The sequence below is a fragment of the Solanum lycopersicum genome, chromosome 7, assembly GCF_036512215.1.
Source record: "Solanum lycopersicum chromosome 7, SLM_r2.1".
Lineage (NCBI taxonomy): Eukaryota > Viridiplantae > Streptophyta > Magnoliopsida > Solanales > Solanaceae > Solanum > Solanum lycopersicum.
Genome location: NC_090806.1, coordinates 58,982,777 through 59,126,955, shown reverse-complemented (window position 1 = coordinate 59,126,955; position 144,179 = coordinate 58,982,777). Strand labels below are relative to the sequence as shown.

The 144,179-nt window shown below is 33.0% G+C and overlaps 7 protein-coding genes across 11 annotated transcripts in view; 5 read left to right on the top strand and 2 right to left on the bottom strand.

Annotated features, from left to right (window-relative positions):
• Positions 1-4,905: 4,905 nt before the first annotated feature.
• Positions 4,906-14,451, bottom strand: LOC101256605 (COP1-interactive protein 1). Its single transcript, XM_004243596.5, has 6 exons — positions 14,067-14,451; positions 11,147-11,267; positions 6,446-10,267; positions 6,089-6,331; positions 5,731-5,868; positions 4,906-5,395 (listed from the first exon to the last, which is right to left on the bottom strand). Exons 2-6 carry the CDS (start codon positions 11,228-11,230, stop codon positions 5,147-5,149), a joined length of 4,536 nt encoding a protein of 1,511 aa, XP_004243644.1. The 5' UTR covers positions 11,231-11,267; positions 14,067-14,451; the 3' UTR covers positions 4,906-5,146.
• A 14,593-nt stretch (positions 14,452-29,044) lies between these two features.
• Positions 29,045-35,859, bottom strand: GABA-TP1 (gamma-aminobutyrate transaminase subunit precursor isozyme 1). Its single transcript, NM_001247407.2, has 18 exons — positions 35,617-35,859; positions 33,458-33,588; positions 33,167-33,251; positions 33,012-33,084; positions 32,263-32,360; positions 32,057-32,149; positions 31,692-31,765; positions 31,566-31,604; positions 31,388-31,476; positions 31,227-31,303; positions 31,067-31,141; positions 30,473-30,604; positions 30,303-30,390; positions 30,139-30,217; positions 29,868-29,958; positions 29,703-29,781; positions 29,505-29,620; positions 29,045-29,364 (listed from the first exon to the last, which is right to left on the bottom strand). Exons 1-18 carry the CDS (start codon positions 35,671-35,673, stop codon positions 29,293-29,295), a joined length of 1,548 nt encoding a protein of 515 aa, NP_001234336.2. The 5' UTR covers positions 35,674-35,859; the 3' UTR covers positions 29,045-29,292.
• Positions 35,860-61,375: 25,516 nt separating this feature from the next.
• Positions 61,376-96,326, top strand: LOC101256896 (protein FAR-RED ELONGATED HYPOCOTYL 3). 4 transcript variants are annotated; one of them, XM_004243598.5, is made up of 10 exons: positions 85,544-85,777; positions 87,749-87,933; positions 88,394-90,619; positions 90,695-90,751; positions 90,972-91,040; positions 91,118-91,186; positions 91,279-91,347; positions 91,428-91,475; positions 95,888-95,967; positions 96,050-96,326. In XM_004243598.5, the coding sequence occupies exons 3-9, from the start codon at positions 88,439-88,441 to the stop codon at positions 95,942-95,944; spliced, it is 2,550 nt and encodes an 849-aa protein (XP_004243646.1). In that variant the 5' UTR covers positions 85,544-85,777; positions 87,749-87,933; positions 88,394-88,438; the 3' UTR covers positions 95,945-95,967; positions 96,050-96,326. The 4 variants fall into 4 exon arrangements, with proteins under 4 accessions (XP_069143081.1, XP_019070366.1, XP_004243646.1 ...); XM_019214820.3 differs by lacking the exon at positions 85,544-85,777 and adding an exon at positions 85,789-85,994; XM_069286980.1 differs by lacking the exons at positions 85,544-85,777; positions 87,749-87,933 and adding an exon at positions 61,376-61,441 and having other exon boundaries at positions 88,366-90,619.
• On the top strand, positions 62,557-62,964 carry LOC138337532 (uncharacterized). The gene has a single exon (XM_069287448.1). It carries the CDS (start codon positions 62,557-62,559, stop codon positions 62,962-62,964), a length of 408 nt encoding a protein of 135 aa, XP_069143549.1.
• Positions 96,327-102,056: 5,730 nt separating the features above from the next.
• Positions 102,057-105,793, top strand: LOC101257387 (protein FAR1-RELATED SEQUENCE 2). 2 transcript variants are annotated; one of them, XM_004243599.5, is made up of 9 exons: positions 102,057-102,228; positions 102,380-104,514; positions 104,592-104,648; positions 104,730-104,798; positions 104,873-104,941; positions 105,040-105,111; positions 105,235-105,297; positions 105,366-105,434; positions 105,512-105,793. In XM_004243599.5, the coding sequence occupies exons 2-9, from the start codon at positions 102,490-102,492 to the stop codon at positions 105,551-105,553; spliced, it is 2,466 nt and encodes an 821-aa protein (XP_004243647.1). In that variant the 5' UTR covers positions 102,057-102,228; positions 102,380-102,489; the 3' UTR covers positions 105,554-105,793. The 2 variants fall into 2 exon arrangements, with proteins under 2 accessions (XP_004243647.1, XP_010323949.1); XM_010325647.4 differs by having other exon boundaries at positions 105,360-105,434.
• An 11,333-nt stretch (positions 105,794-117,126) lies between these two features.
• On the top strand, positions 117,127-117,672 carry LOC104648424 (VQ motif-containing protein 22). The gene has a single exon (XM_010325649.4). The coding sequence runs from the start codon at positions 117,127-117,129 to the stop codon at positions 117,670-117,672; it is 546 nt and encodes a 181-aa protein (XP_010323951.2).
• A 25,982-nt stretch (positions 117,673-143,654) lies between these two features.
• LOC101257682 (probable pectinesterase 8) overlaps positions 143,655-144,179 on the top strand; it is a 2,986-nt gene continuing 2,461 nt past the window's right edge. Inside the window, exon 1 of the mRNA XM_004243600.5 lies at positions 143,655-144,113. Within this exon, the coding sequence (XP_004243648.1) occupies positions 143,740-144,113 (374 nt within the window). The 5' untranslated portion in view covers positions 143,655-143,739. The remainder of the gene's footprint in view (positions 144,114-144,179) is intronic.

Below are 144,179 nucleotides of genomic sequence, written 5' to 3'. Positions count from 1 at the left end.
CATCTAGAAATTTTCCTTCATGAGATCTTAGCTTGATGTTTGGATCCAGTGGAGAGGATAAAGGAGACGTGTAATCACAATTGAACTCTTTGAGAAGGTCCAACACAAACTTTCTTTGAGAAATCAAAATTCCATCATTCTTGTACTAGACTTCCAGGCCTAGAAAGTAATGTAATCTACCAAGATCTTTGATCTTAAACTGGTTGTCAAGAAACCTTTTGAGCTCATTAATCTCATCATTGTCTGTTCCTGTAAGTAAAATGTCATCCACATAAACACCTAGAAACACATTAGATTTACCTTTTTTTCTGTAAAACAGTGAATGGTCATGAAGAGAATGTTTATATCCTCTTGTGTGCAGTGCTTCAGTCAACTTTTCATACCACTGCCTACTAGCCTGCTTTAGACTATACAGTGACTTGTTGAGTTTGTAAACCAAATTCTTGTGAGGAGTGACTAAACCTGGTGGTATGTCCATGTACACTTCTTCATGTAAGTCTCCATGCAGGAAAGCATTGTTAAAATCAAGCTGATGTATGTTCCACTGTTTCTTTGCAGCAATAGCAATGAGTATTCTCACAGTAGTCATCTTTACCACAGGTGAAAAAGTTTCTGTGTAGTCTATGCCATGAGGTTGAGTATATCCCTTTACTACAAGCCTTGCCTTATACCTCTCTACACTTCCATCAGCCTTGTGTTTGACCTTATAAACCCACCTACAACCAACAGGCTTCTTATCCTTTGGTAGGTGTGTGAGGGTCCAAGTGTTGTTGTCATGCAGGGCAAGAAACTCTTGTGTCATAGCCTTTTGCCATGCAGGATCCATAGATGCTTCCTCATATGTATTAGGTTCACAGTCATGAGAGACATTCATTACAAAAGATTGACTGTCAGAATTTAAAACATCAGGAGACACATGATTTTTAAGAGTAAAAAGGGCATTCAAGGATGATAAAGGTGGTTGTGGTGGTTGTGAGAGTGAACCAGTTGAGGGTGGTACATTGTGAATATAATCAGACAAGTATGCAGGGGTCTTATGTGGTCTTTGGGATCTTCTAAGTAGTGGTGTGGATAGTAAACTTTCAGGTGTGATATGAGTAGGTGATGTGGAGATAGTGGGTGATGTTGTGGGAACTTCAGAGACAGCTTCATTACTGGAATGATCTTGATCATCATATGATATTGGATAATCATGAAGAGACATATAATGAAAGGGAAATTTTGGAAAGTGAGTAAGGGTCTTTAGACATGACAAAAGGAAAAATAGTTTCATGGAAAATTACATCCCTTGAAACATGAATTTTCTGAGTGGACAAGTTCAAGACTTTGTAACCCTTTGTAGCATAGGGGTATCCAACAAACACATGTGGTATGGTTTTGGGATCAAATTTAGTTCTGTGGACTTTTGGAGTAGTAGGGTAACATAAACATCCAAAACTCCTTAAGTGTGAGTAGGTAGGTTTGTGTTTATATAAGATCTCATAGGGAGTTTTGTCATGGAGAGGAGAAGAGGGTAGTCTATTTATAATGTATGTGGAAGCAAGTATACATTCACCCTAATATTTCACTGGGAGTTTGGACTGGAAAAGGAGAGCCCTTGCTGTTTCAAGGATATATTTGTGCTTTCTTTCAACCACACCATTTTGTTGAGGAGTGTAAGGACAAGATTTCTGATGAATGATCCCTTTTGATTGGAAAAACAAAGTGGTTTCACTGCTAGTGAATTCTAAACCATTATCTGATCTGATGGTTTTAACAGTGGTGTTGAACTGGTTCTCAACCATGAGTATAAAGGCTTTGAGTATATGAAAAGCATTGCTTTTGCTACTTAGAAGATGTGTCCAGGTAGATTTACTGAAATCATCTACTAAGGTAATGAAGTATTTGAAATTGTCATGAGTTGGTGTTTGATATGGACCCCAAATATCAATATGTAATAGTTCAAAAATGCCAGTAGTGATGTGAGTTTTAAGTGGAAAGGGCAATCTGGATTGTCTTGCCATGGGACATATAGGACAGCAGAAAGGTTGTTTAGAGGAGAAGTTTACTGGTATAGAAGATATATTTTTCATTTTCACAAAGGGTACATGTCCAAGTCTATAATGCCACAACAAATCCACACTATCATTTGGAAAGAAATTAGAAATGAAAGAGCTGCCAGCAACATTGTCTTTACTACCAACAAAAGAAGTGTTTATTGCATTTGAATGAGATTTACATGAGAGGAGTGTACATTGTACTGTATCACTGGATAGAGGAAAGGGATGAGATTTTTGTAAGCAGTTTGAGCAAAGGAAGTAAAGGCCATCATGCATCTTACCAATTTCCAGAGGCCTCTTCATTGAAGGGGCCTGCAAGAAACAAGAAGTGTTAGAAAAATAGACAGTACATTGAAGATGTTTTGCAAGAGAATTGATGGAGATTAAATTGTACTTGAAGGAAGGAGCATATAATACCCCTGACAGGATGATTTTAGGTGTAAGGTGTACATTGCCAACCATAGTGATTTTGACTCTATATCCATTTGGCAATCTGACTAACATAGGATAAGGTAAATTAACTGTATTCACAAGGTTATTTTTATTAAAAGTCATGTGATGGGAAGCTCCTGAGTCTAGAATCCATAGGTCAGTCCTTGTTTTGAAACACTCACATGAAAGTTTAATATAATCAGGAGAAAAAGAACAAGCAAAACCACCTGCAAAGTTCACAGATCCACACACTCCATCATTTTGAAACTGATTCAACAGATGAGAAACCTGATCATATTGTTCCTTGGTGATACTGACATTCTCATTTCCTTGAGGATCATTACAAGAGGATGAGCTTGACTCCTTTGTCTGCCCACTAGCATCTCCATCACAGGGTAGTCTTACAGAGTTTGCTGATGCACCCCTTCCTCTATTGTTATGCCTTGGATTTGGATATGTGTTTTGGACTGTGTTCCTTGGATTGTGCTGATCACGAATAGAACCATTTGTGTCATTAGATGGATAATCATGCAACTTGTAACATTTAGCTCTAACATGTCCTGGCCTTCTACAGAAATCACAAAAAGGCCTTCCTCTTGGTGCTGTGTTGGAGGTGGAAAAGTTCGTTTGGAAACTTCTCCCTCCTGAATTTGATGAAACTGCAGCTAAAGTGCTACTCTCAGTAAACAACTAATTACTTGGCTTAAACTCTCGTTGTTTTTCCTCCTGCACTAGTAAAGCAAAAGCTTGTGCCAAAGATGGTAAGGGATTCATCATCAAAATACTTCCCCTAATCGTAGTATATACCACATTCAAACCCATCAGAAATTGAATCAAACGTCTGTCTTGCTCTGCTTTCTGGTTATTGGCTTTAGCTCCCCACACACACACACAACTACACTGACTTGAAATACATAGACTGTTTAATTCCTCCCAAAGTTTCTTCATACGAGTGTAATAGGCTGTGATGTCAAGAATACCTTGATTAAGATCATTTCTTTCTTTCTGAGTTTGATACAATTTTGCTCCATTGGCTTGATCATATCGATCCTCCAGTTCTGTCCACAGCTCCAGAGCATCATTGACATATTCAACACTACCAGCAATATCTCGATCTAGAGAATTAAGAATCCATGAAGTAACCATATCATCGCACCTCACCCATTGACGATAGCTGGAATGGTTTACCTCTGGTCTCTTACACTCACCATTGATGAACACTAGCTTGTTCTTCACTGACAAGGAACGAAGCACACTATGACGCTATGAATGAAAACCAGTACCATTGAAGGGAACTGGTACAAGCACTGCTCCAGGATTATCTGAGGGATGAATGTAGAAGTAACTCCCTGCATCAATCACAGATGTAGGAGGAACACTGTCCAATCCAGTGCTCGTAGAAGCAAAATTTACCATTTATGTCGCAAAAAAAAATAGCAAGATCTGCAGAAGATGAAATATGACGAACTGATACTCAAATTGAAGACGAAAGAAGCAAGAAAAATCAGAAATGTTCCTGCTCTGATACCATGTTAAAGTTGAAGAAAGATGAAACCTCCATTGATGAGAGCTTGGTTAGAGAAGAGGGGTTTAGAGAAGAAGCATTGAAAATGTGAATCGATTTTCATTGAATTAAGAAAAACTGAAAGCAGTACAGTGTTTATATAACAAACACAACAAACTTTGTAACTAACTTTCTGAATCTAACTAACTAATTAATTGAACCACTAATTAACTACACTAACAGCTAACTAACTACATTAACAGCGTAGTGTAATTACTAATTTAACCTCAATAAATAGTGTTTTTGAACGATAACTTATATGTAAACTTTATATAACACCTTTGTATTGTTAAATTATCCACAAAATCTACATAATTCACATATAATGTGCGGCTATGCGCTATCTGATGCAGAGTTTTTTAACACTATAAAATCGACAACTGCATTTACGCTTGCAACAATATTTTAGATTATTACTTTCAATAGTTGGTTCAGTAATAAATGATAAGCCGCTTCGTGAACATACTTTCTTTTGTTCTATATGTAAGAAAAAATTATTATCATACAAGTATTATATATAATTTAGATAAATATTATGAAGGATGAATACGGAATAAGGATATAAGGGATTGAATGGAAGGGATGAGGATACAATCAATGTGAAATGTTATTAGTAGAGCTTGCTAAAAGTGAATGCTTAGGAATATATTCTATTCTTGGAACAACATACACGCTTCCCTTCACTCCATAGGGCCTTTCCTTAGAAGAAATTTATTTTCTAAGAAAAAATATTTGATCAACCAAATATGAAAAATATTGGAAAGGAATTGTTTCCGTAGTACCAAACACACAAAATCACCAAAAGCTTCAACTTTCAAGCCTTCATTTATAAAATAAAAAATTTCTGGCAAGAACTGATACCCTGAAATCTTCAACAATCGACGCCTTCTTAAATAAATTCATGAGCAAAATTAAATACAACATTGATTACTACATTAATCAATAAACTTGAGGGAAATATGAAAAACCAGTTCCCCAACAAACTTCCAGCCCAAACTATCTTCTATTAATATGCCAACAATAATGACCAAGTGCTAATCAAAAATCACAAAGGGGTAAAAAGAAAGTAGCCAAAAAAGAACTCCAAGACCAAAACTGGAAAACCTTGAAACTAATATCTTTTACCAAGAATTATTCCCAGGATCACTGAAACTAGAGCAACCCCCAGAATAAATTTCAGGGGCAGGGCAGAAGATCCTTCAATGTGTTGAACTTGTGGTTCACTGGAGGATGGTTGAGTTGAAGAGACTTCGGACTTCTTCTTGCTCTTTCGCTTTGTTGGTGTAGAGAGCATTTGTCCAATATCCCTTGATTTCACCTCTACCTCATCCTTTTGATCATTACTACTGCCACCAATATCCTGGAATTTTAAATTAAAAGCAATTGAAAATCATTGGTCTTTCGAGCTGTTTCACGATCATTATGTTCACATTAATTATATAATTTGCATTGCTCTCATCCTTGATAATTTTACGCATGCATTCTTCTAAAAGACGAAAAATATAAGAGGATAAGATGTCCTCGTTCATTTAGTTACTTATTAGTTATTACAGTGTTCTTTCTTCTAATGGTTAAGCATGTGGAAGAATTCTGATGGTAAGAGTAGACTCAGCTGAAAAGATAAGGAAGTGATAGAATCAAAAAAATGCAGATTCCGTTCATAGCCAGCAAATATGGTTCATGAAAGAAACTAACCTTCTGCTTCAATTTCTCCTCAAGTTCCTTGACTTGGTTTTGTAGTACTACTACTTCCTTGCTTTTGGCTTGCAGCTCCTCTGATGAACTCTTCAAAGTAGCCTCATGCTCCAATCCCTTATTGGACATAGCTTCTTTCTGTGTTGTTGACATTTCAAATATGAATTAGTAACCTAGCTTGAAAAGTAAATTGTTTAATTTCCATACTGTAGTAGAAGAGTAAAAATCAGAAACATTTAAATTACTGGGATGGCAATATAATATTTGAAAAATGCTACTAACACGCATCTGGCTAATAATATATGTTCTAGAAAATGTTAACTTGGTTGTACATTTAACTGTATAGAAATTACATTACCTCTTCTTTTACTTGTGCTTCAGCACTGCCTAAGTGATCTTCAAGCTCCTTGATGCGGCTTTCCAACTGAGACTTCTGATGAATCTCAGCCTGGAAAACTTCTAATTGACTTTTCAGAGAAGCTTCACTTGACTTGATTGCTTTCAACTGTTCTTCAAGATGTGCTATGACATTTTGATGTTCCTTCTTAGAGGTTTGATGTGTTTCGTTAAGCAAGTTGTTTTCCTCCAAAATGGATGATAACTGTAAACAGTAAATATTTTTAGAATAGTGAGTTATCAGATGTAAATACATGCACCTGAAGTAATTGCCTAGTAGTATAAATGATACCATTTCAAAGAGTAGCCAGGCACTAACCTGAAGTTGTAGCTTCTGCCCCTCGGAAGTAAGCTGCTCTTTTAAGTTGTCTATAACCTTGTTTGAAGATTTAAGCTCTTCAACTGCTTCATTCTTCTCGGCAAATGCAGCTGAAACTTTGGCTTCTAAATCATTGAGTTTAGAGTCATTTGAGGACATTTCTCCCTTCAGCTTTATGTTCTCTTGAGTTAGTCCTTCTTTCTCCTTTTCAAGCTCGGTATACTTCCCTTTCAGCTCTTCAACAACACTTTCAAGATGACGCAAATTCTTATGGCTTTGCTCTAGTTCCATTTTTTGATTTTCAGCCAGAGTAGCTGTTTCATGAGTCTGCTCTTCATATGTTTTCACCAGAGCTTCAAAAGAGTGTAGCTTATCCATTAATTCTTTACCTTCAGACTCTTTCTGGGTTAGGTTTTGAATGGCTTCGTGCATCTTTGCCTCTGTTTCTGATATGCGGGCTTCAGTTGCCGATTGAAGTTCAGAGGCTCTGGAATGTTGTTCTGTCAGTTCTGTGATGGTGTTCATATGAGAAACTAGTTGTTGAACACTGTCCTCCTTTTCTTCATGGGCTGAGCTTAACAGTTCTTCAAGATCACTCACCCTGTTCTTAAGAAGCATATTTGTCTCCATTAATTGTTGGTTTTCAGATAAAATGTCCGCAGCTTTATCTTCTGCCTCCAATATTTTCTTTTTTAGGCCCTCATTGTCAGTTTCAGATGAAGCCAGTTTCACCAACACCTGGTCAAGTTCTTCCTTCACAGCTGAAAAGCTTTCGGCAGATTTACCAATCTGCTCCTCATAACTCTTTAGCTGATCTTCAAGAGCCTTCAGTTTCTCATTCAATGTTTGTGCCTCTGAATCTCTGGTAACAAACTTGCCAGATGCGTCTTCGAGTTTGAGCTCGTAATCCGTTTTCAGAGTATCATGCAATGACTCAAGCTCTATGCTTCGAGCTGTTGCTTGCTCCAAAACTCTTCCTTGTCGCTCTAACTGCTCTTCTGCTGACTTGAGCTTCTCCATCACCTCACTCTCTCTCAACCCAGTAGCATTTAGATCATTCTCAATACCTTCCAGTCTTTGTTGTGTGGAATTCAATTCATTACGCAGGATCTCAAGCAAGCCTTCCGTTTCAGCTAGTTTTTCAATTGAGTTCCTGTACACATCCTCTAAGTTTTTCTTATCCTCTGTCACACTGTTGAGACATTGACTCAATTCCTTCTCCTTCTCCTTGGTCTCTGCCAGAACAACCTCCAGGCTTGATGATTTTGTTTGGAATATCACTACTTCTGCTTCAAGCTCAGATGCCCTGTCAGAGTGCTTCTTAGATTCTTCTTCTGCAGTCGCACATTTCTTCTCCAATATGCTTATTTGTTCTTCAAGCTCCTGAATCCTATATTTCTCCGTTTCGAGCAATAGCTCCAAATCACTCGCCTTTTTGCTAGTTTCCTCTACTTTAGAGTGTGATACCAGCATCAAGTCCTCTAGTTCACGGCTACGTTGATCTGTGGTATTGGCCCGATCTTCATGCTCAGCGCACTTGTCAGCAACACTTCTAAGCTCTGCTTCAAGTTCTAAATTACGAGCACTTGATTTGACCAACTCAGAATCCAAATGAGCTATCTTCTCCTCGTACTCCTGCAACCTAGTATCCAGCTGTTTCCTTTCTTCCAGGGTCTTCTCAAGGTTGGCCTGTACTTCAGAAACTTTCCCGGAGAACTCGTCTTGTTCCCTCTTGTAGACATCCTCTAAGTTTCTCTTCTCTTCAGTCACATTGCTTAGGGATTGACTCAATTCACTCTCCTTCTCCTTGGTCTCTTTAAGGGCAGCCTCAAGGCTTGATAATTTTGCTTGGAATGTCTCTACTTCTGCTTCAAGCTCAGATGCCCTGTCAGAATGCTTCTTGGATTCTGCTTCTGCCGCCACACCTTTCTTCTCTAATGTGCTTATTTGTTCTTCAAGCTCCTGAATCCTATGCTTCTCTGTTTCAAGCAATTGCTCCAAATCACTCACCTTTTTGCCAGATTCCTCTACTTTCGAGTGAGATACCAGCATCAAATCCTCTAATTCACGGCTGCGTTGATCAGTGGTGTTGGCCCGACCTTCATGCTCAGCACACTTGTCAGCAACACTTTTAAGCTCAGCTTCAAGTTCTAAATTACGAGCAGTTGATTTGACCAACTCAGAATCCAAATGAGCTATCTTCTCCTCATACTCCTGCAATCTGGTATCCAGCTGTTTTCTTTCTTCCAGGGTCTTCTCAAGGGTGGCACTTAGTTCAGAAACTTTCTCTGAGAACTCTTCTAGTTCCCTCTTCGTATCATTGCTCTTCAGTTCCACCAGATTTATTTGCTGTTCTAGCTCCACATTCCTCTCTTCAGCTGCAGCACAGCGATTCTCCATTTCTTTAAGCTGCGATTTTGCTTCTTCTATAGCAGCATTGGATATTTGTAGCATGTCTTCGAGCTCAACTTTTTTCTGGTTGGCAGTAGTTATGGCATTTGACGATTCAAGGTGAACCTCTTCCAATGATTTCAGCTTCTGTTCCAGCTCCGCACTGTTTGCTAAAGCTTGAGAAAGAAGAGAATCAGCATTGCTGAATTTATCATCTGAAAGCTGCAATTTCACCTCTAGATCACTACATAATTCCTTCATCTGGACCACACTATTGTTTAGCTCGGCTACAGCAGCTTCAAGAGCTCCCTTTTCTGTAGATAATTTGGCCAGCTCCTCCTGTGACTCTGAGAGTTGTGTTTCCTGGCTTTTCAGTTTACCCTCAATCTGTTCCTTTAAACCTACTTCCTCCTGAAGTTTCAACTTTATGCCTTCCAACTCAGATACCTTAGCCTGAAGATCTTCTTTAGTGGATGATATTAAAAGCTCAAGAGACGAAATATTCTCCTTCACCTGAGATTCAGAAGCTTTTCTCGTGTTAAGCTCTTGGCTTAATTCATCTATAAGAGCTTCTTTTGATGCAAGTTTACTCTCAATATCTTGCACTTGTGATTTTGAGGTCTCTAACTCTCCTTGAACTTTAGAAAGCTCTGAAGCTGTATTCACGAGTGCTTCTTCAACCTTCTGGTTTTCAGCAATCTTCACATTTAGGCTCTTGAGTTCTTCTTGTAAAGAAGCCATCTGGTCTTCAACTTCTTTTGCATTCTGTTTCGACAACTCCAGCAATCTTTCAAAATCCAAGGCCTTCTTTGTCTCTGATTCTGCAAGTGAGCCACTTTGTTTGTGCAACTCCTCAAACTTTTGAGCCTCACCTGCGGAAGCCAGCAGCTCTTGTTCAAGCTCTTCCATCTTCTTCTTTGAGCTTTCAAACTCGAGACCAAGTCTGTCAAAGGCCTCCTTAACATTAACATGCTCCTTGTTATTCAATTCTTGAGCTTGCAACGCCTCTTGCAAAGCATTAAGCTCAGTGCTATATCTATTTTCTGCTTCTGCAATCTGCTCTTGCAATTTCTTGTGATCAAGTTCAAGGTCTTCAAATTTTCTTGCAGTTTCCTCCAGCTTCTCTTTTGTGAGCGACAATTCATCCTTTAACTTCACGTTTTGAGATTCAGTGTCTTTTAATGAACCAGCAACTCTTTCCAATTCAAGCTCAAGTTCTTTAGCCTTTTCTTCTGCTTCAAGATATTCTCTGCTAGAAGCTGAAATATTTGAACTGCGGTCCATTACAGACACTTTGCCCTCTGCATGAGAAGCTTCAGCTGCAGCATCTGAACCATCCTTTGATTCCAAAGCTTCCTTCTCTACTTTTATAAACTCTCCGTCAAAAGCAGACTCTTCGTGCTCCGTCTGACCTATCTCGCCATTGGACACCTGTAATAAGATGTAATCCAAACAGATGATGAGGAAGAAGAATAAGAATTTCTTAGCCAGTATATTCAAATATATTTTACCGAACTTTAAACCAGGTAAATTACAAAAATGATTTACTTGAAATTAAGCAAATTTTTCGCCATAGTTGATGTATTAAATGTGCAGTGAGTAGAAAAAACAAAGATTGTCATAGACTATTTATTTATCGCAACATATTTGACAAAAGTGCCGTAAATTCATGTTATCGTTTCCAGTGCCACCACTCCCTAGTTACATCTAAAACGTTGAATCCATAATCACTTTAAACCGAATTTCCTACCTTAGTTGGATTCTACACAATTGTGTTTTAAATCAAAAAGTTTTCTTGAAAAAAACTCCTATATATCTATCATTTTCTTAGGAAAGAAGTTTTGGACTTTTATAAAATAGAAGATCCTTTCTTCCCCTCCAATAGTATCGTAGTGTAGTTATTAAAAAGGTTTAGTAAGGAGAGGAGATTATTCTCTTGATAGTTTTTTTGTTTTTTATATTAATTTTCATATGTAGGTTAACTGGCCAAACTATATCAAAGATTTTATTTTTTTTATCAACTTTCGAGGTTTGCAATGATTAGCTTCTGTATAACTCCTACTATTCCAATCCCAACATATCAAAAAGGAATGCCAATAGATCAAGCAACTGACAGGATGTGTAGTTTGATTAATTGGAGGTTTCTGCTACTGAGATTCTAGACCTAACTCCTGATTCTCGCATTGACAAAAAGAAATAAACCAACATTTTGAAAATAAGATTGATCCATTTATTTTCTGGATATAAATATAAAATATCACCACAGTCATTGAAGAAAGTAAAGTAAAGAAGGCAAGTAACGAGCATAACCTTAATAAGATCTTCTTTGCCGCCCTCTATCTTTTCTGAAACCTGTACCACTGGTACATCTGTGGTTGCTGTCTCTGCTTCCATGTCAAAATAATTTCACCTTGTGAAGTTGTTCAAGTATCTGGATTGATGAAAACATCTAAGTTCGTAAGATAACGAACTAAAAAGTCTCCACTTAATTCACAATAACATTATTTTACTTCTCTAGTAACTTATTTAGCTGTATCAATATGTTACGTCAGTTACAAACTTTACAACTTAAAAGGGAAAGGAAGATAAGAAATAAACGTTAGCTGTATAGATTGGCGTATATAAAAAAATACTGGCACATAATTTCGTGTCCATGTTATACAAGTATTGCACGAATTGACTTTTTCAAGTATATTTTAAGAAGCAAAGGAAATTAAAGATAGGAACATAACATTGATTTGGACATAACTTATAGTTTATCCAAATCATAAAGTTCTTTTCAATAGCCGATAGCTCTCACATCACAACAATAATGCGACTTCTTCTCTTACTTATAAAATTTTTTGGAATTTTTCTTCTTTGCCTTCTATAATAAAATCAAAGAAAAGTGATTGAATTTTTTTTATTATTAGAAAAATAGAAAAGCAAAGAATAGCAAAGATAGATTTTCTGTTTCCGATTATCCTTTATCGGACAGGATAAAGAGAGAGTTAATGGTCATGAATCAAAAAGTGAAAGCAAAATAAAAGTGACACTGGCTCTACAGAAAAGAAAAAATTAACAGGTGACTAGTGAGGTTTGAGACTTGTCATCTTATCTTTTTGAAACTTTTATTATTATATAGTATAGTATTTATTTGAACTTTTCTTCAGGGACCCAACCACATGATAGCATTACTCTATCATAACGTGCACGAATTTTTAAGTGGGACAGATACTAAAACATCCTAAACATGGAAATTGGCATTTTCTTACTTCTTGTCATCATTTGTTGCTTATACCGTGGCTTCCCTGTAGGATGACAATTAATAATGGAGGTTATATTCCCAATAATTTCTCTCTTTTCACCTTAAATTGTCAAAACGGGATTACAATATGTTAAATACTAACAAAAGATTTATCCTTCTAACTACGGCCAATTTAGTAAAATGAAAAAGCACTAAAGTTAGGTAGGCCAGGTGAGGTTTCTTTTTTCCTTTAGTTAAAACTTACGAATATTCAAATCGTTTATATATTTATTATTGAAGCAATTTATCAACTTATATATAATTAAAAATAGTCTTAAGTGTACCACAAAGTAAATAACTATAGCAAAGACCACCGTCACAGACTCACCAACAATAATATTCTACCTATTTTCAGATGTGAAGTTATATTTTATTGTTTTGAAAAAAATAATATAATAGTAGCTTTAATATTATTTTCTTTTTGATAATATTTTCATTTTTATTTATAATTAATACTTGAATAGTTATACATTTTATTTAATGCTACATTTACAAGATAATAAAACATGATATGTTATAATATGGAGAAGTACTTATCTACATTCTAATAAACTTTATTGAGTATTATTCTTATTCTAATAAATCATATTTATTTATTACGATAAATTAAATCATTTGAAAGAAAAATAGTAATATTAATACAATTAATCTTAAAATACTAAAATATCACATTCAGCATTATACTCCTATTTACACACCCTACCAAACTTTACTTCGGATTCCACCTTTATTACTATTATTTTCTTCGAAATTAATAACCTTTTAGTGAATTTAATAAAACAAATTTTAAACTAATCGAGTCTTGAGCTTCACGGAGTCACAACTTTACAGTCAAAATAATGAGTTGAAAAGTAGAAACGGTTTCCGTAGTGTGACGAAGCAATTCAACGAAATTTGTTGAGCCAAGTGAAAACTACTACAGTATCTACTAAAATGAATACATGAGTGTTGTTAAGTTTGTTAGTCCTGCTTTTGTTTTTGTTAAAGAAAGAAATATATTTGATAACTTTTAATTTTTTAGTTAATGATAAGATTAGAAAATCTTTGTTTACTTTCTTAGTTTTGTTAAATTCAGACAAATAAATTAAAATTAATCGAATATTTAGGACGAAATCAAATGTAATTTGCGGATGGATATTCTTCATATTTCAAATCACACTGATTTTCAATTGAAAAAAAGATGGTTGTTGATGCGACAAAATGCAGGTTATATTCCGATCTCTCTGACGAAAACTACTGTTGAGCTAGCTAGCATTAGTAATCTAAAGGGAAAATGAAAGCAAAAAAACAAAATAAAAGGCGTGACTCGAGAGGCGAAAAAGCGCGTAAACAACGCAAGTAGAACAGCACAATGATTTTGTCACTGTCCTGTAGGTACGAATCGCAATTTTTACCATTTCTACATCACAGAAGGATCCACTACTGATCAACTACTATGAATATGATCAAATCCACCATCGATGTAACCTCTCAACCACAAATTGCCAAAAATTTAATGAGTTTTAATAATTTCTCCTTTGATTAACAAAAGTAAAACATAATTAGAAGATGTATCGCCAAGTAAGACGATCAAATTGGTTACGAAGAAGATGAAAATCAAATCATCACTTATGAACAAAGACGTGCTTCTAATAGTTTAACTTCTTCGAGATCATTGCAAAAGCACAGTCTAATCAACGATCCAAATCGAAATAAAATTTAAGACAGAGAAACACAAATCGAGATAACTAAATGATGAGAAGAATTCGAAGTTCAACCATCACAGAAAACTAAAAGGAGATGTTCGTATTAAATTCATCAATTTCGAAGCACAGAAATAAAACTATATAACTTCACAGATTCAAACATATAGACAATAATAACACACAAAAATATATAATAACAGAGAGATCGATCGATCGAGAAGAAAAGAAAAGAAAAACAGAGTAAATTATGAGTGCTTACCTGAGGGCGAGAGAGGATTTTGATTTGATTTTTAGGTGCTTTGCTTTTTTGGAGTTAAGCTTTTGTTTGTGTTTTGAAGTTGGAAAAAGTGTGAATCAAAGAGAGAGAGATGAGCAGAAATTGTTGGTATTTAGTAGCAGTAGAAAGGAAAGAGGGAGGAGAGAAGCTTTTCTTTCTTCTTCTTCTTTTTTTGGCTACTAGAAGAGGAGTGGGGGCCACTTAGAGTCGCTGTACTGTGGGGCAGGCCACTCGCAATTGGCGAATTGTTTTGTTCAAATGTTGCCCCTTCCCCGCTTTACCCCCATTTCCCACTCACCAACATTTGGTACATCAAAAATTGAGTGTTCGAGTCATAAGCACAAGAGAATCTTATTAAATTTGAGTTATTAGTACGAAGGCATAAGAGAATCTTATTTAATTTGAGTTATTAATATTTATTCAGAACATTTTTTTTAAATATAATTTAAATTTAATTGAAGTTTCAATATGGACGGACTCTATATATAGAATAAAAAAACATTTTCCACTCACTTCTCCTATTATTACAACTTCATCTATATTTGGACATTGTAGCTCTTCAACTTTAACAATTAACACCTTCCATCCTAATTTATACGACATTCTTTTTTTTATGCAACGATTATAAAAATTATAGAAATTTTCACTACTAGATTATTTTTATGTGTTTATGTAATAGTATTATATATGAGTCAATAAAGTATTTTAAATATTATTTCTAGTCAAACGCTATTGTATAAATTCACAATATGGGTAAATTATTCATTCAACGGACAATGAGAAAATTCAAAAGTGGTGGCTAAAATTCGTTTCTGATTTGTGATTTGTTTGTTTTACCATTTTATTTAGTAAATTAGATATTAGTATTATTGTCGTAAACCAATTAATTATATATGCAATTTGCACTCCTCATGCCTTTTCTTTTCGTCATTGAAAGAGTCATTCCTTCTTAGAAAAGTTGAAAAGAATGAGGTGAAGAGGTCGTTTTTTCATTATTAAAATGGGAATATTTTTGTAAAATAAAATGAAATAATAAGGTTAGTGTTGTCATTACATAAAGATTAAAACAAAGTTGTGTTTGTGGAGCTGATGTGGTGACGGTCCACTTGATGACCGACCAAACCGGCCTTACTAGCTAATCTTCTGTCCCAACGATGAAGACATTTCCCTTTTCCTTTTTGGTTTATCAATTCCTTTCGCCACCTACATTTCCTTTTATAAACTCGAAAATAATCAGTTTACTCTTTCTATCCTTCTCCACTTAAAATGTGATCAGATTTATTATGTAGGATTCAAAAATATGACATGGATCGCGAGTTTCCTCGACTTTTTCCACTTGAACAAAGTTTTGGGAGTGTTATGACTTTCGATTGAAAGAAAGAAATGTAATAGTCTTCTTTAATGTTATTATTATCTTTTTACGTAATCTAAAAATTAAGGAATTTATCACTTTTTTCACTTTAAACGAGTAAATTTAATTAAGGAAGGGTTTTTCTCTGCTTTAGACTCTTTTTTTCGCCTATTCAAGGCTCTACTTGTATATCCTTTTTCTCTATTTCAGGTATAAATTAAGTTAAATTTACAAAAAGAAATTATTGTTAACAATATTCAAATTCATAAATTCACTAAGAAATAGGTTGAAACCAATCTAAGACTTTTGAATACCTATTCATAATATTACATAAAATATGTCTATTGATTTCCATAATTTCTACCATTAAATAATTAAATTTGCCTCTCTATTTTTAGAATAACCTTTTCTACATTACGTTAGCAATAGAACACTTACGTAGTAAAATCTAAAGTCAAATATTACATAGTAATACCTTGAAATTTCGTAATATCCAACATATGAATTCATAGTACACATTCAAATTTGAGATCAAATTTACGTGGTGATATATCAATTACACTAGTTAGTAACATTCTAACAGAGAAGAGAGAAGAAAGTAGTTCGATGTCACGATCCAAAACAGGTCGTGAATGGCACCCACACTTACCTCCTTAGGTGGGCGAACTAACACATCTAAACCCCAACATATACCAATAGTTCAATTATAAATAATATAAATAATGCGGAAGCTCCAAAAGATACTAAGCAACCAATTTAATAAGTTTCTAAAGTTTAATACTTATCATCCCAAAATCTGATAGTCATCACATCAAGGACATCTAATCTCCAATACTAATTCTAAGAATATCGAATACACTAAAATAAAGAATAAAATGGTATGTGTCCAAAAGTATAGGACATCATGTCGTGACCGAGAGAATCCAACACGAGCTTGAATGGATAGCTCACCCTGTAACTTGATATGCGGGAGGCTGGCTAGAGCTGAGGGAAATCAGAAGTCATAGGTAAGTAGGGCTCAGTACGAGGCAACATGTACTGAGTAAGTATCATCGGTCAACCCAAAATAGTAACTAATATACAAAGAATAATAGTATGAACTCAACTATAGCACTTAACATGTGATAAGCAACAAACAACATGAACAAGTGTCAATAACAATGAAGTAAGCACGTATTAAGTCAATGGTATCAAGATCACACATGAGGACTCATGTCTCCAAACCAAACCATTTTGGGAGTTGAGTTCTTTGAGATTGAATATCTTCCATTAATTCAACATATTTTTCCTTTAATATTATCGTGTCGGAGCGTGACACTCCAATCCAAAAATATCGTGTCGGAACGTGACACTCCGATCCAAGAATACCGTGTCGGAATATGACACTCCGATCCAAGATTACCGTGTCGAAACGTGACACTCCGATCCAAGAATACCGTTAGTTTATTCTTTATTATCACCGCTTTCAATTCATTGTTATATTATTTTCATCAAGCCTTCTTTAATCAAGGCATCACTTCTATAGATAGGATTAGAGAATATAAATTCTACGGTCTCAGGATTTCAGACCAATCACAAACCACACAACCAAATCACACAATCACACAGTCAAGTACATAGAGAACTTCACAATATCATTCAAGGCATATCAATCACTATTAAGAGTTTACTATCAAATAGCATAAACCATAACCTACCTCCACCGAAGAATTGAAGTCAAGTAACTACTTCTCCAATGCCTTTCCTTTCCTTATTGCCTCCGAACCTTTCCAATCTATCAAGTATATATATAAACAATTTGTAAGTTAACGAGTCTATAAACACTCAGATTATTCTATATTTAGCCTAGACCCAAAAACTCACCTAATTATAAAATCAAATTCCTAAAGTTCAAACTAAGGGTAGGTCTTAGTTCCCCTAATTAACATAACTTTAATGAAATATAAATAATTTCATACACCTAATACTTAATTACCTATTTTAATATACTAAACTCAATTTATAAGAGGATGATACGCAGTTTAATTCAAGATTAAGCACTGGTTTCGAACCCTAGTGGCAAAACGTCTAACCCAATTTTACAACTTAGCAATTCTTCTCATCTAATACCTTCTTATCCAACCATAATTAATTTCATACTTCAATGTATAAAACTATAACATATAATAAGGTATAAAATATTTTAATGTCTAAAATTTTAAGTTACTGGTGCCAACCCAGTGGCAGTAAGCTTTTCCACCTGCACATACATACCTTAATCTTCCAATTTGTTTACACATTAATGATTAATGGCTGCCTAACTTTTTCAATCAACAATTTGTACTTAAACCTATATCGTAGCAATTTAGCATTCACCTGAACATTTATAGTTTTACAAGAACTAATATATTCTTTCCACCAATCTGCATGTTACGAATTTATAAAGAAACTTACCGCTAAACGAATCTACGCTTAATCTCTAATGTAGCTGCATAGGTAAGCCGTCTTTCTCAATGTTCTTCTTTTTTTCCCTTTTCTTTTCTTCTACAGATTATTTGTTACCCTAATTATTATACTCATATAATTATAATAGTGATAAAAGTGACCCACTATTAATTATAATATTATTTCTTAACCATTAACTAAATAAATTAGTAAAACTACCCCATATTTCATAATTATAATTATGAATAGTCCAAAACACCCACTTAAATCTATCAGAAAGTATTTTCAAACATAAATATTTCTAGTGCCCAAACCGACTACACGTGTTGTTACAATAGATACCAATTTACTCATCGTTCGTCCTCGAACGATCAAAGGAAGGCAAGGCAAGAAAGGATAGTTATCTCAATGATTATTCCAAAATATTAGTACTCATTGTCTCATCTAAATAGTATCAAAAACTAGAGATCTACACCTCCCCTCATAAAATGTCTCTAATATAATTGCACACATACTTGGTTTATCAAACTCCACATTCATTGAAGTCAACACTCTTAATAATAACAAAACGTATAACTACATCGATCATCTACCTCACTCTCAAACCATCATTAGTATCAAAGTATACTTATCAAATACATGTTCAAACTATGGCTATCTCTTTCTATTTAAGCATTTCCTGACAGATACGAGTCCCAAATAAGGCCTATAGCACTAATTTCAAATGTGATAGTACCTTTTCATTGAGACAAAACTATTAAATCACACCCAAAGTCAACTCTACACCACTTTCACATACCATGGTTAAGGTACCATTTTAAACCATTATATATATCATGCCAACACTTAGGAAAATTCTTTGTCACTCAAACTATTCTGTATACTATAAGCTCATAACCTCTATTAACCATCAAATATCCATGTAACACACCTTAACATTCTATGAAGTCCCATCAATAGAGTAGTATTAACCCAACTTTATTCTTAATAACTATGTAGAATTATATCTCACCTTTTACATCATTCTTAAGTCTTCTATCCTAATTTGAGCAATCTAACCTCATTGTAAAATACTTAAATTTTCATACCTCATTATTTGTCACCTAAACCAAAACTCATTTTTTTTGAAGTCGATAATAAACTCCTAGTAAGTCTGTACCGAACTAGTTCACATCTCACAATTATATCTAAACTCATAGGCAAAAATTAAAACAACCATCAACTACACCCCATGGATTTATACGAGAGGCTTATTCTTTCACTCTTCTCAAATTCTTTTCATGGTGCAAATTCTAAATATCTCGCTCGTTCAATATATCAAACTCTTGTTTATCTAGCTTGCTTACCGATCTCATGTTTTACTTAATAATCCATGACATTTTAATTCACATTCTAAATCAAAACTCAGAAGAAAACTCTTCTTAGATCAATTCAATAACAAAAATAACACACTTCCTAACTCTAACCAAGTAAGCATCGATGACTTTCTCTAATATATCCTCACTCGATGAAGTCATAGTAGTGTCTTTATTAACCGACACTCGACATGAGTTTACCACCACATTTTGCGATCGAGAAAATATATCTATTTCTAAGGACATTTATTTTTGTTGTTGCTATTTCAACTTCAAATACTCTAGTAGTACCCATATTTGAAATAGAGTGAAGAAGTTCAGATACCAATTTGTATCACCTAGATACCAATTGGATTCAAATAGTAGCACGAAAGAAAGAAAGAAATGAGCTTTCCTAAAGTCCTATAGCTTCTCGAAGAAAAGTAAAGGCGTCCCCTTACCATTCCGCAAGACTCTACAAGACTTGTCCTTGTGTGATGAGATCAACGAACCTAACGCTTTGATACCAAGTTTGTCACGACCCAAAACGGGTCGTGAATGGCACCCATACTTACCTCCTTAGGTGGGCGAACGAACAAATCTAAACCCCAACATATACCAATAGTTCAACTATAAATAATATAAATAATGCGGAAGCTCCAAAAGATACTAAGCAACCAATTTAAATAAGTTTCTAAAGTTTAATACTTATCATCCCAAAATCTGATAGTCATCACATCAAGGACATCTAATCTCCAATACTAAGTCTAAGAATATCGAATACACTAAAATAAAGAATAAAATGGTATGTGTCCAAAAGTATAGGACATCATGTCGTGACCGAGAGAATCCAACACGAGCTTGAATGGATAGCTCACCCTGTAACTTGATATGCGGGAGGCTGGCTAGAGCTGAGGGAAATCAGAAGTCATAGGTAAGTAGGGCTCAGTACGAGGCAACATGTACTGAGTAAGTATCATCGGTCAACCCAAAATAGTAACTAATATACAAAGAATAATAGTATGAACTCAACTATAGCACTTAACATGTGATAAACAACAAACAACATGAACAAGTGTCAATAACAATGAAGTAAGCACGTATTAAGTCAATGGTATCAAGATCACACATGAGGACTCATGTCTCCAAACCAAACCATTTTGGGAGTTGAGTTCTTTGAGATTGAATATCTTCCATTAATTCAACATATTTTTCCTTTAATATTATCGTGTCGGAGCGTGACACTCCAATCCAAAAATATCGTGTCGGAACGTGACACTCCGATCCAAGAATACCGTGTCGGAATATGACACTCCGATCCAAGATTACCGTGTCGAAACGTGACACTCCGATCCAAGAATACCGTTAATTTATTCTTTATTATCACCACTTTCAATTCATTGTTATATTATTTTCATCAAGCCTTCTTTAATCAAGGCATCACTTCTATAGATAGGATTAGAGAATATAAATTCTACGGTCTCAGGATTTCAGACCAATCACAAACCACACAACCAAATCACACAATCACACAGTCAAGTACATAGAGAACTTCACAATATCATTTAAGGCATATCAATCACTATTAAGAGTTTACTATCAAATAGCATAAACCATAACCTACCTCCACCGAAGAATTGAAGTCAAATAACTACTTCTCCAATGCCTTTCCTTTCCTTATTGCCTCCGAACCTTTCCAATCTATCAAGTATATATATAAACAATTTGTAGGTTAACGAGTCTATAAACACTCAGATTATTCTATATTTACCCTAGACCCAAAAACTCACCTAATTATAAAATCAAATTCCTAAAGTTTAAACTAAGGGTAGGTCTTAGTTCCCCTAATTAACATAACTTTAATGAAATATAAATAATTTCATACACCTAATACTTAATTACCTATTTTAATATACTAAACTCAATTTATAAGAGGATGATACGCAGTTTAATTCAAGATTAAGCACTGGTTTCGAACCCTAGTGGCAAAACGTCTAACCCAATTTTACAACTTAGCAATTCTTCTCATCTAATACCTTCTTATCCAACCATAATTTATTTCATACTTCAATGTATAAAACTATAACATATAATAAGGTATAAAATATTTTAATGTCTAAAATTTTAAGTTACTGGTGCCAACCCAGTGGCAGTAAGCTTTTCCACCTGCACATCCATACCTTAATCTTCCAATTTGTTTACATATTAATGATTAATGGCTGCCTAACTTTTTCAATCAACAATTTGTACTTAAACCTATATCGTAGCAATTTAGCATACACCTGAACATTTATGGTTTTACAAGAACTAATATATTTTTTCCACCAATCTGCATGTTACGAATTTATAAAGAAACTTACCGCTAAACGAATCCACGCTTAATCTTTAATGTAGCTGCACAAGTAAGCCGTCTTTCTCACTGTTCTTCTTTTTTCCTCTTTTCTTTTCTTCTACAGATTATTTGTTACCCTAATTATTATACTCATATAATTATAATAGTGATAAAAGTGACCCACTATTAATTATAATATTATTTCTTAACCATTAATTAAATAAATTAGTAAAACTATCCCACTAATTTCATAATTATAATTATGAATAGTCCAAAACACCCACTTAAATCTATCAGAAAGTATTTTCTAACATAAGAATTTTTAGTGCCCAAACCGACTACACGAGTTGTTACATTCGACTTTAAACCTAAAGAGTAAACATAAATGCATTAATCACTCATGGTGATAATATGCACGTTATGTATATATAATTATTGTTCACATTGTAACGCCTAGTCTCTATGCTAGCCAGTCTAAGTTTCTTTTAATTATTATACTGGTCATAGACTCTTTTTCCGATAGTAGGTAATTTATACCAGGAAAAGATAACGTCTCCTCAATAATAACACAATCGTACTCACTTGGTCCTTCATTTTTACTTGTTTAATATTAAAAAATAGATTGTCATTTTTAACATATTAAAAATTAATTAAAAGATATGATATTTCCCCTCCACATATTTAAAATATTTTCAAGACTCAAGAATTCAAGACTTACATCAATTAATATGAATAATAACTAATATTATTAAATATATGTGAGGTAAAATGTCTGGTGAAATTATACAGTAAATAGCGAATATGTTCATTTTAATTTGACATATTAGTTATGATTTCTTAAAAATATACAAAATTTAAAGTGTACAAGTAAAAGTAATTCGAATTATTCTCCTTTTTGTTTTTTCCTTTTTGATGTCATTAGTATGTTGTGGCCATGTTAGTTGGATTGTCATCTTTGACTCACCATGTTAGACATGTGAAATTAATCCCCTAGCTTTGTCTTCAACAAGCTATGAGGCAAACTCATATGTCACTTGGTAGTGGGTGTCAAAACAATTCTAAAAAAATATCGAATCTAGCCGAATGATTATTATATTTTTTTCATGTAAATATTATTATATGTTTTAATGTATAATTCATAATATCTTACCAGAAATTAGGATAGCATTTTTCTTCATTTTAATACCTAATACAAACTGAATAAATTTATATGTATTTTATATGTCAAGTTTAGAAATTAGAAAACATTATAAAATCTTCATGTTGAATTCCATTCATATGAAATAATAACTAAAAAATTTCCAAACATGTCATATCACTATTGAGCATATAGTATCACTTTTTTAAGGATAATATATGTAAAGAATTTATTTTTAAAATCGACTGAATCGTATTATTGACTCCCATACTATATGTAACTTCTTTAATTTTGATTTAGTTTCTGATGAAGTTTTCTGAAAATGATGTTGAAATTAATTTTTGAGAATATTTATACTAATTAACTCTTGTGGAAATTATCAATGGATGTTTAATAAGAATAAATAATTAGATGGTTGACTTGTATAAAATGGGTAAACAAATATGGTGTGACTAAATCATGGCCGGCTAAGCTGAACTTAGACCAGTATATAGTTCAACATTTGAGTTGAAAGTTTTATTCAAATAATAAATATAATTGGTCAATTCATCCCCCAATGACCGCCAACTTTAGGCTGCCAATTAAATTCAATTTTGGCATTATTATTTTATATACCTAAGACCAAGGTCAAAGAAAATTAGCTTAAGAACCACAAAAACAAACGAGCTAATTTTGAGAGGTTTATTTGTGGGGTTTTTAGAAAATTTGACTATGAATTATTTTGTAGCGTTTATTTTAACTCCTGTGATATAATTTATTTTGTAACGGTTTTATTGTAGAGGTTTGTGATAATCTTCGCAAATTACGTCAATTTGTGAGGTTTTGTGAACATTGCAATTTATTATAATTTGTAGCGATTTTATTGTGGAGGTTTGTGATAACCTCTGCAAATTACATCAAATTGTGGAACTTTAATTTGTAAATGCCACAATTCATTAGAATTTGTTACACTTGTACAAAATAGAAAATTAGAAAAAAAAAACTTAAAATATAGAAAGCACTTTAAAAAAGAAGATAATCATGGAAAGTAAAAATACAACTGATTATATGCATTACATGTTTAATTAGCATGAGAAGATCAAATAACGTTGTAAATTGAATTGTGGTATCAAAGTACAAACAATTTAGATGTTTAGGTTCATTCTTTCAAGAGAATAAATAATAGATGAAAATATTTTAAAGAAGTGGATGTTGGATGTGCAGTTATACAAGATTAGGTAAGATTAACAAATAACAACCTTCACCATAAGGTACCAGTAGCACGTTTTGACTTTAAAATGAGAAATCATTTGAGATCATGTAGGTATAATTTATTTTTAATAAGATTAAGATGTCAATATTTGAATATAATTAAGTTGTGCATTTAACTTTTAATATTTGACTTTAAATATAGGTTTTAAATATTAGGATGTTCTATTAAGACCCAATTACTATATAGTTAAGATTATTTTTATATATGAATGTATTAAATTTGTCTTTATCTAAAAATTAATGAATATGAATTTATTAAAATTTGAAATTCATCTAATACTATATCAACTAAATTTTATTATGTATAACAATATATAATGTTGTTGTGATGAAAGAAAATATGAAATAAAAATAATAAATCAAATTACTATATTACCTTTTTTCCCATTTGTTTGATGGGAAATCACTTGTTAAAGTTTTAAACTTTAAGTCATCAAACTGTAATGACCTGCTAGGCTATTCTGAAAACTAGTTATGTCTCTTTAATAAAGGTCCCTTTCCGTAAAATTTTAATGGGAATTTTGAATTACTAATTTTACTATGGTTATTTAAATAGTGAATACAATTTTAATAATTTATTAATATTCTATCCTATTAGGCCCATGTTTTAAAAGTAATTTAGTAGGGTTTAATAATTTTAGACTATAAAAAAATATAAGAAGAAAACAAAACTTGGGAAAAACGGAAGCAGCGACAATCATCGGCGAATTCCAAACTTACTAGCCATATTCCAAGGTAATCCAAACACAATTTGGTATTGTATATATGAATGAATAGTTTAGTATTATTATTATTAAAAAGGAAATGGCTTTGAAAGAAAAAGAAAAGAAACTGGATTTGATAACCTATGCTAACATTTTTTTTTTAGTGGAAAATTGTTAATGGCTATTAATGGCATGATGATTGAACAATGATTGACCTTTTTAGTATTAATAATTAGGAATTAGGAATGAAATATGCAGTAATAACATTGTTAATTGATTGAGTTATGCGGTCAATATGTGTACGAAAATTTTAAGGTTGAGTTGAAAATATTATTAATAATAATATTAAAATTAAATAAAACCTAAGAGCATCTAACTGATGCATAAAAAATAATATGATAATAATATCAATTGATTGACCACGATTAAACAATCACTACGAGGGATAACTTCAACTAAGTTTTATGTGATATTATGCCGATTTTAATGGGTTTAATATTATTTTTCGTGGTTTAAAAATTGTTGGATCTTCCTTATCGCTAAGATAGTATTAAGTAAGTTTTGTTGTATTCATATATCTAGTTAAATATCTAGTCAAATAGTATTGTATGAATATCATTAGATTTATGATATTCAGAGAAATTGAAACTTAGTCCTGGACTTGAGATTTGTAGAAAATTTAAAGGGTTGACATGTTAATTGACAATTGACATCAAGAATTACAAACTTGATTATAAATTTGGAGTGTATTTTTAGGTCAAGGTTAAACACATAAAAGTGTGAGTGTTGTTACTTTTGAAACCTTACTGTGAATGTATACTTGAATAGATTCCATTGGTTCAGAAGCTCAACGGAAAGGGAAGGCTCAAGCCCAAGGGTAATTATTCAATTGACTAAGGCAAGTGGATTTCTAAACTCTTGTTAAGTGTATGGAATGCGTATATGTCCTTGTGATATATGTTTGGGAGTAACGGGATTGGTGATGGGTTGACTTGTCCACATTGATTAATTCTAATGATGAAATAAAAGGGATAACAAAAGGCGATGTGATTAATTATTTATGTGTGATGTGTTGAGAAAAGTTTGATGGCTTGTTGAATCATTGTTGATGTGATTTCATGCTTGTGTGGTTGTGAACTGTGCAATGTTATGAAAATGGTGATCTCCTCATTATTTGTGTGAACATGTCATTGCATTATTCTGAGACATGGTTGTGAAAGTGTTATGTGCATTGAGAAAGAATGATAACTTAAAGAGGATGTACCATTTCGAGGGACGTATCGCTCGCAGCGATGGATACTATATTTCGAGGGACGTATCGCGCGCCGCGATGGATACTATATTTCGAGGGACGTATCGCGCGCCGCGATGGTTACTGTTATCGAGGGTCGTGTCGTGCGCTGCGACAGATGCATGGACAGATATGTCCCCCATGGGTCCCGGACTGAGAGACAGCGGGTATGTATCACTAGGTCAGACATGCATCATTATACTTGACATTGCATTCCATTGCATTGCACATACTTATCATTAGTGAACTTGATATCGTGTTTTGCTGGTCTTCTGATTGCCTTTCTGCGGAACTTGTGATTGATCAATATTGAGCTTGTTATTGCGGATATATAATTTGTTGAAGTATTGTTGTTGAGGATATGTAATTTGTTAAAGTGTTGTTGTTGAGGATATGTAATTTGTCTAAGTGTTGTTGTTGAGCTACGTGCTATGTAAACTGTGAGCTGTTAGGTTGGGTTGAATTTACTGCAGGTTGTAGTTGTGGAGGTTCGGTTGGGGGTGGTAGGAGTACCCGTATTTCATCCCCTTAGCTTGTGTTTAGAGGTTTACTTGATGAGTACCGTGTGGTTTGGTACTCACCCCTTGCTACTACAAATTTTTGTAGGTTATGAGCCTGGATTTTTGTTGTACTTGTCATTCTCTTCTTTTCCGAGGCTTCTTGGAGATTTGTGAGGTAGCTGTTTTCATCTCAGCAGACTTTCTTCTCCTTAATTATGATCTTGTTCTATTCTAGAAACAAGTTCATTTGAGACTTGAGTTTTCATTTTAATCAATTGTAATATTTTAGAGGCTTGTACACGTGACTACCAGGTTTTGGGGTTTTTATTAAGTTACTTATATTTTATTTCCGCACTTAATGTAATGGTTGAGTTTTAGGCTGACTTGTCTTGGTGGGATAAGACGAGTGTCATCACGTCCATTTTTGGGTCGTGACACAAACATAGTTATTAATTGTGTCAATTTGTCATAAATTAAGATTTATGTCGTTTTGCAACTTGAATATTTTAAATGTAGTCTATGTTATAAATGACATAACTCAAGTTTCTTAATAACGAGAAGGAGTTGGTCGGATGGTAAGTACCCCTCACTTCCAACCCAAAGATTGCGAGTTCGAGTCACCAAGGGAGTAAAGAAAGTAGGAGTTGAGTTGCGAATTCGAGTCACAAAGGTAGCAAAAAGGGGTTGGAGCTCCTAGGGAGAGTAAATAAAAAAAAAAGGTAAAAACCCTTTCAAAAGAATTAAAGAAGATATTAAGACTATGTAGTAGAGTGTACTTATTAAATTTCTAAAATAATATTTAAGGGATTACGAATTATCACAAATTAATTTTAAAAACCACCACAAATTACAAATGTATTTTGTGACGGACATAATGGAGGTTCTATTAAACCATCGTAAATATGCTCATGACATAGACAATAGTGGGATTTCTAAAACCACCTCAATTGATTTTGTGAGGATTAAAAACTTCAACAAATCGATAAAAAACCCTCCGCAAAATGATCCATTTTTTATAGTGAACCTGTTTAATCATCTTTTGAAACTTAGTCCACTTTTGAAAGTAAAATTATCAGAAAATAAATCTTGGTTAAGAACCTATTTAATCATCAGATGCTAATCTGCTTATGGAACAAAAAATGAAAAATAATAATATATGTATGTGTCTTTGTCTGGAATGTTAGGTCGGTTACGGAACGTGGCCAAGTTGTTTTGAAGTTGAAATCACAAATCTAACAAGGAAATATTATTAGTGCACTTTTAAGGGTTGTTTGTTTGTTGGTTTAGTAGGTATAAAATTTTGTACAAGAAATGTTATGTTTGGTAGTTAATTAGGTGGTAAATTAGTTATATTTAAAAAAATTAAGATATTTGATTTGCAATTTAGAAATTTATATAATTAATTTATGTATAATTTATGAAGAAATTTATGGTATTATTTTATGCAGGTGGAATAACTTATCTAATATTTGCACAAATTAATACATAGATTCACTTACGTAACTAATCAATACATAACTTCAACTAGATACCAAATGATACTTGGAATACGACGTCCAGGAGAAACATCCTTTTTGGTTAAGAGGAATATTCAAACTGAAAAGTTTTCTGTTTTTTTTTTTTCCAAAGAGACTCTAAGTCTCAAATTTGAGTTTCTCTACCAGAGAGTTATGTATAGTAGTTAGTACTTTGCAAGATTAGAAAACCAAAAGTGCGAATGATACAAAGACTATTCTGAATTAGGGGAATATCAATGTTGTATTAGTTTAGGATTCATATTGTTTTTGAACTAACAAGAGCAGATTTATAAGATGGAAAAACTATATATCCAAATTAGCAATCTCGATCCACATATTATTCTTTATAGTGGTATTTTTTAAGAAATTATTAGATTCACCATATATGTGTTGCACGTGTATGCGTAATCTTAAGATTTATGTAACCATGAAATAATATTTAAACGTTGTTCTTCAAAGTTTTATATTAGTGCCACCAAGTAATTGATGCCGAAGCTAATTGAAATAAATTGTAAGTTGCTAATTGTTGGGACCCGAATTCATACCGTCAAGAAATACATGTTACCTTTTAATAGTACCACTTCACTTGTATCCTAATTATCAATAACTCTACAGCATACACTACATCCAATAATGATTTTTAGCGGTAATAATTTAATTGTCACTAAATATATTTTTAAATAGTAATTAATACTTTTTTTAAAATGTCCCTAAAGCTTATAGCGACAATGAATCCAATGATAACTAAATACTTTAACACTCCATTTACCCATATTCAAAAAACAAATTTATTTAACTAAGTCAGAACCAATTTGCCCAAACAATATTTGACCAAATCCTTATTCGCTCATATTCTATTTGGATGAATTGTAATCCAAACCATTATTACTCAATCCATTCAAATCCAATCCAACTCTTTGCCCTACTTACGACTAACCAAGAAGTTTGTAGCGCGATTTCATGCTTCTGAAATTAGCATGGACAGATAGAAGCGAATTTATGAAATGGTAGATCATGATAAAACATGTAACTTCTAAGAAAATATTCTTTCTTTGACAGAAAAGACTTCAGGAGAAATGTGCACTACCATACCAACTCAAACATATAAAAACCCAATTAATTACAAGAATATAGATTGATAATTCGATTTTTTTGTGAAATGCAATTTGGTGATTACTGGTTAAGGGGATACATATATTCATCAACAAGTCAACTGGTGCAACTATACTGCATGTAAAATGAAAGAGAAAACAACTTGGACTAAAAATTATATTACTTTCTTTACTTCATTCTGGACATTTACAGAATATCCAAACACATTTGATTTTATTTTTCGCCATCGTCAAGCTTGTGCTGTCAACTAATATTACTTCTGAGACTTGAGTTCTTCTACTCTCTTTTCAGTTTCCCTCAATGCTTTCCCATAGATTCTAATCAACTGAACAAAAGGAAAATATTTTCACAAAAATTGGTTATCAGACTTGCAGAACATGAATTCACAAAAGTAAGGCCTCAAAGCAATTTCTGGCAAAAACACACACACATATATGCATTTATAAATGCAAGCCATAAACATACCTCGTCAAGTTCTTCTGGAGTAACTACAAATGGAGGAGACATCATGATGGTATCACCAGCAACTCGTACCAACATGCCATTCTTCTGACATTGCGCTCCAAAATATGCACCAACACCTGAGGCGGCAATGAGACGATTGAATGAAATAAGAGTTTAATATGACCTCCAATTGAAGAGCAAATGAGGAAAATTACGCACCCCATTCGGGAGGGAAAGGATCATTAGGAGATTTGTTGTTCGCAAACTCTGTGGCAAGGATCAAACCAAGTCCCCTAATCTACAGGAAAATAAGAGTGAAGAAAATGAATAGCAAAACCTTTTATAAAGTTTTAATCACTTTTATACAAGTGATAAGAGTTGTACCTCTCCGATAATGGGACTGTCAGAAAATGCCTTCAGACCTTCTTGAAACTTTGGGGATATTCTATTTACTCTCTCAACCATATTTCGCTCCCTGAAATAATTTGTATCTTCAGCACTAGCTAAGTACAATAGGTATCAAGCCCATAAACTAAAATGCAGAGTTATCAGCAATCATAATACTAAAGTAACCATATGGAAGTTGCAATGAGGATAAAGAATGAAAAGCACATGATCATAAAAGGAAGTCGAAAGGCAATTCAAGCCTACATACTTGTAGATTTTAATAGCTTCCAATGCCACTGCGCATGCAACAGGATGCCCAGAATAAGTGAATCCATGGGAAAAGGAACCTAGTTGCAGAAAAAAATTCAGCATTTTGACTTACAGACAAAGTAAATGATTTATAATGTGCTATGAAATAAATAAAATGCTCACCAAGTTTATTGCTTTGAGAATGAATTACATCAGAAACTTCGGGGCTTACAAGGACAGCTCCAATAGGCATATATGCAGAAGAAAGAGCCTGAAAAAAATTCAGGAAGGGATATTTATTACATCCAGACATGAGTTGGTATTTAGCTGAGATAGGATGTTGTTTAACATACCTTTGCTAAGGTGACAAGATCAGGTTTGATGTTATACATGTCAGAGCCAAACATTGTTCCAAGCCTCCCAAAGGCACAGATGACCTCATCCGCAATGAAAAGAATGTCATATTTCTTCACTACAGCTTGGATCTATAAATGAAAAGGAGAAATCGTTGTTTTAGTTATGTATATAAGAATAATCTGAAGGAACTAAAGATAGATAACTGCAAAAACTGCCAGAAATAAAAGAAAAGGACTTGTTATTGCACATATCTTGTGGCTGATGATCCTCATTCTACCCACAAATTTCTCAATGGCTGATGATCTTCATTCTATCTCATGGTAAAACCAAATGCAAATATGCTTGGGTTTTACAGACAGAAAGAGGTTACCAGTTACACCCTTCTTTGACAATGACAGTAAGCACAAACTTCGGAGTTTCTTAAATAAATACTTAGCTGATTGCCTTCATTCTTTGGCACCAAAACTACAGAACGAACTCTTACATCCTAGATTGAGCATTGCATGCAGCATTCTAAGTAGTAATGCAAAAGTGATATAGCTTCCTCCTTCTGGAATAAAAAGAACAGACAAAAACGCAAAGAAAACTACCTTATCAAAATAGGTAGCTGGAGGAGGTATGACACCTCCTGCCCCCATGACTGGTTCAGCAATAAAAGCAGCTATCTGAGGTGAAAAAGCAAATTAATCAGCAATAAATCACCCTCAATATACAAACTGAGTAGCAAGAGTAAAAGTTGATGGAAGTTACTGTTTCAGGCCCCTCTTTGAGGATAAGATCTTCTAAATTTTTAGCCAACCTGGTGGAGAACTCCTCCTCTGTCTCACCTGATATATACATTTCAACATAAAATGGTTTATTACACCATAGGAAGAGGAGAAAAGTAAGAGTCATTAAGAATAAGTAACAACCTGGCAGATGATAACGCCAATAATGAGGACAGTCGGTGTGAAGAACAAATGGAGCAGGAAGATCAAAATTTTGATGTAATGCAGGAAGGCTACAAAAGAAAGTATTAGAAAACTGATACTTGAAGCATAATAATGAATCTCAGTGATTTTGATTTCAAATGATGTTTTATTATATTACCCAGTGAGACTGGCAGAAATAAGAGTTGAACCATGATATCTGTTACAATGAATGAACAAAAACATTAGTAAGACTAAGGAAAAAGGAAACCAAAAGAAAAAAAATAGATAGAGATTCACAAATTACGCTTTTGCTCGAGCTATAAATTTCTTTTTGTTTGGCCTTCCAAGAGCATTGTTATAATACCAGACCAGCTTCACCTACATTTGAAGTATAAGGGAAAAAGTTACAAATTATACTCATAAACTTCTTCACATAATCTCCTGCTATTTTTATCAAACTTCTATACAAAAAAAATTTAAAAAAATTCAAGTATCTACTGTATTCATTTCATATCCTAACAGAATAAATTTACAATTTTCAAAACAATTATAATGTCCCACTCTTTCACTATCCCAAAAACGATGTTCTTCTGATGAATTATCAAGTGTTTAAAGAAAAGAACTGAGATCTAATTATATAATCAAGTGTTTGAAGGCAATAAGCAAAACCTGGGTATCATTGGCTTCTGATCCACTATTGGTGAAAAAAGCTTTTGCCATTTTCTTTGCAGTGAACATATCTAGAAGCTCCTTCGCAAGATCCTGTATTTTCAAAATGCAATCAACATGAGTTCCAAGAAAAACTTAAAAACCCAAATTTAGGCATCACTTAATTTTCCTTTTCATGTAAAGACACTGCAAAGTTTTTGTCATACCAAAGAAGGTTTTGTTGTACGGTTCCAAAATGAATGGTAAAACGGCAATGTGTTTAATTGCTTAGTGGCAGCATCAACCAGGCGAGGCTCGTTCCCCCCTACAAGAATATTTAAGTTGGTAAAGCATTGTACATGTGCTCCAATTACATCATAAATAAAACTCATTGCAAAGTTCCACAGCTGTCAGAAATTAGCTATTGTCTAGGTTTAAAAGTGTTCTGTTCTGTATATTTGAGCAATCACATAAATAAAACTTTAAAGGCCGCTCTAAGGCCTGTCTCCAGTTTATTGACCATGCACTAGACTGTCACAGTTCAACATGGAGACATTCAGCAGTAGATCAAAACAATTCTACAAGTTCTCATCGATGGAAATACTGCAATATATGGTTCAAGTTGTTAGTCTTCAACACATTTCAAATGCAACACATCAGGATAACATAGCAGACATTGATTATTAATAAAATGAAAATACACAACGTTTTCATCAATGGACTGAACTTTCATTTTTAAAGTAAATTGTTTGGATGTTATAATCATGACGCAAATACTTATTGTCATTACCGAAAAGAATTATGCAGTTAAATTGTGAAAGAAAAACATCTGACATGGCAGAACACTTAAGTGTGTCAATGTGTGACTGTTGATGTTAACCAGACTAAAAAAACATACATGAAAGACATATGCATGTTAATATACTTGGAGCTAGAATTAGTACGCCAAAGACTGAATAAAAGGGATCGAAAGTACCTAGTGCTGTGCACCACAAACCAGCTAGAGTATCAATATACTTCCTCCCTTGCATGTCATAGACATGGGATCCCTATGTCAAAATGTAAAAGTTAATCACGAAAGATATATAAAGTTCTCTCAAGTTAGACAGCAAAACTAGACATAAATCTAACCTCAGACTTCTCTATAATCAAAGGATCAACATCAGTACTTTGCCACCCAGCAGTGAAGGGTGCCAACATATCATGACCCTTGAACCTGCAAAAGCGGAGATACATTGTTTAGTTAAATTCCTTTTATGCTTGCAAGTGCAGCTTTTATGTCAAATGAGTGAAATATATTCCACAGATGACTAAATATAGAGTAGTACTCATGAAGAAAGGCCATGTCATTTAGCAATGACTGTCCATAAATAAGGAACGCAAAAAAAGAGATCCAGCGGTTGGAAAGTGAACAGAATTTACCCTTTATTATCAGTTCCAGAAATATCATTTTCCAAACATGCCTGTGTACTGTTATATCTTGCCGGTGTTGATTTAACAATATGCTCCTGTAAACTGCTAACTGCTGGAATACGTTTTCCATGGAAACCAGCCTACAAAGACAGATTAATTAGAACATAAACGACTTAAAGGCAAATCACGAAACAAAAACAGTGCTGTATCATGGAAATAAATTTGCTTTGTCTTCAAAATCTTACATCTAAGAACAGGTCGTCTGGATTGGCTTTCTCTAAGTAGCTTATAAGCTAAAAGTTAAAAATCATAAGTTGGGCATACCCAACTTTTTATTTTTAGCTTATTTGTACACTTTTTGGCCTAATAATAAATGTTCAAAAACACTTTTTGTATTTCCCAAACACCTCAAAAAATAAAAAAGAGCTTAAAAGTCAAAATTCAATTCTAACACCCTCAAAGGGCTGGTGCATGGTCCTAAATATATTTAGGTCCAGTTTACCACCAAGAATTTCCATATACGTCGATAAAATCTTACCATAACGAAAAGCAAGTAACTATGATAGCACAAAATGAACTTAAAATCACTAGAAAAGTGACTTAAGAAACTTCACTTCCCCAATTACCCGATATTACGTTATGAAATAAGAGTCTCTCCAGTGTGCAGACCACAAATTCTTATAAAAATGATTGAATGAGATAATCCTTGGTCAGCTGTTTAATGTTTTATTACCACAATACTGATTGCTCAAAAGACAGTAAATCAAACACCATGAAAGAGTTAATGATCTTTGGGTTTGTGAGGAAATCCCTTATAATGCTGTGTAGATTGATCAAGATAGTTATGTGTCAAAATCAGTTAGTTTCACTATTCCTCTGTAGAAAGGTGATCATAACAAGGCTGGAAAATATCTAAAACAAGTCCAACAAACAATAATATATCTAGTAAAATAATATGGAAAGGTTAGAGTATACGCAGAGCCTGGCTCAAGAAGAAAATAGTGACGGAAAAACATAACTAAATGAAAGAACATGAACAATAACAAAATAGTGTTGTAGCCCCACAACTTAAGATTTCCTAAATATGAACAAGATAAAAGACCCAAAGCCCAAGTAGAAAAAAATAAAAGAACATTTCGACTTGAAGACAGTTCCTAAAAAAACATAAAAACTGCAAAATTATATGTATTCCCTAATCAATTTTCTAGAACGGTTTAGACTGACTTATTTTAAGTGATTTAAATTAATAATTTTATAATCCCTTAAATAGCTAAAAATAAATCAAAAACAATAAAATTCCAAAAAGATATTAGTAACTTTTTATGAAAGTAAAGTATGAAAAGGGCCACGCTACAATTTTACCATAACCTATCAACTAGACTGCAACAAGGACCAGAGAGAGAAAACTATACTAGTCGAACGAATACTTTAATTCAATCTCTATATTTATCTTAAAACTCAATTGAATATATATAAGGGAAATGCATTAGTAGCCTCAATAGGCCTATTAGCTTTGAACTTATTTTAAAAAATTTATAAATAATTTTTTAGTTTTTTTCGACTATATGGTACTAGCTTAAAAAAATATTAACACACATTAAACTCAACATAGTGTCACGTAGACTGGAAATGATACAAAATTATTTACAAAATAAGTTCAGGAATAGTATAAGTGTCTCAAGTAAAGTATAAGTATAGTATAAGCGTGCTTTGAAATTTCGGATATGAATTAATAATATTTGTGCATTTCCAGTAGATTATTAATTTAGAACTCAATAAGAGAATAAAATCCCAAAAATCTCAAATCACAACCCAACCCCTCTTTGCTCCTCTTTCAAAAAGAGATTCAACCTAAGTATAGTATTCAATAAATGGACTTTCGATAGAATTATGCGAATATTGATAATATACAAACTAGTTATATATAATTTTAATTATTAATCTTTTTTATATATAATTTATCTGTTCAGCAACTACGCATAATTTAATATCTGAAAAAACTGACACCAACCAAACAACCCCTAAAAAACGAAAAGGCAAAAAAAAAAAAAAAAGTAGCGCCACCTTCAACACAAAACAAAAAGAACCCATAGAAGAAGAAGAAAAAAGTAGAAGGAAAAAATTAAGATTCAACAAAAAAAAAGTGATTTTAGGAAAAATAAACAAACCTGGGCGGTGATAGCTGCTTTCACGGTGGATCCAAAAAGACGAGAAATCTTGGCCATTTGATAAAATCCTTCGAATCAATTTGTTGTTTAATTACAAATCAAATATTGTAAAAATAAAACATGCATAGAAAAAAATGAAGGTGCAATATATATAGAGAAAAAAAAAATAAAAGACCCAGCCAAAAGAGAGAGAAAAAAAAAATTGATTAAAAGGGACTCCAACTCAGTGATGACACCACATATGAGTTTTTAATAATCATGAATAAGTCGTATAAAAAGAAAGCACTACTAACTTCCTCCGTACCCATCCATTCAAGTGTCATATTTCGATTTGGATTCCTCTTTCATTTCAAAATTAATTATAGGTATAAATAAAATTTGAGGGTTTTTTTTATTTCTTAATTAAAAACATATTTATCGCATAAAGATACAAATCAAAATATTTACTTAAGGTTACAAACTTAAAAAAAAAAAAAACGTAAAACACTTAAGTTGAACGCACGAAAGGTTGTGCTAATTTTGGGAGAAAGTTATGGTGCATTGAATTTGGGGTTACCTATTTGAATACGTAGATTTTATCGTCATCAATAGGCTCTGATTTCCACATTAAAAAAAGGAAAGAAAAAAGTTACCATCATAAAGATTTGATTTGATTTTCATTATAATAAATTTAAAGTAATTATATTCGTTTATTAAATTTAGAGATAATGCACAAGCCAACATATGCGTAATATAGGCGTGTCTCTATGATTTTGAACATAGATTAAAGGAGTACTTACGTATTTTTCCTTAAATTTATAAGAATCAAATCAAATTATATCAATCAATTTCGTGTCATCCGTATGAATAATCATCCTCCAAACCAATTGAATCATTCTTATGGACTATTTACAAAACTTTACAAGCCCAAATGTAAAGTAATGTATCCAAACATTGAAAATTGTAAACTATTTAAAAATTTATTAACATAGTTAAAAACCTATGTATAAGTGATATTATTCTTCTTGTTTTACCTTATGAGTTATTAGTCTTTAAAGTATATTTTTTATCGTAATAGAAAAAATAAGTAATAATCCATTCATTAATCAAACTAATAAGTAAAATAAATTATTTCATTTTCTTTGATTGAAAAACTAGAGTTTTAAGAAAATACTTAATAAGGGTATAATGATATACTTATCGAGCAATGAAATCTGAAATGGTGATAACGGAATAGGGATGGAGAGAATACTTATTTACTATTTTAAAAATAAATTTTACTCCTAATATTTTAATTTTAATATTAATTATTTATATTTAAAATCTAATATTTATTACGATTATTATGATATAATATTTATATCAATTATTATTTGTTAATAGACATACAAAGTTCACGATAGATAAATAAAAGTGAATGAATTATTAAAACTCTAACCATTCAAAATAGATAGCATTCACGTTGTTCATTTTATGTGATTTTGTTTCTTAATTCGTTTAAAATAAACTAGCACATCTCTAATTTAAATTTGAGACTATTCAAAAATAAATATTAAGTACTAAGATTATACATTAACTAGTTAATATGTTCGCGCTTCGTGCGATCCTAATAATTGTGTTAAAAATAAATTTTTTATAAAAATTAGCACGTACTAAAAAAAATGATCAAATACTTAGTAAAGGCTATAAAATGTTTATAATAAGTGTTTCAATTTATAAGATATTATTTTTGTATTATTTTGTTGGGGTTAAAAGAACATGTTTATATATTGAAAAAAAATGCTAACTTAATTTTCTGCTTAGTTTTTTGTTTATCGTAGATCATCAAATGAAACGTAAATAATTTTTCCTCCTCAGTTTTTAAAAGTATGAATGCTTATTTTTATATAAGAAACTACTGAACTTAGATTTTTTTAAATATAGTTATTCAATATGATTTATTTAACAAACAAAACATACTTGTTAGGTACATAATCTTTTATAAAAAAATCTTTATTATTTAAAAAAATTGTGCAAGTTAAAATATGAAAATTAACAAAAAGCATGTCAATAGTAATATGAAGGAGAGAACGACTAACTATTCTAATTAAATGATATATAAATATAAAAAATCGTAATAATAAAATATAAAAATAATCAATATTAGTATCTCAACAAACAACTCGATACAAAATTAGAGTCATATTTATTTATTTTAATTATCAAAGAATAATAATACAAATAATAAACAGTGAATATTTTAACTCTTAAGGAGTTACAAAACTCACTAAATGTATAATTATTTAGAGAAAATCACAATTTAAATAATGACAAAAAAAAAAGCAAAGAATGAGAGAAAAAGAATAAGTAGGACTTTTAGTATATAAGAGTTTTTGCTATTGTTTATTTTTATATCATATCGAAATTACTCATAATTTTTTTCAATCTTCACACAAATAAAACAAAATAATCTTTATTTACTCAATATATTTCACTAAAATAGTACTTCAATTCATTTTTGTTTTGTTGTGGTTATTTTATTTAATTACTAAAAAGATAGAAAATAAAATATATATATTTCATTATTTTAGTACAAAACTTTAAAAATCCCGAGTTTAATAAATAATACATACTCCCTCTATTTCAAAATAAGTGAAATTGTTGAGCCCTTTTTCATAGTTCAAAATAAGTGAATTGTTCCAAGTTTAAGAGAGATGTTAAAAGATTCTTCCATTTTTGGCCTCATTTACAATGTTAAATAATTATAAAAAAAATGAATTATTAAATACAGAATATGTACATAAAGTCATCAGGAAAATAAATCATTTATTTTTAAATTAAAATTATTTAGAGCGCTCATTTATGAAATAAATAAATGACTTAATTTTGAGTAAATTTAATATATGATGTAAATGAAAGAAAAATGAAAAGTCTTAAAAAGAGAGATAAAGAATTAACTAAAAAGGAATTGAAGAAACATGTTTATTTAGCAAAAAATATAAATAGATAAAAAGAATTGCAAGTCGTGAGATGGATCAATCTGCTAATAAAAAGAAAAAAAGTAACATAGTAATATTTTCTTATTAATTTTAAACAAAATTAGAGTATATCTAGTTACCAAAAGTTTACTACCACAAATTAAAAAAAAAACATATGCTTCCATGAAAATGTTCTACATGCAAATTGTGAATAGTTGATGTGAAAATGATAGACTAAAATCTAAATTCATTATATTTTGGAAAAACTAAATTACAGGTCATGAATAGAATCGTAGAAAGGAGTTGAGGAGATATGTCATTTAAGTAGAAAAAGTGAATAAACAAAGATTTTTGTAATTTATAAGATGTAATTAGATGTAATAAATATTATAATTTTTTTAGTTATCAAACAAATTGATTAATGAAGAGAGTAAACTCATTTTTTCAGTTTCATAATCAACTTAAAAAAATATCAATTTTCTCTATAACTTAAGAAAATATGTTTATTGTAATTGGATATTGGCATAACAAACTTGGTTCATCCTGAGAAATTTCATCAAATTAGAAGAATTAAATGTTTTGTGAAATTTGAGTCCCACAATCATATATATAGACTAATTCTATCAAGTGTTAACAAATACAAAACAAAAACTTAATGGAGGGGATCTCATCTCTTTTTTAGTCAATTCAAAATTCAAAAAAAAAAAAGAAATGTGTTATATCATCTAAATTAGAATGAAAAGAAGCAGATAAAGCAAAAAAAAAGATATCAAAATATTCTTGATCGAGAAATTATGTCATATTAACATGTTATACATAATATATGTCGATATAGAATAAGGATTGTATATCCAAGAGACAAAAGTTTATATAATGAAAGTATCAAAAATTTTCTTTAAGTAACAAAATAATCCGTCGAAGATCATGTTGCCCTTGATACAAAAAGTGTGCTTTATAATATTATCTTGTTGTTGAAGGGTACATATCTTGATGGATAAATAATTAATTGAAAAATTATATTAGCAACAATAACTGCATCTGTATATTTGTAAATGATTGAATTCAAATTTGACTCTGACAAACTCTTGATGAATCTCCCAGCACCGTTAAACTTTCTTCTTCATTTTGATGACTTGTAGCAAATTAATTTTTTATCGTCTCTTTTGACGATTCTTACACCACCTTTGAGTTTTCTTCTTAATCTTGATAAACTTTTGCTTGACTATTGTAACACAAGAAGAAATTCTAAAAAATATATCTATAATCTTCATAAAAGCTGGAAAAAAAATATTAACAATATGAAGTTGGAGAAAATAGAAATAGACAACAACACTATAGATGATTGTTATTTATAGATGAGAATTAAGTAGATGAAAGTTGAAAAGACATCTTATTTAATTAGAGAATTCAAATAGATAGAGATTTTTTTTGCAACATTCATGTAATATAATTATATGTAATGAATAAGATTGTATTTATTAATTTTTTAATAAATTGATTAATGAAAAACATGAATGAAAAAACTCAAAAAAGGGAGAAAAAAGTTAAATAATAATAGACATTTTATATAAATTAAATGATAAAAATAAAACACTTGAAATGTTTAAAAAATAGTTTTCTTTCGTAATTATAATTAGAAGAAGGATAAAAAAATTTTAAAAATATTTTTTGTATTAATAATAGAAAATAGAGAGGTAATTACGAATAATTACTCTTTGTAAGTTGGCATATGAAGAGTCTTTATTGTAAATGCTTTTTCATTGATACAATACCTATTGTAATAAATTAAATAATGACTTTTATAATAAAATAATTAATTTAAATTAAAAAAATAGCCAAAATTTTTTTTAAAAAAAATACATACGAAAATTATAAAAAGGTATCATATCACCTTGTCTATTATTCTCCTTTATATTATATTAAGATTTAAGATATTTTGATAGGAGATTCTTGAGGTGCATAATAAATTGATGCGAACATGACGACTTGATGATTACTCTGTGATAAAATTAATTGTTGTTAATGTCTTTTTCTTTGTTTTTTGATATATTTTTTCTCCCATAAATTTTTACTTTACTTTTGATGAAAATGTTTTAGAATCAAACAAATGTTAAAATGGGCTTAAAATTGTAATCTTTTTAAGAAAGAATATAAAAGGGCAAATATAACCACATATCACATATTTAAGATTGTAGATTTTGATAATATTTATTTCTTACTCAAAACTTAGGAACGCAGGGAATATTTAATAGGTTAATTATTTGACAATGATATAAGATACATTTAATTTGGCCAAAATTGTGGAAATAAAAAACTATCATCAACTCATGCCATTTCTTAGGTAGGATTATATGTTGACAGGTAGGAAAATTATTATGGAAAGGAAATAGTGGAAACTTTTTCTGTTTGGCTATAAATTTTAGTTAAAATTGAAAAATTGAGTTTTAAAATTATGTTTACAAGAATAATATTAGAAAATATTAAATGAAAGTATTCTTTTTTTTAGAATTTAATTAAATTTTATAGTTAAACAGATATTTAAATTTTATAGTCAAACAGATTGTTTAAAAAGAAAGCCAACTTAATTTGACGAACAAGACGATTGAATATGAAAACAAAAGAAGGGAATAATTTCTTATTGGCCCACCAAAGTCTTTTTGTTTTCTCTTTTATCCTTTTTTGTAAATTTAATTCGACTGAGAATAAATGATTTGTTTTATTTTGACTTTTCCACCAGTTCTCAAACAAGAATATTAAATTTGTGAACAATAATTAGAGACCACAAACTCAAGCAAAATTGTGCAAAACTATGTGATCCTTAATTTTAAACTTGTGAATTTTCAATAAAATAGATTAATAATATATAATAATCAAACTTATTTGGAAATCAGCCTTTGGTTTAATAAATGAGCGGCTTTGGTCAAATTTAAATGAATTGAAAATAAATTAATATAAAATGTATAATAATTTACTCCATTTATATTTATATGAATAAAAATGAATTTAGAAATAAATAGATTATAATTTATATTTATTCATATTTTTATGAGTAAATAGTCCTTTACACTAGAATTCACGGAAGATATTTTAGTCTTTTGTGAATGAAAAATGTTTAAGATACTTCATTTAGTTTTATTGTACCATAAAATTATATTTGATACGGGATTTTGCTCTGAGATACGACTTTCGATTTGGGACCTAACCTCGATACCTTACTTGAGGTGACATTCAAATCGAAACACTTTAATTGGGATCCGATTCATGAATTGACTTTCAAATGGAAATTTGACATCGAAATATGATCTCAACGGTCAATTCGGGACCCAAACACGTTGAATTGATAACCTGGCCTCAAATTTTTATCTAAAATTTGACTACTGATTTAGAACCCGACATTCAAACTGGAACCAATCCCAACCTCGACATCGACATCTGACCCCAATGACTAATCTAAGAGATGATACTGACACTACACTTGAGACACGACTTTGATCCTGATCAGGGATTTAAAAAGGGACTCGACATTTGAATTAAGGCTCAACTTTCTAAATTCTAATTAGGATTCGAACTCTGATATCCGACATGAGACCCAACTTCGAATTCGAGACCTAACCCTGACACTAATTTTTGGATCCAACTTAAGACCAGACTTTCAATATGCGACCCGATCCATACTCGAATCATGATATGAGATCTGACTTCTAAAGCAAGATTCGACATTGGTACACAATTCGAGATCTGACTTCCAAACCGAATTCGACCTCGACACACGACATTGACAACAAATTTGGGATCGCAACCTGACTCTGACATTTCCAATATAAAACCCACCCCGACACCTGGCTCAGGATCGAATTCCAATAATTGACTCGGGATTCGATCTTGATCCAACCTGAAATTCATAAGTTGGATCACACGTCGAAGTTGGAAGTTGGGTCTTCAATCGAGAACTCAAAGTCAAATTTTAAACTAGTTTCGAGAATCGATACTCAAGAATTGAGTTAGGGTAGAAAATTGAGGTGCTAGGTTGAAAATGAATTCTGAAAAATATTTTCCTTACTTTTTAGATATAGGTAATTTTTTCTTAAATTTTAAGAAATTAAATTGATCGAGAAAACATTTTTATCCATATATCTATGGGTTGAACATGGTTTTTTAAATTCTTATTTACCCTATGTAAAAAAGCGCTCACACAACTCAGTAAAATATGGGCAGATTGAAAGGATTAGCGAAATATGGATCATTTTGCTGATATTAGGTGTGACTAATACCTAATGAGTTTTTGGCTAAAAAAAATTATTTAGTATGACCAAAATTTGAGATACATCCAATGAATTAAAAACATCTCGTACTATTAAAAAATAGAAAATTCATCTTTCTGTCTAAGAAATTTACGACACCAACACGGGAACGTGCCAAGCACGTAGCTATTTTCAAGTATGTCCTTTCACCTTCAGCGACACAAAACTTCAAATTTTAAGTTTTCTTTAACTAAATCAGCCTAAACATTTTGAAAATAGAAATCATATATAACTCAAACTCTTCTACACTAGGCGGAGCTATAGTCATCCTTAGAGTGTCCAACTGAACACCCTTCGTCGAAAAATTCAGGATTTAATGAATATATATTTAAAGTTGAACATCCTTGACAAAAGTTATACTTTTGGTGCACTGCTAATAGGTATCCCGTCAAATGGAGAAGTTCTAGGTTCAAACCTCAAATAGCACAACGTTTTTCTTTGTTTTATCTTGACGAGTCCGGAGCCTAAAGGGTACAAAATATTAACAAAAATTTCAAAACGACATATAAAATTTTATATTAACCAAAACGGCAAAATCGTTGCATCAACAGCGACTTACTCCATCGAAAAAAGCAAATCGCTGCCTCTGCAGCGATTTTATTTTTTTTAAAAATAAGGTAAATCTTTTTAATTATTATTTTTTAAAAAAAAATATGAAAATCGCTGCCTAGGTAGCGATTTCAGTTTTTTTTTTCAAATGTTAAATCGCTTCCTTGGCAGCGATTTTCATTTTTTTTAAAAAAAAAACTTAAATATGTTAATCGCTCAGCGATTTTATATAAAAAAAAAGAACTGTTTTTTAAAAAGAATGTTCAATCGCTGCGATTTTATTTTTTAAAAAATTTAAATCGCTGCCTTGGCAGCGATTTTATATATAAAGAAATTAAATCGCTGCCTTGGCAGCGATTTTATAAAAAAATTCAAATATATAAATCGCTCAGCGATTTTATATAAAAAAAATTAAAATATGGAAATCGCTGCCTAGGCAGCGATTTTCAATTTTTTTTAAAGCATCGATTTTATAAAAAAATAAAAATTTGTAATATTTTTTGAAATTTAAATATATAGCTTATAAGAAAATATACATGATTTAAAAAAAATTAAGAATAAGTAAGGTAACAAATATATTTTCTTTCTAAAAAAAGATATTATATTAAATTTAAATTTAAATGATGTTTGAGTTCAAATAGAATCCTAAATGATGAGAAATTTAGATTTAATGTCAACTCAAGCATGGGGAGCAGCCGCATCATCATATTTGTATAATTGTTTATGCCGTGCATCAATGAAAAAATCAAATGAAGTTTGTGGATTTCTCTCTTTAGTGCAGGTACACATATTTTTTATATACTAGTAATATGCACTTTTAAATTTAAGTGCATTATAAGTAATAGTGAATTTATTTATTGTAGATGTGAGCATGAGAAAGAATTATTCCTCTGCAACCATTGCCAAAGCCTCTAAGGACCAATCAACTTGAGGTTTCAAGTGCGCTTGCACGTAAATGGGTGCGACGTAGAAATCATCAAAATAAGGCACGAACTATAATCAGTGTGATTAGGGATATACTAGATAATCTAACTGATGAACAGATATTTAATATTATTAGTATCTTAAACTATTCATATTTTATTTCATTTTAAATACAAATATGTTTGGTAGATCTTTAAATGAGGCACTTATGTTTCACTACCCTAGAAAATTATGTGAATAAAATTGTCACGACCCAAATCGAGCCGCGAGTGGCACCCACACTTACCCTCCTATGTGAGCGAACCAACCAATCCAAACCCTAACATTTTAACCATAATAGACAGAATACAATGCGGAAGACTTAAAACTCATTAATAAAAATAGATTAATAACTTCTAAAACTCAAACACTTGTTATTATCCCCAAAATCTGGAAGCCATCATCACAAGAACATCTATCCTCAAATTACTAATCTAAGAGTATCTAAGAAGCTAAAATAAGTAAAAAGCTAGTCCATGCCGGAAGTTCAAGGCATCAAGACATGAAGAGGAAGATCCAGTCCAAGCTAGAAGCATTAGCTCACCCTGAAATCCGGTGTAATGAAGACTGGCTAGAGTTGCGGTTGAGTTGAAAACGACGGCACGTTTGCTGCACTCCACAAATAATCAAGAAAACAAATACAAGTAGGGGTCAGTACAAGGCACAAGTACTGAGTAGGTATCATCGGCCAACTCAAAATAGAAAACAGTATATATCAGATAATAACATAAAATCAACCATATTCCTCAACAGGTGAAAGCAACAAGTTCACAAATCATGTGTAACCACATCAAACACACCTATGAGAACTCAAGTCTCCACACCATGCTCATTTGGGATATAGGTTCTTTTCATTCGAATTTATTAACATAATTTCAAGATTCATTATCTTTATTCCTCTTGTGTCGGTACGTGACACTCCGCTCCCCTACTACTATGTGCCGAAACGTGACACTCTGATCCCTTAATTCTACGTGTCGATTCGTGACACCCGATCCCCTAATTCTACGTGTCGGTTCGTGACACCCGATCTCCTAATTCTACGTGTCGGTTCGTGACACCCGATCCCCTAATTCTACGTGTCGGTTCGTGACACCCGATCCCCTAATTCTACATGTCGGTTCGTGACACCCGATCCCCTAATACTACGTGTCGGTTCGTGACACCCGATCACCTAATTCTACGTGTCGGTTCGTGACACCCTCTCCACTAATCTCATTCTATTAATTCATCAAGCCTTATTTTATACCAAGGCATCATCAATCTCATTACTTTAGTTCATCAAGCCTTCTCTTATACCAAGGCATCATCAATCTCATTACTTTAGCTCATCAAGCCTTCTCTTATACCAAGGCATCCTCATTAACAAGGTAAATTTAGGATTAGAGATTCAATAGACTCATCATGCTTATTCATCACAATTATATAATCACATCATGTAAGCACACAATTAAGCATATAGAAGATTTTATAATACTACCCAACACATATCATTCGCTATTAAGAGTCTACTACGAATAGCATAAAAACCATAACCTACCTCCACCGAAGATTCGTGATCAAGCAAGCAATTTCCAAAAGCTTTGTTTCCTCTTCGTTTCACTCTTCTCTCGATTGTTCTCTTTTCCTCTTCTTGTTCTTTCTATTTTTCTTATTCAAATCCTCTTTCTTTTACCCTAATTAACATATAATTAAGTATAAAAGATGATGAATTAACTCATTAATTAATTCAAGGTTATCGCCTTTAACCCTCAAGTAGTTAAATTATTAACATTAACCCACTAAATTTATAATTATAGTAGGAATAGTCCAAAACGTCCCTTAAAACATTTAAAGAAATCCGACTTAGCCTGGGATTACGCAGCCTGTGACGGCCCATCGTGCTTACAACGGTCCGTCTTGCTTCTTCCGTCACAGAGTTTAGAGACTCAATTCCTTGAAGATCCTGTGACGGTCCGTCGTGCCCACGACGGTCCGTCCTGCCATGTCGTCACGAAGTTCAGAGAGTCGATTTCAGTACCCAAATTTCAGAATTCTAAGTGTTTTAGAACGAGACTCCCTCGACGGTCCGTCGTGCCCATGACAGTCCGTCGTGGGATCCGTCGACCAAGACAGTTTTTCCAGAAATAAAATCCGCTGCTCAAAATGACTAAACAGGTCGTTACAATAGATACCAATTTACCCATCGTTCGTCCTCGAACGATCATTAGAAGAAAAACAAGGGCAAAAAGGAGTACCTGAATCTGTACTCAGGTGTGGGTATCTTTCTTACATATCTGTCTCCTTCTCTCAAGTGGCTTCTTCAATGGGTCGATTATTCCATTGAACTTTGATGGTTGCAATCTCCCTTGACCTCAACTTGCGGACTTCTCTATCTAAAATAGCAACAGGCTCCTCCTCATAAGACAAATTCTCATCAAGCAGAACTGAATCCCAACGAATAATGTAGTTTCCATCCCCATGGTATCTTTTCAACATAGATACATGAAATACCGGATGCACTCCTGACAGTCCTGGGGGCAAGGCTAATTCATAAGCCACCTACCCTACTCGCTTAAGTACTTCGAATGGTCTAATATACCTTGGGCTTAGCTTACCTCTTTTCCCAAACCGCATCACCCCTTTCATGGGCGAAACCTTCAGCAAGACTTGCTCACCCTCCATGAACTCCAAGTATCTAACCTTTCGATCTCCATATTCCTTTTGCCTGCTTTGAGCCGCTAAAAGCTTTTCTTGAATAGATTTCACCTTCTCTAATGAATCCCTCAAAAGATCAGTACCCCACGGTCTAACTTCAAATGCATCAAACCACCCAATGGGAGACCTACATCTTCTCCCATACAGTGTCTCAAATGGGGCCATATCAATACTTGAGTGATAGCTATTGTTGTATGAGAACTCTGCTAAGGGTAAGAAGTTATCCCAATGACCACCAAATTCTACCACACATGCACGAAGCATATCCTCCAACACTTGAATCGTTCGCTCAGACTGACCATCGGTCTGAGGATGGAACGCAGTACTAAGGTCCAACCTAGTACCCAATTCCGCATGCAATGTTTTCCAAAACTTAGAAATAAACTGCGTACCTCTATCTGATATGATGGAGAGTGGAACTCCATGCAATCGAACAATTTCTGAGATATAGATTTTGGCTAACTTCTCTGCATTGTAGGTCACCTTGACCGGTATGAAGTGAGCAGACTTAGTTAACCTATCAACGATTATCCAAATGGAGTCATACTTACTCATTGTCTTTGGAAGACCAACCACGAAGTTCATTGCAATTCTCTCCCACTTCCATTCAGGAATGGACATTCTCTGAAGTGTTCCTCCGGGCCTCTGGTGATCATACTTTTCTTGCTGACAATTTGGACATTTGGCAACAAAATCAACAATGTCGCGCTTCATTCTACTCCACCAAAAGTGTTGCTTTAGGTCACGGTACATCTTGGTTGCACCAGGATGTATAGAATATCCGGAACTATGAGCCTCTGTAAGAATAGTATGGATCAAATCATCAACACGGGGCACACATACCCTTCCCTTAATTCTCAAAACACCTTCCTCATCCATTATTGCTTCTTTAGCCTCTCCTCGCAATACCATATCCCGAATTCGGCTTAGTTTCTCATCATCAAACTGTTTTCCCTTGATCTTGTCAAGAAAAGAAGATCTCGCCTCCACACTGGCCAAAAATCCTCCCTTCTCATTTACTTCTAACCTCATAAATTCGTTAGCCAGAGTCTGAACCTCTCTAGCCAATGGGCGTCTAGAAACTTGTAAGTGGGCTAAACTACCCATGCTCCCTGCTTTTCTTCTTAAGGCGTCTGCCACAACATTAGCCTTTCCTGGGTGATACAAGATGGTAACATCATAATCCTTTAGTAGTTCCATCCACCTCCTCTGTCTCAAATTCAAATCCCTCTAAGTAAAGACATACTGTACGCTACGATGATCCGTATAGACTTCACACTTGACCCCATATAGATAATGTCTCCATTGCTTTAATGCAAACACAACTGCGGCCAATTCCAAATCGTGGGTCGGATAGTTACGTTCATGCACCTTTAATTGCCTTGAAGCATAAGCAATTACGTTCTTCTCTTGCATTAGCACTGCACCCAAACCCGAATAGGATGCATCACAATAGACAATGAAATTCTTACCTTCCACTGGCAGGGTAAGGATTGGTGCAGTAGTCAACAAGGTCTTGAGTTTCTGAAAGCTTTCCTCACATTCGTCCGACCATACAAATGGAACATTCTGCTTAGTCAAGTTCGTCAATTGGGAAGCAATGGAAGAGAATCTCTTGACAAATCGACGGTAATAGCTAGCTAAACCAACAAAGCTCCTTATTTCTAACACATTAGTAGGTCTTACCCAATTCTTCACTGTCTCAATCTTAGAAGAATCCACCATCACCCCATCCTTAGAAACCACATGCCCCAAGAAGGACACTGCATCTAGCCAAAACTTACACTTGGAGAATTTGGCATAAAGCTTTTTCTCCCTCAACATTTCCAATACAATTCTCAAGTGCTCCTCATGTTCCTTCTTGCTCTTTGAGTATACCAATATATCATCAATAAATACGATCACAAAGAGATCCAGATATGGCTTAAAAATCCCATTCATCAAGCTCATGAAAGCAGCAGGGGCATTCGTAAGCCCAAAAGACATTACTAAGAACTCATAATGCCCATACCTGGTCCGAAAAGCAGTCTTGGGCACATCTGCTGCCCGTATTTTCAATTGATGATAACCAGATCTCAAGTCGATTTTTGAGAAGGTACAAGTACCTTGTAACTGATCGAACAAATCATCAATGCGAGGAAGAGGATACTTGTTCTTAATCGTTACCTTATTCAGTTGTCTTTAGTCTATGCACATCCGAAAGCTTCCATCCTTCTTCTTCACAAACAAAACAGGAGCACCCCAAGGGGATGTACTTGGTCTAATGAAGCCTTTGCTCAACAACTCTTGAAGTTGGGCCTTTAACTCTCTTAACTCAGCGGGAGCCATTCTATAAGGGGGTATAGAAATGGGGCGAGTACCCGGTTCAAGATCGATGCAGAAGTCAATATCTCTATCCGGTGGCATACCAGGAAGTTCTGCAGGAAACACATCTAAAAACTCGCGGACTATCGAAACCGACTCAATTGGACGTACTTGGGTAGGATCATCCCGGAGGTGTGCCAAGAAAGCTAAACAACCCTTACTAACCATTCTCTTAGCACGAAGAAAGGAGACGATACGAACCGGATTGGAAGTGTAGTCACCCTCCCAAACTAACGGATCTGTCCCACGCTTGGCTAATGTCACAGTTTTAGCATTACAATCCAAGATTGCAAAATTTGGAGAGAGCCAAGTCATACCCAGAATTACATCAAAGTCAACCATTTCTAAGATAACCAAGTCTACATGAGTATTGCTCCACACAAAAGTCACAAGACAAGACCTATACACCTTTTCAACTATCACAGACTCACCCACCGGAGTAGAAACACGAATAGGCATGTCAAGCAATTCACAATGTAAATTAAGACCATTAGCAAATGCGGAAGATACATATGAAAATGTAGAGCCAGGGTCAAATAATACAGAAGCCATACAATCACAAACCAAAAGATTACCTATGATAACAGCATCTGATGTCTCCGCTTCTGACCGCCCGGGGAAAGCGTAACAATGGGCCCTATCACCTGTCTGCCCGTTGCCCCTACCATGTTGTGCTGTAGTGGCTCTAGTTTGCCCGTCACCCCGGCCGTTTAGGTGACCACCATTACCTCGGCCACCACGTCCTCCAGAATAACGGCCTCTACCATGACCACCTCTACCTCTAGCTATTGGGGGTCTATAACTCTGTTTTGGACAATTCCTCCTAATATGTCCAGTCTCCCCACATCCATAACACTCTCTGGAGTCAAGCATAGGTATCTCAGAGAAGTGTTGACCGGTCTGAGATGGACCCCAACTACAGTCTGTAGTGAAGACTGAATTGGTCGGACTGAGTAACCTCTTGAACCCTGTCCTCTAGAGTAAGAACCATTAAACTCACCTCCCTTTCGAAACCTTTTTGATGTCGATGCTATGGTGAAGTCATCTGGCTTCACTCCTTCCACCTTTATCACGAAGTCTACCACTTCTTGAAAGGATTTTGCCGTAGCCGCTACCTGTAAGGCTGAAATCCGCAATTCTGACCTCAATCCCTTCACAAAACGGCGAATCCGCTCTTGTGGACTGAAACAAAGTTGGGTGGCATATCTGGATAATGCACGAAACTTAGCCTCATATGCAGTAACCGACATCCTACCTTGCTCTAGGCTCAAGAGCTCATCTCTTTTCCTATCCCTCAAAGTCCGGGGGATATACTTCTCCATAAACAAGCTAGAGAATGATGCCCAAGTCATAGGTGGTGCCTCTGTTGGTTGACACTCAACATGTGACCGCCACCACATTTTGGCGTTCCCTTGAAACTGATAAGTCACAAACTCAACACCAAACCGTTCTACTATACCCATCTTGTGTAGTAGCTCATGACAGTCAACCAGAAAATCATAGGCATCCTCAGATTCAGCACCCTTGAAGATTGGAGGTTTCAATTTCAAGAAATTACTGAAAAGTTCATGCTGATCATTTGTCATTATAGAACCTGTAGTCAGACGAGGAAACGTGCCTATTTCCAATGAGGCATCCATGCGGGGAGCCATAGTAGCTGCATGTTGTACCTCCGGAACCTGAGGTGCTGGTGCAGAAAACACTGGAGGGGTCTGGCCCTGATCAGATAACCCGCTAAGATAAGCAAGAACCTGATTAATCATCTCTGGGGTAGGTTGGGGTGGTAATTCCTCATTCTGCACTTGCTCATTTTCCCCTTCCTCACCCTCTCTTAACACTTCCTCAGTCGGTGGAGGAGTCACCGCCCTAGTACCAGATGGGCTAGGTGCTTGTCCTCTTCCTCTGGAGGACGTCCTCCCACGACCTCTACCGCGGCCTCTTGCCACTGCTCCTCTTCGAGTTACAGTCTCAGTGGCTGGCTCAGACACATCTTGTCTTGCCGGTGTTGGTGTTGGCGCGGTTGTTGCTCTAGTTCTAACCATCTGCAAAATAGAGTGAAGATGGTCAGATACCAATTTGTATCACCTAGATACCAATTGGACCCAAGTAATAGCACGAGAGAAAGAAAGAAGGAATGGAATTTTCCTAAAGTTTTATAGCCTCTCAAATAAAAGTAAAGGCGTCCCCCTACCGTTCCTCAAGACTCTACTAGACTCATTTGTGTTTGATGAGACCAACGAACCTAATGCTCTGATACCAAGTTTGCCACGACCCAAATCGAGCCGCGAGTGGCACCCACACTTACCCTCCTATGTGAGCGAACCAACCAATCCAAACCCCAACATTTTAACCATAATAGACAGAATACAATGCGGAAGACTTAAAACTCATTAATAAAAATAGATTAATAACTTCTAAAACTCAAACACTTGTTATCATCCCCAAAATCTGGAAGTCATCATCACAAGAACATCTATCCTCAAATTACTAATCTAAGAGTATCTAAGAAGCTAAAATAAGTAAAAAGCTAGTCCATGCCGGAAGTTCAAGGCATCAAGACATGAAGAGGAAGATCCAGTCTAAGCTAGAAGCATTAGCTCACCCTGAAATCCGGTGTAATGAAGACTGGCTAGAGTTGCGGTTGAGTTGAAAACGACGGCACGTTTGCTGCACTCCACAAATAATCAAGAAAACAAATACAAGTAGGGGTCAGTACAAGGCACAAGTACTGAGTAGGTATCATCGGCCAACTCAAAATAGAAAACAGTATATATCAGATAATAACATAAAATCAACCATATTCCTCAACAGGTGAAAGCAACAAGTTCACAAATCATGTGTAACCACATCAAACACACCTATGAGAACTCAAGTCTCCACACCATGCTCATTTGGGATATAGGTTCTTTTCATTCGAACTTATTAACATAATTTCAAGATTCATTATCTTTATTCCTCTTGTGTCGGTACGTGACACTCCGCTTTCCTACTACTATGTGCCGGAACGTGACACTCCGATCCCCTAATTCTACGTGTCGGTTCGTGACACCCGATCCCCTAATTCTACGTGTCGGTTCGTGACACCCGATCCCCTAATTCTACGTGTCGGTTCGTGACACCCGATTCCCTAATTCTACGTGTCGATTCGTGACACCCGATCCCCTAATACTACGTGTCGGTTCGTGACACCCGATCCCCTAATTCTACGTGTTGGTTCGTGACACCCGCTCCACTAATCTCATTCTATTAATTCATCAAGCCTTATTTTATACCAAGGCATCATCAATCTCATTACTTTAGTTCATCAAGCCTTCTCTTATACCAAGGCATCATCAATCTCATTACTTTAGTTCATCAAGCCTTCTCTTATACCAAGGCATCATCATTAACAAGGTAAATTTAGGATTAGAGATTCAATAGACTCATCATGCTTATTCATCACAATTATATAATCACATCATGTAAGCACACAATTAAGCATATAGAAGGTTTTATAATACTACCCAACACATACCATTCGCTATTAAGAGTCTACTACGAATAGCATAAAAACCATAACCTACCTCCACCGAAGATTCGTGATCAAGCAAGCAATTTCCAAAAGCTTTGTTTCCTCTTCGTTTCCCTCTTCTCTCGATCGTTCTCTTTCCCTCTCCTTGTTCTTTCTATTTTTCTTATTCAAACCCTCTTTCTTTTACCCTAATTAACATATAATTAAGTATAAAAGATGATGAATTAACCCATTAATTAATTCAAGGTTATCGCCTTTAACCCTCAAGTAGTTAAATTATTAACATTAACCCACTAAATTTATAATTATAGTAGGAATAGTCCAAAACGTCCCTTAAAACATTTGAAGAAATCCGACTCAGCCTGGGATTACGCAGCCTGTGACGGTCCGTCGTGCCTACGACAGTCCGTCCTGCTTCTTCCGTCACAGAGTTCAGAGACTCAATTCCTTGAAGAGCCTGTGACGGTCTGTCGTGCCCACAACGGTCCGTCCTGCCATGTCGTCACGAAGTTCAGAGAGTCGATTTCAGTACCCAAATTTCAAAATTCTAAGTGTTTTGGAACGAGACCCCCTCGACGGTCCGTCGTGCCCATGACGGTCCGTCGTGGGATCCGTCGACCAAAATAGTTTTTCCAGAAATAAAATCTGCTGCTCAAAACGACTAACAGGTCGTTACAAAAATGACATATACATAGATTCTTGTTAGGTCTTTAAAAGTAAAATATCTTATGACACAATGGTACAAAAAAATTATTTTGTAAGATAGTTAATTCTCACGTACATATTTTTTTTATTTTTCTGCCAATGTTGTTTTTATAATTATCTTACTTAATTATTTTTTATAGTTTATTTGGCAACCTTATTCGGAAGATGTTATTAATGGATTGCCTGAGTGGTGTCGATCGAGACAACGTGTCTGGATAGCACAGGTGCCACTGATTTATGAAATTTATCGTGAGTGGCACATGGTTGATCGTGTTGTGAGATAGTTCGGTTATTTACAACATATTCCTGCACCGTGTACCCAATTTTTCGAATATCATTTTTAAGCGTTGATAAACGATCCAAAATAAAACAAGAAGATATAGATGCATTTAACTACACACAATATTTATGGGAACAACGTCAAAATCATATATTTCGACCTCCATTTGTAAGTGATCAAACAAATTACTTTCGTTGGTACATGAGGCATATCCGCATGGTCATTGGAAATCCACAACATGTTGTAACTCCACAGGTTCCAATATCTGATTTTGCGCAATTTAGTGAATCTCAATATGGTATTTAACATGGTATGCGTGAATTTCATATACATAATTCTCCATTTGGTGGAAGATTGAATTTTTCGAATGTACGTATAATAATTTTCATAGAATTTTTTTAACTTTTTATAATTTTTTTTTAAATTTTGTTGCATGTTTATGTTATTATATTATATTGTATTGTATTATAGGTAATTGTGTCCGATGATTCAAGATTTAATGCTGGGGCTTCACAAAATTTAGTTCTTGATAGACAAAATCTACCTCGGAGAACATCTAGGCTACACAAATTAACTAGATGTGGAACAGGTAGTCACTATCAAAATGAGAAAGATTTTGAAAATGAAGATGTAGAAGATTCGGATTTAGAAGAATAATTTTTATGCACCTTTATTCTAAAAGGTTGAAGATTCGAATTTTGAAATATGTAAATTTTGTTGTTTCGTACAAGTTTGAACAAAGTAATGAGATTCTTTTTTTTTTTTTATGTTTGAACAAGTTTGCAGGATTTATATTTTCTTTAAATCATAGGTCAAATTAATACTTTTTATGTTAGGTCAAATCATTACTTTTTAATAGAGTTCAAATCAATAATATAATAATAATATAAAGATATTATACTTACAATATTTAAAATGCAGCAAGACAAATTAAATTCATGTCAACAAATAAATATAAAAGATATATCATAATATTAATAACAAGACAATAAAAATACATTAACCTTAAAAACATAGACAAAATATTTAAAATCGAGTAGGACATCGTGCCTTTAAGTGACTTGTCTCCTTACAAACACTACATTTTCTAGTCATGTGAGCCGGAGCTATATCCATATCATTCTTAAGTCGGCTTCTTAATTGCGTACCACTTGTCCACAAATATTCAGTATTTGCAGTTAAATTAAAAGGTGCTGGTGGCCAATACATTTCATCACCCACTGGGTTAAATGTCTCAGTGTATGTTCGTTTTTAATATTTTGCACTGTAGAATTTACTTACATAAGATTTTGGCTCGATTCCGCGAAGTCCACAAATTTTGATAGTTACCGAACAAGGCATATGATAATTTCTCCATTTTTCACAAGAACATTTCTTACCTTTTGCAGTAACTTTGTGGACATTTTCACCTTTACCATCATGAGCAAAAGTAAGAATTTCAAAAAGTACATCACCTGTGTTGTAAGTCATCATATTAGTGTGCCTTGAGCTCTTTGATAATAATCATTAAATTTTTTATCTATCGTAAGAGGCCATGATATATTACTTTGAAGTAATGCAATTGCAAGATTGTTTCTTTCGACAAAACGATCAACGAGAGCTTTGAACGTCATTCGAATCATGACAGTCACAGAAAACCCCCGAGCTTTTTTCAATAAATCATTATATGACTCAGACACATTTGTCGTCATGGCACCCCATCTACAACCACCATCCTTATATATTGTCCATTTTTCCAAAGGAAATTCATTTAACCATTCATATGCTGCATGACACAATGTTTTGATTTGTTGCATCCGTTGCACAAACTTTTTCTCCTGCTGCTCAGTAGCAGCTAAAACATTAGTTTTTCAAGTTCACTATTTACAAATTTTTAATTAAAATTTGCTTTTAAGTGTTGAACACAAAGTCTATGATATGTGTTGGGTGGACTCAACCAATTATAAGATTGAACACACTGCAAGATTCCTTGATGACGGTCAGAAATAAGAGCAATTCCTTGTCGTTCACAAACTACATGTGTCCCTAATAACTTGAGAAACCATGACCAAGACTCAAAACTCTCACGTGCGACTAAACCATATGCAGGTGGAAAAATATTTCCATTTGCATCAATTCCAACCGCAATTAACAATTTGATATCATACAAATCATAAAGATGTGTGCCGTCGATAGAAATGACCGGCCTACAACTTTTGAAACCATCAATGCTCTTTTTTAAAATCCCAAAAAAGAAATTTGAAAATTTGCTCACCTTGCATTGTTGTAGAATGATGCTCCCACTCAATAATAGTGCCTGAATTGAATAATTGTAGTGCAACCATGTATCAAGGTAATGCCTTAAATGAACTTTCAAAATCACCATAAACCATTTGAAATGCTTTTCTTCGACCTTTTTGTGCTTTTCTATAACTAGGAGTATAGTGATGCTTTCCTTTGACAATTTCACGGATCATCTTAATATTTATGTCTGAATTTTGCATAACATATGGTATTAATGAAGTGGTAATCATGTTATCATTCAAATTGAAATGATCCTTCTTATAGTTATCTGTAAGACAAGTATGTGTTTCAACCATTTTTCCTGTCTTCCACATACCGCTTGAAATCTCTCTAAATGGAATCATCTAATCACACCCTAACTCATGACACTTGCAAATAACTTTTCAACTTTTACTCTTTGATTGATCACAAAGAAATTCTTTTTTAATAGCAAGAGTATATGCTCCTATTGCAAATTCCATTTGCATCTTATTCATAAATAACATATCTAGTTGCATATACAAATTAAATTAATCAACATGAAATAAATAAATAAATAAATAAACAACTACAAAATATTTAGTTTTCAACAATCAAACCTGATTGGATATGTTTAGGATTGTTTGAATTCCAAAGTGTTGTTCGAATGGCACCGTCATTTCTCGTGTAGATAAAATCTTCTGCATTTTCTCAGTGTGATCTAAGTATGTAATCGCTGTAGAATGATAATTAATACTTTGGGCTTCAACGGATGCATTAGGTGCATTATCCACATTATCATCATCGTCGTCATACATATCATCACTGTCTGTTAATTCATGCTCGAAAGGTTCATCATTGTGCAACTCATCAACTCGTTCATCACCCAAAACATTATTATTTAGGATTTGTGTACAATAATTCACTGCATTTTGAATTTGATCATACCTATAAAAATAATAATATAAATATATTACATATAAGAAAAATAGTTTTAAGAAATAAGAAAACATTACTTTATTTATCTATTAGTTGAATCCGATAAGAAAAAATTCAAATGACTGAAATTTTGGCTATACTCTCCCATAATAGCACACTTCAGTTAGAAATAATGATCTCTTGAAGTAATGATCATGAGTATATATATAACAATTTATGAAATAGCAACGTGAAAAGCGATGTATAAAAATCCAAAAAAAAATGAAATTGCTACCTAGGCAGCGATTTATAAAAAAAATAATTAAAAATAAGAAAAATCGCTGCGAAGGCAGCGATTTAAAAAAAATTAAAAAAATGTTAAATCGCTGCAATTTAATAAAATTGCTGCCAAGGCAGCGATTTAACTTTTTTTAAAAAAAAAATTATAAAATCGCTTAGCGATTAACATATTTTAAAAAAATGTTAAATCACTGCCAAGGCAGCGATTTAACAATTTTTTTTAGTTTTTGTTTTTTGAAATCGCTATATTTTTTATAAAAAAATTAAAATCGCTGCCTAGGCAGCGATTTCATTTTTTTTTTAGAAAAACAAATCACATTTTGTAAAATCGCTGCAGAGGCAGCGATTTTTCTTTTTCATGTGGAGTGAATCGTTGTTGATGCAGCGATTTTGCCGTTTTGGTTAATATAAAATTTTATATACCGTTTTGGAATTTTTGTTAATATTTTAAACCCTTTAGGCTCCGGACTCTTATTTTGACAAACACACCATTACTCTTGGACACTCTTGATAAAATTTCGCTCCACCACTCTTCTACACCAAAAGCAATCAATAAGATTTTCTGTTCTATCTTATATTCAAACTAAACGACTCCATAGTGTTTTAATAAGTTAAGGCATTTGACTTATGTTTTCATCATCTTCACCATTTTTACCAAAATTATTATTTGCCAAGAACTATTAAAAGTTGCCAAAATTTGCATAGTGTTAAAATGTCTCTTGCATGTTTGGTAAACTGTCTCACAGATTTGCCAATTTTGTTTTGTTTTCTCATTTTGCAATACATTAAAAAAAAGATTATCTCAACACTATTTCAAAGATGTATTTAACAATTGATTATAATTGTGTCACATCCATCAACCCTAATTATATAGCCTTTTATTGGAGTATATACGCACATATAATTTACCATGGTATAGAATTGATATACTTTAATTGTGGAAAGTGGGGCCTCGAAATAGTATATATCTGCATATAACATGAGTTACGAGCCTAAGAGGTATAAAATATTGACAAAAAATCTAAAACGGTATATAAAATTTTATATTAATCAAAACGGTAAAATCGATGCATCAACAGCGACTTACCCCACAGGAAAAAGCAAAATCGCTGCCTTTGCAGCGATTTATAAAAAAATAATTAAAAATTAAGGAAATCGCTGCTGGGGCAGCGATTTTTTTTAAAAAAATAAGGAAATCACTATTTTTTTATTTTTAAAAAAAAAGGAATTATTTTTTTAATTTTTTTTGAATCGTTGACCCAGTAGCGATTTCCTTATTTTAAAAAAAAAAGGGGCAGCAATTTTCTTATTATTTTTTTTAAAAAAAAAATTTGGAATTATTTTTTTTATAAATCGCTGCGTAGGCAGCGATTTTATTTTTTAAAAAATAAATAAATTACATTTTGTAAAATTGCTGCAAAGGCAGAGATTTTGCTTTTTCCGGTGGGGTAAGTCGCTATTGATGCAGCGATTTTACCGTTTTGGTTAATATAAAATTTTATATACCGTTTTGAAATTTTTGTTAATACTTTGTACCCTTTAAGCTACGGACTCCACATAACATCACAAATATAAAACTATTGCTTAATATATAAATATGGATATAAATAGCTAAAAAGATAAACTACACGTCTAATAACTTTCTACCATATCTACTACTAATAAATATAGTATGAGTTAAATAACTCATGCAGGCAGAAGATCAACCTGCCCCTTCTTGTCTTTTATGGAATGCTTTTTATATTTTATATATTTGTTACTTTTAGTGTTATTGTTCTTTAAGGATCCATTAGCTTTTAATTGCAATTTGCGACCTAACTGTTTGTCAAGAGAAATGATGTATGGAGATTGGCAGCTTGAAAATAGCATCAAGTGATGGTATATTCTTGGCCCATAAAATTGTGACAGTACGAAGGAATGCATGTTATGAAGATAAGATATATTTAAATTGCTTTTGGATACGAAATTGCCTTTACTAGGGACTGATTTAACCCTAATGTGGGACCTTCCCGTTCGATTTCGAAATAAGTCGGATTTCAATATAAAAATGACTTCAAAATTAATCAAGAATTTAATATAAATATTAAACACCGAGTAAAAAATTAAAAAAAAAATATTATTGTAAATGTGCATATTGCAATAGATAAAAATTCATGTTGCATCAGGAAAAGTTTCTTCGACCTCAACAACTTTACTATGGTAAATAAGCTACTGGGGAAATTTAAAGTGGTATTATACACTCTCATGGTTGAAATAAAAAAGAGGTTAAATAATTTTGATGCAACATTGTTTGTTACTCACTCTTTTTTATTTGTCGATCATTTCTAAAAATAAATTTTAGTTTTTATTTGTTAAAATAATTATTTTTTGTATTTTACTTTTATTATTAGTTACTTATTTTTTATTTATTTTTTAAAGTTTATTGATGTAATTACCATGAATATAATAATTATCTATGAGAATAAAATGACAAAAATTAATACTAAACATACTAATTAATAAAGATTGTGAAGTAAAATAATTATGTCAATTATTGTTTTTTAATTTATGTGCCAAATTCAAATATGACAAGTTAATGTGCAAGCCAATAATGATATTGGGCAGAGAAATATTAGCTAGCATTTGAAAAAAAAAAGAATTCTAAATAATTTTTGCAAATCATTTTTTCGTAGGCTTGAGTGAAATTTTATCATGCGTTTCATCTTTTGCAATAGATTTTGAAAGAGATCGTTAGGAATTTGAAATCCAAATAGATTAGCTTAAAGCAAGTATGTGTTCAACTCCTTTCTCAATGGACCATGATCGATAATCGTTTGACCTAATTTTTTTTAAAATAATTTATACACATAAATTTTAATAATTATTAAAACTATTCATAAGTTTATATTATCATTTTATAACAAACATGTTTATAGAAATGTCACGACAATAATCACAATTGATTTGAATCTTAAAAAGAGAAAGAAGACAAAAATAAAAGTAGCATTAATTTGTATTAAAAAAACTACTTTACTATATGCAATTGAATGTGAATTTAGAGCAAGTTCGGATAAAATTATATAAAATAAATACATAACTATATAAAATTTATATAACAAACTATGACTAGAATTAGTCCAATATAAATTATCGGTCATTTTATAAACAAAGAAGGGCCTGAAATGCTCCTTAAGTACCTGATGGTATAAAATTGTCCCGCGTCTACTTTTTAATTCTAAAAATACCCTCGTTGTTAATCTTTTATTCATATTTGTCTTTATTTTGAGCTCTCTCAAGATTATTAAATATTTAATTATTATGTTATTTTGCGTGATTTGTCCAAATTTAAATTATTCTCATCTAAATAATAAAAATTATATTTTTAAGAATTTTTTTACATAATATACTTGAAAAATATTCAAAATAAATAAATAAATTTTCATGATATCTTTTTCTTGGCCTATTTTAAATCAACCTCCAATTTACTATAACTCAGATCATAAATGGGGATCCAACTAAAATCCATACTCACCCCAACTGATTATCCATCTAAAAGAAAGTTATTATTTTTATTATTAGTATAAATTAAAATTTTCTATCAACTAGATGTCTTGTTTATTTTCTTTTTATTCATTTTTTTAGTGTGTTACTCTTAATTAGGATATATGAGACTCAAAGTTGAAATGAACTCACATGTTTATATTTTTTTAATTTGTACTATTATCAAGGTGAGATGAGGATGGGGATAGGGGAAATGATTATTTTAATTTTTTATTTTAAATTTTGGATATATACAAAAGAAAATTGTAGTATTCGTACATATTTGCTTAATTAAGTCAAATTTTGTTGACCTAATTATTTCTATAGGAACGTTATCATTATTTTCCTCCTTCTCTCTTATTTTTTATAAATTGAAAAAAAAATGAAATGATGAACAAGATCCAAATAGAAAAAAATAAATGAAAGAGATAGGAAGTGAGGGGGGAGGGGGGGAGTGTGTAGAGAGTAGATGATTTATCTTCTTTTTTTTTTGTAATTTATTACATTCAAAATAAATTAATCTTGTGAGCTTATATATTAAGTAATTTCAAAATATTTAAACAGAAAAGGGCTTAAGATGTCCTTAAACTATGAGATTTGTTACAATATTGTTCTTCATCCACCTTATGAGTATGACCTATTAAACATAAGGATATTTTTGTATCAAAAGATTAACGTCAGGGGTATTATAAGCCCAAAAATGGATGTAGGATAATTTTGTACTAATTTAAATAGTCGAGGACCATTTTAGACCCTTCTCCGTATGATATGAAAATTTAGCATAATTTTTTTAAAAATCAAATAATAAATTTTTCTAATATTTAAAAACTTGAAATATTTCTCGTACTTATCAAGTCGGTGCAAATTGTATGATCAATTACAATAACTTAAATTATTTATATATATGTTTAGAAACATTAGTGGCCAAATGACACCAATTTACTGTTATAGTTTGTTTTCCTTTTCCATTTTCAATCAATAGACGAACCAAAGCTTTAAACTATTGGTTTTTATTTTTTATTGTTATCATTGCGAAAGAAAAAAAAATGATATTATCATCTCTTGGGAGAAAAAATAATGATTCCTATGTCTTTATTACTTGTCTATTCTTTTCTCTTTTTACTTATCTATTTTAGCTGTTAATGTTGACAAATCAACCGAGTTTAATTAATTATTTTTAATTCACCCACTTCATTATTAGTAGGGATAAATTGATAAAGTTATTATGTCAATCATTACTTTCTTAATAGATATGTCAATTTAAGGGCCCGTTTGGCCATAGATTTTGCACATCAAACTTGGGAAAAAACTTGGCAAATTTTGTTTGTCCATACACATTTCTATTATTTGGTAAATTTTTTTGGCAAATTTTCCAAATTCCCAAATACTAGAAAAAACTAATATTTGGGACAAATTCCATTATTTGGAAAGTTTTAAAAATTCAATTTTTACCCTTAACTTTTTATTTTATAAAAATAATAATATTTATTAATACCAACTAATTCATTTATCTCCCATCACATGGTATATAAATTAGTAGTTCTATTTTTATTCAATATAAGAAAATTTACTCAATATTTTATTTTGGTAGATAAATATTACGTTGTTGATGCTGGTCTACGGAACACAAGAGGATTTTTAGCTCCATTCAAAGGAATGCGCTATCATTTGCAGGACTACCGAGAAAGTGAAAGAGAGCCTAAGAATGGAAAAGAGCTATTTAACTATAGACATGCTTCTCTGCGCAATGTAATTGAAAGAACTTTTGGTGCGTGGAAAAGTAGATTCAGAATACTAAGACAAGGCATGAACAACTATGAATGTGACATGCAAGTGAAAATAGTAATTGCTTGCGCTGTATTGCATAATTTTTTACGTGAACACCAAAGTAGTGATGGAATATTCAATGAATATGAAAATGATGATATGGTTGTTGATGAAAGTGACGAACTATTGGCTCAGGGAAACAACATCGCTTCATCTTCTCGATCATCTGATTCGGAAATGCAAGCTCATCGAGAAGAGATTGTTCATAAAATGTGGGAAGATTATATTAAAGAATAGGTTGAGCTCTTTCAGAGAGAAAGCATAGGTTCTTCAGTGATTGCAATATTTATTTCCTTTTGTTTTCTTCTCTTTTTTTTCCCGAATTTATATTAGTTGTATTTTCATTATCATGATTAGTACCAAGACCTTTTCACTATACGAATATTTACTGTAATGATTCTTGTTAATTTGTTGCGGAAGTCATAAATGTTGTTACATGAGATTTCTATTGTGCTATGTAATACAAATTTATGGTTAGTTTGATAGTTTTAAAAACTTATGGGTATAAATCATATTTCTTAAAAAAATGAAATATGTTTCTCAAATTCTATGGTCAAACACATGGTAAAATTTCACCCAAATTTTCATCCAAATAATATTTACCAAAAATATTTCAATATCTATGGCCAAACGCTAGCTAAAAGTGAATAAGTAAATAGAGATAGAGAGAGTACAAGACTAGAAAATATAGGAAGTGGAAAAAGAATGAAAGAAAAACCCAGCCAACAACAAGAACACATTAATTTAGAGAAGAACTAAACAATCTTAATAGCTTAGCTGGTTACCTATTAGAACGATTACTTTATTTGAGAGAAATTAATTTTCACTTTATAATTTGCTCTTAATTTTCCCTAACCCATTTTTTTTCTCAAAAAAGTCTACCAAGCTTTAAAAAATGGGTATGGGTGAGAGTATTATTTTATTGATAATATTAAATTTAATTATTTATTTTATTTTTAATATCCAAATTACCTCAAAATTATTCAAAATAATATCTCATATTTATTCTCCATTTGCTTTTGGTATCAAAAATATCTTTTTGATCTATTATTTGGACCACAAACGCTTCCAAACTAACGAATATTCACATTAATTAGTTATTAGATCGCTGATATGACAATCCAACGTCACAAGAAAGAATCAAAATTAACTGTAAACTATTCGGATAGCTTATCTCATTATGTATATGAAGTAACTTTACATTATTATGTTATAAATGATGGGATAAATTATCTCAAACATGTTAATCAAACAAAACATCTAAATTTTATCTCAGGACTAATTTTTTATCCCATAACTATTTATGCTTATCCCTCACACAAACGAGCCACAAGTGCAACACAAAGAGAAATGAAGAGGACATATTTTTTACAAGGTTTTGACGTATTGTATAATGTAAAGTTATAAACTCAAAATTAATGTGAAAGTGTAAATTAAAGTCTAAAGGGCAAAATCAGTAGTAACCAGTAAGGTACTGAAATTAATATTTAATATTTATGTAAGAGTAAAATCGTAAATTATTACAATCTTAATGAGTTATCGATTTATCCAATAACTCAATATTATAAAACCAAAATCAAATCGATAACCATATTTTTTTTATTTTTTTAATAAAATCACTAAAACCTCATTAGTCTAATAACTCAATAACTATATACAACGAATAAATTCATTCAAATGTATCATTATTTCAATTGTATTAAAAAAAACTGTATTCTGTATCAATTATATTTGTATTCGTATGAATACAATATGCATTCATCCTCACTGTCAATTGTATTTGTATCCAATCAAAGAGATGATGAAAATGATTATATTTCTTGTATTTGAATATAATTGATACAAAATAAATAAAGAATACCATGCAAAATAAATACAAATACAATGTGTTGTATTTCAAATGCAATTGATACTAAATAATCAATAATACAATGCAAAATAAATACAAACTACAATCCTCTCTCCTCCCTCTCTTGCTCGCTTCTCTCCTCCCTCTCTCGATATCACTCGCTTCTCCCTTTACTCAATAGATATGCTCGCCTCTCTCGATTTCGCTCGCCTCTCTCCTTACTCTCTCGATCTCGCTCACCTCTCCTCTTAATATGATGTACTGATTTTGATACAAATCAATTTATCTTTGTATTCTTTTCCTTCACAATTAGCAAAAAATACACTTTCTCCTAAATCTAGCTCGCCTCTTTCCTTTCTCATCTCTTATCATTGTGCTATTATTCGTAATTAGCAAACTAAAGTTATAGAATACATATTGTTTGCTATTTTTAAAAGTTTTCCTTTATTTAACTTGCAAAAATACCATGAAACTATTTAAAAATTATTTTAGTTTAAATGCACTTAAATAAGCCCTTATTGGTTACTCTCTTTGCCTAAACTTTAATTTGGATACAGAGAGAGAAAGAGAGAGGATGGAGAGGCAAGGGAGAGACGAAAAAAGTTTACTATAAAAATAATATGTTATTATTTTTAAAATTATTTTTAAATTATAGCTATTTTTCATAAATAAATTTCTAATTTTAACTAGTCATAATTTTCCCAAAAAATACTTGAAAATTCTTAATTTTAAGTTAAAATAACAAAAATAAATTAAAACTCAAAGACTTGTAACTTTATTATGTTGAAACTAAACGAACTTCGTACGCAGATCCAAAAAATTAAATGGCAGCTACAACAACTCCTTTTATTAGCCTTATCAAACTACCTCATGTATGTCCAATTACTAAAATACCCAACGAGGACAAATTGTTGCATATGATTAGCAAATCTTGTGACAACAAAAAAATTAAACAAGCCCCATGGCACGGTAGAGCTATCAAAAAGGGACGGTCCAGCTTCATCGGGTCCAAGCCTCGTGAGTCAAGAAATTCGAAGGGCTAGGGTGGGTTGGTCCTTCATTTGGAAGGACCTAAAAATGCTTAATCCAATCTTAGAAGGGCCGAGGGCTGGGGCGGGCTAGCCCTTCTTTTTTTCAAACTTATAATTTATAATATCAAGAAAATGTAAATATTTTTCAAATCAAATATGACAAACAATGGTGTTGTTTTAATAATACTAGCAACAAATTTGGTGTAATTAGCATGTACCTCGTCTAGCAGATACGCGAGCAAAATAAGACAGTGACAAGAAAGATGAGGGAAATCAAGGGCGCAAAATTTGTCTATGTATCCTAGATACATATGTATCACTTGGATAGAGTGTATCTAGAACAAATTAACCTAATTTTGAGTACATATATTTCGAGATACATGTATCTGGATGTATCAAAATCTAATAAGATTCATAATATTACAACATAGTGTGTATTAAGTATAATTATATACAAGTAAGATTATTTTAAGTTACCCTTAAATAAAAAGTTGTGACTCATGAACCGACTCCGGCCTGAATCAAGTCTCAAAGGTGAAAGACTTATATGAATTGGGTTTATAAGTCCTATTTTAAATGAATTTGAAAAATTCTTTCATAACCCCACCCTAATAACAGGTTGAATCGAACCGATCTCATAAGCTAAGTTCGTTTTGACACTCTAAAAATAAGATACAAAAATTGAAAACGCGATCCTCTTGGTGAAACACGATATCAAAGAAAAAACCTAACAAAAGAGTTCTTTGATTACAACTAAGATAGATTTGGTTCAATTAATTCACCCCTAATAAATTGAAAATTAATTTCCAGCTGGACACAGATTGACAAAGACCCGTGTATACACTTATTCCCTTTTCTTAGTAGGTAAAGTAAAGTAAAGGAATATTCCTATATTTTAATTAATAAAACGCTGTGAACGATTTTCTTGTTTAAACATGGCAATTGTGGTAACTACCTCTGGCATTCATCACGTATTAAATGTGCATTAATTGAAGGGAACATGACAATTGGGTCAATTGTCTTTTTGGCATTTAGAACCTATTGAATTTGCATTATTTGAAGCTATCCCATTAGTTTAAAAACAAGGAAAATAATTTTGGCAAGAAAATTTGGTCGGAATAATATTATTTATATTATTTTATGGTTTTACATATTTTTATCATTTTAACTTTAATATCTTTTAACTTAAAAAATTAAAAAAAAAGATTAATTTATTTTAAAATTGAAAAAATATTATAAATTTTTTAATTTTTCTGGCCATTTAGCATTACCCGAAAAATAATATCTCCCATCTATCTTTACCTGTCTAATATTCCTTAATAGGAATTATCCCTCTATATATTATTTCTTAAGAAGTATGTTAACTATAAATAACAAGTAAAGATGAACGAATAAGTAATTAAATCTCTTTTAAACCCTCAATATAATCATCCCCTATTATCTTCACGTGAAAGAACAAAAATGGAAATATAAAAATATAGAGTAACTAAGTTGTGTTCCATTACAAATAATGCAAATACACATCATGAGCTATTTTACAGCATGTTAGGTAAGAATCACTTGTTCATATAAGACCCACCATCGCATAAATGTGTTAGAGCAATTCTCAGTAGTTGAAGGACAACTTGTTTTTTGTTTTAATTATCATACTGTCATGTTAGGTTCAATGGCAAGTATGACGTTTTAAGAGTAATGTGGTCCAAAAAATAGATAGAAGTTAAAAAAACAAACAAAGAGTAAATACCATCTATTTTGAAGAGTTAAAAGGATATTCTTTTTATCCTTTTTTCGTTTTTTCTACGAAAAAGGGTCATATTTATTTTTATACTCTTAAAAAGGGACTATACTTTTTTGATATATTTAATTTTTACCATCAAACTTTGGATCATATTTGTCCTTGAACAACTAAGTATTATGTCACTATTTTTATTATTTACATGGTGATTACATGACACTCATATTTGGACATATTTTTTTAATTATAATTAAAAAATTATTTCCTATATGATATTTTATCCAACCCACTTAATAAAACTCGACCAGCCCAAATTTAAGAACTCTTTAATCGTAACTCCTTACATAGCTCTATGGAGTACACAATACCTATCTGGGTGTATATGTGATATACAGGAAGGAGTAGATAGAGCAACAAATGACCATTGGAATGCCTATTGCCCTGTACATTGCTTTGGTAAGTAAGGGAGCATTTTGCCTATCTGTTTCAATTTCCTCTGAGCTTGAAGATCCCTCGGGGATTGGCTTAAAATCGAAAAATTTTTGTTGAGTGAAAGTACTAACTAGCAGAGGAGCAATTCTAACTAGGTCTCGAAACATCGTTCTAGAGTATAAATGCTCGTTCATGTAGTGGAGTTAGGATTAACGAGTTTTTAAATTGAGTGGGTCGGATAAAATATTAAAAAGGAACTTTCACATATAGCCACTTAAAAATAGCCTAATTACTCTCCATAGCTATAATTTGATAATTACAATTCGTAGATACATGTTATATGGAGGAGAGAGGCGAGTGAGATAGGGAGAGAGAGGAGAGAGGCGAGCGAGAGAAGGAAAAGAGTGGGAGAAAGGTGAATTGTATATGTATACCGGTTAAATAATTGTACATTATACATATGTATTTGTATATATGACAAGCAAGATTGGGAGAGGGAACAGAGAGGCGGGTGAGATTGGGAGAGGGAGGAAAGAGGCGAATAAGACAGGTTTGAGAGTGGGAGAGAGGTATATTGTATATGTATATCAGTTAGATTATTGTATATTATACGTATGCATTTGTATATATGGCATACGAGATTTGGAGTGGGAGGAGAGAGGAGAGCGATAAAGGGGAGAGAGTGGGAGAATGTTGAGTTGTATATGTATATCGCTTAGATAATTGTATATTATACATATGTACTTGTATATTTTAGCGAATTATACTTATACAAATGTGAGTAATTATACAAGATCGAAATCAACTCACGCAATTAATGTATAATGTTAGTCGCGGGTGGTAAATATAGCTATGATGATTAATTAAGTAGTATAAGTTTGTTTATACCCGTAATTTTGCCAATATTAAATAGAAAGTAAACTTTTAATTATAATAAAAATATATCTATGTGGGGAAAATATGACCCTTTTTCGTTTTTTCTAAAACACAGACAAAATTGCAAATATATATATACATATATATATATATAAAAGAATAAACTATAGCTGTTAAGAACATAGTGAAATGTCTATTTGTTAGAGAAATTTTACCTTCAAAAATCATAAGTCTAACTTGGGTCTATCACCTCATAAATGCTCTGTTCTCTTATTCAACACATATATTTAGTTTTCTCTAACACAATGACACATCGACATCAATTCTATTCCTGTTAAAATATAATCTAACTCATCCTGACTAGTAACTATCCCTCTATATTCTATCACGAACTCTCTACAACATTATTATTCCTTAGTCTACTCATAAAGGAACTTATGATTTATACTTTACCTGGTGCATGACTAAAAGCATATAATTTGACTCATCACTATCTCCCTTCCTTAGATTGTTGAACATTTGCATGTTTTCATCTAACTCTAGGCACTTTTACTACTATTGTTTATAACCTCATAACAACTTTTACTACTATTGTTTATAACCTTATAACATACTATCTCTTCGGATGAAAACACTACCCAAGTTCCACAACACCTCCTAATAAAGATCTCAACTAAAACAAGGTTTAGAGATGAGAGTATATCTCACTTTTAGCTCTAACGTACGATTCACATGGAATTAAGTCCATTTTTTCGAATCTCAATAGTTAAGCTCAATCAAAGGTTTCTCTCAAGCTCCTCTACATTCTCATGAATTTCTCAAGATTTTTATTGAGAGTTACTCATCGATAAAGATCTGAATTTGCTTTCCAACAAATCATGAGTATGAGGCGTAATTGACTGAATTTTATAAACACATGAGTTAGAGAAAGTTTCTTATGGCAGAGTTCTATTGCACGATTTAGAGTATGAAAAAAAAGAAAAAGTTTTCTTAAACGTCTATAGTTTCTTATTTATAAAAGAGGGACCCTCACAACCATAAATAAGATCTTACCGACACAACTTCATTGACACCCTAGGATACTTCAACTATTTGCTCTGATACCAAATTTATCACAATTCGAGCCTACACCATGGACATGACCGACATTGGAGAACCATTGTTGATCCCTAAGTAAAACCTCATCCTGACTGACTACAAGCGAAAAACTAACTCAAGCAATAAAAGCTTAAAACTGAATTAAATTCCTTAAAACTCAAATACTCAACTTCATAAAGTCTGAAAAGTACTCGACATAAATATTTATAGATTGTAAACAACTCAAACAAAGAAAATACAATAAGACTCCTCAGCTACAACTATTTATGAAGCCTCTACTATTACAGAAAGATATCGGGACAAGACTCACGACATTTTAACAAACTGAAAAGTATTTATGGAACCCCCGGAAGTAAGGAGACTCAACAAAGCTAACTGGAACTGCAAATGGTATCAACAGAGTGACTGTTGATGACCCTAACACATGAATCTATATCATAAAAGATGTAGGTTGAATGACATCTATACACTGAATGTACGATCATGTAAGGAAAGCTCTGAAACATAAATATAAGCTTGAATTGATAAAGAAAAAGACATATTCACCTTGTCTCAACTGAACTCAAGCATACTTAACTCAACTCAATATGAAATCAATGATAATAAGACGCAATGTATAAAGCTTTCTAAACAGTGGACAAAAACCCACGATGTATAAAAATACAATAATACAATATTTATTCATATACGAGAGATTCTCTAACAAGCAACCATCACTATGAGCTATGTGATGATACATCGTCTCACCCACACTGCCAGAACTGTTATATACCTTGTCAGGGTATAGAACTCCCCAACTCAGTTAACATCCAAAAAAAAGAACGAAGACAAATTATTTTTTTAAAAATAAAAATATTTTTATCTTTCTCCCTTTCACTATAAGATCTTACCGCACCATTTCTTCACAAGAATACACCGCTATTTTTTCTCAATCTTCTTATCACTATAATATTAATTTTTTAGATGTAGAATTAACCCTTCATTTTTAATTTTTTGTCGAAAAAAATGGAGATAATTATCACGGTTCTTTATCGGAAAATAGACATCATTATCTATGTCTTTTTTGCTGGAAAATGTTGTCTGAACAAATGAAGATCATTATTTGAAGCGGAAATGGTCTAAAACCCATCCAATCTATACCCGAAATTCAAACTACACACTCCAACTTCACGGGTGTCCTATCACCCCCCTGATCTGTTTAAAACAAGAACTATTACACCCCTAAAATGTCATAACCACATCTCTACTAATGGGTGAGACTCACTCTCTATAGAAAATTTTATTTAATTTTTTTTAAAATTTATTTTTCCTTTTTGACTTATTATTTAAAAAATAATTTATTAATGTCAACAGGTCAAAGTTTATGAATGTATTTTGGATCTTCAATTTGAAACATGTTGATAACATAGATGGTTGTTAATTATTTGAAACTGAATACATTGAGTTAGATTGGATTTATGACTATGATTTTCAAATTTAAAGACACGCCCGAAATTATATGGAAATCGACGAGCTTGAAACTCCATTAAATTAGTTTCAAAGCTTGAGCTAACAATTCGATTTTCCACAAACGAGCACCGTTTTGAGTGGGTAATATATCAAAAGGTTGGAAAGGTTAAGAGAAGCTTATATCTTAAATTTAAGGCAGTTTGGAGATTATTAGGGTGAATTTACATCAAATTTCAGAGTAATAGAATGAAGAAGATGAAGAACAGACGCTAACTTTTCAGATGCGTAAGAAAAGGACAAGTTATTAGAATTAGTCGTGGATCTGTTGGGTATTATATATAAGAAAAGAATTATCTTAATATTCAAAGTCTATTGAAGAAAATAATTTGGGTGTTCATGTATTAAGCTTATCCAAGCTTAATTTGCTTTGATCTTTTTTTAAAAAATGGAGCATAAATCAAAGATTTTTTATATATAGTTCTTGATTTTGAAGAGTAACGGATGAAACGATTTTGGTGTATCAATTAATGTAGTGATAGGAATGATTTCAAGATGGTGAAGAACTTTGGTGGTGTCATAGATTTGATTTATGTTGTTGTGAAGAAGAAAGAAAATTAATTAAAAAAACAAACTAAAAATACACATATTTATTATTTATGTTGGTTTTCACTCTCTTTGAGAGAGTGAGATACAGTCATTGTGCCACGTAAGCGTCTAGGGAGTAAATTGTTGTAGTTTTAAACAGTTTAGGGAGGTGATAGGACACCCGTAAAGTTGGAGTGTATAGTTGAGATTTCGAATATATATTGGGGGCTTTAGACCATTTTCTCTTATTTAAATATTTTCTTTCTTCCTCTTCATCTCTCCCGACCTACACCCCTTCTTCTTCACAAATCGAACATAAACAGAAAAGAAAAAAATAAATTTGGAATCACAATAAAAATAGAAGGGAAAATGCACAAGTACCCCCTCAACCTATGCCCGAAATCCCAGAGACACACTTATTTTATAAGTAAATTTCTACTCCTTTTTAGCCTATGTGGCACTAGTTTGAAAAAAAAAAGTCAACCATCGTTGGGCCCACAAGATAGTGTCACGTAGGTCGAAAAGGAGTAAAATATTATTAATAAAATAAGTTCAGGGGGGTAATAGGACCTTAGTACAATATAAGTGTGTCTCGGAGATTTCGGACATATGTTGAGGGGGCACTTGGGCATTATCCCAAAATAGAACGAATAGATCTTTCAATAAAATATTATCAATTTAAATGGAAATACAAAAGAAGGCACAGAGAAAAATAAATATAGTAAATTCATACTTAATATATATATATATATATATATATATATATATTAAAACCTCCATTTTTATCAATATTGAGAATAAACCATGATGGAAAAGGGTAGCTGATATGGAAAGAGAAGAGTTCAAAATTCATTTTTATAATTATTTTAAATCAAATGCCACGTGTCTTCATCTAATTTGACAAAAAAATATTTGATAGGTATTTATTCTTGAAGATTGGAGTGTCTAATAGGAAAAATGGTGTGTTGAGATGTCTAAATGGAATATACATACAACTTTGAGGGGCCGTCAATGACTTAAGCATAATATTAATAGTTTATTATTTATTTTTGTCAAAGTGAAATATTTTATCCATGTGGAATATCATGTGTCGAGGTCTTTTTAAATTAAAGAGAGAGTGTATTACACACACCACTGAGGTGTGTTTCACAAACTATAAAATAATTGTTTAGATATGAAATTCACACTCTCAATAGTTTAGGTATGAATTCGATCAAATGAAATAATTTAAATATGTTTTTGACACTTATCTCTTTACCATTTCTTTATTTTTTATAATAACAATATCCTTTTCATCTATTTTTTGAATCACAAATATCCACAAGACTAAAATTGTCCACATGAGCCATTTAGGTCTCTCGCCAAAAAAGAAGAAAATAAAATACTGTTGAATCATAAAAAATAGCTCAATTTACCTTCTATTTACTTTTGGTACCAAAAAAAATCATTCTTCTAGTTTTTGGTGCATTTAATGAAATCATTTTCTTTTGTTGATTATTTTATTGATTTAATAGAGCTAAATTTTTTTTATGCCAATGTTAGATTTTTATTGAAAAGAAGAATACAAGTTCAACTATATATTCATTAAGAGTCAGAACCAAAAGGATTCAAAAGCCACATGTAGAGAGTTATCAATGGAACCAATGCTATTAACATATACGTTATCTTAATTTATTTGACACTTTTCATTTTTAAGAGTCAAGCAGTTTAAATTTAACAAAAAAATTGCATATTGAATCTTCAATTATTTTAAAATGAAAGTTATATATTTGTAAACTACATAAAAAAATACTATAAGTCACAGTAATTGATGATTCAAAAATAAGATCAAAGATAAACTTGTTTGAATCTCGAAATTTGAAAAGTGCCATAGAAAATAAGGCAGAGGAAGTAGTTTATAAGAAACTTAGGTATAGACAAAGCATGGCAACTGATATTATAGTTGCTAATTATGAGACAAAAAAAAAGAGGTCAATGTCGGGATTTGGTACAATCCACAAGAGAAGGTGAAGGTGAGTAGAATTCAGTTAAAAAGGGATGAAATTGGTTATCTCCAACTTTAATTCTAAAGATCTTCATCAGTTTCTCTCTCTAAAAGTTTTTCTCCTGCTTCTCTCTAATAAACTCTTCAATGCAATCATACAATAATAATGAAACTTAATTCCCCCTAAACCTCCAGATGCTATTGAGGATCCTCTCCAACCTCCTAGTTATTAAGAAAAACCTCTAACTAATGATCAGCTAATTGATGTAGAAATGAATGTTGGGAGTTCTCATGTCCAGCAAAACCAAGGCTGCATGGAGGTTAAAGAAGGGAACTCTGTTTTTAGTGATTCCGTTAAAAAAATACAACTCTCTGAAGATGATCTAAAGCTTCTACATGCACTATGAAAATTCTCTTTAATTATTAAGCTCTTTGGCGAGCGAATTACTCATCAATATCTAAATTAAAAAAAATACAAGAGCTATGGAAACCCACAGAACAATTTCTACTAATTGATTTGCGAGTGGACTACTATATCGTCAAATTCGCTAAAAAAGATAATATGAGGAAAGCACTACAAAATGGACCATGGTTTATAAATGACCACTTTCTCTCCACACAACGATGGGAACCAAATTTTGTTGCCAACAAAGCAACACAAACGGTCTCAGCGATTTGGGTGAGATTGCCTCAACTTCCAACGAAAATCTATGATATTGAGTTTCTTCAGAAGTTGGGAACTCGATAGGTACTTTACTAAAAATTGATGCATGCACTAGCTCAACTTTGAGAGGCAGATATACAAGGCTTTGTATTCAAGTGCCCCTAGAAAACCCTGTCACTACTTCAATACTAATGGATCATCATTTTCAACCAAAAATCTATGAGGGTGAGAGATACATATGCAAGCATTGTGGGAGATTGGGTCATACCTCCAAAACCCGCCCCTATTATTATAAACCACAACAAGATAACAACACTGAAAATTTCATCCCACTTGAACAACAAAGTGTTATAGCTATAGAGTGGCAAACAATCAGTTTTATGAAGAACGCAGAGAACTTGTTAGAGCAGATTGCGCCGCAAGGTTCTCCAAATCCAGGTATCAATGTAAAGATCTTTGATGCAGAGTCAGGTAAGTTTCTATCAACTCAAAAAATTTCCTTCAAATCTAAGAATTCTCCTAGTAACGAGACTGGTACTAAGGCCCCCTACTCTGCTTCCCACCTCAATTACTCCTAAATTCCATCAAAAGTAGTCGAATTCCCGACTCTTCATATTCTCTTAAAACAACTAATGCTTTTTATGCACTTAATAATTCATTAGATTTGTCCGAGATGACTGTTAAGTTACCATCTCCCCTGGGAAAACCCTATAATTCACTTTCCAACGCTTCGATACACTCTATGGATTCGTCCATGGATAATTCGACAACTATGCTAGACGTGTCCCACATCCATAAATAAACTTAATATGTTATTTCTAATACTCAAAAATACTTATCCCAGTGCCACGTACCTACTCTTAGGGCTGAGCTGTCGTTTCCATTAGAAACACCCTTTGGTTTTGATAAACAATTGGCGGATCCTTGCAGCCAAGTGTCCATGCAATCCGCCATGCAATATCCTTCTAAAAATCTCTCGCTTCCTCAAGAAAATCGCGCTGCCAATACAAATACCCCTATATCTTTTTGAAAAGGATTCACCATCATTCTTTTTTGACCAAAATATTTTACATAATCCTTTATATAATCATCAGCATGTTGAGGCCATTTTAAAATCAGAATATCCCCTTGCCTCATCCTCTACTCCGTCTGACTTTCAATGCAATGAACAGTTTAATTCCACCTCCTCCATAGAGCCCTCATCAACCCCTACTGTTGTTTCACAACCAGTTCACCCTCAACACTTGCCTCAATCTCTAGTAGAGTTGGCACTCGAGTGTCATGCTCTGATTTTCTCAATGGACATTTACGGAGTTGAAACAGTAATAATGATAAAAAAAACCAGAACTTCCTAGCGCAGCTAGTTTCAGAGGGCATGAAACTAGCCCGAAGAATTTCATGAATCTCTCCATAATAGTGAACCCAACGAGTTCCCTAGTTACATCTGCAACCCCCACTTTATTCCACTCTTTTCAACAACTTTGGAATCTACCAGCTCACTTCAACCCTCAAGTGGGACACTATCCACCTCTCCCATTCTTTACACCCATGGATCTGGTGAATGTTAGCCCACTGTTCTTCCCATGGCAACCAGTATCAGTGCAGGGTCAAGCTTTTCTGACCCCGTTCATGTCGCCTCACCAAAATCCACCTCAAACACTACCTTAAAGCTTGATCATAACCCCAAGGGGACCAAAGGAGCCTTCACTGGGGATCATTCACCGAAATCTCAAGCCTAAGAAACGCAGCCCTTATGATTTTTGCAGAGAACGAGGACAAAAAATATATCCATATTTGTCATATCGCACTAATAAAATGCTCATTCGATCTATGCCCAGCCCTGAACAGTGCCATAGCGAAATATGCAGTAGTGATGACTCCAACTATGAGGGAGAGTTAGTTCCTACCAAGAAACTACCTAGTCTCCTTAAAACCGATAACCAACTTGTGCCAAATGAATAAACCTACTTGTTTTATTGTCTGGAACTCACGTGATGCAAATGGGGATAATTTCTTCAAAAAAATTATTAACAATCATAATCCATGCTTGGTTGCTCTTTTAGAAACCAAGATGGAAAGCCATCTCAGTATTAAGAATTATTTTGGATTTGATGATTATCTAGAGGTTCCCTGTTGGTAATTCTGGAGGGATTATCCTTTTATGGATTTCTAGCATGCTTATTGTTACTCACATTCGTAAATCTTCCCAAGAGCTTTATGCTATGATCCAGGTTAGTCCGAATCATACCCTTTGTACTTTAAGTATTATTTATGCTAGTACTATAGTTGCCACTAGAAAACGTTTATGGGACAACCTGTACTCCTTGTCTCGAACTATTAATAACCCATGGCTGGAAGCTGGTGACTTCAATGATATTCTTAGTCAAAAATATAAATGGGGAGGTATTTCTTATAGTCGTAAAATTATTTTTATAAATTGCATTGACGAGTGTCAACTTCTAGATCTTGGCTTTATGGGTAGTAGGTATACTTGGTCCAATCTTCTAAGAAGGAGCCCTGGTTTTATTCTAGAGAGACTAGATCGTTGTTTTTAATTCTAATTGGTTAGATTATTATCCTAATGCCTCGGTTATTCACTTACCTAAAACTCAATTTTATCATAACCCTCTTAAAATTAATCTGTCTAATAAGTTCGTTCTCCCTCATCACAAACCTTTCCGATTAGAAAGCTTTTGGTATTGCCATCCCGACTTTTAGAATTAAGTTTATCAGTGCTGGCCTGATCTCTCCTACATATAAGCATATCATCTCTTTAAGAATAAAGTTACTTTTTAGAGCAAAGAGCATTTTGGAAATATTTTTAAGCAAAAGAAAATTCTGCTTGCTAGGCTATCGGGTATCCAAAATTCTGCTAGTTACCCCTTCAGCTCTTTCCTACAAAATCTTGAGAGAACTCTCTCTCATATTTACAGTAGCATCCTTAAAACAGAAGAAGACTACTGGAAGATTCGCTCTAGGATTGACTGTCTTAATAATGGAGATGTTAATACGAAATTTTTCCACATCTCAGTCTCCAATAGAAGAAGAAAATAATAGAATCTCTCATTTTCAGGATGATATTGGGAATTGGATTACTGATTGTAACCAAATTATTTCTCATACTAAGCATTATTTCCAATCCATGTTTACAACAAATCTTTACAATACTGAACTCAGAAATATTTTCAATGCTATACCCAGTTTCCATAACTTGGATCTCTCATGTCTAAGCCTTCCTCTTCAAAACCATGAAATTACTCGTGGCATCTTCTACTATAAACCTTTCAAAGCACCAGGCTTCGATGTTTTTCATCCATATTTTTACCAGAAGCATTGGTTTATACTGAGTAACTCGGTAACCACCTTCTGTCATCAAATTTTCCAATCACATTTCATTCGAGAAGCTATTAACATTACGTATCTATGCCTCATTCCTAAGTTCCCTAACACGAATAACCTTAAAAATTTCCGGCCTATTGGACTTTGTAACACCATCTATAGACCATTTCTAAAATAATTGTAAATCGCCTAAAGCATTTTCTAGAAAAACTTATTGGTCCCTTCCAATTTAGCTTTCTAAGGGGCCGATGAGCTAGTGTTAATGCTATGCTCATTCAGGAAATCCCAACTCACATTTATAGGAAAGAAGGTAAGCAGGGGCATTTTATGCTTAAAATTGATCTAGTAAAAGCTTTCGACCGTCTTGAATGGTCCTTTGTATATAGAGTTGATCACCAAACTCATTATGAGTTGCGTTAGTACTAGTAAAATCGTTATCCTTATTAATGGATCGACTATTGACTATTTCTATCCTTCTAGAGGCATCCGTCAAGGTGATTCTATCTTGCCCTACATCTTTATCCTTGCATAGAGCTTCTTTCTAAATACATATCCTACCAAGTAGATACCTTAAATTGAGACCCTATTACTCTTAGTAGGAATGGTCAACTTTTTTCCCATCTCTTTTTTGCGGATGACCTCACAATTATGGCCAAAGCTAATACCAAATTAGTGAACAACATTCAACATTCCCTATCTATTTTTTGTCGTCTTTCGCGACAAAAGATAAATTACCATAAATCCAAAGCCATCTTCTCTGTTAACTGTACTACTTCTTTTAGAGAAGAGGTCCTTCTTAATCTTGGCATAAAAAGCTCAAGCAATTTTGGAAAACACTTGGGTTTCCCCATTTTCCATAAGAATCCTAGAAGCCATGACTTTCAGTACATCCTTGACAATATGAATTGTAGACTTTCCAACTGGAAACTCAATTTTCTCAACTACGCGGCTCGAATCACATTAGCTAGGTCTACTCTTAATGCGATTCCTGCTTATCCTATGCAATATTTATCCCTTCCTACAAAAACTTTCCATGCCATCGATAAAATTCAGTGTGATTTTATGTGGGGAAATACAAATAATCAAAGAAAGATGCACTACATTAACTGAGATACTATCACATCTCCTATAAATCATGGTGGGCTTGGACTCCATAAGGAAAGTGACAAAAATAAGACTCATCTTGCTAGTTGACTTTGAGTATGATCTCTCACCCGAAATCCATTTGGGCGAGAGCTTTTGCTGATAAATACAAGCCTAATGTTCCCATATCTACTGACTCTTTTGTTTGGAAAAATATCATGAAACGTAGTTCTAATTGTTCTCTAGGTTAACTTGGAAACTAGGTACGGGAAAATCTCTTAACCTTTGAACTACTAGATGAAATCCTACATCCCCCCCCCTCTCTTCGATCTCTTGTCCCAAGGGTCTCTTCCACTCCACGAAAGTATGCTCATGGTTGCTGACCTCTGGAATGGACGAACATGGGAATGGAGCGGACTCTCCTTTACTTTTGATGACAATATTATTTCCTTGGCTAGGTTAATTTCTTCCACTACCGACCTACAAATTCTGATATTCCCTACTGGAGCCCAAATTCTACTAGTCTCTTTACAAGCAAATCAACTTACCAGCTTATCAAACTCATGAGAATCCTATCTTAAATTATGATTTTTCTTGGATATGGTCTTTAAAAACTCTTAACAAAATTAAATTCTTCCTCTAGTTGTGCTCTCATAATAAGCCTCCCTGTAAAGCTTATCTCAATCGCTCATGCTTACCTATTGATATCAATTGCTCCACCTGTCACCATGTTATAAAATCTCCTACTCACATTTTCTTTGACTGTAGTATTGCAAAGAAATTTTGTCTAGACTTAGGTCTCAATCTCCATTTTATAAGTAGTCACCATGAACACTGGCTCCAAATAATCAACAAGCTTAATATCCCTCTCCCTATCAAACATATCAATTGGGCTGAGTTCTACCCCTTCGCCCTTTGGCACATCTGGATTACAAGGAACCACACCACCTTTAACCACTCCAATATACCTCTCAAGCTTTATATCATATCTTTGAGAGCACAAGAATATAAATTTCTTACTTACATTAATGGGGAAACAACTACTTATAAAGAAATTAATATCAAATGGTATAAACCCCCCCCCCCCCTAACTACTACAAATTGAACACTGATGGTGCTTTTGAAAAATCTCTTAATCGTGGAAGTATAGGAGGAATTATCAGAAACTCGACTGGAAATTGGATTATCGATTTTGTCAAAAAAAATTATGTTATTAGTCATACTATGACAGAACTTGTAGCTCTTCACGAGGGTCTGCTCGTGGCAGCCTCAAACAACTTAATTCCCATTGAAGTATGTTAGTGAAAAAACTTACAAGATAATAAATTGCAAGATTACAATTGAAAATAAAATGAAGAAAGTAATCTCTTAAGGCTGAGGCACGGATGTCTCGCTCTCTTTAAGGAGATTCAAGCCCACTGTAGCAAATGTTTTCACCGGTCCAGCAGTAGTCCTCTTTGACTTGTCCCCTCCAGGATACAACAGCCTTCACAAAGTATAACTCAACAACTCTGGACAAGAGTTGAGTCCAAAGCTCCACAAAAAAGAACACCTCCATTCACTTTATAAGAACTCTCTTTTAGACTAACTCTTTCGCTCTTTGTTTTCTCTTGTGTTTTTGTGTCTTCCAAACCAAATGAAGACCACACTATTTATACTACAAGAAGTCTTCCTAGCAATAAATAGGAAGATAATGGAGGTAGTAAATAGTGAAGATAATGGCCTTAGGAGTTACATAGGTTACATATGTTACAATAGGAGTTACATAGGTTACAATAGGAGTTACATAGGTTACATATGTTACAATAGGAGTTACATATGTTACAAAGAGTAATGAAGGTATTAAGAATGAAATAAAATGATGGACAACCAATGCTAATGGATGATGTAGAAGTCATCCATTCCAATGTTCATTCTTATAACTCCAAAATAAAGCAATTTAATATGTTAAATATTAATATTAAAATACTAATAACCTAACAAAGTAGAAACCGACTCAACAGGTCGCTGTTGGATAAATGACAACCTGTTTTTTATTCTATTGTCTTATCTTGCAGGCAACTATTGATGAAGTTGGGGAATCCAGTGCTACGATATAATTTTCGTCAAGGAAACAAAGTGGCGGATTTTTTGGCAAAACAAGGAAGAAATGTACCAACCTTAAATAGTACATATATTTTGACAACTCCAACACCAACTATGCTACAGAAACTAGAAACTAACAAAGAAAGTGTGTGGGGTGAAAAAATGTATCTCTATTTCTACTAGCTACAATCTCAATAAATTATGGATTTATGTTGTATCCTCTCTAATGCTCAAAATCACTCTACTAGGGGTGATTTTGTAGACTCTAGGACCTCTATATCAGACGCTATATATATATATATATATATATATACATATTGTAACGACCTGTTTAGTCGTTTTGAGCTGCAGATTTTATTTCTGGAAAAACTGGCTTAGACGACGGAACCCACGACGGACCGTCATGGGCACGACGGACCGTCGAGGGAGTCTCGTTCCAAAACACTTAGAATTCTGAAATTTGGGTACTGAAATCGACTCTCTGAACTTCGTGACGAAGTGGCAGGACGGACCGTCACAGGCATGACGGACCGTCACAGGCCCTTCAGTAAATTTCAGTCTCTGAACTTTACGACGACCCAGCAGGACGGACCGTCGCAAGCACGACGGCCCGTCACAGGCTGCGTAATCCCAGGCTGGGTCGGATTTCTTTAAATGTTTTAAGGGACGTTTTGGACTATTCCTGCTATAATTATAAATTTAGTGGGTTAATGTTAATAATTTAACTACTTGAAGGTTAAAAGAGATAACCTTGAATTAATTAATGGGTTAATTCACCATCTTTTATACTTAATTATATGCTAATTAGGGTAAAAGAAAGAGGGTTGGAATAAGAAAAAGAAAAGAACAGAAAAAGAGGGAGAGAACGATCGAAAGAAGAGGGAAACGAAGAGGAAATAAAGCTTTGGGAAATTGCTTGACAGATCACGAATCTTCGGTGGAGGTAGGTTATGGTTTTTATGCTATTCGTAGTAGACTCTTAATAGCGAATGATATGTGTTGGGTAGTATTATAAAACCTTCTATATGCTTAATTGTGTGCTTACATGAGGTGATTATATAACTGTGATGAATAAGCATGATGAGTCTATTGAATCTCTAATCCTAATTTTACTTTGTTAATGATGATGCCTTGGTATAAGAGAAGACTTGATGAACTAAAGTAATGAGATTGATGATGCCTTGGTATAAAAGAAGGCTTGATGAATGATTAGAATGAGATAAGTGGAGCGGGTGTCACGAACCGACACGTAGAATTAGGGGATCGGGTGTCACGAATCGACACGTAGAATTAGGGGATTGGGTGTCACGAACCGACACGTAGAATTAGGGGATCGGAGTGTCACGCTCCGGCACATAGTAGTAGGGGAGCGGAGTGTCACGTACCGACACAAGAGGAATAAAGATAATGAATCTTGAAATTATGTTAATAAATTCGAATGAAAAGAACCTATATCCCAAATGAGTATGGTGTGGAGACTTGAGTTCTCATAGGTGTGTTGATGTGGTTACACCTGATTTGTGAACTTGTTGCTTTCACCTATTGAGGAATATGGTTGATTTTATGTTATTATCTGATATATACTGTTTTCTATTTTGAGTTGGCCGATGATATCTACTCAGTACTTGTGGTTGTACTGACCCCTACTTGTAATTGTTTTTCTTTGTTATTTGTGGAGTGCAGCAAACGTACCGTCATCTTCAACTCAACCGCAACTCTAGCCAGTCTTCGTCACACAAGATTTCAGGGTGAGCTAAAGCTTCTAGCTTGGACTGGATCTTCTTCTTCATGTCTTGATGCCTTGAAGTTCCGGCATGGACTAGCTTTTTATTTATTCTAGCTTTCTAGATACTCTTAGAATTAGTAATTTGAGGATAGACGTTCTTGTGATGATGACTTCCAGATTTTGGGGATAATAATAAGTATTGAGTTTTAGAAGTTATTTATTGATTTCGTTAATGAGTTTTAAGTCTTCCGCATTGTTTTCTATTTATTATGTTTGAAAAGTTGAGGTTTAGATTGGTTGGTTCGCTCACATAGGAGGATAAATGTGGGTGCCAATCACGACGCGTTTTGGGTCGTGACATATATATATATATATATATATATATATATATATATATATAAAATCCTGATTACCAAAAAAAAGAGAGTAAAATTTAGTTGAGAGCAAATATATGGATAGTGAGTTCATGAGGAAGCTGGCGCTAATATATATAGATTGATAATCTTTAGAAAAGAGGGCTTTTTCATTATCGGATTAGAAATATGTCGTTTTGACTTAGTAGAATCATAATTAAATAACAAAGTTAAGCTTGACATTTGATATCATTAGCAATCACTAGGACCCTTAAATTTATCCATCTAGCGGTTAAAGAACCTAATGCACGACAAACTCACACTAACCCTGAAGTCATTCAATGGACTCCTCCCAAAATTAGCTTTAAAATTAACATAGAAATTCTGATATTCCCTGCTGGAGCCCAAATTCTACTGGTCTCTTTACAAGCAAATCAACTTACCAGCTTATCAAACTCATGAGAAATCCTACCTTAAATTATGATTTTTCTTGGATATGGTCTTTGAAAACTCTTAACAAAATTAAATTCTTCCTCTGGTTGTGCTCTCATAATAAGCTTCCCTGTAAAACTTATCTCAATCGCTCATGCTTACCTATTGATATCAATTGCTCCACCTGTCACCATGTTATAAAATCTCCTACTCACTTTTTCTTTGACTGTAGTATTACAAAAAATTTTTGTCTAGACTTAGGTCTCAATCTCCATTTTATAAGTAGTCACCATGAACACTGGCTCCAAATTATCAACAAGCTTAATATCCCTCTCCCTATCAAACATATCAATTGGGCTGAGTTCTACCCCTTCGCCCTTTGGCACATATGGATTACAAGGAACCACACCACCTTTAACCACTCCAATATACCTCTCAAGCTTTATATCATATCTTTGAGAGCACAAGAATATAAATTTTCTACTTACATTAATGGGGAAACAACTACTTATAAAGAAATTAATATCAAATGGTATAAACCCCCCTAACTACTACAAATTGAACACTAATGGTTCTTTTGAAAAATCTCTTAATCGTGGAGGTATAGGAGGAATTATCAGAAACGCGACTGGAAATTGGATTATCGGTTTTGTCAAAAAAAATTTATGCTATTAGTCATACTATGACAGAACTTGTAGCTGCTCACGAGGGTCTGCTCGTGGCAGCCTCAAACAACTTAATTCCCATTGAAGTAGAAACCGACTCAACATGTCGCTGTTGGATAAATTACAACCTATTTTTCATTCTATTGTCTTATCTTGCAGGCAACTATTGATGAAGTTGGGGAATTCAGTGCTACGACATAATTTTCGTCAAGGAAACAAAGTGGCGGACTTTTTGGCAAAACAAGGAAGAAATGTACCAACCTTAAATAGTACATATATTTTGACAACTCCAACACCAACTATGCTCCAGAAATTAGAAACTAACAAAGAAAGTGTGTGTGGTGAAAAAATGTATCTCTATTTCTACTAGCTACAATCTCAATAAATATGGAATTTATGTTGTATCCTCTCTAATGCTCAAAATCACTCTACTAGGGGTGATTTTGTAGACTCTAGGACCTTTATATCAGACGCTATATATATATATATATATATATATTATAAAATCCTGATTATTAAAAAAAAGAGTAGAATTTAGTTGAAAGCAAATATATGGATAGTGAGTTCATGAGGAAGCTGGCGCTAACATATATAGATTGATAATATTTAGAAAAGAGGGCTTTTTCATTATCGGACTAGAAATATGTCGTTTTGACTTAGTAGAATCATAATTAAATAACAAAGTTAAGCTTGACATTTGATATCATTAGCAATCACTAGGACCCTTAAATTTATCCATCTAGCGGTTAAAGAACATAATGCACGACAAACTCACACTTACCCCGAAGCCATTCAATGGACTCCTCCCAAAATTAGCTTTAAAATTAATATAGATGGCTCCTTCAATAATACTAAGCGTAGGGGTACAAGATGTGTTCTTCTTGATACTAATGGAAATTGAATAGCAGGAAGCAACTTCAAAATAAATACTTCCTCTGTCACGGGTGCAGAAATTCTATCCATGTCACATGGTCTTCAGTTAGCAAGAAGATTGAACATTCAAGAAATCGAGATTTGCACTGATTCAATAGAAATAATAATCATGCTGAAATTTGACAACGACACTTTTTTTAATATTCACCTTGAATGCATGGAGTTGGTCCATCAATTGGGGAGCCAAAAATCAAACATGAGTTCAGAAAACAAAACAAAATAACTGATTTACTAGCGCGTGATGTTCAGATGCTGATAGATGATAAGCTCTTTGAGGAATAAACACTTTCCCCCACTAGAAGCAGACAAGGAAGGAACTTCAATTACTAGGTGGATTAAGTCATTATTATGAAATTTACAAAGTACTATTCCTATGGACCAAGATTCCTACTTAGTTTTAGCAGTAATATATAATGTAGACGACTTTGATGTGTAGTGACTCATTTTATATAAATAAATAAGTTATCTTACTTAAAAAAACTAAAAAACAAAAATTAAAAGAGAGTCTAACAATTTATTTAGACAGTCTTTATTATGTGTTGGGTGGTTAAAAATGTAGGAAAAGAAAATAAAAATCACGCGCTGCAGTGGCGTTGGTAAGAAGAAGAGGAAACCCTAAATCAGGAGAAAGAAAAAGACTCCACTCGCCATTAGACATCGCGTGAATTCTCAGTTGCAGAATCGCAGATCGAGTGTGTGAATGTGCGTGCGTGAAACTAAGATACATACAGGTATAATCTCTAACCTCCACTCTCTTTTCTTCCAAATTCTTTTCTTCATCCTTCTTCCCCAAAACCTTCACCCTTCTCCCCTCCCCCTCATCCTTCATAGAATCATCAACTGTTACTAATTGTATGATCATGGATTTTCTGTTTGATCCATTTGAATTATGATAATCAAATTGTTTGTTTTTGGAGCCATCATTTGTGTTGTGCAGCTGTGAAGGATGTAATTTTATTGTTTTTTCTTATATTATATACAAGTAGATTTAGCCTCGATTTATGTTCATTGTGGACAAACAAGGAGATTTTAGTTTTCATCATATGATGTAGTTGTAAGCCTGTATATTTTGGATTATTCTACTAATCAGAGTCATTTAAGTTTGTTGCACTCAACTAAAATAAGGAACAGAAAAAAACAAAAACAAAAAAACAGATTATGAAGCTAGAGCCAGCATTTGAGTAAATATAGAGAAGAGGAGGTGCGCAGAGGCCCCAGTGAGGAGGTGTGAAAGATTGTGTGTTTTTAGGAGAGGTAGAGGTAGGACGAAGAAGTATTGGAGAGAGGTGATTAGCTAGGAGATGACGTAGATCCAACTTTCCGAGGACATGATCTTAGATAGGGTAGGAAGTTATAGATGTCGTGGATTAGGGTAGAAAGTTAGTAGTTGGTTGAGCGTTGTCGTATTTCCCGTTAGGATAGATTGGTGCATTGTATCTGTTGCCTGATTTTTATTTATTTTACCTGTAGTAGGAGGTAGCATTTGTCTCATAGTTGGCTTATCTTACCACTGTTGTTAGTCCTTACTATTTACTGCATTTCAGTTATCACATTAGTTGGTTATGGTTGTTGCCCCTCTTTGGTATGTTATGTTATGTTTTTCTTATTATTTCTTATATCCTCTTTACTTCTGTATACTCGATCTTTCGGGAACAGGCGTACTACCTCTTTGAGGTAGTGGTACGGTTTGCGTACACTCTACCCTCCCCAAACCCCACCTTTGAGACTATTATGGGTTGTTGCTATTCTCCGTCGGAACTTGATGAAGTAGTTGGCAAATTAAAACAGTTCCTTTGTTGTACACCAAATTAATGCTTCAGATTCTGTTAACATAAGTACTCTGATGAGAATTACCACTATGGGATAAATGCGTGAGGATTTGGTTATATTTATTTGGGAGACCTTTCTCTTCCTCTGTTGCATAGAAGTTCCCTTATTAGCTTTAGCACCATATCGCTTTGATTCATATGTGCAAATTCGGCCTTCCAATACCCAAAGACTCATTGGAATGAAAAATTCTTGAATTTTAATTGAGCTCTGGTATTATACTTTGACCTTTTAGTTTATTTGGTTAAGAAAATTTCTGCAAGACGCAATGTAACAAGAATTTTGTTGAATATGTACCATGGTATTAATGATCGCATTACTGCTATACTGATTTGTTTATACATCTGTTTATCCATTTTCTTTTGTTTTTGGTGGCAAAAAATTGTGAATTTTGGGTTGAGATCAATTCAAGGTTGTGCTTTGCCTTTGTTCATTCAAATTAATGGTCATATGACTAGCTCCACGTGTATGGTCAAGAGGTTAATGAAGCTAGAAAGGACCATGGGAGACTGGCGCTCAAGTGCTTTTTTACTTTGAATGACCTCTCCATTTCATTTTACGTGACCCACTTTCCTTATAAATCTATTTAAAAAATAATGTTTGTAAATAATTTAACTTTGAACTTTCCATTTGTCGTTAATGACATGTTTTTATTATTTCCCGACATTTTTAAGACCACAAATTTTAAAAGTTTCCCTTTCTTTCTTAAAATCTGTATTGAGTCAAACACCGACATAAAATGAAATGGTGGGAGGGGGAGTATTTATAGTCAGTCAAGTGCCGTATAGAGGTCTGCATGAGAGGGGAGGAGGGAGGGCTAATTCCCCCAACGGTCATCATAGAAATGAGAAGAACTTATTTTATAAAATCTGCAGGTTGAATGTGGTTAGATTTCAAGTAAGCACTTCTGATATATAGACTGGAAGCTGCAATTTCAGTCGCTCTCACCTGCAGCTGGAGTATTCCATTATATACCCTCTAAACTTGGAGGGAGGCATTTTACATTCAACTGATTCAAATCCCTGATGGATCGGAGGTGGTCAGGGTTCTTCATCTTCAGGTAGACAGAGCTTGATGCGGATCCTTTGTTATGGATCTTCATTTACCTCTAAAAATCCGATAGAATCACTTTCTATATCTGCTGTCTGATAATTCTGGGCAGATATGTCTTCTCGTGAAGTACCTGTAGGACATGATGGAACCTGATATATGGAAAGCTAGTTGAAGATCATCATAATGTATGAGCTGTTGTCACTTGTCTGCATGATAAATTGATGATCTTGAACTCAAAGTTTTCTGAAATTTAGGCCACTTAGTAAAACCCAAAAGTTTTCATGGAATCATGAGTTAGCCGTTGACAATTCGTGGACTGTGGTTAGACTTAGAAGAGTGAAGGAATGCAGGAAGAGATATTTTGGGCTGCTTCTTGTATTTTCTGTGCTTATTGAATACAAATTAATTCTCTGTTTCCATAGCTCCCTTGCTGGACAAGTTCACCTCTAATTTTTCTTGACGTTCAGGTATCAGTAAAAGAGAAATCTATAGGCTTTCAATTGTTCAGCAGCATGGATATAGATCTTCGTCTGCCTTCTCAAGACCATGATAAGGAAGAAGAAGAAGAGGAACAAAATGGAATTATAAATATGCTTGACAATGAAGAAAAAATACATGGTGATGACGGAATGCATGGGATGTTGGTTATTGAAGAGAAGATGCATGCAGAAGATAGAGGGGATATGAACACTCCCGTAGGAACTATGATAGACTTTAAGGAGGATGTGAACCTTGAACCGCTGGCTGGCATGGAATTTGAGTCACATGGTGAGGCTTATGCCTTTTATCAAGAGTATGCTCGGTCGATGGGATTCAATACAGCCATACAAAACAGCCGTCGCTCAAAGACGTCAAGGGAATTCATTGATGCAAAATTCGCATGTTCTAGATATGGAACTAAACGGGAATATGAGAAGTCTGCAAATCGGCCACGTAGTAGGCAAGGAAACAAACAGGATCCAGAAAATGCTACTGGTCGGCGAGCATGTGCAAAGACAGATTGCAAAGCAAGTATGCATGTGAAAAGAAGGCCCGATGGGAAATGGATAATTCATAGATTCGAGAAAGAACATAATCATGAACTTCTACCTGCCCAAGCTGTCAGTGAACAAACAAGAAGAATGTATGCTGCAATGGCAAGACAATTTGCTGAATACAAAAATGTTGTTGGTCTGAAAAGTGACACAAAAGTTCTATTTGACAAAGGTCGAAATTCAGCAATTGAAGGGGGAGACATAAGTGTTCTATTAGAGTTCTTTATTCAGATGCAAAATCTTAATTCCAACTTCTTTTATGCTGTTGATGTGGGTGAAGATCAACGTGTAAAGAACTTGTTCTGGGTTGATGCCAAAGCTAGGCATGATTATGTGAATTTCAGCGATGTTGTCTCTTTTGATACTACCTATGTCAGAAACAAATATAAGATGCCCCTGGCTCTTTTTGTTGGGGTCAATCAGCATTTTCAGTTCATGCTACTTGGATGTGCTTTGGTCTCTGAAGAGAGTGCGTCAACATTTTCTTGGGTAATGCGGACATGGTTGAAGGCAATGGGCGGTCAAGCTCCGAAGACAGTGATCACCGATCATGACCTGGTATTGAAGTCAGTCATTTCAGAGGCTTTGCCACTATCCCTCCATTATTTCTGTTTATGGCATATCCTGGGAAAGGTGTCTGATACACTGAATCATGTCATCAAACAGAATGAAAAGTTTATGCCTAAGTTCGAGAAATGTCTTAACAGGTCATGGACAGATGAGGAGTTTGAAAAGAGGTGGAGAAAACTAGTTGATAAATTTGATCTCAGAGAAGTTGAATTGGTTCATTCACTGTATGAAGATCGGGTGAAATGGGCCCCTACATTTATAAGGGATGTGGTTTTAGCGGGAATGTCAACGGTTCAACGATCAGAGAGTGTAAACTCTTTCTTTGACAAATATGTACATAAGAAAACTACCATCCAGGAGTTTGTAAAGCAATATGAATCAATATTACAAGATAGGTATGAGGAGGAGGCAAAGGCAGATTCTGATACATGGAACAAACAACCTGCTTTGAGATCCCCATCCCCATTTGAGAAGCACTTGGCGGGGCTTTATACACATGCTGTATTTAAGAAATTCCAGTCTGAGGTTGTGGGTGCAACTGCTTGTGGTCCTAAAAGAGAGAAGCAAGATGAGATAGTCTTAACATATAGAGTTCAAGATTTTGAGAAGACTCAAGAGTTCATTGTTACATTGGATGAAATGAAGTCAGAAATATCTTGTATTTGTCATTTGTTTGAATATAAAGGCTACCTTTGTAGACATGCATTGATAGTTCTCCAAATATGTGCTGTTTCCTCTATCCCACCACAATATATTTTGAAGCGATGGACAAAAGATGCGAAGAGCAAGTACTCTATGACGGATGGATCTGAAGATGTGCAGTCAAGGTTCCAGAGATATAATGAGCTATGTCATCGGGCTATGAAATTGAGTGAAGAAGGGTCGTTATCTCAAGAGAGCTATAGTTTTGCTCTTCGTGCACTTGATGACGCGTTTGGGAGTTGTGTAACTTTTAATAACTCAAACAAGAACATGTTAGAAGCTGGCACATCATCAGCATCTGGTCTTCTCTGTATTGAAGATGATAACCAAAGTAGGAGTATGAGCAAGACAAACAAGAAGAAAAATAACTTCACTAAGAAACGCAAGGTATGTTTTGAACAGCAATCTTGGGACTGCTTCTTTTGTGTTCTATATTATCTCATGAGCATCTCTTGGTTGCAGGTGAACTCGGAGCCAGATGTTATGGCTGTTGGGGCAGCAGACAGCTTGCAACAAATGGTTTGCTCTGATACCTTAGAAACTTTTATTTATTGCCGTTTGATTTACATTGCTCTGTTCTTACTGTCAAAATTAAAATGAAGAGGTTTTTCTTATTCGTGAAAGTGGGAGTAGGTTGTTTTGAATGCTATATGTGTATGGCTGTTCTTGAAGCTTAACTTTTTAGTTTTATTGGGTCACTTCCAGTTTCTTATTTACTTCCTTTCCATCATTTCTGCAGGACAAATTGAACTCCAGGCCTGTGACTCTTGATGGTTATTTTGGCCCGCAACAAAGTGTTCAAGGAATGGTACGATCTGCAAGTATGTTGACTTTTTTCCTACACTTAAATCTATATTGGTGTTTTAAGTTTTTGGTCTTTTGCAGGTACAGTTAAACTTGATGGCACCAACTCGTGATAACTACTATGCAAACCAACAGACTATTCAGGGCCTTGTATGTAATAGCAGTTCATAGTTTTAAGGATGAAAAAATTGATATGGACTATGAAAATAACAGTTGTGTTTTCTCTTGCCTTGGGAATGTAGGGACAGTTGAACTCTATAGCTCCTACACATGATGGCTATTATGGTGCTCAGCCAACAATGCATGGGCTGGTATGTGGTCTCTTAGTGTTAGAAGTTTTTGAGGCAAATCAACCAAAAATTTTGTTACAATTTCATCTTTATTGTTGCAGGGCCAAATGGACTTTTTCCGCTCTCCAAGTTTCTCATATGGCATTCGGGTTAGTATGCTACATACTACGTCAATGGATTTATTATTTTTTTGGGGTCAACTCATTATGGGGATGTGTGCATTGTGAAAATTATTGCTGCATTCAAATTATTTTCTACATTTCATTATGTAGTTTATGTTGTTGATTCGTTCCATCCCCATCTTGCTGTACTAACTTAATCTGGCATGGGGGCATAAGGGTAAATATTAGATAATCTAGTACTTTAGAAATAGAGATTGATCTGTCAGTGAAGATGAAATGTTTTTATGAGTTTGGGATTTTACAAAGATAAAAAGAAGTGGACTATATGATTACTTCTGGAAATAGTAAAGTTTTCAAATGCAATACTATCCTATTAAGTGAAGGCATGGAATGATTCTGTCTTTACCAAATTAGTCAAAATTTTGGGAAGGATTAAAACAAGTGTGTCAGTATTTACAAAAACGGAAAAAAGGAAAAGAGTTGGACAATTTTTTTTGCTTTTTTTGGTGGGGATTGTGAACATATATTTGTGGTTACTCTTCTCTATAGTTGAGTTCTACTAAAAAGTTGGTTTAGTGATAAGAATGCTATAAGATTTGTAAATTAGGCATATTTCATGAGTTTGGAGGTTGCAGATAAAAGCCTAATATTTAAGTGGAGAAGGTTTGATGGTCAGGTCGATTATCAATAGTGTTTCCAACTGTGCACCAGATGGCCCTTGGAATTTTTTTGGTTATCGAAGAAACGAATGAGTTAGTTAAAAAATATCCATTGTGGTAGCAATCTCTCATCGGCCCAGTATTATCAAAGGCGCACTGTAAGTGCTCTTAAGCCCTAAAATGAGGCTCAAAAATGTTGAGCGCTTCACGTCGCTTTATGTGTGCCTCAGTGTCGTCATCAAGGTTCTAAGACAAACTTTTCTAGCCTCTTGTGAAGAAGTGATGCTAAACAATTGATATTCACTTTTTCATAATTTTTAATCAATTTTTTTGGTCATATATATGTCATTCATATTTATAATTATTAGTCTTGGACTAAACATATACATTAGTATTTTTTCCTCCCTTTGCACGTTTATTCATTAAATCCCATGCTTTATTTTCATTTTTTGGTTAAACCCCCACGGACCTTAGAGCTTTTCTGCACTTTTTGCATTTTATAACACTGCATCGGACTAGTCATTATTAACATTGATACAACACTCAGCCCGACTACCCTTCTTGGTAGATGCTAGCCTCACAAACTGTAGCTTGACTCAACCAAGATCAACACCTAGAAAAAATATAAGTGTGATGGGAAGCGTTAGCAACACGGTTGTGGAGTTTAATCAGGCCAAACAACTCTTAGGATAAAGGCAAGGCCATAGTTGTAATTGACAAAGGGCAATGAGAAGAGTCCAACTTGGGGTGACAGTAGAAGACCATCCCATGATGATTGCAAGACTAAGGGTGATGGTACAAAGTTGAACAATCAGAGAGCTTCACAATGAGAAAAAGGTTTTAGCTGCACAAGAGAGCACATCTGTTCAAAAGTTGTTCGAACTTGGGGCAGCTTGAGCTGATGCGATGGTGAAGCATGCAAAGCAACAATGTATGTGGCAAGCAAGGGTGGAGCAATGCACTTGGAAGCTGGGACAACTACTTGTAGCGATAGGGATGCTTAAGAAGAAGCATGCAAAGCAAGTAAAACAAGTGTCATGTAAAGATGATATATTGCGTCTGAGGAGGATATAACGACTTGGAGAAATAAGACTTTTGGAGCCAAACAAGTAAGATGACTACAGTGAGGACCCTTGTCCATGGAGGTCATAGACAACAGAGGTACTTGTTCTTAAGACGACAAAATATTAGATGGGGGAGTTTCATGCCTGCATTAACAGTCAAATTTCACACATGCCATGAAATGACAAATAGTATGGCTAAGCGACGTAAAACATCAAGAAATATCATGCACAAAGTAAGGGAGCCACATGAAGTACGTCACGCGAAGACAGTATGATGAAGCACATAGAAGAAGCATGGTGCACAAGCAAGCTCACAACATCAACATGGCATAGTGTTAGACAAGGTCAAGGATATACGTGAGGCAAGATGTCCACCGGTAATGCAACAGCTCGGGGGAGGGGGCATGACTTGCAAGGATGGCAAGACCCATTTCAAGGTCGACATTTGAGCATGATGAGACATGCACATTTTTGCGTAGCACTTACGCTCGAGGATCTTGTTATGTTAAAAGGTCTTGGAGTATCATGAGATCACATGGATGCAAGTGGAGGAATGACTAGAGAAGTTCCGAGAATGCTAGAGACAATGGAGCTCAAAGGAGTTCTTGAAAGATTCTAGCACATGCAAGAGAATTCTAGTGAGGGATGGAGTTTCCTGGAGACGAGATATAACTAATGCATCATGGTGACTCAGAGAGGCCTAGGAGAAAGTTTGAGTCGGCTAAGAGGGCTGGAGGACAAAATACAACACAAGGGAGGCTTGCGGAACATTCTAGAAGCACCTAGGGAGATGTAGTTTTGGGCGTTAGGGGCTGCCCAAGTGGGTACCGACTTAGGGAGTTTTCCCCACCGACTTTGAGACTTCTTTAATTCTCCTAGGAAGCCGATAGATAGGAGGAGACTCCTCATAATAGCCACGAGCACCCAGCAACACAAACCAAAGCAACTACACACCTCCCTTCTAGTGTCCTGGTCTTCCATTCTTGTGTCTGGTTTTTCTTGTAAACCTTGTAAGTGCGTATGTAATTGCGTAATAAATAAAAGGGATATCTTCCTCAGTTCTCAAGGTTCTCACTTGTCTTGCCTTTGTGTCCTAAGTGTTGTTTGGCCTAGTCAAGTACCAGAACCACTGAACTTCACTTCCCACAATCCCGCTGGACTTGACCCATTGTCTAAGCATTGAGCTTGCTTGAGTCAAGCTACCTTTCATGAGGCTGAGCTTAGCCTCTAATAAGGAGGGTAGTTTAGTTATAGTGCCACATGGATGCCAGTAAGAGACTAGGTTGGTGACAAATCCTTTTACAAGTTCAGAGATGGTAGCTTGCAAATTTGTTGCATTTTCCAAGTTAATATGGGTACATGGGCTTAGTTTTGGTCTTGTTAGAAAAGGTTCATGAAGTTAGTATGTTAGCTTGTCTTAGGTTATCAACTAGGTTTTAATGGTGGAAAATATTGTTGAAGTTGATCTGGTATTATGATATTGAACCTCTTTTTGAGAAACGTCTACGAAGTTCTCTGGTCATCATAGTTTGAACACTTTGCAGGATGTTGACCAGGTATTTAGGCTATTCTTTATTAAGACTTTGATTCGTTCTATATCATCAAAGTGTAATTTAGCCATAAGGTCATGCAGATTGCTGAAACAAAATTGATGGACATACAATGTCAGTGTTCTAACATAAAGGATAGCCAGCGGACAGATAAAGACGGTCTATGACGCTCCATACTTTATCAAAATTGATGGACAAATGATTCAACATCATCGTAATTAACATCAAGAAAGAACAGGGTACAAAAAGGAGGCTATAATCCTTCACTGCAACACTAGTGTAAAGAACTGTGAACAGAAAGGAACCAGGATCTGTTGGAGACATGGATTTTCACAAATTTAATAATATTAGTTGTTGTCTATGATGGAGGGTTAATGTCAATATGGAGAGTTGGAGACCACAACTAAGATTCCTGAATATATGATTTAGAGGTCATAAAAAGTGGTTTCTGTTGCAGTTTTTTTGTTAAATTTGTATGAGCCATTTTTATTTTATTTTATTTTTATCAAAAGTGGTGTATTGAGCCATTTTTGATAAATAAGAAGTCTTCCCAAATTGTTGTTGTTAATGATGCCTGTAGTTTTGACAACAATTGCTTGATATAGGTTAAACCATGGAGCTTCATAAACTTTAGGCCCAGAAACACGATGCAGAGTTTATAGATTGAGGTGCTTCCTTAGTGTGTGTCACAGGGGAATAGCAAGGTTACATCTAACCATCTAAAAGGATAAGGGAGCCTTTGGTATTCCGTGTTAAACTGACTGGGAAGTCAGGTTATGGAATTCAGTTCTTTGCTTTGGAACACATGCATGTGCTGCTTTTGAAGTGTTTTTGTTAATACTATGTTATGTAGAAAGCCAGAAACTGGGAAATCTGACAAGCCAAAACGTTACTGAATTTTGCATATACTAACTTGCTTTCTTTCCTTGCTCATTTTTGGGGGGAAGCCTAGGTGAATGTTAAAGTAATTAAAATGGCGAACTGCAGTTGTTGTACAGCATATTATGTAGTAAACATGCAAAATAAGCAATGGTAGTTCATATTGCTAAAAATAGTATAGCAATGTTGCAAGCAGGAACTCCAGTTCCACATGGGAAAATTAGTCTAGCTAAGTGCAGTACCACTAAATTCTGCGGGACTCATATGGCTTTCCTTAATGTTGACAGGATGAACCCACTGTAAGATCTTCTCAATTGCACGACGATGCATCTAGACATCCTTGAGGATCACCTTTGTCATTAAATAGGTACATGTTTTTCCACTGCTAGTTGATATTAAAGATGTGTTAAAGTTGAACCTATTGAATAATGAGGTTCTTCTGTTACCAGGAAAGAGGGGCTGCACATTTCAACTTTCATTACAGGCTGTTTATGGAAGTACAACCAACAGGAAGAATGTTGTAGTATTTGTTTGTAAAATAAAAGGGGATCTTCAATGTAGGCAGTGCTTTTATTTTTTGTACCTTTGTTCTTTGATAAACAAACTCTTTAGGTTAATCTCACCCTGTTAAGGCTGTTGTGAGATGTATTGGTTACAGCAAGTAAAGATTATTGGTGTGAAGATATATGTACACTTTTCTTCAAGTGAAAGCGAATGAGTTGTAAATGTAGGCAGTGCCTTTTTTTTCTTCCCATTTGTTGATAAATAAGTGTTTCTATCTCTTTTCTTTGCATTTTGGTATTTAGAGAGGGTAAGTATAGACAGCTCTCAGTTAATTTCATGTGTAAATGCTATTTTATTAATTGCTGGGTGAAAGAGATTATTGAGGTGAAGACAAATAGAGCTCTTGGAGTCCAGCTATGGGGGCAGCTGTTGAGTAAAAAATGGACAGAAGCTGGATGAAGTAAAATTATTACTGCTCTGAAGCATGTTTTATTCCAACCCAATGGTGATATATGCATTTTTTTTTGTAATATGTTACTTTTTCTTCTTTTTGGTGTCTTGTTGTAACAAAATAAGTTATCCTTTTCATAGTGAGTGCGTTTTAGTGGAAAGAAAAATGTATTTTAAGTAGACTTATTATATGAAAAATATTTTTCAAAACTCTCTTTCAACCTGATTAGTCACCTATTCAATTCTTAATCTAGATTTGGGTTAGGGTCGAAACTTGGGTGAGTGTCGAGGTTGTGAGTTGAGTCTTGAGTCGGGATTGAAAGTCGGTTGAAATTTGGTGGGTCTTGGGGTCAGGTTTGGAAGTATGGTTGAAGTTGGATTCAAACCGTAGGTCTCGGTCAAGAGTTTCATGTTTGGTCAAGGTCTTAAAGTCTAGTCTTGTGATGGATCTTCTTCAACACCCCATCTTCTAAGGAGTTGTAGAGCAATATCTTTAATGGCAGTTGCACAACCTTTTATTGAAGTCACTTTTACGGACCGCAACAGCGTTGAGTTTAATTCAGTGTCATAGTATTTGTCCAAAGTATATCTAAATGATGTTGGGATAATACTTTCTATTTCCTAACCAAATATCAAAATAAGTTGAAAGCTACTAACTTGTTAAGAAAATATTTTCTAAAAATACATTTTTACTGAAAAATATTTTCTTTCACACCAAACAAAAGAAACATATGTAAAGTGTTTATCTCTTAGTTTTTGCTCCGTTCAGTGAAAATTATATTCTTTCGTACCAAACAAAAGAACAACATATAAAGTTATTCATCTCTTAGATTTTGCCAAACAATGGGCAGTAAAAGAAAAATGTTAAATGCGAATGGAATATATAAATAATTGGTTACTAACTGTTCCACTTGAAGTTACAAATAACTGAAAAAGGCACATGACTTGTATTAAATCAGTAACCAGGATGTTTAATACTTGCTATTATAAAAGAATAAGAAAGTGAATAAGAAAGACATTCAGGTAAATATGATTATGTACTATAGTATAAAGTAAATTACATCGTATTTTGAAATTTTTTTCAATTATAAAAGTTTTAGACTTTCTATTGCTTTTGGATATTTTTTTTTATTTGATATATTGCAAATGATATATTACTTAAGGGGAGGAATGTATTCGAAAAGGAATATGAATATATATGAGAAAGAGAGGTATGTATGATAAGGAATAGGAATGTAAATGAGAGAAAATTTTGATTATCAGAAAAATGTATCTGTAATCGTATTATTTATGTCAATACTTTTGGAAACATCAAGTTGCGATATAACAATATGCACACATGAGACCATCTAGAAGAAATATCTATTAGGACCACTAAGTATCTAAACAATCCATTAGGTGGATGAATAGGTCCACAAATATATGTATACGTTGTTTACATCCTTACTCTATTCAAATAGGGCGAAACGTCATGGTGACTCAAAAAATAATCAATTAAGTCGATTTAAAAAGAATTCAAAAAATAAATGAATTTTAAAGGAGTGGCCACCTAATTTTAGGAAAACTAGGAAACCAACTAAAGTAATCTACGAAACCATTAGTTATAGGTAAGGGGTTCAAGTGATCACGAATGAAGGTATTAGGCACCCTTCGAAATCCACAAATGTAGGTCCCAACTGAATTCGTTTTTTTAAAATTGAGGAAATAAAACTATAAACAAATAAAATAGACATGCAATAAACACAAATAATAAAATAAACAATAATAAGAAACGGCCTAAGTTTGCCTATCGCTAATTATATACAGAATAATAAATAAAATTACAATTCAAATTTTATTCAAATAGCTTCGATGGAAGGCAACTCGATGTACCAGTAAAGACACTTAGTAAAAGAATTAGTACTAGATAAATAAAAATAAAAATGAATAACTCAAATAATATTTAAAAATAAAAACTCGTCTTATTCACATGGAAGACCTTGGAAATCGACGATAATTTCTTCATCGGCCATTTTAAACAAATAAAATATATATTTAAATTAAATTTTCGTCTTTTAAAATGTGGAGACCTCCAAAAATCAACGGAATTTTTTTTCATTGGCCAATTTTAATCAAATAAAATATATAAACTTAAATAAAATCTCCATCTTTTAAAATGGGAAGGCCTCCAAAATCGACGGAGAGTTTCTTCATTGGGCAATTTTAATCAAATAAATATATAAACTTAAATTAAATTTCCGTTTTTTAAAATGGAAAGACCTCCAAAACCGACGGAGAATTATTTCATTGGTCATTTAACTTTTCCTATTTTCCAATAGAATAAAGCAATCCAAAACAAATTAATTTTAACAATGCTTGAGAGGTCATAATGAACAAGTCACCAAAATCAACTTAAACAAAACATTTAAAATTAGAACAATATAAAACGGATTAAGCAAACAAATAAAAGATGTAGGTAAATGAAGTAGAAGCAAACAAATAATAATAACAAACAAAACCCAACTAAATAAAATAATAATAATTATATTCTCAAAAAGGAACTCCAGCAATTACACCCTAAACACTTAGAAAAAATAGTGAGAAGAAGTTATCCAAACACCTGATGCGAATAACTGTAACGACCTGTTTAGTCGTTTCGAGCAGTAGAATCATTGTGATAAAAATTGATTGGGTCGACGGATCACTCGACGGACCGTCATGATCATGACGGAGCGTCACGGACTCCGTCGTTCCACACTTGTGTAATTTTCCTATGAGTTATGGGATCAACTCTCTGATCTTCGCGACGAAATTGCAGCAAGGACCGTCGTAGGCACGACGGACTGTCACAGACCTCTTTAATGAATTCGACTCTCTGAACTCTGTGACGACCCTGCAGGCCGGATCGTCGCAGGCACGACGGGCCGTCACGAGCGGCGTAACCTCGACTGGATCGGATTTCTGCTAAAATATATATGTATTTTTTTATTCGTTATATTTGTTTTTATATTTTACGCAATCTAAAATATTATTTAAATATTACAGGTGAATTTTACATACGGAGATTAATCAATAATTTTGGGTCACAATTTCAAGTCCACACATTTGGGGGCCTATATATATATATATATATATATATATATATATATATATATATATACACACACACATACATACATATAATAAACGTGACTAATCACATGAATTTAGCAAAAATAATAATCTAATAAAAATAAAAATAAAAATAAATATTTGAATGTATTCAATCGGCTATGGAAAAAATGTAATTAAGATTAACTGATAAAAAATTCTACATTTTGACAAATAAGGATAGTTATCAATAGACTTATTTAAATTATTAAAAATATATATATATTGAACTATCAAATAAATAAACTTAAAAATTACGAATTTTGAAAATGTTAGGTCAAAATTGGGTGTCAACATACGTTCCTAGAACGCAGGAGATTCGATCTCAACTTTCATTTATGATGGTCTCACAATTAACTTGCCTTGCTAACAAGTCGTACAAGAAAATACACCATTTAAAAGAATTTTTAGGTTCTTTCATGAATGTCTATTTTAATTTTTCATAATTCATCTAAACATTATAGACTAATGTCCAAGACAATCATGTCAAATTAAGAAACTATTGGATTTAGTAAACTTCTTATTGATCATAGAATGTGTCTGAATTGCACTAATTCTTGTTCAATAAGAACCTGAAAATAAAGTATGAAACTTTTCTATAATACATGCCTTCTTAGAGACATTCTTGGTGATATTACATCATTGACCAAAGGTCACAATCTTTTTTATGAATGAAACACAAACATGTGAGCATATCAAACTATGATAACTTTAGTATCTCATTCTATATTTATGTGCATTATTCAATCACTTGTCTTATTTCAGACATATTATGCAACACTACTACCACTTTCACTTTAGTAATGGAGAAAATGATAAATTTCATGACTTCTTGTCAAAAATATATTAGTTTTTTTAGTCATTATTATATCATCAATATGGTGCTTAGACTCAAATTCAATATCTTATCCATATAAAATGTCTTAGATCACAAATCGATGAACTTGAACCTAATTTCTTCCCATCATGGTGCACCAGGACTTTTACCCAATGTATTACCCTCTTGTTACGATTGAACGTAAATCCATCGTCTTATTCTTTTGATGTGATAAAATTTATTATCGTCTTATCCACAATGAGGCTCAACCTCAAGCGTTCAAAAAAATTGCAATTTTATCACTTTTGAAAAATCATTAATATGATCATATATTATAATTACACACAAAATTGAGATTATTAATTTCTTATAATCAACATTAGTAGTTAATAGATATTACTCAATAGATCACATACCTCATATAAAGATTGAAAACATATCTCTCACTAAATTGTGTTTATTTAATTATTAAAATAAATTAAGAAATTCTCTTTTCAATAGGTCAAAATTAAACGTATAAAAAGTCGACAATCTCTTTAAAGACTTACTCCAAATGACACCTCCAGATTTGTCACATAAATAATTATAAAGTAAAGATAAATCATACCTTTGAAGATATAGGAACCTTATTGGAACCTTCTTGCATAATACAAGATCTCTATTGCACTTTTTCCGTCTTTCATTCTAATTCTTTGAATAGAACAATCGTGATAATAACGTGTTATGAAACTATATAAATTTAGAAGAAGAATAAAGTAGTGAGAAGAGAAAAAACTTTCTTATTTATCTTGAAGTATATTCAGGATTCATCAATCTTTCACAAATCTTATTTACAGTGAACATTTATTTATAGGGAAAACCCAATTTAACCCCCGAGTAAGATTTCTAATCATATCCTAATCTACATAATTAAACATTCACTGTAACAATGTTTATAACATTTTTCTATTTTATCCTTAACTCAAATTAACTTCTCATTCTCCAATCATTTTTAAGACCATTGAAACTATAAATACATATCATGATAAAATATGCATGTTATTTATTACTCTCTCTATTAATACGAGTGAATTATTTATATTTTTCATAGCTTAAAATAAATATATTATTAAAAATGTAAGAAAAATGTTGAGACTTTTTAAAGGTATTCTGACAATTAACTTAAATATGGACTAAAGGGTATTCTGTCTATTTTAATTTGTTTATTTGATTTTAAGTTGATATAAAAAAATTAACAAAGAATAAATAACAACACTTTTGAATGTATATGAGTAAAATATATTTTTTCCGTTTTAAAAAGGATAATTTGTTTGACTTGGAACGGAGTTTAAAAAAAGAAAGAAAATTTTTAATTTTGCGGTTATAAATTAAAGTTATGTCAAATGTAATAAAATTTCCTTTAATCTTATCGTTTTAAACATGTCACATGGAAAGTTAAAGTTAAAAGGATTGTCAAAAAAAGAAATGAGTCACTCCTTTTTAAACAAATTAAAAAAGAAATGAATCATTCTTTTTTAAATAAACTAAAAAGTAAATCCATATATTCTTTTTTAAACGGATAGAGTATTAAAATATTTTTAAATTTTATGATTTTTTTTTTTTTGAATTGAACATAAAAGATAAAAAACAGTGCGTACTGTGTCTTCTCCTCCCATTGTTGGCCCTAGGGTTCATATGAACTTTAATTTCAGTTTGCTTTGAAGTATCCCTAATTTGGCAAATACCCAGGTACTATTTCTATCTAATAACTCATAATTAGAAACTGAATTATTTTTTTTCAATTTTTTATTGGGATTTAATTGGATTTGCTGTTGTTTATTTAGCTCTTTTGATTTTTGTACTAATTTTCTTGTTATTGATCTTCCCTTTACTTTTTCAGACATTTAAGTTATGAAACTGAACTAGATTAGAAGATTACTACTGATGGGCAGAATCCTGTAGTTGTTTGTTGAAGTGATTCATAAAATGTGCATTGGTAGGGTTTAAGTTATGGAAATTGATCTTCGATTGTCTTCGGGGCAGGATAAAAGGTTAGATTTGTATGTGGATACAAATGCTATTGATGATTCAATTCCAAGTCATGTCGGGAAAGAGAATGTTGATGGGAATGGGATAGGTATGGATATTGTTGATGTTGATATTATAGACAACGGAATAGAAAATGGTGAGCCAGAAAAGGGTATAGAATTCGATACAAAGGAGGCTGCCTATGCTTACTACAGGGAATATGCGAGGTCAGTGGGATTTGGCATCACGATAAAGGCTAGTCGCAGGTCAAAGAAGTCAGGCAAATTTATTGATGTGAAGATTGCTTGTTCTAGATTTGGGACCAAGCGTGAGTCTGGCAGTTCCCGATCATGTCCCAAGACTGATTGCAAGGCCAGTATTCATTTGAAGAGAAAGCAAGATGGGAAATGGTTTATACATAGTTTCATGAAGGAGCATAATCATGAAATTTGCCAGGATGACTTTTATTACTCTGTCAAGGGTAGGAGCAAGAAATCAGCCGGTGTTGTTTACCAGAAAAAAGGACTGCAGCTAGCGTTGGATGAGGGGGATGTAGAACTGCTGCTTGATACTTTAGCACTTATGCAAGCTGAGAGACCTAATTCTTACTATGCTATAGACTTTGACAAAGAAAAACGTATGAGAAATGTATTTTGGATTGATGCAAAAGGTAGAAATGATTATGTCCATTTTTGTGATGTAATTTATTTGGACACTTATTACATCAGAAACAAGTATAAAGTCCCATTTTTACCCATCGTAGGGGTCAATCATCATTTCCAATTTTTGTTGCTTGGATGTGCCTTAGTTGGGGACGAATCATCATCAACATTTAATTGGTTAATGAGCACTTGGCTTAGAGCTGTGGGTGGCCAGAGTCCTAGAGTTGTTATTACTGATGATGAAATTTCCCTGAAAGAAGCAGCAGAGGAGGTCTTCCCTAAGGCACAACATTGCTTTTGTTTGTGGAATGTAATGAGAAAAGTTTCTCAAAATCTTGTTGATAAGATAACTAAGCCTGAAGCTTTTGTAAAGAAGTTGAAGAAATGCATGTGGTTTCTACTTAAAGAAGAAGAATTTGAAAAAAGATGGTGGAAAATGGTCGATTCATTCAAACTGAGGGATGATGACTTGATCCGCTCATTGTTTGAAAATCGAACAAAATGGGTTCCAGTGTACATGAGAAATACTTTCTTAGCTGGACTCTCTACATTTGAGCGGTCTGAAAGTGTATCCTCCTTTTTTGAAAGGTACATTTCCTCTGAGACTACATTCAAAGAGTTCATTGATCAATACAAACTATTCGTGCATGAGATGTATGAAGAGGAAGCAAAAGCTGATATTGAAACGCGCCATAGACTACCTACCATAAAAACTCTCTCCCCTTATGAGAAACAAATGTCCACTGTGTATACAAACGCAGTATTCATGAAATTTCAAGCTGAGGTTTTTGGAGTTGCTGCTTGCACTATTCTGAATGAAGGTGAAGAGGGAACAGAAAAGTTGTATAGGGTTAATGACCGTGAAAAACACCAGAGTTTTATGGTATCCTGGTGTGCAAGAGAATCTTGCATCGTCTGTTCATGCCATTTCTTTGAGTATGCAGGTATTCTTTGTAGACATGCAATTACAGTTCTTCAAGTATCTGGTGTCCCCAATATTCCCGCTTTGTATAAATTAGAGCGGTGGACACGAGAAGCAAAAACTAAAGGGAGAGCATGTGGGATTCCAAGCAACCCTCATCACAGGATCCAACGTCTCAATGATCTTTGCAAACTTGCTGCCAAATTTGGCGAAATTGGATCATTATCCTGGGAAACCTATGAATTAGCTGTAAACACACTCCAAGCTGCATTGCATGACTGTGTCAATGCAAACAACTCTGTGAAGAGTGCATTGGTCTCTAACATTTCATTTTCTCAATGCGATCCTAACTTTAATGAAGAGATTCAAGGTGGTAACATGGCAAAGTCATCAAAGAGAAAGAAAGTACAGAAGATGCACAAGGTAGTTTAAGCTCTTATGATTTCAGCAGATTCAACAATAGTTCCAAAAGAGACTTTTTAATAGTCGAAGTACTGTAGGTTCAATCTGACGTTGAAGTACTATCTACCAGGATCCAAGATAGCAGCCTGCAGATGGTATATCTTTTGGCTTATAATCTTTTGCACATGCGTCGTACGCCCAGTTACATTTATTCATTCTGTTTCATTCTTTTGTAGGATCAATCAAACTCAAAACTTCCAACTCATGAAGATGCTTTCCTAGCTCAGAGGCACGTACAAGGAATGGTATGAGCTATCCCTTGCTAGACCATAATTTACTTGCGATTAAGATCTTTTGACCCTTCTTTGTATGACTGCAGGATCTAAGCTCCAGAATGGCAACTATTGCGGGATACTATGCTCCGCCTCATCAGAGCGTTCATGGACTGGTGCTGCATCCTCTTTTAGAGTTCAAGCTTTGAAACAATTGCACATAGTTATTTTTTTTGCTCAACAGAACTCGTTCAATGATTTGGTATTTTTTCAGGGCAAGTTGAGTTCATTTTCTATGTTACAAGATAGGTATTGCAGCAATCATCAAGCCTCACAGAGTGTTCTGGTAAGGCAACTATTCTATTAGGAACTTGATAATGAGAAGCCGGACTAAATTTTTGGTTTGACCTTTTACAAGTACGAATGGCTTCATCCAATTATGTTCCGTTTTACCTCCTCTCTCACACAGGGAAACTTGAATTATATATCAGCCCACAGTGGTCATTACTCTCCTCAAAGTATTCAAGGACTGGTATGAACACAAAGACCTAAATCTCGTATTTTTGTTGAATTAAATCACATAGTGAATTGCAGTTGCAGGGACAGCTTAGTGTCAGAGCACCACTGGTGCTTCCTTCTTTCAACATTCAGGAAAATTCATCTGATATGGTACGTTTCGTTCACTCAATGTTTTGTTATTTCTTGTTTAATGTGAGTTCAAATTTCACTCTCGCTCCCTACTGTAGGACAATTCTACCAGTGTCACAGGAAAACATTTGCAGTATTAGTGTTTCTCTTAGCTGGATTGGAAACAGTGCTTAATATATCGCCTTAGAAAGTTAGCTGAATAGGAGGAAACTAAGATTACTTTTTCTATGCTTAAGCATGTTTAACATAGAAGGAGATTAATGTACACTACTGAAGATCAGTACATGAATATCAATAGGGCTTCAATATTTCTTTTATATCTGGAAGCAACATGTAATCCTGTTATATTAGAAGAAATGTTTGATTGTTGATAAAGAGAATTCTGTCTTCTGCCCTCGTGTGTGCGAGTACTATGGGTTCGATTCTAGAATCATACATGGGTTGATTGCTTTGAGTCATTGGTTTCTATATCTGTCACAGTTTCTCAAAATTTCCTCCGTTCTTTCACCCACCTTCATACTTTCTCGTCGATCCCTGCGACATCCATTATTGAGGTTTACTCATGTTATCATCTGTACTCAGCAAGCATAAAAGCTGTTGACAGATCTGATTGAAAACTTTGTCTTGTATAATAGGGTATTGTGACTTTGATAATTCAGAAAAGAGTCTCAATTGTATGATACTAAAATATTACACGTGTAGAAAAATATATTCAAAAAAAATACAAACAACTCTTTTGGTTAATCAATTTCATCTAAATACATTTTAGAGTAGTCAAAATTTACAAAGGTTATCATATTTTAATACCATTATATATAAATGTTATTTGTGTACTTGCATACTTCGATATGATATTTGATATTTTGGTATGTTATTTTTAAAAATCAAATCGATACACTAAAAGTCAAAAATATATACCATATATCATATCAAAATTGCAATACTAAAATTTCAATATCATATGATAATTTCATATATATATATTATACCACTTTCTACCCTTTTGCCAGTAGTATTTGTTGACTTTCCAGTTTTCCTATAATGGCGTATAATTATACGTCTGTTTCTCGTGCAATATAGGAGCGATGCCAAATGTGGGTTAGTTTAAATTTTCAAATTTATCCTCATTAATTAATTCAATAGGTTTATAGAAGAGGCGAAATTTAGTACTACTCTTTATTTAAGGAAAAGGGAGAAGATATTAGTAATTAATAAGAGAATTCAATGTAAAAAAAATAAAGAAATTTGCGGTAATAATATAAAGGTGTATTTATAACTAACATTACTAATGACTAGTGTGATTCATCTTAACAGTTAAATTTCTTTGTGTCAACAAATATTGTCGCGGAAAAGAATTTTATTGTTAATTAATATCTCTTTTGTTGCAGAGACTGAACATATTTTAGTAATAGAACGAATTGAAGATATAAATTTTTAAAGATAACAAAGATTTCAAGTTCTAGCAATTGGATTCCAATTATTTTTAATACAAATTTAATATTTCTCAACGTATATAAAATTTGATTCAAAGTTGGATAAGTTTTGTTGAATCCGTTGATTCCGCCCCTGGTTTAGTAACGAGTAAAAAAAAAAAAAATTAAAGATGCACCTTCCTAGTATTGACGTGGTGTCATGATTTATTGTTTTCAAAATCTTTTCTTCAAATGCATGTTTCAAGTTTCATAGCCAAAGACAAAACTATCTACCAAAGATTAAAAGATCATTTCCATAACATGTGTTTTTTGTCCATTAGGCCATGTTGGACTTGCAACGTCAATAAGTAAGAGTGGAGTTAAAATTTTCACGAATGAATTACGTTAATAAATACTGATAGAATCAAAATTTTACCTAGCTATGACCCTGTATTGTCAATGAAAAATATCATGAAGCTTATATGGTTGTGTTTGTGATTTTTTTATATTTTGACAATTCAATAATAGAGTGATGGGCTCTACGATTGAGAAATCAAAAGATAATAGCCATGAAATTTGTGTTTCCAAAAGTCATGGATTTCATGACTATGAATACACAAGGAAGGGAAAGGGATAAAAAATCTTTAGTGTTTCAAAATTCAAACTCACGTGGGTCTAAATGTGATCTTTGTTGCTTCACTACTTGTTACAAACCTTCCACGATGCACATTATATTATAAAGTTGGCTAATAAAGAGTTTGCAGTAAAGTGAATTTATAACATTTTCTAATTCTAATAAACGGCTCCACTACATGATAAAGTTCGAACAGTGTTCACATTCCCAATTCAAATACTAGTGGGTTGTTTCATTAGTTAAATAAACAACAATCATTAATTTTGAATAAAACACAAGATTATTTTATCTAGCTTAGTCTTAATTTTCTTTTTAAATAAGATATATCTCAATCCATTAAGATACCTTATCTATCTCATGATAAATCAAACGGGCTATGATTTTATTGAAACTAAACATATGTCAAATATATTAAAAAGTAGATGGCTTTGATGACCAATTATCACTTGACAATTCAAACAATCAAGACAATTAATTATTAGTCCATTCAATTATAAGTAATTAAATGATAATCACTTCTAACTTTGGAGAAGTAACTCCATCCACTCCAAAATTCAGGTCAAAGAAGTTAAAAGAATAAATGTTGTTTTCATGGAATAATTAGTCATGACTTTAATGGCTATATAATTATTCAACCTAGGATCGTAATCCATGACGATGTGTAGGATGTACTATAACATTGACTATTATGCGTTATTCATACTTTTAATTTGTCATTGGAATGGAGACATTGGCTATAGAACATCATTAGGTCACAATTAATGCGGAATTAACATTTTGAGTTTATCAATTTCAAATTCTGAAAAGAAAAAATGGTTGAGTAAATATAATATTTTCTCTGACTCAATTTATATGATACTTTTTAAATTTTAAGATCTAATATAGTATAATTTACTAATCTTGAAAAATAATTAAGGGATAGATAATCAATAATAAAAGTAAAATATGAAAAGCTAATTATTTATTTCTATATCTATATTATAAATAAATTATATATAAAAGTGAATACTAGTCAAATGTTATTTAAAGCATGAAAATGATATGTATATAGCTAAGTTTTAGGTTTCGCGGAAGGGAAAAAAAATATTGAAGAGCAAATTAAGCAGGAGAAACTTAAGTGGGGAGACAACCAACTTAATTGAAGTCCTGGTCAGTAGATACCTACCTACCACCCACTTCTTGCGCGTAGAGATTTATCTTAAAATATTATTTATATTTTATTTAGTATTAAAATATTATTTAAGTATTATTATTTTTCTCCATATATATTCGATATTTTAAGAGTATTACTTTCTTCTAGTTAACATGTCATGTCATTAGAATATTTTTTTAGATGATAAATTTTTTTAATTTATCAAACTCATTTAACTAAAATAATGATCTTATCATTTTATATATATATATATATATATATATATATATATATATATATATATATATTAGTTTATTAAGAAGAAATTTTCATACTTAAGAATCTTTTATCATAATTAATTTTTTTACTTCTTTTTTTAATGCTATGAAGAATAGTTTATTTAAAATTTACCATAATGTAATCAATTTTAAATAATTATAAACACATATTTGAAAAAAATATTAATAAACAAATCACTTATCAATGTCAATTTACATCAATTAATCATATATTATATTATGAATTAATAATATTTAAGGTCAGATGATTATTTAAAAATAATTAATTAGGTACTTTGAAATTCATACAGTACAAAAAATTGTAAATTACATGGGAATTTTCCTGAGAATTAGTATGAAAAATAAGTTTTTCATACTAACCCCCAGGAAAATCTCATGTAATTCACAGTTTTTTGTAGTGATATATGCTTACAATGTCTTTTTTATAATGTTCTTATTAGAAAATAAATTTTTGATCTTTATTTATTAGTATATTAATCTTATATAATATGTATAGGATAGGCAATTCAATTATTTATTACTTGTATTTTATAAATTTGGGATGAGATACGAATATATATTGGTGTCTAATTGTATGAGAAGTTAAAATATAATATAATATAATATACAATAAGACAATAAAAACAAAAATAAAATTAAAAAATGTTAAATAATAATTTTCTCTTTCTTACCAACTTCTTTTGTCGACTTTACAAATTTATTTGAATATTTTTATAAGAAACCGCTTTAAATTTTCAAATGGTTAACTTAAGAATTTTAAAAATTATCAGGTAATAATTGCAAATAGAGTGTTTTCATTGAATTTTGTTAAAAATAAATAAAGGAATTAGATTTTTTTATAATCTTCATAAATTTTGATGTAATTTATATATAAATATTTTTTGACGACAAGAAAAACCTGTAACCGCTGTCCTTTTTGGGTTCACACAGGGTAAAAGTTCGCACTATGCAATAGCTCGCAAACCACATAGGAGAGATAACCTACATTAGGCAACCCTGGTGCGACAAGCTCAAACCAGGAGGCAAACCCCTTGCTTTCACTGTTTCGAACTTGAGACCTCCAACATAAAAGTCACAAGCTCAAACCACTGGGCCACCCCGAAGGATGATGTAATTTATATATTTATTTTATAGAGACATAAATTTGATGAATTAAATAGGTCTATTATTATTAAAATGATGATTTGATGACATGACATATCACTAGAATAGAAGGAGACTTTTGAGGTATTTAGATTTTTTTTTCTTTATAGATAAAAAATATAATATTATTCACTTTTTATTTTTTCAAAAAAAATATATTGTAAGCATGAATTTCAAAATACACAATTTATATTATCGTAATTGGTAATTAACCTTTAATATTATTGATTCATCGTACAAGTTATGATTAATTGATTTGTATATATCAATATTTTTCTGAATGCATGTGTTTATGAATAATCAAAATTGATGATATTATAATACGTTTTAAAAACCTATTCTTCATAACATAAAAAAATAAAAGTTTAATTATGATAAAATAAATTCTTAAGTATAAAATTTATTCTAAATAAACTAATTTATTATTTTTTAAAAAATATGATCATTATTTTAGTTAAATGATTTTAATGAATTAAATTGGTCTATTACTAAAAAAAGAGTTTAATGACATGTCATGTCAACTAGGAGAGAGTGAGTCTTTTGAAGTGTCAAGTATATTTGAAGGAAAATATTGATAGTTAAGTGATATTTTGGTTCTAAATGAAACATGAATGATATTTCAAGGCAATCTCTTAACTTGGTGACCACTTAGAGAATTAACTTCTCTTTACTCGATTATTTTGACAAATTAAAAAAAGATAAAAAAAAAATTTAATTGTTATATTCTCAACTAATTACTTTGAAAAAGATAAGACTTTTTAAAAACTTCAAGTCTTAATTCACTCACCTCATAATTAATAGGGGTAAAATAGTAAATTTACTATGTCAATAATTATTTTCTTAATAAATGTACAATTCAAGTAGACAATCAATTATGGGCAGTGGGATTATAAATTTTAACTCCTACTTTACTAATCTTAATTTTTAAATGCTCGTTTGATCATGTGATATGAAATTATGGGTTCAAATCATTATAAGAAAAAATGAATAGAAGTTGAAAGTTTTGTTTCGGTAGGTTATTGAAATTTTTATGAATGTTTTCTCATAAACATAAAAATCATGTAAGTTTGTAAGACTATCAAATTTGTCACAATTATTTATATAATCTTATCAAATGGATAAAATTTTTATAAAATCGCATAATACATTATCACAAAGCTATACTAAACATACAATATTTATTGATCAAACCCTAATTCGATTAAGAGAAAAGACATAAAAACACCATCAAAGTTGTCCCATATTTGTATAAAGACACCTTAACTTTTAAAGTGTCATATCACCCCACATAACTAGTTAATTTCTTTGTAAATGGACCATTTTGATCCATTCTCAAGTCTGGGTTGTTAACACGAATGTGAGGCGCGTCATGCAGTATTTTTACTGCCATGTACCATTTTAAAGGTGTCATGTGTCATTATTTTTCTTTATTATTAATTATTTAATCAATTTGTGTCATCTTCCCCAAATTTAAATCCAAAATAATCATTATTTGTCCTCATTTTTTGATTTCATAGTTTTGTTTTGAGCTTGCACAAATGTGTGGAATATTCGAAATGAACTTCAACCCGAATCCTGATAAACTCGATTTCATGATGCCAGGACAAAGCGCTATCGAAGAAACTTGATCTCCTGGTTGTTATCTTGCTAGACAATAATGACTCTCTTTATGGTGACCTGAAACGAATTTATCATTGAAAATTAATGTGAAGGTGGGAGGAAGAAACTCTGTGTTAGTTGATGCAATATCTAGGCAGATCCCCCTTGGGACGCTACTTAGATCTGGGAATAATTAGTGCAGATATGAGTTTTGCTACCAAAAACGTTGCAACTAAAAGCAATTTCACATTCAAAATTTTCTTGTCACCTAACTCCATAGTTAAATAAAAAATTTCGAAAGAAGAAAAATTAATGGAAGTTTTCTTGAAGGTGCATGCTAAACTGAGAAGAAAAGGAAAGGAGAAGATGATTTTTCTTTAAAGAATATGGTCGGGTTGAATTATATCATAGGAAGTTGAGCAACACGCACCATTATATAGACTAGGGAATGAGTCAAAATGGTCTATTTAAAAAGAAATTAAATAATTTTGTGGGGTGATAGGACACTTTAAAAGTTAAAATGTCTTTATACAAATACGAAACAACTTTGATGGTATCTTTATGTCTTTTCTCTTCGATTAACAAAAATTGAACATAGGTGGTTAGTAACTAAGGAAATTATTTTGCAATTATTGTCATAGTGATTAGTCTTGTCTATTCAATATAAAACATTGATTTGAACAAAGTAGCAATAAATGTGATAAAAAAAATAGTGAATTTGGTGGAATTTAAATGGAAATTATGAAATGATTTGAAGTAAAAATAAATTTATATTGGAAAAATAATTATTATATGAGACATAATCGATTTAAAAAGTAATGATATAAATTATAAATTTTATTTATATGTGAAATGAATGACTAGTAAATATATATAAATTAAATGTGGATATTTTTACAATTATACCCAATTTTTGTATTTGAAATATCCTATATCATGATTTGACATTCTCAAATTGTGATTTTAGATTTTAGAATTTCATTTCATGATATGAAATCACGAGATTAAATCAACGTAAAATTACATGTCAAAATGCTAATTTCATATCATGAGATGAAATTACATGGCCAAATGCCGACTTAGAAAAATCTCATATCATGATTTGTGCAATTTTATATCATGATATAAAATATGAGATGAAATCAACATAAAATTACATGTCCAAATGTTGATTCCATCTCACGATCGATTACATGGTATGAAACCTCATAGCCAAACACCTACTAGCCACTCAAAAAAAAAAAACTATGATAAATTTCTTATTATTAGAAAAGATTAATAAATTTAAAAAATAAAATTGCCGTATTACATAGACGAATGATATAAATAAACATTATCTATACAAGTAAATGATTTAAAATGTTGGTGTAGGAATTCGCATGCTATTAGCCATTAAATGATATTTGTTTTCATTAAGATTAAGACACGTTCAGATGTATGAATTTGAATATACATCTAAATAATTAAGATATTATAAAAAATTTGATTTATTAAGATGTTTTTGTTTTTAAAATAGTGAATGAACATAATTATTTAGTTGTAACATAAAACATATACCGTTCAAATAACAATAACTACATATAATTAAAAAAAAATTGTAAATATTTACTAAAATATAATTATTGCTTGATGTGAAAAATAGAACATTTATATTCATAGAAAATGGTGGAGTAACCGATGAGATGATAATGAAGTTGATTAATGTTTATAGTTGACTGTTTTGAAAGTATAGTGGCTGAAGAATTAATATGTGGTATTTGATGATATGTTGATACTAGCGGTGAAGGGTTATAAGGATTGATTGCATTGTAATATTGTTAATAGTGATGGTGAAAATATCTGACGATAGTAAATTATAATTATGGATATAATAGATATTATAGTGATTGATAATAATAAGAAAAAATTATATGAAATAGATTATTATTAATTTAAATTAAATGTTATAGTTATAATTTATTTTAATTTTAATTTGTAGCAAGCATTTTCTTTTTTTGTCATTTGATTTAGTATATAATTAGTCATTTTCGATATACAATTAGTCATTTATACAGTTTGGTATAAAATGTATAAATTGTGTTCATATTTGTATAAGCAAGAGAAAAGTGTATATACATTTACAAATACATATATTTCCGTCCTATACAATTATAATTATGTAAATTCAAAATTTATTATACAATTATCATGTATAAATGAATTTATACAAAACTAAATAATTGTATAAAATTAAATGTTTGTAGCAAATTATACGAATCAAAAGCTCTACAGCAAACATAAAATTTGCTATGAAATACAATCATGAAAATTATAACATACAAATAATAATTTTTATATTTGCTATATGTAAAAGTTGCTCTAATAATAATTTTGAATTGGGCTGACGCCCTTGTTTCTTGGAAGTTGCCTCAACCCTTTTTTTTTTATTTAATGTGCTTTTCTAGATGCATCACTTTGAATGTCTAGAATATTTCACTTCCAACAACAGCCACTCTTAAAACTTAATCCTTATTGAGCTTTTGTGATCCTCCAAATTATCTTCCATCTTTCTCTTGTTAATAATATATGAGTACTATATATACCGTATATATTTGACTTTACTTTTATATTAGTTAAATAATTATTTTTCTTTTCATAAAAAAATTATTTTAATTAAAAATGAAATGAAATAGTACTTTTTGAATGTCATTGTTCTAGACTTAATGGAGTTTTCCTTTTCAAAATGTTATTATCTTGGTCCTTACTGACTAGACATGATTCCTAATGAATAATTTAATTAGCTTCCAAAAATAATTTTGACTTTTACAGCTTTAATTAATTTCTTCTGGATTGAACCACTAATTTCAATTTAGTTTTCAATACCTCAATTCAAGCCAAAACCATGCATATTTCCAACCAAATCTAAAACAAAGGGTCATTATTAGTATTTACTCACTCTGCTATATAATAGTTGTCCACCATTAATTTTATATATTTTCTAATAAATATAATAGAAAAATAATATAATTAATGATAAGAAAAAATTATGAGCTACATACAAAATAATTATTCATTGATTTTATAAAGCGAACAAGTATTGTTGGACATCCTAAAATAATATGATGGATAATAATCATTGAACGGAGGGAGTAATAACTAAAGAATATTTCCTTCGTCCTTTCTATTTGCCAAATTTTATTCTAATATAATTATTAAGAAAATAATGATTAGTATAATGAATTTATCACTCTACCCTTATTAATTGATAAAGTCTTAAACATATTACTATTTTTCAAAAACGTTAACTCGATTTTAATAAATTAAAAATATAATAAAACTAAATAAATTATTCTTTCTTAATTTATTAAAAATAACAAATAAAAAGAAAATCAAATTAGATATTATTTGACAGATAAAGCGGAACTGAAAGATTTTAAAGAACGTGTTACAAAGTTTAACATTAAAATAATAAAAATATATTACTATTTGTTAAATAAATTTGTTTTTTCCCGGTTGAATTGTCAATGTATATCTAGTTCACATGATAGGAAAATTAAAAAGCATAAAGACGATTATTCAACAAAAAATAAAACATATTTTCTCTTCCAGCAGACCCACGTGATACTCACGTGTCCATAAGCACCCGCTAAGGGGCGGAAATTAGGCAGAGTAAGAATTTTAAGTTTATAATTATTGAAATTTTTAAATGAACTTACAAATTTCTCTCCCTATGTTGGTCAAAAAGAAGAATTTGTTTTTCGTTTGTTTTAGAAAAAAAATATTTTTTTTATAATATTATAATTTCAATTTTTTGTGACATATTTAAGATTATAAGGTTATAAAACATCTCATCAACATATTAATTATAATTTTAATTTATGACTAAAATTAGAAAATTTTCTTTATTTTTTAAATTTATGCTAAATCAAGTTATAGATCATTCTTTTTTAAATGGAGCGAATAATAACTAAGGACATGTTTGGATGGACTTAATTAAAACAGCTTTAAAAAGGTACTTTTGAAAGTGTTGAAACTTATTTTTAAAATAAGCAGCTATGCGTTTGGATAAAAGTGCTGAAGTACAAAAAAAAGTTGTTGATTTGTTTGACAAATAAATGCTGATAAACAGCTTTTTAAATCAAAATGTCTGAAATACCCTTAAAAGCTGTTAACATAATAAAAGTTAATTAATTTATATTTTACAGCCATAAATAATTATATTTTGTCATCATTCACATATTTCTTTCTCACCACAAATTATTTATAAGAGAAATATAAACTTATTATAGATTTTAAAGATATATAATTTGAATAGATCAAAGAACGATTTAGGATTTATTTTAGTTTCATCCATAGGTAATAATAATTGTCTATCATTCACATATTTAGTTATTATCACAAATTATTTATAAGAGGAATATAAATTTTTATATAAGTTATATGTGCAACTTATTTTACATTTTAATAATATATAATTTGAATAGATCACTTGAAAGATTTAAGATTTATTTTATTTTCATTCATTAGTAATAATAATTATCTATCATCCACATACTTCTTTATCAACAAATTACTTATAAGAGGAATATTAATTCATATTTTAAAAATAAGTTGTTTGATTCAAATACAAATATCAAAATGAATGAGAACACTTTACTAACATAAAAGTGGAAAAACTAAAATAATACAAACATCAAACGCTACCAATTTCATTAGCAATCATGTCACGAAGCCCCATCCAATAAGTATCATTTTGTTCTTTGATTTTTCAACATATTATCGGCATCAATCGAGAGAAAATGAAGAAAGCTAATAAAAAGATAATCGATAAAACTTACTTCAAGATTTATCTTCACTTCAAATTGGAAGAACAGGAAGAAGTTCAGCAGCTATGCCAAACGTGAAAAGGGGAAAAATGGAAGAAAGAGATGTTAGAGTTATGTGAATAATTTGAAGATCGTATAAAAATATTTAGGGCAAAAAGGTAAAAATGTGGTCAACTTAAAACCGCTTATAAACCAAAAAAAAAAAAAGACCCCTACCCCAACTTTTAACTTTTGGTTTAAAATAAGTTTTTTTTAACTTAAAATTAGTTATTTTGAGTATTGGCAAACAGCTAAATAAGTCAAAAATCAGCTTTTAAGTCAGTTTGACCAGCTTTTAAGCTGAGCCAAACAGACTCTAAGTTTCAAATTTCATAATTATATATATTTAATATAATTTTTAACACAAAAAAATTATTTAAATACAAATTATTAAGTTTAATTGAACATATATCCAAATTTTTAGCTCCGCCTTTGGTCATGATTATACTACCATTAACTACTATAGCATTTTGTGTATATGTACTAGTCATGTACTTTGACCAACCAAAATTATGTACCTACTAATACTATTATAAATTCAATGGATCATCCTATGTTGGTATTTCTTCTTCTTTACCTAAGCTTTTCAAAAAAACAAAAAAAACTCTCATTCCTTACTTTTTATTATTTTTTTAGGCATGAGTGAAACCATGCCAAATAACCCCACAAATTGGATGCAATTTTATCAACCCCAAAGATCTCCACAAACCACTATGTTCTCCGATGCCACAATTGTCACCACCACAGCCTCTTCCGTAGTTAGAGCTCCAGATCACCACCAACACCAACACCAACACGTTACCGGGCCATCTGACGGGCGTGTTTCCAAGCCCATCAGACGACGATCAAGGGCTTCTAGGCGTACCCCAACTACCGTATTAAACACGGATACAACTAATTTCCGTGCGATGGTGCAACAGTTTACTGGTGGATCTGTTGCACCATCACAAGGGGGCTACTTGGGCTTTGGGCCCAACAATCAGCAAATTTTGAATCCCAATACCTACAATATCCAATTTCAAGCGCAGTCAGTGCCACAAAATCCACTGTCTTACATGTTCAGTACATTGGGTAGTTCTACTACTCGACCATCTCCATCTATTCAGAGTCGTCCTGGTAATTTTCTCCATAGACTCAACGATAATAGTTCTTCTCCTTCTAATGACAACAAATCGGAAAATAATTTCACCTTCTAATTAATTAAAGAGAAATTGACTCTGTCATTCTGTCGTTTTCACTACATTAAAAGCTGAGATTTTTTTTTCTCAGTAACTTGTACATAGCCCCTCAACGACAACAATATCCTTCCTCGTTGCTTCATTTTATATTAGTCCAAGTTTAAATTTTGTTGTATTAATCACTTGTAATTTTCTTCATATCTTTATTTCTTTCCTTTTGACAAAACACTGTTATTTGGAGTAATAGAGATTTTCTTTTAATATATTAGATAAATCAAAGGTTTTTCTTTTTCTTTTTGTCTATGCGGATATATTAAATTCAGCATGCTATAACTGCTAAATTATTATATTGGGGGAAACTATAGCCTAATAAGTCTCCACATCTATAGTTTGATAATTATAATTTGTAGCTACATGCTATACGAACGAGACAGGCGAGCAAGAATGGGAGAGAGGGGAAGAGTGGGAGAAGGTGAATTGTATATTTATATCGGTTAGATAATTGTATATTATACATATATATATTTGTATATATGACAAGAGAGATTGGGAGAGGGAGGAGAGAGGCGAGAGAGAGGAAAGGGATTGAAGAGAGGTGAATTGTATATTATACATATGCATTTGTATATATGACAAGCGAGATTGGAAGAGGGAGGAAAGAGGCGAGGGAGGAGAGAAGCGAGTGAGAGAGGCCAGAGAGTGGGAGAGAGGCCAGAGAGTGTGAGAGAGGTGAATTGTATATGTATATAGGTTAAATAATTCTATATTATACATATGTATTTGTATATCCTGACAAATCATACATATACAAACGTGATAAATTATACAAATTCCAAGTCAACCCACGTAATTTATATATAATGTTAGTCGCTAGTGATAGTTATAGAAAATTATAACTATGACAAGTAATTAAATATCATAAATTTACTTAAACACATAATTTTTTCAATTTAATACCACAGATTTTAAAAAAAATTCATAATCACACAAAATAATATGGCATGTTTTAGATAACAACATAGAAGTCTTTTTTTTTTTGTAAAAAGAAATTATTTTTATTTAAATAATACCACACAAATTAAAATGAAAGACATATGTATACTTAATATTTGTTGGTGTTTTCTCGATTTTTCTAAATATAAAAAATCGAAAAAAAGACGAACAAATATTAAGTGTAGAGAGAGACCACCCTAGGATGCATCGTCATTCCTAGCAATCGGTTCATTTTCAATTCAAAAAGCCATACAAAGTACCTAAATTAGATGAAAAGGACGAAGTAAAATCAAATTTCTTTGAATCCCCACAAACTTTAATTTTTTTTTTAGTAAAACCCAACAAAGAAAATTGTTTTTAGCATGACAAATAAATTAAGGTAATTAGGTAAGCATGACAAATAAATTAAGGTAAGAAACACACTTACACACACACAAAGAAGAAATTTAAAAACAGCATGAATGTCGACACACATGATATATATATATTTTCCTTTTTCCTCGTTGTTTCTTCTATAAGAAAAAAACAAAAAGAAACAGAGAATAAAAGAATCGTTCAACCACTAAAGAATGTGGTACAATAGATGAGATTACTCATTTTTTAATAAGAAATTTTAAATTCAAAACTTATAAATTGTAAAAAAATCTTTTAATAAAAAAAATCAATAAATTCAAATAAACCAAATTTTGATATAAATATCAAACCAAAAAGAAAGAAGAAGGAATGTTCAATAAAGTGAAGCGCACACTTTGTCTAATTTGTCAAATATTCAACTTAGAAAAGGATTGGCATGCGTGGGAAAGAGGGTAGAGGGGTTGTATGGGAGCTTAGTAGGTCCCCACTCAACGTGTAAAGTAGAAAAAATGAGATACAACTATTTTGACAAAGTCAATTTTCCACACTCACTAATCTTTGTTTTATTCATCTAATAATCCCACTAATTCACATCCCTCCTATTTATTTACTATGACTAATCTATTTCATTAGATTCCATTTGGCACCAACATGAGTCCATAAGGATCTTTTAGTTGGTCTTTCGTGAAATTGGTAACATGTGATTGTTAGGAAAATATCATATAATGAAAGCGAAAGTATTTGTGAATTTTAATGTTTATATGAATCATAGATAATAAGAGTTGCTTATTGTATTTTTTAAATAAGCAATAAAAAGTCATTCATTTTAAATATTTTTTTATCAATAAAATTATTCAGCTAAAATTTATTATTAAAATGAATCGAATAATAAATTAATTTTTTTATGTAAACCTGAATTCCACAAATAAATATTATGAAATAAAAAAAGGATTTTTAAAGAGAAGTTAACTAGTGAAACAAATACTATGGTATAACATCATGTCTTGATTTAGTAAAACAACAAAAATTTTGTTAGTGAAACAAATATCATGGTATTATTCTATATTTCAATTCCCGAGGTCTCTTAATAATGTAATACTTTTAACTTTTGAAAAACAAAATCTGTATATTTATTACCAATTAATTAGTGACAAAATCTGTGTATTTATTACCAATTAGATTAGTGTACATAATTTGCACATCTATTATGCATCAATCAATAGTTTAATATACAAGAAGAATAAAATTATTTCAAAATTAAAAAAAATATGTAAAATAAATGTTATATATAATTAAATGATTATAAAAATTCATATAAAAATGTTAAAAAAGTTATTTAAAAAAAACGTGAACGTCTTTCTTTAATATTTTGATTTATGTATTTTGTTTATCATTATTCTAGTGAGAATTGGGTTCGCTTGGTCATGTAATATCATGATATGAAATCATAATATGAAATTATGTGATGAAATTGAAATTCTGTTTGGGCATGTGAGATGAAATTTTTGTGTTGTATATTTTTTTTATAAACATATGAATCTCATAACTTGTAAAACTATTAAAATAGTCCCAATTGTTTATTCAATTTTACCAAATAAATAAAAAATTATAAAACACATAATAAATTATTACAAAGTGATTTGTTCTGCACTTAAGTAACTGTTTCATCTAACTTTAATTCAATAAAAAAAATTGAACATAAATTGTAGTTTAAGTAGTCTTTAATATTACGCTCAGAGTAATAAATTTTAAAAAGTACTGATGTTATTATAAATTTCACTTACATATAAAATAAATGATTAATAGATATAAATGTGATGTTATTTTAACAAAATATAAAATTTTGGACCAATTTTTATATTAAAATATCTCAATCATCATATGAAATTCTCATATCATTGATTTTTAAAGAATATGAAATCAATGATATAAAATCATGAGATAAACTCAGCGTAAATCGCATATTTAAACATTAATTTTATCTCATAATTTTATATCGTAATATGATAGTGCATGGACAAACACCTAGTAAAAGTGTTGGTTTTAAATTTTAAATGTTAGGACATTTAATCTTAGTCAAAATAACGAAAGATCTAAGAAACAAAAGTTTATTCAATTTTAAAATACAAATATTAGGAGTCATTACTTATTACAAATAACTAAATATTTAATAGCTATACATTTAGTTAAGTTAAAGGTTCTAAGGCATCTTTTGGTATGAAGGACAATACTAAATTAAATTATAGTGTCATTTAATTTATTATTTAATTGATAACTTAAATAGCTTATATCGAAATTAATATAGCAGTTGGATAAGTTATCCCTCCCCTTGGAATGAGTGATATAGTAATCTCGAAATAACTTATATCGGAATTAAATAAGTAAATGACAAAAATGTCTCTTAAATTCTTTTTATACATCACTTTTTACATTCATGAAGGGCATTTTTGTAACAAACAAATTATTCTTACAAATTTATTGTTTTTAGTATAACAAATCATACACTCAATAAAAAGTAACTTTTTGTAACGACCTGTTTAGTCGTTTTGAGCAGCAGATTTTATTTCTGGAAAAATAGGCTGAGACGACGGAACCCACGACGGACCGTCATGAGCACGACGGACCGTCGAGGGGTCTCGTTTCAAAACACTTAGAAATTCTGAAATTGGGTACTGAAAATCGACTCTCTCAACTTCGTAACGGAATGGCAGGACGGACCTTCACGGGCGTGACGGAATGGCAGGACGGACCGTCACGGGCGTGACGGACCGTCACAGACTCTTTGGTGGAAATTGAGTCTCTGAACCTTGCGACGACCTGCAGGACGGACCCTCGCAGGCACAACGGACCGTCACAGGTTGCGTAATCCCAGTTTGGGTCGAATTTCTTTACACGTTTTAAGGGACGTTTTGGACTATTCCTACGTTAATTATAAAGTTAGTGGGTTTATGTTAATAAGTCTAATTACTTGGGGGTTAAAATAGGTAACCTTGAGTAAATTAGTGGGTTATTATTGCCATCTTTTATTCTTAATTATATGCTAATTAGGATAAAAGAAAGACGGTTTGAATAAGAAAAAGAAAAGAACAGAAAGAGAGATAGAGAGGGGATCGAACGAGAAAGAGGAGAAACGAGAAGAAGAACAAAGCTTTGGGAACTTGCTTGCTTGATTTCTAATCTTCGGTGGAGGTAGGTTATGGTTTCTCTTACGATATTCGTAGTAAACTCTTAATAGCGAATGATATGTATTGATAATATTGTAAACCCTGCTATGTGCTTAATTGTATGCTTGCATGAATGTAATTATATAATTGTGATTATATAAGCATGATGAAGTTATTGAATCCCAAATCTTGAAAAACCCTAATCTCTCTGTTAATGATGAGACCTTGGTATAAAAGAAGGTGTGATGAACTAAAATAATGAGATTGATGATGCCTTGGTAAGAAAGAAGGCTTGATGAATTGATAGAAGGAGATTAGGGGATCGGGTGCCACGTTCCGGTACCAGGATAGTATATGAGTATCGGAGTGTCACGTTCCGACACCAGGATAGAATATGGATCGGGTGCCACGTTCCAGTACTAGGATAGTATATGAGGATCGGAGTGTCACGTTCCGACACCAGGATAGAATATGGATCGGGTGCCACGTTCCGGTACCAGGATAGTATATGAGGATCGGAGTGTCATGTTTCGACACCAGGATAGAATATGGATCGGGTGCCACGTTCCGGTACCAGGATAGTATATGAGGATCGGAGTGTCACGTTCCGACACCAGGATAGAATATGGATCGGGTGCCACGTTCCGGTACCAGGATAGTATATGAGGATCGGAGTATCACGTTCCGACACCAGGATAGCATATGAGAAGCGGAGTGTCACGTACCGACACGAGAGGAATAAAGATAATGAATCTTGAAAGATGTTAATATACTCAATCTAATGAACCTAAATCCCAAATGAGTATGATGAGGAGGCGTGAGTCCTCATTGATATGCTTGGTGTTATGACCAAGGGTTATGGTAATTGTAAATGATACATGTGGAGTATCATAGTTGATTTTATGATATTACTTGGTATATATTGATTTCTATTTTGAGTTGGCCGACGATATCTACTCAGTATCCGTGTTTTGTACTGACCCCTAATTTTATGTTTTCTTCTTGTTTAATTGTGGAGTGCAGCAAACGTGCCGTCATCTTCGACTCAACAGTAACTCTAGCCAGTCTTCATTACTCCGGATATCTAGGTGAGCTAATGCTTCTAGCTTGGACTGGATCTTCCTCTTCATGTCTCGATGCCTTGAAGTTCCGGCATGGACTAGCTTTTATGTATTTTTAGCTTCTTAGAAACTCTTAGATTTTGTAATTTGAAGTAGATGTTCTTGTGATGATGACTTCCAGATTTTGGGAAATAATAGTTATTGAATTGGTTTTTATTAATGAGTTTAAGTCTTCCGCATTACTTTATGTGAATAGTACATTGAAATGTTAAGGTTTAGATTTGGTTGGTTCGTTCACACAGGAGGGTAAGTGTGGGTGCCAGTTGCGGCCCGATTTGGGTCGTGACAAACTTGGTATCAGAGCATTAGGTTCGTTGGTCTCATCACACAAGAACGAGTCTAGTAGAGTCTTAAGGAACGGTAGGGGAACACCTTTACTTTTCTTTGAGAGGCTATAAGACTTTAGGAAAATTCCATTCTTTCTTTCTTTCGTGCTATTACTTGGATACAATTGGTATCTAGGTGATACAAATTGGTATCTGACCATCTTCACTCTATTTTGCGGATGGTTAGAACTAGAGCAACGACTGCGCCAACACCAACACCAGCAAGGCAGGATATAACTGAGCCAGCCACTGGGGCTGTGGCTCGAGGAAGAGCAACGACAAGAGTCCGTGGTAGAGGTCGTGGGAGGACGTCCTCTAGAGGAAGAGGACAAACACCTAGCCCATCTGATGCTAGGGCGGTGACTCCTCCACTGACTGAGGAAGTAGTAAGAGAGGGTGAGGAAGGGGAGAATGAACAAGTGCAAAATGAGGAATTGCCACCCCAACCTACCCAGAGATGATCAATCAGGTTCTCGCTTATCTTAGTGGGTTGTCTGATCAGGGTCAGACACCTCCAGTGTTTTCTACACCAACACCTCCGGTTTCAGAGGTACAACATGCAGCCACTATGGCTCCTCGTATGGATGCCTCATTGGACATAGGCACGTTTCTACGTCTGACTACTGGGCCTATAATGACAAATGATCAGCATGAACTTTTCAGTAAGTTCTTGAAATTGAAACCTCCAGTCTTCAAGGGTGCTGAATCTGAGGATGCTTACGATTTTCTGGTTGACTGTCATGAGCTACTACACAAGATGGGTATAGTATAACGGTTTGGTGTTGAGTTCGTGAGTTATCAGTTTCAAGGGAACGCCAAAATGTGGTGGCGGTCACATGTTGAGTGTCAACCAACAGAGGCACCACCTATGACTTGGGCCTCATTCTCTAGCTTGTTTATGAAGAAGTATATCCCCCGGACTTTGAAGGATAGGAAAAGAGATGAGTTCTTGAGCCTAGAGCAAGGTAGGATGTTGGTTACTGCATATGAGGCTAAGTTTCGTGCATTATCAAGGTATGCCACCCAACTTTGTTTCAGTCCACAAGAGCAGAATTTGCCGTTTTGTGAAGGGGTTGAGGTCAGAATTGCGGATTTCGGCCTTACAGGTAGCGGCTACGGCAAAATCCTTTCAAGAAATGGTTGACTTCGATGTAATTCTGGGTATGACTTGGCTTTCTCCAAATTTTGCAATCTTGGATTGTAATGCTAAAACTGTGACGTTAGCCAAGCCTGGGACAGATCTGTTCGTGCGGGAGGGCGACTACACTTCCCATTCAATTCGTATCATCTCCTTTCTTCGTGCTAAGAAAATGGTTAGTAAGGGTTGTTTAGCGTTCTTGGCACATCTCAGGGATGATACTAACCAAGTACCTCCAATTGAGTCGGTTTCGGTGGTCCGTGAGTTTCTGGATGTGTTCCCTGCAGATCTTCCTGGTATGCCACCAGATAGGGATATTGACTTCTTTATTGATCTTGAACCGGGTACTCGCCCCATTTCTATACCCCCTTATAGAATGGCTCCCGTGGAGTTAAGGGAGTTAAAAGCCCAACTTCAAGAGTTGTTGAGCAAAGGCTTCATTAGACCAAGTGCATCTCCTTGGGGTGCTCTGGTTTTGTTTGTGAATAAGAAGGATAGGAGTTTTCGGATGTGCATAGACTACCGGCAGTTGAACAAGGTAACCATAAAGAACAAGTATCCTCTTTCTCGCGTTGATGACTTGTTCGATCAGTTACAAGGTGCTTGTGTCTTCTCTTAAATTGACTTGAGATCCGGTTATCATCAATTGAAAATACGGGCAACGGATGTGCCAAAGATTGCTTTTAGAACCAGGTATAGGCATTATGAATTTGTAGTGATGTCTTTTGATCTTACGAATGCCCCTGCTGCGTTCATGAGTTTGATGAATGGGATTTTTAAGCCATATTTGGATCTCTTTATAATCGTATTTATTGATGACATGCTGATATACTCTAAAAGTAAGGAAGAACATGAGGAGCATTTGAGAATGGTATTGGAAATGTTGAGGGAGAAAAAGCTTTATGCCAAGTTCTCTAAGTGTGAGTTTTGGCTAGATGCAGTGTCCTTCTTGGGGCACGTGGCTTCTAAGGATGGAGTGATGGTGGATCCTTCTAAGATTGAGATAGTGAAGAATTGGGTAAGACCTACTAATGTGTCAGAAATAAGGAGCTTTGTTGGTTTAGCTAGCTATTACCGCCGATTCGTCAAGGGATTCTCTTCCATTGCTTCCCAACTGACGAACTTGACTAAGCAAAATGTCCCATTTGTATGGTCGGATGAGTGTGAGGAAAACTTTCAGAAGCTCAAGACTTTGTTTACTACTGCACCAATTCTCACCTTGCCAGTGGAAGGTGAGAAGTTCATTGTCTATTGTGATGCATCCTATTCGGGTTTGGGTGCAGTGCTAATGCAAGAGAAGAATGTGATTGCTTATGCTTCAATACAATTAAAAGTGCATGAACGTAACTATCCAACTCATGATTTGGAATTGGCCGCGGTAGTGTTTGCATTAAAGCAATGGAGACACTATTTATATGGGGTTAAAGTGTGAGGTCTATACGGATCATCGTAGCCTACAGTATGTCTTTACTCAGAAAGATTTGAACTTGAGACAGAGGAGATGGATGGAACTACTGAAGGACTACGACATCACTATTTTGTATCATCCGGGGAAGGTGAATGTTGTAGAGGATGCTTTAAGTAGAAAGGCGGGAAGCATGGGAAGTCTAGCTCACTTGCAAGCTTCTAGACGTCCATTGGCTAGAGAGGTTCAGACTCTAGCTAACGACTTGATGAGATTAGAAGTAAATGAGAAGGGAGGATTTTTAGCTTGTGTGGAGGCAAGATCTTCCTCCCTTGACAAGATTAAGGGAAAGCAGTTTAATGATGAAAAATTGGTCCGGATCCGAGATAAAGTGTTGCAAGGAGAGGCTAAAGAAGCGACAATCGATGAGGAAGGTGTTTTGAGGATTAAGGGAAGGGTATGTGTACCCCGCGTCGATGATTTGATCAACGCTATTCTGACAGAGGCTCATAGTTCAAGGTATTTGATACATCCGGGTGCAACCAAGATGTACCGTGACCTAAAGCAACACTTTTGGTGGAGTAGAATGAAGCGTGATATTGTGGATTTTATTGCCAAATGTCCAAACTGTCAACAAGTAAAGTATGAACACCAAAGGCCCGGAGGAACACTTCAGAGAATGCCCATTCCGGAATGGAAATGGTAGAGAATTGCAATGGACTTCGTGGTTGGTCTTCCTAAGACGATGGGTAAGTACGACTCTATTTGGGTGATTGTTGATAGGTTAACTAAGTCGTCTCATTTTATTCCGGTTAAGGTGACTTATAATGCAGAGAAGTTGGCCAAAATCTATATCTCAGAAATTGTTCGATTGCATGGAGTTCCACTTTCCATCATATCAGATAGAGGTACGCAATTTACTTCTAAGTTTTGGAAAACATTGCATGCGAAATTGGGTACTAGGTTGGACCTTAGTACTGCGTTCCATCCTCAGACCGATGGTCAGTCTGAGCGAACGATTCAAGTGTTGGAGGATATGATTCGCGCATGTGTGATAGAATTTGGTGGTCATTGGGATAACTTCTTACCCTTAGCGGAGTTCTCTTACAACAATAGCTATCACTCAAGCATTGATATGGCCCCATTTGAGGCACTATATGGGAGAAGATGTAGGTCTCCCATTGGGTGGTTTGATGCATTTGAGGTTAGACCTTGGGGTACTGACCTTTTGAGGGATTCATTAGAAAAAGTAAAATCTATTCAAGAAAAGCTGTTAGTGGCGCAAAGTAGGCAAAAGGAATATGCAGATCGAAAAGTTAGAGACTTGGAGTTCATGGAGGGAGAACAAGTCTTGCTGAAGGTTTCACCCATGAAAGGGGTAATGCGGTTTGGTAAAAGAGATAAACTAAGCCCAAGGTATATAGGTCCCTTTGAAGTACTTAAGCGAGTAGGAGAGGTGGCTTATGAGTTAGCCCTGCCTCCAGGGCTGTCCGGAGTGCATCCGGTATTCCATGTGTCTATGTTGAAAAGATACCATGGGGATGGAAACTACATCATCCGTTGGGATTCCGTTTTGCTTGATGAGAAATTGTCTTATGAAGAGGAGCCTGTTGCTATTTTAGATAGAGAAATTCGCAAGTTGAGATCAAGGGAGATTGCATCCATCAAAGTTCAATGGAAGAATCGACCAGTCGAAGAAGCCACTTGGGAGAAAGAGGCTGATATGCGAGAAAGATACCCACACCTGTTTACAGATTCAGGTACTCCTTTTCGCCCTTGTTTTCCTTCTTGTGATCGTTCGGGGACGAACGATGGGTAAATTGGTATCTAATGTAACGACCTGCTTAGTCATTTTGAGCAGCAGATTTTATTTCTGGAAAAACAGGCTGAGACGATGAAACCCACGACGGACCGTCATGAGCACGACGGACCGTCGAGGGGTCTCGTTTCAAAACACTTAGAAATTCTGAAATTGGGTACTGAAAATCGACTCTCTGAACTTCGTAACGGAATGGCAGGACGAACCGTCACGGGCGTGACGGACCGTCACACACTCTTTGGTGGAAATTGAGTCTCTGAACCTTGCGACGACCTGCAGGACGGACCCTCGCAGGCACAACGGGCCGTCACAGCTTGCGTAATCCCAGTCTGGGTCGGATTTCTTTACACTTTTTAAGGGACGTTTTGGACTAGTCCTACTTTAATTATAAAGTTAGTGGGTTTATGTTAATAAGTCTAATTACTTGGGGGTTAAAATAGGTAACCTTGAGTAAATTAGTGGGTTATTATTGCCATCTTTTATTCTTAATTATATGCTAATTAGGGTAAAAGAAAGAGAGTTTGAATAAGAAAAAGAAAAGAACAGAAAGAGAGATAAAGAGGGGATCGAACGAGAAAGAGGAGAAACGAGAAGAAGAACAAAGCTTTGGGAACTTGCTTGCTTGATTTCTAATCTTCGGTGGAGGTAGGTTATGGTTTCTCTTACGATATTCGTAGTAAACTCTTAATAGCGAATGATATGTATTGATAATATTGTAAACCCTGCTATGTGCTTAATTGTATGATTGCATGAATGTAATTATATAATTGTGATTATATAAGCATGATGAAGTTATTGAATCCCAAATCTTGAAAAACCCTAATCTCTTTGTTAATGATGAGGCCTTGGTATAAAAGAAGGCGTGATGAACTAAAATAATGAGATTGATGATGCCTTGGTAAGAAAGAAGGCTTGATGAATTGATAGATGGAGATAAGGGGATCGGGTGCCACGTTCCGGTACCAGGATAGTATATGAGGATCGGAGTGTCACGTTCCGACACCAGGATAGAATATGGATCGGGTGCCACGTTCCGGTACCAGGATAGTATATGAGGATCGGAGTGTCACGTTCCGACACCAGGATAGAATATGGATCGGGTGCCACGTTCCGGTACCAGGATAGTATATGAGGATCGGAGTGTCACGTTCCGACACCAGGATAGAATATGGATCGGGTGCCACGTTTCGGTACCAGGATAGTATATGAGGATCGGAGTGTCACGTTCCGACACCAGGATAGAATATGGATTGGGTGCAATGTTCCGATACCAGGATAGTATATGAGGATCGGAGTGTCACGTTCCGACACCAGGATAGAATATGGATCGGGTGCCACGTTCCGGTACCAGGATAGTATATGAGGATTGGAGTGTCACGTTCCGACACCAGGATAGCATATGAGGAGCGGAGTGTCACGTACCGACACGAGAGGAATAAAGATAATGAATCTTGAAAGATGTTAATATACTCAATCTAATGAACCTAAATCTCTAATGAGTATGATGAGGAGGCGTGAGTCCTCATTGATGTGCTTGGTGTTATGACCAAGGGTTATGGTAATTGTAAATGCTACATGTGGAGTATCATAGTTGATTTTATGATATTACTTGGTATATATTGATTTCTATTTTGAGTTGGCCGATGATATCTACTCAGTACCCGTGTTTTGTACTGACCCCTACTTTTATGTTTTCTTCTTGTTTAATTGTGGAGTGCAGCAAACGTGCCGTCATCTTCGACTCAACAGTAACTCTAGCCAGTCTTCATTACTCCGGATATCAGGGTGAGCTAATGCTTCTAGCTTGGACTGGATCTTCCTCTTCATGTCTCGATGCCTTGAAGTTCCGGCATGGACTAGCTTTTATGTATTTTTAGCTTCTTAGAAACTCTTAGATTTAGTAATTTGAAGTAGATATTCTTGTGATGATGACTTCCAGATTTTGGGAAATAATAGTTATTGAATTGGTTTTTATTAATGAGTTTAAGTCTTCCGCATTACTTTATGTTGATAGTACATTGAAATGTTAAGGTTTAGATTTGGTTGGTTCGCTCACACAGGAGGGTAAGTGTGGGTGCCAGTCGCGGCCCGATTTGGATCGTGATACTTTTTTACCATAACTTATCTCATCAAAACTAATTTCATTATAATTTATCACATCATAATTAATTCCATCATAACATTAATTCAAACCATACAACTCCTAAATATTAGGACAATATTTAAATAACAATTTTTTGAGTAAAATGACAAATGAAGTCATGTTTAGTCAATATTTCTAAGGACTTTTATGTTTATTTGACATGTCTATCATAAAGTTATTAATATGGGCTAACTCATTCCATAAGATTTAGTCCACGCGTGTTTTAAAATTTTATGGGATAAACCGAACTGACCGATTACTTTGGCAGGCTAAAAAAATTGTTAGTCTAATTCACAAAGACGTGGGCTACCATTGCACCGGACCATCCTAGGCCACTTTATAAGAAAAAAATTATTATATAAATTTAAATTTATTAAATGTTAACATAAATATCAGCAAGTTGCTATTTGATGTTGCTATTTGTTAACCAAAGTCTCAAATCCACCAATAAAATAATTTTAATAATATTTATTAAGTTTGACTTCAAGTAGAAATTTAGTTGTATAATTTCAATTTGCAATGCTTGTCATTTTATGTAAATATCTTGGATATAACCGTATAAAAATAATTACATATCCTGTGAAATTTTACTAAGTGGAGTCTAAGAATAATAGATTGTATGTAGAACTTATCATTGTTTCATGGATCGAGATATATAAGTTTTTTCCAAGAGACCGTCAACTCAAGTGCATCAAAATCAAGTAAAAGACGAAAATCACGAAGAATCCTAAAAAAGAAAGATATTCTATATTTGAGTGTTTGAGTAATATTAATATTCATGGTTTAAGACTTGAAATTTGAACTCCTCTTAATATATTTTTAGTATTCTATTCAATTTTAATTTCAATTATTTTTTATTTGACCTACAAGGTCTGCCCAACTCACAGTTTTCAACCCTTATAGGCTATCGGGCTTTTACGAGCAGCGATATATCTTAATTCAATCATATCTAATTACGGGTTGAACCAAACTACTCCAACGAGCTTAATTTTTGTTGACGACTCTACTAATAATATAACTAGCCAAATAAAAACAATAACTTGTAATATCTATATATTATGATTTAAATAGACTTTGAGTTTCGATTCTCCTTTTTATTTGCTTATTTATAGTATTCTAGTTATTTTTATTTATATTATTTTTAATTTAAACCACATCTAACCCACATAGCTCAAACCTTACAAGACAATAAACTTATTCGAGCTAAAAATATATTTTTAAATAAACTCCAAAATTCTTGGCCCAATTTAATAAAATTATAAAATATACTGAAATGATCCAATAAATTTAATTCATATTGATGACTCTACGAAGAATCTCTTTACAAATCATTATATTAGAATCTTTTAAGTAAAGAGTTCAAAATGTTCATACAAGATAGTACTATTAGTATCTAAGTAATATTTTTTTCCTATATAAAGGTGATTCACCTTTTATTTACTTTAACAATAGACAATTTCGTTCTACTTTCACAACCATTATGTCACACTTTTACCCAAAAGAAATTCAATCCAGAGAGAATAGGAAGTCCAGAAGTTGCTCTTGACTTTGTACCTGTGAGTCACAACTTTCTTTTGTTCAATTTTCTCTAAAAAATAGTTTTCTCATGATAGGTCATGCATACTTTAAAAAATATTGTTTTTTTTTGCCATTTTGAATGAACTTTAATTTGTTTAATTTATTTTTTCTGTTGATCTATTTGCTTTCATTGAGATTTAGCTCATTATGTCTATTTATTTAATTATTTGAATGGATTTGAAAAGATATGAACGAATCAGGTCTGAAATATAGTCTTAAGAACATTTTTTTCTGTACATGTATTTCAACCATTATACAGAAATTATGCTACAATAATTTGTAAATCGATATATAATTTTTATTTACATATCATATAATTTTATTAATTAAATATAAATATTTAAAATATTATTATTTTTTAATTAAAAAGTAATATTATTTTATTGGAATAAAATTTTATAATATTTTGCTAATATAATGTTTTCATATGCATATTCAGATATTGAAAACAAACACTCATAATTATTCAGTATTCTAATCTAGATCACATCTTAATATTCATATGTGCATTTAGATCTAAACATCTAGATGTTAATGCAGATCTAAAATTTATATTCAGACACTTATTAAGATTCAGACGTGTTAATCTTAATAAAAACAAATGAGGCCGTAGAAGCACACTTGGTTAGCTTATATATTCTGGAGAGTAAATTTTCACAACTATTAGATGAATTTATACGTGCCGGAGAAAAGAATGAAAGAGCATCAGCTTATTGTATAATCGTATGAATAATTTTGTATATCGGTGTATTTTCACTTTTCAATTAATTCTTTTTCTTGCCCCATTTTTGAAAACACCAACATAAATTAATTGATAGTGTCACGACTCAAAATGATTCGTGAGTGGCACCCACACTTACCTGCTTAGGTGGACGAACCAACATACTAAACCCCAACATATACCAATAGTTCAATTATAAATAATATTAATAATGCGGAAGCTCCAAAAGATACTAAGCAACCAATTTAAATAAGTTTCTAAAGTTTAATACTTATCATCCCAAAATCTGATAGTCATCACGTCAAGGACATCTATTTTCAAATTATCAAGTCTAAGAGTGTTTAAGAAAACCAAAATAAGCAAAAAGATGGTCCATGCCCGAAATTCAAAGACATCAAGACGTGAATGAGAGAATTCAGCATGAGCTAGAATAAATAGCCCACCCTGAACTGTGATGTGCTGGAGACTGGCTAGAGCTAAGGGCGAGTCGAAGTCGATGGTACACTTGCTGCTCTCCACAAAAGAACAGAGAAGAAAATACAAGTAGGGGTCAGTACAAGGAACACGTACTGAGTAGGTATCATCGGTCAACTCAAAATAGAAATCAATATATATTGAATAATAATATAAAATCAACTACAATACTTAACAGGTGGCAAACAACAAACACATGAACCATTGAAAACAACACCATAATAGGTACACCATCAATCACAACATCAAGCACACCTATGAAGACTCATGCCTCCACACCGTACTCATTTGGAAAACAGGTTCTTTGAGATTAAGTATATTTTGTTACTTCAAGATTCCTTTCCTTTAATGTTATTGTGTCGGAACGTGACACTCCAATCCCATATATCGTGTCGGTACGTGACACTCCGATCCCATAATATCGTGTCGAAACGTGACACTCCGATTCAATAATACTGACACTCCGATCCAATCATCTCATTATTTTATTTCATCAAGTCTTCTTTGTTCAAGGCGTTATTTGAATAGAGAGGGTTCAAGATTAGAAATTCAACAATCTCATAATTTTAGGCCAATCACAAATCACACAATCAAAACATACAACCACACAATCAAGTATATAAGAGACTTTACAATATCACTCAATGCATATCAATCGCTATTTAGAGTTTATCTATCACATAGAAATAAACCATTACCTACCTTCACCGAAGAACTGAAGTCAAGTAAGTTACTTCTCCAATACTTTTTCTTTCCTCAATGCCTCCGAATCTTTCCAATCTATCAAGTATATATGCATAATTTATAAGTTAACGAGTCTGTAAACACTTACGTTATTTTATGTGCATCCTAAACCCAACAACACATCTAACTTATAATCTTCTTTTCTAAAATTTAAACGTAAGGGTAAGTCTTAATTTCTCCAATTAGCATAACTTTAGTGGAATTTAAATAACCCGATACACCCAATATTTTATTACTTTACTCAATATTTCAAAGGTTGACTTATAACGAAATAACTATAGAAAGAGTTGGAAGTTTAAGGTTACGTCTATGTTCACTAACTTCTACCAGGGAAAACCAAAACAAAATATAATATAATTTAAAACATCCATATGAAAATATTCCCAATTTCTTCATATAAATATCAAAGTTTATTATCCCACCTTAATCTCTTACTGCTCATAATACTTAGCCTCAATTTTCCAATCAATAATTATGTACAAGAATTTAAAACCTTCCAATTGTTTGTTATTCTTCAGTCAATCATTACTCATTATTACATGAAATTAAACCCTCCAAATTTAATAACCTATGTTTCACAGAATCCAACATGAAATACTCCCTTAATCATAAACCTACAATATGTGATCTTTACCTAAAACAAAATTTCCCAAATTAAATTCATACCTGATTGATCCTTCCTCCTGTGCGGCTTATGCACAACCGTCCGAACTCCCTTTTATTTTCTTTTTAACTAATGACTCAAAATTAATAAACCCTCCTTATTTATTATTATAAATATAATAAAAGTGGTTCACTATTAATTTTAATGTTAATTTCTTTAACCACCATCTAAGTAAATTATTAAAACAACCCCACTAATTTCATAATTATAATTGTGAATAGTCCAAAATACCCATTTAAAATCTATCGAAAAAAATATTTATGAAATAAAAAGTTCTAGTATTCAAAACGACCATAAGAGTCTGAAGAAACCTTACCCAGAACACGAACCAGGTTCGTGTAAGTTGCTTTTAAGTAAAGACAGAGTAAAGACACAAACACTTATTGAATTAAAAACCTTCCTCACTCAAGGAAGGAAAAACCTCGTTTTATTAATTCAACTATAAGATTTTGTGATTACAACTCAATAATCAAAAGCCTTATCTCTACTACTCCCTCGATTGACTCCAATCGATCTCTCCAAAAGGCCAAACCCATCTTTTGTTACAACTCTTACTAACACTTAACCCTACAAAGAGCCAAATCCACCCTTTGTACAATAAACTGTAAACTACAATTAAGAACAAAAACAAGACAAATAGTTCTACACGATAAAAACCTTCTCACTCAAGAATGTTTTGACCGTAGCAATCCTATCAATCTTGAAGACCTCAGTTTGATGAATAATTTTCTCTTGTTCTCTGCGTGAAGTCGTGGAATTTTTCATCAGCGTCTTCTTCTTCTTATAGAGTTCCTTTTGCCTTCAGTCCTTATCAGATAAGGTAAGGAAGTTATTGTTAAACAAGGATTCCCTTTTAAAGTACAATCCTTATTATATACAACTTCCTTCCTTAATAATATATTTAAGGTTTTCCTTATTTGTATCAACTTATACCTTTAATATATTATTTTTGGCTTTGACAAATAACTCTATTTTCTTGATTACTTGGCTGACCCATTTTACTCGATCTTGGACTCGAGCTTGGCTTCTTTTGCTGCGTACATTTGCTACTGATTATTTGTGCTTCTTGTCTATCATCAAAACATGAATTATCGATTCTATCATATTCTATCATATTCCCCCTTTTTGATGAAGACAAACAAATCTTTCTGTGTGATGCATGCGCAAATACTCTTCCCCATTTTGACAAATCAAAAAGAATCCAACAGCGGCTAAACAAACCCAATCAACATCCATAGCAACAATATATGCCCAGCCAGTTGAGCATAATAAGTTTAAACAACTAAGAGAACCAGGTTCAAATAAGATGCTTTTTCAATGTGAAGGTTGACCAGGCTTAGTTGAAGCAGAAGCCAGCATATCCAGAACTCTGTCAACTCTTGCATTGTTAGCAAGTTGTTGCTGCACTAACTGATCCTTCAACCTGTGAATTTCAGCATTTGAAGTGTCAAGTTCAGCACATAACTGCTGCACTAACTGATCCTTCAACCTGTGAATTTCAACATTTGAAGTGTCAAGTTCAGCACGTAACTTCTGGTTTTCTGACTCAAGAGTGGCATACTTTTCTTCAGCTACTTTAAGTTCCTTGAGTAACTGAGCAACATGACCAGATGTACGTGGAGACGCAGTTGCAACCTGCTCTGACTCCATGGGAATGCCACAATCAGCAAGAATGGTTTGAGTGAACACATCTGCACAAGTTAAAATCCTGCCTTCTCCCAATGGTACTTCAAATGCATCAAACACTCTAGTTAACAGATTTCCAAAAACTTCAATTCTTTGTCATCCATCAAAACTACAAACTTCATGTTTTCTCATTCCCCAAGAATTTCCCCCTTTTTGATGATGACAAACTATGTATATGTCTATCCACATTATATAATTTCCCCCTTTTGGCATCATTGAAAATCAATAACCAAAGAACTCGAATAACATTCAATGTGTGCAATATCATTTTTAACTCATAGCCACTTGGGCAACACTTTCAAGTATACTTCTACTAACAAAATGGTTAGTTAATCTGAGGATATTAGTCATCTTACACTCATACACAATTAAGATCTTCAATGAGAAACGAAATAAACAAATATGTACCAGTTTATGCCCTTAATAAAAAACATATAATATCATGAGTATGAGATAGACATAAGCACATCAAAGAGTCAAAAGAGTATAAAATTTGAGGATAAGGATTGGGACAAAGATTACTAAAGTGAGGAAGAAAGGGATGTTTACTGCCATTGATAAATTTTTTTTCCAGTATGCCCATTGTGCACCAGCTTTTTTATTCTGATCAGTTTTCCTAGAATGTGAAATTTCATCAAGAGAAGCATGAGATACATCATCACCCTTTTTTTTTAACTCTACTCCGTAACATTTTCATTCCTCCATGATTTTCTTCCCTTTTTTTTTTCTTTTTTTTGATAGCCTTTTTCTTGATGACAACTTTGAAGGAGTACCAACTACCAGTAAGAGATTCATCACATTTTGGTGCACAAAGAGATGTGTTTATCAATAATGAAAGCAAGCAACAATTTATTTCTGTGAGAATTGTTCCCCCTGAGAGATAGACAAGTTATACACTTGGAATGGATGAAATATCAATTTGGAGTTTGTGAACCTGGTTCAGATGTGGATGGTAAAGCAAGGTTCCCCCTAAATTAAAGCATGAGTGACTTCAATACTGAGATTTTAATCATTAGGCAGTTTGGGATTGAACGATGCTTATTATCAAAGAGGGTTCTTGGTGATCTTTATGAAAGTTGAATTTTTGATGATCGACCAGGTTCATTAGTGCTTATGTTTGACCCAAACTCAGGAAATTAATGCATTTGAAAAAGGATGGTACATACCTGAGTATTACAGAGAAACCAGGTTCCCCTTTCCTTTTTTTTTGTGTTTCTCCGTGATTTACTTAATGGTGTTAGCAAAGAGTAAAGATAACATCCGCAAACTTTCTAAGCATTGTTTGAGATGTGACTTGAGTGTATACCTGTTACAGTACGAGGTTGAGTTAGCAGATATTCATTGTATAATTACTCAAGCGTAAGATTATTCTTTTACTAGCCAATTATTAAAGGAAATCATGATAATGCATCAACTTGTTTCGATAACACCATGATTTGACTGATTTTTCTCAAGTTCTTCATATTCAAGGCCTTGACAAGAATGTTGCATCATCATATTCTCCTAGATCAAATGAATCTCAAGCTGATTCACAGAGAACCAATCCTTGTCAATTTTTAATACCTTCCAATGAACAAAAGGACCATGTTCACACAACAAAATTCCCCCAAAGGTGTGCCATATTCTTACTGTCTCGATTGCTCTAATATTCCCCCAATATCTAGAACCATAGATAAGTAGTAATTCATGTTGCAGGTGCATCAATGATTGTTAGCTGTGAACCAGGTTCATATGCAGTGTTTCCCAAATTTGCATCATCAAAGATGTTTGATATCATGTCACTTTATTCAACTTTTTCTTTTCATTTTTCTCATCCTTTTCAAGGAATAAACTGCCTCCTTGAAAATCAAAGAGCGAGAGGAATTTTCTACCATTTTTAGCACCATTTTGGAGCATGCACTATTCATGTACCAAGTTGGCCTTTTCCCTCTCACCTTCACCTGAAACACTAGTCAAAGATTAGTCTTGGGAACCCAGATTAGCTTGGGCCCCTTTATGTGAGTAAAAGGATGAATAAGATTTCTTCTAGCCCATAAAGGCAAATAAGAAAACCTTTTATTTGGAGAATTTTTATTTCGAACCAGGTTCTTAGCCGTATCAGTCTTTTCCTTTTTGGTGAACTTAACATTTTTCTGAAAAGCCTCAAATAAAGCTTTACATTGATTCTTTAAATGACCTGAGTTTCCACAATGAGTGCATAAACTTTTAGACATGTGAATAGTGTGTGACACAAGATTATTCTGTTTTTTAAAACCTATCCCACTTCGACTAGTGGTTTGCTTTTCTTGAATCTGAGTTAAAATTTCAGAAGACCTGGTCCATCTAAGATTTCTTTCCAGATCCAGTTTGGTATGATCAAGATTTTCTTGTAACAACCTATTCCTTTCTGTTAAAGCTTGATATTTTATGGTTAACAATTTTAGTTTTTCTTCTAGAGCTAATTGAAGTTCACTAGCAGAGTTTTTGCCCTTGTGACTTAACTCTGAGATTTTAATCTGTTCTTTTAATTTATTTTGAAGAAAGTGATTGTGTTTCTCAAGATTGTCATTGACTTCTCTTAAAGATGCATAGTTTTCCATCACTTGTTCTCTTTCAGAATTGACAGACTGATATGCATCTATAAGAGTACTCAATAAGGACTCTAGTTCCTTTTTAGAATATGATTCAATATTTACTTTGATGTGATGAAAACTTACCTTGCTTTGATTGTCATCTTCTTCATCATCTTCAGAATTTGATCCAGCCATGAGTGCTAGTATGGTTTCTTGTGATCTGCAGGTTTCCTTTTCTTCCTTGGTTTCCACTGCTACAAGGGCAAGAAAGTCATAATTATCTTCTTGTTCTAGTGCAAGAAGAGACTGGTTTTCTGTCTCATCACCCTCAGACTCTTCATCAGATAAATTCCCCATTGCTGCAAAGGCCTTCTTCATTGACATATCTACCTCTTGAGTTGTCATTCTTCTGTTTGAGGAGACAAACTTATCCTTTTTGATGTCTTTCCCCTTCTCAAAGTTTACCTTTTTCTGCTCTAAGTCCCAAAGTGGACAGAATTTGATGAAGTGATCTGGGCTCCCACACTTGTGACAAACCTGGTCTTTAGTGTTTTCAGATGGTTTTTGAAAAGCTTTTCTTTTGAAAGGTCTGCCCTCTCTTTAGTATTCTAGTGAACCTTTTGGTTATGAGGGCAATATTTTCATCTTCAAAATCATCTGATGCAGTAGCCTTTAGAACCAGGTTCCTTTCCTTTCTTTTTCCTCCAATTTCCTTTTCTTGATTTTTCTTAAGTTCGTATGTGATGAGATTACCAATTAACTCATCCATTCCCAGTGAGTCTAGGTCGCGGGCTTCAGTGATAGCCTCGACTTTGCTTTCCCAAGTTTCAGGAAGGACACTCAAGAGTTTCCTTACTGCCTTTCCGTTAGGCACTATTTCTCCTAAAGAATACATCTCATTAATGATGGAGGTGAACCTGGTGTGCATGTCTTGAATAGTCTCCCCTTCTGCCATCCTGAACAGCTCATATTGCCTGTTCAAGTTATCAATTTTAGACTTCTTGACTTGCGTTGTTCCCTCATGAGCTGTTTGCAGTGTTTCCCATATGGCTTTGGCATCTTGACATGACGAGATTCGATTGTATTCGTCTGGTCCTATGCCACATATCAGAATTTTCTTGGCTTTGGCATTGTTTTGAATTGCAAGCTTGTCTTCAACATTCCATTCTTTTCTTTCCTTTGGGATTTTGGTGATTCCATCAGTTGCGGTTTTCATAGGTATGGTTGGGCCATCTAGAATTACTCCCCATAGATCAGGGTTTTCGCCAATAAGATGGTCCATCATACGATTTTTCCACCATCCATAATATTTGCCATTGAACAGTGGTGGTCGTGTTTGTGAAGCTCCCTCTTGTGGAGTAGGTGGTGCTGCCATTGAGTCTTTTCAAGGTGTGAATCTTTTAATGAAAAGACCTGCTCTAATACCAATTGAAGAAACCTTACCCAGAACACGAACCAGGTTCGTGTAAGTTGCTTTTAAGTAAAGATAGAGTAAAGACACAAACACTTATTGAATTAAAAACCTTCCTCACTCAAGGAAGGAAAAACCTCGTTTTATTAATTCAACTATAAGATTTTGTGATTACAACTCAATAATCAAAAGCCTTATCTCTACTACTCCCTCGATTGACTCCAATCGATCTCTCCAAAAGGCCAAACCCACCCTTTGTACAATAAACTGTAAACTACAATTAAGAACAAAAACAAGACAAATAGTTCTACACGATAAAAACCTTTTCACTCAAGAATGTTTTGACCGTAGCAATCCTATCAATCTTGAAGACCTCAGTTTGATGAATAATTTTCTCTTGTTCTCTGCGTGAAGTCGTGGAATTTTTCATCAGCGTCTTCTTCTTCTTATAGAGTTCCTTTTGCCTTCAGTCCTTATCAGATAAGGTAAGGAAGTTATTGTTAAACAAGGATTCCCCTTTAAAGTACAATCCTTATTATATACAACTTCCTTCCTTAATAATATATTTAAGGTTTTCCTTATTTGTATCAACTTATACCTTTAATATATTATTTTTGACTTTGACAAATAACTCTATTTTCTTGATTACTTGGCTGACCCATTTTACTCGATCTTGGACTCGAGCTTGGCTTCTTTTGTTGCGTACATTTGCTACTGATTATTTGTGCATCTTGTCTATTATCAAAACATGAATTATCGATTCTATCATATTCTATCAGAGTCGTTACAATAGATACCAATTTACCCATCGTTCGTCCTCAAACGATCAAAAAGAAAGGCGAGGGCGAGAAAGAGTACCTGAATATGTAAAAAGATGTGGATATATTTCTTGCATATCAACCTCACTCTCCCAAGTGGACTCTTCAACTGACCGATTTTTCCACTGAACCTTGATAGATGCAATCTCCTTTGATCTCAACTTGCGGACCTCCCTATCTAGAATAGCAACAGGCTCCTCCTCATAAGACAGATTCTCATCAAGAAGAACTGAATCCCAACGAATAATATAATTTCCATCACCGTGATATTTTTTTCAGAATAGACACATGAAATACTGGATGTACTCCTGACAGCCCTGGAGGCAAGGCCAATTCATAGGCCACCTCCCCCACGCGCTTAAGTACTTCAAATGGTCCAATATACCTCAGACTTAACTTATCTCTCTTATCAAATCGCATCACACCTTTCATGAGTGAAACCTTCAGCAAGACTTGTTCACCCTCCATAAAATCCAAGTCTCTAATCTTTCCATCTGCATATTCCTTCTGCCTACTCTGAGCTGCTAAAAGATTTTCTTGAATAAATTTCACTTTCTCTAATGATTTCCTCAGAAGATCAGTACCCCAAGGTCTAACCTCAAAAGCATCAAACCAACCAATGGGGGACCTACATCTCATTCCATATAATGCCTCAAATGGGGCCATATCAATACTCTATAAATTAAAGACACGTTCTTTCTAACTTAATTAGCATTCACAATGTAGTCCTAAGAGTATTGAAAGTATTGGTTTGAGGAAAAATTTAAGAGACACAAGTTTGATACGTTATCACTTGTGTGAACCTCCCATTTATTTCGAGTGAATTCGTTTAAGTTATTTCTCTCTATATTTTGTACTCTCATATTTATAGTAGATTGTTCATCTCCTTTGTGATGTAGGTTGATTGACCGAACCACGGTAAATATTTGTATTTTAGTATATTTCTCGTTTGTCTTCTTACTCATGATCTTTCAAGGTTTTCTTTACTAACTTCCGCATTACACATAATAATTTTCGGTTCTAACAAGTGACATAAAGAAACATTGACACTGACTATAAAGTTCTTCTAAGCAACGGTCAACGAAGTTCTTATCAGAGATTAGCCCGAAATAATGAAATGTTGTCCAATGTTTTCTGAAATCAAATGCATCTCAAGAAGATCAGTCATTTTATATTTGAAAAACATGCAATTGAATGTTCTTAAGTTACGGAGAAATATTACGAGAGAAGAAGTAAAGGAACAATACAATTATACAGATAACGTTCATCAATAAAAAAAATATTTTGTCTTTTATTTATTTTAATTGCAATTAATTTTCGGTATATCAAAAATTTGTTGCCAACAATAACCAATACAAATAGGGCAACATTTACATAAATTCTTATAGGATCAATATATACTATTCTTGACAAGTTCGAACTTTAATTTTACACTCTTGAAATTCCACTTTCCAAGCTAATTACCTATTCTAATATTGGATTCTATTATTCAAAACATTGTCCAACTTGGACCTAACTTTGAAATTTATCTACTATCAACCAAACTATCTTTGAGTTGCTTCCAAGTGTAAAAATCTAAGCTCAAAATTGCATTTATAGCAATAATAATATATAGTAGCAGCATCCCCCTCTTTAGATAAATTCAATAAAACTTCACGTATAGCAAGGAACTAAAGTTAATGGTTCACATTAAATTAACATTCCAAACTTTCTGCTAATTAATAACAATTAATTGTTTTTTAATTTATTTTAGTTGTATTTCAAGAGATCAGTATGTTTGAGTGGACATTATTATGTCATTTGGATATAAATAATCAGCAATAGAAGAACTCTAATTGCTATAACCACACATTTTTATTCTATGCTTTATCAAATATTTTTTTTATTACAATATCATGTAAAGTTAAGACTTTTGTAAACTTTTGACGTGTAATTGAATTATTACTTCTTTGTGCACTTTTACTTGTCATGTTATATTTTTCGAAAATCAATTTAATTAATTTTTAAAGTTAAATTAGTAGATTATATTAATTTGATATTTTAATTAAAAAAATTAGATATTCAAAAAGTACACAAAAAGTACTATAAATTCCAATTTTTTACATATCAATATGATGAAAAAATGCATTGCGAAATGTTAATCAAAGTTAATTATTATCGTTTAATTCTAGAAAAGAAAATTATGACAATTAAAATGGACGGAGATAGTATTTTATTTAAATGTTATATTATTAATTTGTAAATAAAAATAAATTAATCATATTTAGATATTCAGAAAACAATCAATATTAATTATTCAATCGACATATTGAAAACAATATTCTATTAATCAAATCAAAAAGGTTAAATTCTCTTAAGTTGCTTTTGATTAGCATACATTCTTGAGTTTGTCAATAATTACTTTATCCTGTCCATATATTTTGTGTTTTATTTTTGATACAACCCTTCAAAAACAAGAAGAATTTTGACTAAATTAATATTAATTAAATTTTGTATCATCAAAGTTGACAAGTATATAAACAGAATATGCATATGTAGCGTGAAAATAATATGGTACGGTATTATATATATGTATCAAACGTCTTTGAAGAAATGTATAGTAAAAATATCTATGTATTTGTTCATAGAAAGTTATACTTATTGACTTCGAATTATATAAATACGGGTAAAATAAAATTTTGATTAGGTAAAATACCACTTATTTTAAATCAAGCCAGAGGCATAGATCCATTATTCATTTGATGTGTTGGTAGGTATTGCGTATAGAATTGTCCCAAAAAAGGAAAAGGTAATTTGCAAGACATGCCAACTATTCTTATACTTCATTCAATTCAAGTACCACCCTTACTCCTTTATTTTATTATTTATCTTAAAGGTATAATAATCCACACGAACTCCAATTTTTAAATGTCACCCTTCTCTCTATATATAAGTATTATTGTCACCCTATTTATTTATCGTTCCATCAAGAAAAATGAATCCTAAGGCCATATATTTCCCAATTTTAATAGCAATCTTTGCCGTTTTAGCATCAACTCAACCACCCCGAACGTACTTCAACTGTTTTCTTGATCGATGCTCTACAGCTTTATCGTTATTTACTGTTAATCGTCATCACCATCACCATCATGATCATCATCGTCATGACACTGATGATGATAAGACAAGACAATCGCCCTGTGACCAATTTGCTCCAAATTTTCCGACTATAGACCCTAGTAACACGTCAATTATCTGCGTTGATCATAATGGATGTTGCAATTTCACCACAGTGCAAGCTGCAGTTGATTCTGTTGGGAACTTTAGTGCCAAAAGAAGCTTAATATGGATAAGCAATGGCATTTATTTGTAAGTATTAGGAGTAGTTACTATAATTTGATTTTCCATAGTCAAACTTTTGAATTTTTGATCGTT

Bases quoted from the DNA above. Each gene is read 5' to 3' on its own strand.
- GABA-TP1 (NM_001247407.2), bottom strand. From the start codon at position 35,673: ATGGCCAAGATTTCTCGTCTTTTTGGATCCACCGTGAAAGCAGCTATC. The intron at 30,218-30,302 runs GTGAGCATTTTA...TTCTGCAACTAG, and splicing joins TTCTCAAAGCAATAAACTTG to GTTCCTTTTCCCATGGATTC. The intron at 29,959-30,138 runs GTATGTAGGCTT...AAATTATTTCAG, and splicing joins GAAGCTATTAAAATCTACAA to GGAGCGAAATATGGTTGAGA.
- LOC138337532 (XM_069287448.1), top strand. From the start codon at position 62,557: ATGCGCTATCATTTGCAGGACTACCGAGAAAGTGAAAGAGAGCCTAAG.
- LOC104648424 (XM_010325649.4), top strand. From the start codon at position 117,127: ATGCCAAATAACCCCACAAATTGGATGCAATTTTATCAACCCCAAAGA.
- LOC101256605 (XM_004243596.5), bottom strand. From the start codon at position 11,230: ATGGAAGCAGAGACAGCAACCACAGATGTACCAGTGGTACAGGTTTCA. The intron at 10,268-11,146 runs GTTATGCTCGTT...ATCTTATTACAG, and splicing joins GCAAAGAAGATCTTATTAAG to GTGTCCAATGGCGAGATAGG. The intron at 5,396-5,730 runs GTTAGTTTCTTT...TTAAAATTCCAG, and splicing joins AGGAGAAATTGAAGCAGAAG to GATATTGGTGGCAGTAGTAA.
- LOC101256896 (XM_069286980.1), top strand. From the start codon at position 88,439: ATGGATATAGATCTTCGTCTGCCTTCTCAAGACCATGATAAGGAAGAA. The intron at 90,620-90,694 runs GTATGTTTTGAA...TCTTGGTTGCAG, and splicing joins ACTTCACTAAGAAACGCAAG to GTGAACTCGGAGCCAGATGT. The intron at 91,476-95,887 runs GTTAGTATGCTA...TAATGTTGACAG, and splicing joins GTTTCTCATATGGCATTCGG to GATGAACCCACTGTAAGATC.
- LOC101257387 (XM_010325647.4), top strand. From the start codon at position 102,490: ATGGAAATTGATCTTCGATTGTCTTCGGGGCAGGATAAAAGGTTAGAT. The intron at 104,515-104,591 runs GTAGTTTAAGCT...GAAGTACTGTAG, and splicing joins AAGTACAGAAGATGCACAAG to GTTCAATCTGACGTTGAAGT. The intron at 104,799-104,872 runs GTATGAGCTATC...GTATGACTGCAG, and splicing joins AGAGGCACGTACAAGGAATG to GATCTAAGCTCCAGAATGGC.